Source organism: Hyperolius riggenbachi, chromosome 1 (genome assembly GCF_040937935.1).
Source record: "Hyperolius riggenbachi isolate aHypRig1 chromosome 1, aHypRig1.pri, whole genome shotgun sequence".
Classification (NCBI taxonomy): Eukaryota; Metazoa; Chordata; class Amphibia; order Anura; family Hyperoliidae; genus Hyperolius; species Hyperolius riggenbachi.
In genome coordinates, this window is record NC_090646.1 from 133,162,821 (window position 1) to 133,295,895 (window position 133,075).

Here is a 133,075-nt window from a genome sequence, read left to right on the forward strand (position 1 = left end):
GCCATAGTGCACTGTAGCTGAAGTGTGAATGAGGAGGCCTTGTGGTGTGCGCCGGGTGGAGGGCCCACAATTGTCCAGTAATGATTGGATATACCGATTGAAACACATAGGCGTTATGCTGGGTGATCAATACGGTATTATACCATGATGGGGACAGTGGGAAATAAGTAGCGCACACATGCTTCAGTTTTGGTTTTAGAATTTTAAGATGTGGTGTGAACCAGGTTCTGTATAATGTTTTTCATGCTGTATATTAAAGTTTTTGAAGCACAAGAAGTCACTCTGGGTTAAAGTTTTGTGTAAAAATAAAGTAAAATTTCTGTATACATTTTTGTCCAAATTTATTCTGCTACATGTCTTTGTTAAAAAAAAAAAAAAACATTCAGTGTATATTTATTAGTTTGGGTAAAAGTTATAGCGTTTACAAACTATGGTGCAAAAAGTGAATTTTCCCATTTTGAAGCATCTCCGACTTTTCTGAGCACCTGTCATGTTTCATGAGGTGCTAAAATTCCAGGATAGTATAAATACCCCCCAAATGACCCCATTTTGGAAATAAGACATCCCAAAGTATTCACTGAGAGGCATGGTGAGTTCATAGAAGATTTTATTTTTTGTCACAAGTTAGCGGAAAATGACACTTTGAGACACACACAAAAAAAAGTTTCCATTTCTGCTAACTTGTAACAAAAAAAAATTAAATCTGCCACGGACTCACCATGCCCCTCTCTGAATACCTTGAAGTGTCTACTTTCCAAAATGGGGTCATTTGGGGTGTGTGTTTACTGTCCTGGCATTTTGGGGGGTGCTAAATTGTAAGCACCCCTGTAAAGCCTAAAGGTGCTCATTGGACTTTGGGCCCCTTAGCGCAGTTAAGCTGCAAAAAAGTGCCACACATGTGGTATTGCTGTACTCAGGAGAAGTAGTATAATGTGTTTTGGGGTGTATTTTTACACATACCCATGCTGGGTGGGAGAAATATCTCTGTAAATGACAATGTTTTGATTTTTTTTACACACAATTGTTCATTTACAGAGAGATTTCTCCCACCCAGCATGGGTATGTGTAAAATGCACCCCAAAACACATTACACTACTTCTCCTGAGTACGGCGATACCACATGTGTGGCACTTTTTTGCACCCTAACTGCGCTAAGGGGCCCAAAGTCCAATGAGTACCTTTAGGATTTTACAGGTCGTTTTGAGACTTTTGGTTTCAAGACTATGCCTCACGGTTTAGGGCCCCTAAAATGCCAAGGCAGTTTAGGAACCCCACAAGTGACCCCATTTTAGAAAGACAACACCACAAGGTATTCTGTTAGGAGTATGGTGAGTTCATAGAAGTTTTTTTTTGTCACAAGTTAGTGGAAATTGACACTTTGTGAAAAAAAAACAATAAAAATCAATTTCCGCTATTTTGTGACAAAGAATAAAATCTTCTATGAACTCACCATACCCCTAACGGAATACCTTGGAGTGTCTTCTTTCTAAAATGGGGTCACTTGTTCCTATACTGCCCTGGCATTTTAGGGGCCCTAAACCATGAGGAGTAGTCTTGAAACCAAGCGCAGTTAGGGTGCAAAAAAGTGCCACACATGTGGTATTGCCGTACTCAGGAGAAGTAGTATAATGTGTTTTGTGGTGTATTTTTACATATACCCATGCTGGGTGGGAGAAATATCTCTGTAAATGACATTTTTTTGATTTTTTTTACACACAATTGTCTATTTACAGAGATATTTCTCCCACCCAGCATGGGTATGTGTAAAAATACTACTTCTCCTGAGTATGGCAATACCACATGTGTGGCACTTTTTTGCACCCTAACAGCGCTAAGGGGCCCAACATCCTATGAGTACCTTTAGGATTTCACAGGTCATTTTGAGGCATTCGGTTTCTAGACTACTCCTCACGGTTTAGGGCCCCTAAAATGCCAGGGCAGTATAGGAACCCCACAAGTGATTCCATTTTAGAAAGAAGACACCCCAAGGTATTCCGTTAGTAGTATGGTGAGTTCATAGAAGATTTTAATTTTCGTCACAAGTTAGCGGAAATTGATTTTTTTCTTCACAAAGTGTCATTTTCCACTAACTTGTGACAAAAAAATAAAAATGTCTATGAACTCACCATACTACTAACAGAATACCTTGGGGTGTCTTCTTTCTAAAATGGGGTCACTTGTGGGGTTCCTACACTGCCCTGGCACTTTAGGGGCCCTAAACCGTGAGGAGTAGTCTGGAAAGCAAATGCCTCAAAATGACCTGTGAATAGGACGTTGGGCCCCTTAGCGCACCTAGATTGCAAAAAAGTGTCACACATGTGGTATTGCCGTACTCAGGAGAAATAGTATAATGTGTTTTGGGGTGTATTTTTACACATACCTATGCTGGGTGGGAGAAATATCTCTGTAAATGGACAATTGTGTGTAAAAAATCAAAACATTGTCATTTACAGAGATATTTTTCCCACCCAGCATGGGTATGTGTAAAAATACAACCCAAAACACATTATACTACTTCTCCTGAGTACAGCGATACCACATGTGTGACACTTTTTTGCAGCCTAAGTGTGCTAAGGTGCCCAACGTCCTATTCACGGGTCATTTTGAGGCATTTGGTTTCACCCCAAGGTATTCCGTTGGTGAGTTCATAGAAGATTTTATTTTTTGTCACAAGTTAGTTGAAAATGACACTTTGTGAAAAAAAACTATAAAAATCAATTTCCGCTAACTTTTGACAAAAAATAAAATCTTCTATGAACTCGTCATACACCTAACGGAATACCTTGAGATGTCTTTTTTTCTAAAATGGGGTCACTTGTGGGGTTCCTATACTGCCCTGGCATTTTAGGGGCCCAAAACCGTGAGGAGTAGCCTGGAAACTAAATGCCTCAAAATGACTGTTCAGGGGTATAAGCATCTGCAAATTTTGATGACATGTGGTCTACGAGGGGGCGAATTTTGTGGAACTGGTCATAAGCAGGGTGGCCTCTTAGATGACATGTTGTATTGGGCCTGATCTGATGGATAGGAGTGCTAGGGGGGTGACAGGAGGTGATTTATGGGTGTCTCAGGGGGTGATTAGAGGGGAGAATAGATGCAATCAATGCACTGAGGAGGTGATCGGTAGGGGGTCTGAGGGGGATCTGAGGGTTTGGCTGAGTGATCAGGAGCCCACATGGGGCAAATTAGGGCCTGATCTGATGGGTAGGTGTGCTAGGGGGTGACAGGTGGTGACAGGGGGTGATTGATGGGTAATTAGTGGGTGTTTAGAGGAGAGAACAGATGTAAACAATGCACTTGGGAGGTGATCTGACGGCGGGTCTGCGGGCGATCTGATGGTGTGGGTGGGTGATCAGATTGCCCGCAAGGGACAGGTTAGGGGCTGATTGATGGGTGGCAGTGACAGGGGATGATTGATGGGTGATTGACAGGTGATTGACAGGTGATCAGTGGGTTATTATAGGGGGGATAGATGCATACAGTACACGGGGGGGGGGGGGGTCTGGGGAGAATCTGAGGGGTGTGGGGGGGGGGGGGGTGATCAGGAGCCCCCAGAGGGCAGTTTAGGGCATAAAAAAATAGCGTTGACAGATAGTGACAGGGAGTGATTGATGGGTGATTAGCGGGGTGTTTGGGTGCAAACAGTGGTCTGGGGGGTGGGCAGGGGTGGGTCTGATGGGTGCTGTGGGTGATCAGGGGGCAGAGGGGGGGGGCAGATCAGTGTGTTTGGGTGCAGACTAGGGTGGCTGCAGCCTGCCCTGGTGGTCCCTCGGACACTGGGACCACCAGGGCAGGAGGCAGCTTGTATAATACGCTTTGTATACATTACAACGCGTATTATACGCTTTGCATGCGGCGATCGTGGGGTTAACAACCCACCGGCGCTTCCGAACGGCCGGCGGGTTGTCGTCACGGGTGGGCGGAGCCAGTTGCCGGGGGAAGCGCGCGTCACCAGTGACGCGATCACTCCCCGCACATGCCGAAAGGACGCAATGCCGATGAGCGTATTGCGGTCCTTTCGGCATCCACTTTGCCGCCGCCCATTGGCTGTGGGCGATCGGCAAGTGGTTAAACTAACTTTTCAGCATTTTACAATTGAAAAAGTATCCAGAAATTAGTGGAAAAGTACTATCAAACTTATTCTAAGTATTTTCTTGCTTGCTGGTGGCTCAGACGGCATTTTATGACAAGTTGTGAAAATATCACCTAGGTCCTAGGAGAAAACTCAGGAGAAAAAGTGAATTGCATTTGGGCCACTGTCATTAAAGGAGTCATCAGGCAATCTATAGTAAAATGAGTGGTACTTACCGGGGGCTTCCTCCAGCTCCAAGCTCCCAGGATGTCCCTCGCCGCAGCTCTCCCCGCAGCCGTTCGCCGCAGGTCCATCCCGGTCCCCGGCGATGACGTCAGAGCGACCTCCAGGTCGCTCTATACTGCGCCTGCATGAGCAGCGCTGTCAATCACCGGCACGTGGGCTGGAGCAGACTGGCAGGCGCAGTAGTTCTGCACTTGCGCAGTCCGCACCGGCCCATGTGCCGGTGATTGACAGCGCCGCTCACGCAGGCAGGGCCGCCATCAGAAATTTTGGGGCCCCTTACACATCATCAGGCCAGGGCCGCCCATCCCTGGGCCCACCCACTGGTTGCTGTGCCCGCCCACTAGCCACCCCATCCCCGTGTCAGTGTGCAAAGTGCGCTGCAGCGAAAAATGTGCTCTAACACTGAAGAAAGCAGCATGCAAAGCGTGATGCGGCAAAAAAGTGGGTGTGACCTTGGCATGTTGTGGGTGGAGCCAAATACTAGTAAAATACAGGTAGTCCCCGGGAGCCTGTAGCTCTAAGGGGCCCAACATCCTATGAGTACCTTTAGGATTTCACAGGTCATTTTGAGGCATTCGGTTTCTAGACTACTCCTCACGGTTTAGGGCCCCTAAAATGCCAGGGCAGTATAGGAACCCCACAAGTGATTCCATTTTAGAAAGAAGACACCCCAAGGTATTCCGTTAGTAGTATGGTGAGTTCATAGAAGATTTAAATTTTCGTCACAAGTTAGCGGAAATTGATTTTTTTCTTCACAAAGTGTCATTTTCCACTAACTTGTGACAAAAAAATAAAAATGTCTATGAACTCACCATACTACTAACAGAATACCTTGGGGTGTCTTCTTTCTAAAATGGGGTCACTTGTGGGGTTCCTACACTGCCCTGGCACTTTAGGGGCCCTAAACCGTGAGGAGTAGTCTGGAAAGCAAATGCCTCAAAATGACCTGTGAATAGGACGTTGGGCCCCTTAGCGCACCTAGATTGCAAAAAAGTGTCACACATGTGGTATTGCCGTACTCAGGAGAAATAGTATAATGTGTTTTGGGGTGTATTTTTACACATACCTATGCTGGGTGGGAGAAATATCTCTGTAAATGGACAATTGTGTGTAAAAAATCAAAACATTGTCATTTACAGAGATATTTTTCCCACCCAGCATGGGTATGTGTAAAAATACAACCCAAAACACATTATACTACTTCTCCTGAGTATAGCGATACCACATGTGTGACACTTTTTTGCAGCCTAAGTGTGCTAAGGTGCCCAACGTCCTATTCACGGGTCATTTTGAGGCATTTGGTTTCACCCCAAGGTATTCCGTTAGGTGTATGGTGAGTTCATAGAAGATTTTATTTTTTGTCACAAGTTAGTTGAAAATGACACTTTGTGAAAAAAAACTATAAAAATCAATTTCCGCTAACTTTTGTCAAAAAATAAAATCTTCTATGAACTCGTCATACACCTAACGGAATACCTTGAGATGTCTTTTTTTCTAAAATGGGGTCACTTGTGGGGTTCCTATACTGCCCTGGCATTTTAGGGGCCCAAAACCGTGAGGAGTAGCCTGGAAACTGAATGCCTCAAAATGACTGTTCAGGGGTATAAGCATCTGCAAATTTTGATGACATGTGGTCTACGAGGGGGCGAATTTTGTGGAACTGGTCATAAGCAGGGTGGCCTCTTAGATGACATGTTGTATTGGGCCTGATCTGATGGATAGGAGTGCTAGGGGGGTGACAGGAGGTGATTTATGGGTGTCTCAGGGGGTGATTAGAGGGGAGAACAGATGCAATCAATGCACTGAGGAGGTGATCGGTAGGGGGTCTGAGGGGGATCTGAGGGTTTGGCTGAGTGATCAGGAGCCCACATGGGGCAAATTAGGGCCTGATCTGATGGGTAGGTGTGCTAGGGGGTGACAGGTGGTGACAGGGGGTGATTGATGGGTAATTAGTGGGTGTTTAGAGGAGAGAACAGATGTAAACAATGCACTTGGGAGGTGATCTGACGGCGGGTCTGCGGGCGATCTGATGGTGTGGGTGGGTGATCAGATTGCCCGCAAGGGACAGGTTAGGGGCTGATTGATGGGTGGCAGTGACAGGGGATGATTGATGGGTGATTGACAGGTGATTGACAGGTGATCAGTGGGTTATTATAGGGGGGATAGATGCATACAGTACACGGGGGGGGGGGGGTCTGGGGAGAATCTGAGGGGTGTGGGGGGGGGGGGTGATCAGGAGCCCCCAGAGGGCAGTTTAGGGCATAAAAAAAATAGCGTTGACAGATAGTGACAGGGAGTGATTGATGGGTGATTAGCGGGGTGTTTGGGTGCAAACAGTGGTCTGGGGGGTGGGCAGGGGTGGGTCTGATGGGTGCTGTGGGTGATCAGGGGGCAGAGGGGGGGGCAGATCAGTGTGTTTGGGTGCAGACTAGGGTGGCTGCAGCCTGCCCTGGTGGTCCCTCGGACACTGGGACCACCAGGGCAGGAGGCAGCTTGTATAATACGCTTTGTATACATTACAACGCGTATTATACGCTTTGCATGCGGCGATCGTGGGGTTAACAACCCACCGGCGCTTCCGAACGGCCGGCGGGTTGTCGTCACGGGTGGGCGGAGCCAGTTGCCGGGGGAAGCGCGCGTCACCAGTGACGCGATCACTCCCCGCACATGCCGAAAGGACGCAATGCCGATGAGCGTATTGCGGTCCTTTCGGCATCCACTTTGCCGCCGCCCATTGGCTGTGGGCGATCGGCAAGTGGTTAAACTAACTTTTCAGCATTTTACAATTGAAAAAGTATCCAGAAATTAGTGGAAAAGTACTATCAAACTTATTCTAAGTATTTTCTTGCTTGCTGGTGGCTCAGACGGCATTTTATGACAAGTTGTGAAAATATCACCTAGGTCCTAGGAGAAAACTCAGGAGAAAAAGTGAATTGCATTTGGGCCACTGTCATTAAAGGAGTCATCAGGCAATCTATAGTAAAATGAGTGGTACTTACCGGGGGCTTCCTCCAGCTCCAAGCTCCCAGGATGTCCCTCGCCGCAGCTCTCCCCGCAGCCCAGGGCCGGCCCGCTCATGAGGCGGGGTGAAACTTTTGCCTCAGGCGGCAAATTTCCAGGGGCGGCACCCACCCGTCCGTGGGTGCGGGTAGCCGGCCCGCCGAGCTGGAGGGGTAGCTGGCAGGACGGGGGTATTGGGCCAGCGGCGGGGAGGGGGGTCGGACCCCCCCCTCCCTCGCCTGGGTCCCCGTCCTCCGCTCCCTTCCAGCCTAAATAGACGCAGCCGAAGTGTAAGAGGCACGGGCGGGGAGGACACTCACCTCCTCCTCGCTCCAGCGTGCGCTCCACTGACATCACTTCCTGCAGGACGCTGCAGGAAGTGACGTCAGTGGAGCGCACGCTAGGAAGAGGTGAGTGTCCTCCCCGCCCGTGCCTCTTACACTTCGGCTGCGTCTATTTAGGCTGGAAGGGAGCGGAGGACGGGGACCCAGGCGAGGGAGGGGGGGGTCCGACCCCCCTCCCCGCCGCTGGCCCAATACCCCCGTCCTGCCAGCTACCCCTCCAGTTCGGCGGCCCCCCAGAGCGCCCCCCCCCCCCTCTCGGGGGGGGGGGGGGGAGGGGCGGCGGTGGCAATTTTTTTAAAATTTGCCTCAGGCGGCAAAAAGTCCAGGGCCGGCCCTGCCGCAGCCGTTCGCCGCAGGTCCATCCCGGTCGCCGGCGATGACATCAGAGCGACCTCCAGGTCGCTCTATACTGCGCCTGCATGAGCAGCGCTGTCAATCACCGGCACGTGGGCTGGAGCAGACTGGCAGGCGCAGTAGTTCTGCACTTGCGCAGTCCGCACCGGCCCATGTGCCGGTGATTGACAGCGCCGCTCACGCAGGCAGGGCCGCCATCAGAAATTTTGGGGCCCCTTACACATCATCAGGCCAGGGCCGCCCATCCCTGGGCCCACCCACTGGTTGCTGTGCCCGCCCACTAGCCACCACCATCCCCGTGTCAGTGTGCAAAGTGCGCTGCAGCGAAAAATGTGCTCTAACACTGAAGAAAGCAGCATGCAAAGCGTGATGCGGCAAAAAAGTGGGTGTGACCTTGGCATGTTGTGGGTGGAGCCAAATACTAGTAAAATACAGGTAGTCCCCGGGAGCCTGTAGCCAGATATAGGTGGTGCCCCAGTATAGACAGTCCGCTGTAGCGGGCTCACTTATCTGCTCTCCACGTTCAAGCACTGATGTCACTCTTCCTTCAGTGCTGGAACGCGGTGTGCTGGTTAGTGAGCCTCAGGCCCGCAGCCAGCACCTGCGGCCCTTCCAGCACTTTGGAGGGGCCCAGGGCCCCCAAAAGCCCTGGGCCCCTCACTGCAGTGTCAGTTGTCCCCCCCTGATGGCTGCCCTGCACGCAGGCGTACTACAGAGCGACCTGGAGGTCGCTCTGACGTCATCGCCGGGGACTGGGTCGGAGCTGCGGCGAATGGCTGCGGGCAGAGCTGCGGCGAGGGACATCCTGGGAGCTTCGAGCTGGAGGAAGCCCCCGGTAAGTACCACTCATTTTACTATACTTTCCCTGATGACTCCTTTAAGTTACATTAGTTATGTTAATTAAAATAGATAGGTAATATTAGTTATGTTAATTAAAATAGATAGGTAAAATAATCTCTTACCCACCCTGTTTTAAAAGAACAGACAAATGTTTGTGATTTCATGGAAACAGCCATTTTTTGGGTTGAAAGGAGGTGACAGGGAGCATGAGACATAGTTCCAACTGTCCTGTGTGCTGATCACCCGTCCCAGCTGTGCGCGCCAGACTTCAAATCTCAAATTCAAAATTTTAAAAAACAAATTTGTGCCAAAACAGCAGAAGGAGAACAACAACATCAGAAATCCCATCATGCTTTGCACAGCATCAGGGGAAAAATGCCCAGGCAGATTTCTTTGATGGAGCTGAGCTTAGCTTCTGTGCAGTTAAAATGAGGCTTGGGTAAGAAAAACTAAGTTCTGATGCTTTGAAACTGTTAAAGAAACACCAAGCCTTTTCAGTGCTGCTGAGTAGATTTTTAGTCTGGAGGTCCACATTAACCACTTTAGCCTTTTGGACGTTTCTATTACGTCCAAAAGGCTGCTGCTGCGGTGCTGCTTGCTCCCGTGCTGCCGCCCATTAGCCCGGAGATCAATGAATGGGAACATAGTTCCTATTCTTTAATCTAAGTCCCCGGTAGGAAAAGCGATGGCTTCTTTGAGAAGCCCCAATCTTTCTAAAGAAAAAAAAAAGTTTCCTGTCCTTCTTATACTTCCTGGAAGCTAGAGCTCTCACTTCCTGAACTAAAAAAAAAAAAATGTCTGTGACCATCTTGTGGCCAAATAGTAAACTACATCTACATACATTTTTTTTATTAAAGAAACAAACATTATTACATTTAAAATTAACTGTTTACCTCCCACTAGAGATGGCCCGAACCGTTTGCGGGTGAATCTCTATGGGCACTGTACTACTTCCGGGTCGCTATGACCCGGAGTAGTACGCCTGCGCTGGCCCGGCGGTGTGCGTCTTTGATCGCGTCTGTTGCTGGGCACTCTCTGCGCATGAGCGTGACGTCACGTCACGCACATGCGCAGAAAGTGCCCGGCAACAGGAGCGGGATCTAGGACGCACACCGCCAGGCAAGCGCAGTCGTACTACTCCGGGTCATAGCAACCCGGAAGTAGTACAGGGTGAGATGCTCGCCGCCGAACGGTTCGGGAACCGTTCGCTGACATCTCTACCTTCCACACCAAAAATTACCAAAATAAATGTTTTTATGAAAAAAAAATTACAATTAACCCCCCCCCCCCCCCCATAAATAGTTACCTAAGGGTCTGAACTTTTTAATATGCATGTGAAGAGGGTATATAACTAATATTTTTTAAATTATAAGCTTGTAAATACTAGTGATGGATGCAAAACTGAAAAAATGCACCTTTATTTCCAAATAAAATATTGTCACCATACATTGTGATAGGAACATCATTTAAATGGTGTAATGACCAGGACAAATGTGCAAATAAAATACATAGGTTTTAATTATGGTAGCATGTATTATTTTAGGCTTCTTGCACACCAAGACGTTGTGTTAGGTGGCACGTTACGGTCGCATAACGTGCACCTAACACAACGTATGGTGCTGCAAAAGCCGACGGTAGAGTGAGCCGCGTTAGGCTGCTCGATGCCCATAATATCTCCCAGAGTGGCGCTGATTGGCCAGCGGGACCACGTGATGCGGAGCGAGACACTCCGCATCACGTGGTCCCGCCGGCCAATCAGCGCCCGCCAGTGCAGTGAATATTAAGTAGCCATGTGCGCGGCTACTGTAGCTGGCTCTCCCCGCCTCCTCCGCCCCCCACTGCGCATGTGCAAACAGTCTAACGCGGCTATAGCCGCTCCAACGCCGTAGCATGCTGCACTTTGCACAGAACGTGCAGCGTTACATGTAACGCAACGTGGGCTGTGTGAACAGCCCACTTGTGTTACATTGCTGTGCGTTGGGGGAGCGTTACAGGCGCACTAACGTGCGCCTGTAACGTCTTGGTGTGCAAGCAGCCTTAAAGCGGAATATAACCCTGCATTTCAACTTTGCTCTAAAACATTATTTACAGCATATTATATGCAACCAGCATTTTTTTTTACTAGACCAGCATTGGAAGGGTTACACACAGAGCTTTAAAGTTCCGTGGATAGAAATGCCGATGCATACGAAGTTTAGATAGATATATTTAAGTAAACACAATGTAACAAATGTGGAATGTGACACACACTCTCTGACTGTGCAGGAGCTGGAGGACAGCCAGAGAGTGTGTAACATTCACCACTTGTTACATTGTGTTTACTTAAATGTATCTATCTAAACTTCGGATGCGTCTGCATTTCTATCCATGAACTTTAAAGCTCTGTGTGTAACCCTTCCAATGCTGGTCTAGTGAAAAAAAATGCTGGTTGCATATAATATGCTGTAAATAATGTTCTAGAGCAAAGTTGAAATGCAGGGTTATATTCCGCTTTAAGGCTATAATGGCCGAAACCTGAGAAATAATGATTTTTTCCATTCTCTCTTAATATTCCCGTTTATAATGCATTTAGAAAAAAAAAATTCTTAGCAAAATGTAACCCCCAAAGAAAGCCTAATTGGTGGCGGAAAAAACAAGATATTGTGATAAGTAGTGATAAAGTTATTGGCGAATGAATGTGAGGTGAAAATTGCTCGGATGCATAAGGTTAAAAACGACTGAAAGCTGAAGTGGTTAAAAGAATAAAGGAAGTGGTTAAAAAATAAACCCATGACGTGATTTTCCTGCCGATTTTTCCGCCGACCAGCGATACTCTCAGCAACAAGCGATTATTTCTGCAATCTTGCAATGTGGGTACAGGCTCACAATCACTTTAACATCATTTAGCGTTGCGCAGCGATAACAACCGTCACAGCAGATTGGATCTTTAAGAACCCCAATGACTCTGTGTAAAGTACCGCGATCACTTGACTTTCCTTTCACACTCGTCATGTAACGTTGCGCGTTATGGTTTTATGTACGTCGCACATCGAAACATAAAATTCAGCCATATTTTGTGGTTTGGTCCAGGCAGAGAACTTGTAACTCTGTACCGAATCATGGAAGCCAGACTTTCCTTGTGTATTTACCATATGTACAGTATGACATGTCATGAGGACATGGAAAAGGACATTTTTTTTAATTCAAGAAAAACCAATATTTTTTTTCTCTAAAAGTAAAGGGTCATTTTTTTAAACTATGCAAAAAATGTTTGCCTTTGAAAAAAAAAACATTCTAAATAATTATTCAAGCTGGTTTTAGTATTGGAAGATAAACAACAAAATTCCAAGGTACTTTATGAGTATGCTAGTACAGTACATCCTGCAGGATAAGGCTGTGTTTGTGCATTTCAGCAGCAGAATCTAGGACACTGAAATAACCAGCATCTTGTTTTATACACATTTGCTCGGAAATTTGTTGGCAAACAGTCTAATGACCGAGACAGATATGTTTTCTTTTGTGCATGTTTTACTTGGCTTACAACAAATATATTTGGAGAATGTTCTTCTCTCCTTATGCTGTACATGAAACTGTTATAACTCAGTACCTAAGGAATCGGAACAGATTCATGTCATATATGACCCTACAGGAATCATTTAAAAATATATAAAACTCTCCGCTGTGCCTTGGTACGGGAAGAAGCACAGCAACACTTGAACATTGCAAAACACCCTTAACCACTTCACAACTGAGGGGTTTTACCCCTTCAGCATCCGAGCAATTTTCTCCTTTCAGCGCTCCTTCCATTCATTCGCCTATAACTTTATCATTACTTATCGCAATGAAATGAACTATATCTTGTTTTTTTCACCACCAATTAGGCTTTCTTTAGGTGGGACATTATGCCAAGAATTATTTTATTCTAAATGTGTTTTAATGGGAAAATAGGAAAACATTTGGAAGAAAAAACATTATTTTTCAGGTTTCCGCCATTATAGTTTTTAAATAATGCATGCTACTATAATTAAAATCCATGTAACTTATATGCCCATTTGTCCCAGTTATTACACCGTTTAAATTATGTCCCTATCACAATGTTTGGCGCCAATATTTTATTTGCAAATAAAGGTGCATTTGTTTCAGTTTTGCATCTATCCCTAATTACAAGCCCATAATTTATAAAGTAACAGTGTTATACCCTCTTGATATAAATATTTAAAGATTTCAATCCCTAAGGACATGTATAAATACATCAGAGGGCAATATAATACCTTGGCGGATGAGCTTTTTGTCCCTAGGCCTTCTCAAAGGACTAGAGGACATGATCTGCGCATGGAGGAAAAATGTTTTAGCCATTTATTTAGGAAAGGGTTCTTTACAGTAAGAGTGATTAAGATGTGGAATGCATTGCCACAGGAAGTCGTTATGGCAAACTCTATACCTGCATTTAAAGGGGGCTTAGATGCTTTCCTTGCGTTGAAAGACATCCATGGCTACAATTACTAGGTAATGCCTAATGATGTTGATCCAGGGATTTTATCTGATTGCCATCTGGAGTCGGGAAGGAATTTTTCCCTTTAGGGGCTAATTGGACCATGCCTTGTAAGGGTTTTTTCGCCTTCCTCTGGATCAACAGGGATATGTGAGGGAGCAGGCTGGTGTTGTACTTGTTCTCTGGTTGAACTCGATGGACGTATGTCTTTTTTCAACCAAAATAACTATGTAACTATGTAAGGTAACTATTAAAGTTTTTTTTATTGTAATTTTTTTAAATTTATTTTAATATTTCAAAAAAAAAATATTGGTAACAATTGGGGAGTGTGGGAGTTAATTAGTTAAAATTAATAGTAAAAATAATTTATTTGTATGTAAAAAAAATGTTTGGGTGTAGTATTACTTTTTGGCCACAAGATAGTCACATTTTTTTTTTAGGCGTCCTGCAAGCGTCGGAAGGACGCTTGCAGGAAGGGAGGCTGGGAAACTGAGTTTTTTCACAATGATCGCGCTACTTCTCGTAGAAGCATGCCGATCATTGCGGGGGCAGAGATCAACGAACGGGAATGGATTTTCCCGTTCATTGATCTCCGGGTGAGCGGGCAGCGGCGTGCACGATCGCGGGGGTGCGAGCGGGAGCGCGGACAGCGGCGGCAGCGGCGGGGGGTGCGTATATCTATGCTCCGGGCGGGAAAGTAAAGTCCAAAGGAGCGTAGATATACTGTACCCTGGCGGAGAAGTGGTTAATGGTGTCATATTTCTTTAGACTGCTGAACTACTTGTTGCCTGACTCCCTGCTATTTCACTATCTCTCTCCAGTCTAAATTAGAGGATAAGAAAACATTTGAAATGCAGAACTCTTCAGAGTTAGGGCTAGGCATCATGGAACAGCCATACTATCCCAAGGAAAAAAATATAAAAGTAGATAAATACTTTTCTACTTACAGTACAATAACATATGTATTGTACCGTTCACGTTTTAATTTCAGTTAATTTTATATAGAAATTAAGAAAAAACTATTCCAGGCATTTTCCATCTTTACTGCCTCTGACTGAAGCAATCTTGATGTCATTTCCTCCCTTATTCTTGTTTTCTCCTGCCTGAAATGGTGTATTCATTGCCAGCCCTCCTCCCCTCTGAAACTGCACTGTCATATATAGCTTGCTGTAAACACATGCGAACGTGGCATAGATTGTATCCCTGCAGCCTCTGCAGAGGGGTGAGGTGTATTTCCCTTCTCAGGCTTGTGTCACACTGAACTTCCCTCAGCCAATCAGTGAGGATCTGGAATGTGGGAGGGGAGATAACTAGCTTCCCTCTCCCTGGCAATGTACTAGAATAGAGCCTGGCTGACTGAGATAAGATTAATTACAGCAGAAAAAGTTATGATTATATTGAAATGCTTGCAATGCAGGGTCAGGATGTAGACTACATAATAAACACAGATCACTTGGTAAATGGAATTTAATTTGATGACATGACAATCCCGCTTTACCTGTGTCCATATGTTTATCGAGTAAGACTTTGGCCTGAGTCATAAATTCTTCCTACCCTTCTTCTGTCATTAAAGTCACACTTTAGCCTAAAAAAAAATGAGTTTTACTCACCTGGGGCTTCCCTCAGCCCCCTGCAGCTGATCGGTGCCCATGTAGAGTCGCTCCGATCCTCCTGTCCCACCATCAGCCGCCGACAGGCTTAAGGTTCACTAAACTGTTCTCACTGGTCAACAATCCCTTGGCCAATGGCCTCTAATCATATCACTAGTATGAAATGGCAAGAAATAGTGACAGTGACAGCAGCTTAGTGAAAGGGATGGGCACAATTTATGACTCCTTACAACAGTTGGGCCCAGGTCACTGCAAGGAAGGAGGTTAGAACTGGGCAGTGAGTGCATAGCCAAGGCCCGAAATAAAAATGTGTCACATAGCCAAAGTCTGGCACAGGCCCTAAGTACCAGTATGGAATTCAGATATACACAGCAGCAGACTCTGCCAGTGCTGCTTATCAGTATGAGGAACAATAACAATAGGTATAGGCTTTCCAGTGGAGTAGCTAAGAAGCTGTGGGCCCGATTGCAAGTTTTTGATTGTGGCCCCCCAAGCACTCTATACATAACAATTGATACATACATAGTATGTATTATGTAGTTACATACATAGTTATTTGGGTTGAAAAAAGATATCCATCGAGTTCAACCAGAGAACAAAGTACAACACCAGCCTGCTCCCTCACATATCCCTGTTGATCCAGAGGAAGGTGAAAAACCCTTACAAGGCATAGTCCAATTAGCCCCAAAAGGGAAACAGTTCCTTCCCGACTCCAGATGGCAATCAGATAAAATCCCTTGATCATCATCATTGTGCATTACCTAGTAATTGTAGCCATGGATGTGTTTCAACACAAGGAAAGCATCTAAGCCCCCTTTAAATGCAGGTATAGAATTTGCCACAACTACTTCCTGTGGCAATGCATTCCACATCTTAATCACTCTTACTGTAAAGAACCCTTTCCTAAATAAATGGCTAAAACGTTTTTCCTCCATGCGCAGATCATGTCCTCTAGTCCTTTCAGAAGGCCTAGGGACAAAAAGCTCATCCACCAAGCTTTTATATTGCCCTCTGATGTATTTATACATGTTAATTAGATCCCCTTTAAGGCATCTTTTCTCTAGACTAAATAAACCCAGTTTATCTAACCTTTCTTGGTAAGCGAGACCTTCCATCCCACGTATCAATTTTGTTGCTCGTCTCTGCACCTGCTCTAAAACTGCAATATCTTTCCTGTAATGAGGTGCCCAGAAATGAATTTCATATTACAGATGTGGCCTTTCTATAGAGTTAAACGGGGTCAATATTATGCTAGCATCTCGAGTTTTCATTTCTCTTTTAATGCATCCCAAAATGTCGTTAGCTTTAGCTGCAGCGGCTTGGCATTGAGTACGATTATTTAACTTCTTGTCGATGAGTACTCCTAAGTCCTACCCCAAGTTTGATGTCCCCAACTGTATCCCATTTATTTTGTATGGTGCTAGACCTTTGGTATGACCAAAATGCATGACTTTACATTTTTTCAGCATTGAATTTTATCTGCCATTTATGTGTCCATATAGCCATCCTATCTAGATCCTGTTGCAATAAAAATTTTGCATGCATGCATGTTGGATTATTATGGCTCTGTACAAATTAACACGATGACACATCATTGCATTCCAGCGCTTCTGGAGGTGTGTTTAGCTTCTAAGGGCAACAATGGTTAATTTGCATATATTCAGCAGTGATGCACTGGGAGACATCTCAAGCTCACTCGAACCTGAATTAACGCAAATTCTTTCTGTATTAAGAAAGCAAACTATTGTTTTCCTTTGCATTCATATAAATGTACATTTTTCCCAGAGTAAAATGCTCCCTGAATTACTTGTTTCCTATGTGGCTTTCTCTTAGGATTTGGACTAGTCCATCGCTTCATGGGGGTTCTCAGTTATTTCTTTATTTACAAAAGCACTTACTGAACTGCAGTTACTCAGTCCAACTGCTAGAATGGTGTGCAAACAAGTAGGGAAACCCACCATCATATTTGTATTCATCCTTTCCAGGCAGTGCTTTCGTAAAGAATACCGTAAATGTAGAATCTCCCATGATGAGATAAACAAGTTTAAAATCTGCCAGACCTGTCAGCTTTTTTTCTACTGTACCTATTGTGAATGACAATAACATAGGAAAAAAGTAATTTATAGTGCATTTTATAAATGTACATTTTATATCTATGTATTTAAACATGTTGTACAATTTTTCATGATAGTGGTCCTTTAACCACTTCACCACTGAGGGGTTTTACCCCCTGACCACCAGAGCAATTTTCACCTTTCAGCGCTCCTTCCATTCATTCGTCTATAACTTTATTATTACTTATCGCAATGAAATGAACTATATCTTGTTTTTTTCGCCACCAATTAGGCTTTCTTTAGGTGGGACATTATGCCAAGAATTATTTTTTTCTAAATGTGTTTTAATGGGAAAATAGGAAAAATGTGGGGAAAAAAAAATTATTTTTCAGTTTTCGGCCATTATAGTTTTTAAATAATGCATGCTACTGTAATTAAAACCCATGAAATTTATGTGCCCTTTTGTCCCGGTTATAAAACCGTTTAAATTATGTCCCTATCACAATGTTTGGCGCCAATATTTCATTTGGAAATAAAGGTGCATTTTTTTCAGTTTTGCGTCCATCCCTAATTACAAGCCCATAGTTTATAAAGTAACAGTGTTTATACCCTCTTGACTTAAATATTTAAAAAGTTCAGTCCCTAAGGTAACTAATTATGTATTTTTTTTAATTGTAAATTTTTGATTTTTTTTTTAATTACAAAAAAAAAAAAAAATGGGGAGTGTGGGAGGTAATGAGTTAATTTTGTGTGTAAAAGTCATTTATTTGTATGTGAAAAATGTGTAGGGTGTAGTTTACTATTTGGCCACAAGATGGCCACAGTAACTTTTTGCTTTATTGCGACCTCCAAGCCTCCTTCCGGAAGCTTGGAGGAAGAATAAGGAGGCTGGACACGTGAGTTTCTTCTCACAATGATCGCGCTGCCCATAGGAGAGCAGCGGGTCATTGTGGGGCTTAGATCAACGAACGGGAATGGATTTTCCCGTTCATTGATCTCCGGGCGAGCGGGCGGCGGCGGTTTTGCTAGCGGCGGGCGGCGTGTTTACGAGCGGGAGCGCGGACAGCGTCGGGAACGCGGAAAGTACGTGTTTCTCCGTCCCTGGTTTTTAAAGGATGGAAAAAGGGGCGGAGAAATACGTACGCGCGGGGGTAAAGTGGTTAATGTGCCACATGGATTATTTTTGTGCCCCTTTGTCAACGACACCCACGGGCAAACGACTTGATTCAGAAAAAAATAGCACCTGATATCTATAGGTAGTATAGCTCCAAAAGCATCTGTAATTCTTGGACCAGTTTTAATTATGCCATTCTAAAAATGTACCTGATATTGATAATTGGGAACGGGAAAAAAGGGCGCAGGCAGCCAGCTAATGGACAAAAAGGGCGCCGCCATTCACTCCCATAATAAATAACGTTTAATGGGCGCCGAGCAGGAAAAAAGGGCGCCGGAGATAAATAACATTTTACAAACGGCGCCCGGAGCTTTTTAACGTTTTATAACTGTGCTTGTGATGATTTATGTTTAGTAAATGCACCCGTGACAAATAACGTTTATAAAAATACTAAACATAATTATCCTATTTAAAGAGACTCCGTAACAAAAATTGCATCCTGTTTTTTATCATCCTACAAGTTCCAAAATCTATTCTAATGTGTTCTGGCTTACTGCAGCACTTTGTACTATCACAGTCTCTGTAATATATCAACTTATCTCTCTCTTGTCAGACTTGTCAGGCCTGTGTCTGGAAGGCTGCCAAGTTCTTCAGTGTTGTGGTTCTGCTATGAACTCCCCCTTCCAGGCCCCTCTATGCACACTGCCTGTGTGTTATTTAGATTCGAGCAGCTTCTCTCTTCTCTGTTATCTTTTACAAGCTGGATAAATCGTCCTCTGAGCTGGCTGGGCTTTCACACAGTGAGGAATTACAGACAAGGGCAAAGCTGTTTGCAGGAAGAAAAGAGCAGCCTGAAACTTCAGTGCATGAGAGCAGAAGGGGGAAAGAAACACACAAATGATCTCTTGAGATTCAAAAGGAAGGCTGTATACAGCCTGCTTGTGTATGGATGTATTTTCTATGTGTGGACATACTGTACATCAACCTACTTCCTGTTTTGGTGGACATTTTGTTTGTTTATAAACAAACTTTTTAAAACTGTTTTTAACCACTTTTAATGCGGCGGGGAGCGGCGAAATTGTGACAGAGGGTAATAGGAGATGTCCCCTAACGCACTGGTATGTTTACTTTTGTGTGATTTTAACAATACAGATTCTCTTTATCTAAAACATCGTAAAATTTTATCCCTTACTGTTTGTAAAACATTATTATTCACAAAATAAAGCGATCAGTACGGAACGTAAATTGCAATATATTTTTTACAGTCACCATTTGTAAAACATTATTATCCACATAATAAAGCGAACACTAAGGGGGGAGGGGTTAGGCACCACCAGGGGGTTCTTAGGTTTAGGCACCACCAGGGGGGTCTTAGGTTTAGGCACCACCAGGGGGGTCTTAGGTTTAGGCACCACCAGGGGGCGTCTTAGGTTTAGGCACCTCCAGGGGGGTCTTAGGTTTAGGCACCTCCAGGGGGGGTCTTAGGTTTAGGCACCGCAAGGGGGGTCTTAGGTTTAGGCACCTCCAGGGGGGTCTTAGGTTTAGGCACCCTCAGGGGGGTCTTGGGTTTAGGCACCACCAGGGGGGGGGGTCTTAGGTTTAGGCACCACCAGGGGGGTCTTAGGTTTAGGCACCTCCAGGGGGGTCTTAGGTTTAGGCACCACCAGGGGGGTCTAGGGGTTAGGGATAGGTACAGGGAGGGTTCTGTGTGAGAGTAGGGTTAGGTATAGTTTTAGTAAAATTTTAGTCATACTTACTAATGTTTTAGAACACTTATTACGAACGTAGTTATATTTATATCATCGTTATAAACAATATTTACACATTTTATTATAAGAAGAAACAATAAATGAAGGTTATTCACAATAATGTACAATTATAACGATTAAACATATATTATCGTTTTTTTAACAAACATAATTAGAAGTTTCACTTTTTAAACAGGGAAGATTAACGTTTTCACATTTGCCGATTTCATACACATTATTTAATGATTTATAGATTTGTAAAACATTATTTGTAAACGAAATACAAAACAATGTTACCGTTTACACCCTGCGCCCTTTTTTCCCGACGCCCTTTTTGTATGTACGCGGCCCTTGCTGTGTTCCCCACTCAATATCAGATCGCATCTCAACAGATCTGATCTAATTATTATTATTATTAATTTATATAGCAGCAACATATTCTGTGGCTCGGTACAAATAAAGAAACAAACATGGGGTACATAACAAAGACAAATTGAATACACCCATATACAAAATATATAATTAGTGACAAAATACAGAATTGATACAAAATACAGAATATCCCTTACCGTGTGACAACTGCTAGCTTTGTAATACAAGCTATACAACCTCATGGATAAAAGTTTCAAATACAAAGCGCTCTACAGTCCACAAACCATCACTGAGTATAGTTCTGTATATCCACAATTGATACTCCGACTGTCTTCTAAGATCCCGTGCAGCATATGCATCGGATGGTCTGATGGGTTGCATATGAGCGTTTGAGCTGTCTGTAACAGGTCAGTAGGGATGCTCACTGAATTCCGCAGAATTCAAATTTCCAAATGTTGTATTGGTAGATGCAGAAGAAAAGAAAATTGATGTGCTGCGTGTGGTTGGAATCAATTTCGCTCACTTTTGGGGGGGAGTGCATCTTTTGGAGTGAAAAATACGGTTTATACTGTAGTTCTGACATCTTGCATGGCACTTTAAAAAGTATATAGTCTTGCCACTAACTGTGCATCAGAGGGGCTCACTCTAAAGCTGAATACTCACCTGACGACCAGGAAGATGGATCCCAGCCCCTTGACAACCAGCGCTTCTCAATCCATCCTCCCACCGGCGGGTACACGCGATATCACTAGACGGCACACCACGGGCTAGAACAAGAAGTCAAGCCATCGATCGCGGTACTGTGCGCAGAGTTGCTTGGGATCTTAAAGATCCGATCCACCGTGACAGTCATTAGAGCCACGCATCGCCAAACGTCTTTCACATAATCACACACCTGTTCCCATGTCGGGAGATTGAGGGAACAATCGCTCGTCGCTCATAAAATTGCCTGGTCGTCAAAAAAATTGTTGGACAAAATCAAGTAGTGGGTACGGGCCTTAAAGTGTACCAGATACTTACCCGGAGCCTCCTCCAGCCCCATAAGCACGTGTGAGTCCCTCGCCATCCTCCCGCAGTCTGCCATTCAGCCGCAATCAGCCCCGGTAACAGGCTCAGCCGCGTCAGTCGTGGCCTTCTGCGCATGCACGGGAGTAAGAAAAGAGCCTTACATTTATTACAGCTCTGGTTTACTTTAATCTGTATCATAGTCATATTTCCGTCAAAGGCCAATTTTGGCAGAAGTCAATAAACTGTGATGATCCGCTCAGCTGGCTGCACAGGCAGACAGCTGTTTGTCCATTCCTCTAGTCTGTGGGCTGCAGGTCTCTGGAACAGAGACCTGTCTTTTCATTGCAAGTTTCTGTTCTGTTCTCTTGCTGGGGAATTTGCATACATTCGTTATGCAAATCCTCTACCTGCCTTCTTTGATGACTGGCACTATAAGAGCTTTATGTTTCCCAGAAGGCTTTGCTGGTCATTTCCCTTCCATGCTCAGTTCCTGATGGACACTGCTGGAGTGTCAGCCATTGCTATCTAGTATAGTTAATTCCTGGGGGTTGCTTTTGGCTCCCCTTCTAGCCCAGTCAGGTTGTATTATCTGTATTGCCTGTTCTGTCTTGTCTTGCCTGTTTGCCATTGTCCTGTCCCTATGGTGGTTGACAGGAAATGGTTCTGATCTATGTTCTTGGAGTATAGCTGGTGCAGCGGTTGCTACCAGCTATCTCTTCTGTTCTGTTTCCTGGGATCGCGCTAGCTACTTTGTGCTAGCGCTGGGGATCCTTCTGTTCTGTTTCCTGGGATCGCGCTAGCTACTTTGTGCGAGCGCTGGGGATCCTTCTGTTCTGTCTTGTCGGTCGCGATTGCGCTGTCACCAACGGCGGTTGATAGCGAATCGTTCTGTCTTGCTGAGATCGCACTAGCCGCTAGCGTTAGCGGCTGTGGATCTTTCTGATCTATGTTCCTGCTTGGATCACACTTGCTCTGGCGGAAGAGCGGTGGATCCTTCCTGCCTAGTTCTTGTTTTTCGTGTGTCTGTCTTGTCCGCTGCGCTTGCTACAGGCTCGGTGAGGTAACCGTTAAGCAAGCGCTCGCGTCCCCTGTTTCATGTTTGTCTGTTTATGGTTAGTTAGGCGTGCTTGTCTCTATTGTGCTTATCACGTGGAGATCGCGCATAACCGCTTGCACTGTTGCGAATGAGTGCGGTGTTCGCGGTTAGCTAGCGGTTGTTGTTTTCCGTATCTCCTTATTGTATTTGCTGTGCCTTTGCTACCCTTGTATTCTATTCTGTTCTGCCTTGTGTCACGTCTCGCGATCGCACCTCTCGCGATCGCGTTCCTATTTCGTATCTGCTGTTGTGTGTGCGCGGTCGCGGAGTGGCGACTGGATTGGCGCACACACATACAACCTATCCCTTTTGCTCAATCTCATTCACTATCGCCTCTCTTGCGATTGCATTCTGCGCTTCGTACAATTCCTGTCTGGCACTTGTGGAGGTACAGAGGATTGGTTCCTCTGCACTCCCCAGCGCCATCTGCCGACAGGAATTTCCCTCTACAGGTGCGTAGCACCTTTTGCTGGGTTCCTGCAAATTATACGCTTGTGGAGGATCTCCGCCGTGTCAGCGCACGCGTTGTGCGCTGATCACGGGGAAAGTTCCACAATCATGACAGAATGACCAGCCTAACCCAAAACCCCAGTGTAGACGGAATTTCCGATTTGTACGATTTTGTCGAATATGGCTCTTGTACCTTTAAGAGATTTAAAAAACTTGAACCTGAATCAGCAGACGAATTTTTGTCTGAGTGTACGAAACTGTTAGCGAACCCTGAATTCCAATGCACCCCAGTGTCTACCTGGGCCCCCCAAATGGTCTACATTCTGTTGGGGGGCGAAATGTCAATGTGGGGTTATGATGTGTTAGATCATACCACCCTGAGTCAAAGACCCCTGGAATTCTTGGCCTTTTTAATTCACAATTGGCTGAGATTACCTCAATTACCATACCCCCTTAATGAGTTGTTGTCAGCAGCTCAATCAGCTGTTCCATCTACTCTTTCATCCATAAAGCAGCCATCCAAAGCCTCTAAGTCTAAACGTAAAAGATCTAGGAAGGCTTCCCAGCGGAAAGATCCGTTGCCCATGGCAAGCACAGATAGAGAGGTTATTTCTGTCAAGTCTAAAATGGGCAAAACCATGCATGATGATAATGATGTTTATAATGCATCTGCTGATCAGTTTCCAGGTTTTTTGCCCCAATCCAAAGCTTATGTGGATCCTGCTATAGGTAGGATCGCACACTATATTAAAGCAGTCAAAAAATCTGTACTCGTTCCTGATCCCCACCCATATGGAGATTATTTAGATACTGGGTTGTTCGAACCGCCATTTGCCTCATGGGAAATCGGGGCCTTGGTGGAGGAATTTGATTTGGATTGGAAAGCCTTTTGCGATTTTTACATCGCAAAAAGCGCGGATGTCCTGAACGATTGTCTTGACTCCGTGTGCCTTTTGATTGATTCTGATGAATGTGACAAGTGTGTTGTGGATCTGGTGATGTATGTGTGGCAGATCATTTTGGATGAATTACACACACACCAATTAATTGATCCCAATAAAGAGGTAAAAGATTCCCGTTCTGTTCCTGCTCCAGTTCCATCTGTAGACTGTGCGCACTATGATTGTTCATCCTTTGTTAAGTGTGCATGGGAGCCCCCGTTTGAGAAATGGGAGATCGAGCTCCTGGTCTATGAATTGGAATGTGATTGGAGATCGTTTTGCAATCAATACCGTTCTAAAAACGAAGCAGTTTTGTATGCGTGCATTGAGTCTGCGTGCACTTTAATCAAGACTGGTGAATGTATCTCTGACTTTGTGACTCCGCTGTTTGACGTGTGGAGAATGATTTTGGATGAACTACATGCGCTTCAATCTGCTAAAAACACATTGTCAGCGGACGATTGTTCCAATCCTCTGGATTTAAAGAAAGTGAGTTGTGAATGCATTCCCTTTCCCAAAGCAACTGAGTGTTTGAAGTCTGAGTGCAAGTCGTTCAGAGCAGTTGCTTGTGTGGAAGTTGAACCAGTGCGGTCTGATGTCGCCACCGCACGTATGGCTGCAAAAGGTCTGTGTGGTCCTGTGTCTAAGGAAGACAGATTTTTTCCCTCAGGATCTCTAAGATCGTCCGTTTGTGAGCCTGCCATGGGGAAAATTCCTAAGTTATGCAACTTTAAGAAAATTATTGATGTGTCTAATAAAGTTTCTCCTGTTGTTGTCGCCACTTCTTTTGCAAATGAATCTATGTCTTATTCTGTTCGCACCTGTGCAGGCCTGTTGCCTGATGACAGTTGCTCCAGTGTTTCTGTCCTAGATGCCTTGCAGTCTGCTCCGCAGATCGCGGAGGTTTGCGATATGGAAGCGTCAGTTTCGCAACCTAAAGCGATCGTGGATCCGCAAATTTTGCGTTCTGACTCCTCGGATTCGACCTTGTTAGCCGAATCTAAGAGTGAGACAGCGCTTCGGTTTTGCGAATCTGATGCTGAAGCTTCTTTGCCTTGTCCAGAGAAGCTTTCTCTGAACCTGCCCTGTACCATGAATGAAGGCATGATGTCCACTTGCATTGACATTTGCGAGTCTGATTCTGAAGAAAGTATTGACTCTCCACCCAGTACTCTGGATGAGTCAATATTGCCTTGTACAATATCTCCTGCCCTGCCCCTAGAGGCTCGTCTAGGTATTGCTGCTATTTTTACCTGTCTTTCTGCAGTTTTGGAGTTGCAAGCTAGTTTGATTACTACGCAGAGTTCTGGGTGCAGCGAGATTAAAGTTAGGGAGTCAGTGTGTGGTCCAGTGAATATTCCTGTACGTTCCACTCATGATGATGAAATTCAGTCTCAGTTTATGGTGGAACCTTCCCTGGGACATCTGCCCTGTTCTCAAAGTAAAGTTCCAGTTTTGCCCTGTAACATGGATAGTACAGAATCCTTCTTAGACAACTTGAAAAATGATGTTCCTGAGGTCTTGTTTGATGATCTGAAGGTCTCCGAGTTCCTCCCAAAGGGTGCAGAACTTGAAGGAGATGTCTCCTGCCCCCCAGGTCCTTCTGAGGTGTTGCCCACTTCAGTAGGCATTGCTGCCTTGCTGACTACTTTTGCAGCTCTTGTGGAGCTTCATTCATGTGTAGTCAATGATGATATTACAGTTACAGAAAATTCTGAATTTGAGTCTTCTTTTGAAAGACCAGTACCTGTGACCTTTACTCGTGATGATTTTCTGCCCGGTACTGGTTTTGGTCTTGTCGTGTCGGACTCTGAGGTTGGCAGTTCCCCGACATGTCCTGAGGTTTCTCCTGTACTAGTGTACCCCGATGTGCTCTGTGACCCAGAAAGCCCAAGTGTGCCTCGGTTACCAGCGTACTCAGATGCTTCCTCAGTGGAGACATGTTCTGATATAGCCTGCCTGCTTGCATGCCCAGAAGTGGTCCCTGAAAGTCCTGATCTTGATGGGTGTCCTGCTAATTTTGAGTCTGGAATGATCATAGGTTCCATAGGGGTTCTTGGTGTTTCTCCATGTGAGCCTGGTGAGCGTTCTGGCTTCTTGGGATCTCTGCGGAGCTTCAAGGCGTTCTGGGAGATTCCGGGAAAGGTTTTGCTTGGTGCCCTGAATACGATCAGCAATGGCTTTGGTGTTGTAAGGGACACTTCGAACAGGTATTGCGGCAGGTTTGGTATTCTTGGACGCTCCTTGGAAGGTGGTGGGTATTGTCTGGAGGGTGTCGATGGCTTCTTCTCTGGTGTCCACAGTCATGATGGGTGTTACGCTGAGACTTGTAGTGCTGATGGGCATGTTTCGGTGGCTTCTGCTTCCGATGAGGTCGGTTTCGGATGGACTGACTCTGGAATTGGGCCTTGTCGGGCTGTCCTGACCTTCATGAGTCTTCAGTTGTCTGGAATCCATCCCTAGAAGGGGGGGTACTGTGATGATCCGCTCAGCTGGCTGCACAGGCAGACAGCTGTTTGTCCATTCCTCTAGTCTGTGGGCTGCAGGTCTCTGGAACAGAGACCTGTCTTTTCATTGCAAGTTTCTGTTCTGTTCTCTTGCTGGGGAATTTGCATACATTCGTTATGCAAATCCTCTACCTGCCTTCTTTGATGACTGGCACTATAAGAGCTTTATGTTTCCCAGAAGGCTTTGCTGGTCATTTCCCTTCCTTGCTCAGTTCCTGATGGACACTGCTGGAGTGTCAGCCATTGCTATCTAGTATAGTTAATTCCTGGGGGTTGCTTTTGGCTCCCCTTCTAGCCCAGTGAGGTTGTATTATCTGTATTGCCTGTTCTGTCTTGTCTTGCCTGTTTGCCATTGTCCTGTCCCTATGGTGGTTGACAGGAAATGGTTCTGATCTATGTTCTTGGAGTATAGCTGGTGCAGCGGTTGCTACCAGCTATCTCTTCTGTTCTGTTTCCTGGGATCTCGCTAGCTACTTTGTGCTAGCGCTGGGGATCCTTCTGTTCTGTTTCCTGGGATCGCGCTAGCTACTTTGTGCGAGCGCTGGGGATCCTTCTGTTCTGTCTTGTCGGTCGCAATTGCGCTGTCACCAACGGCGGTTGATAGCGAATCGTTCTGTCTTGCTGAGATCGCACTAGCCGCTAGCGTTAGCGGCTGTGGATCTTTCTGATCTATGTTCCTGCTTGGATCACACTTGCTCTGGCGGAAGAGCGGTGGATCCTTCCTGCCTAGTTCTTGTTTTTCGTGTGTCTGTCTTGTCCGCTGCGCTTGCTACAGGCTCGGTGAGGTAACCGTTAAGCAAGTGCTCGCGTCCCCTGTTTCATGTTTGTCTGTTTATGGTTAGTTAGGCGTGCTTGTCTCTATTGTGCTTATCACGTGGAGATCGCGCATAACCGCTTGCACTGTTGCGAATGAGTGCGGTGTTCGCGGTTAGCTAGCGGTTGTTGTTTTCCGTATCTCCTTATTGTATTTGCTGTGCCTTTGCTACCCTTGTATTCTATTCTGTTCTGCCTTGTGTCACGTCTCGCGATCGCACCTCTCGCGATCGCGTTCCTATTTCGTATCTGCTGTTGTGTGTGCGCGGTCGCGGAGTGGCGACTGGATTGGCGCACACACATACAACCTATCCCTTTTGCTCAATCTCATTCACTATCGCCTCTCTTGCGATTGCATTCTGCGCTTCGTACAATTCCTGTCTGGCACTTGTGGAGGTACAGAGGATTGGTTCCTCTGCACTCCCCAGCGCCATCTGCCGACAGGAATTTCCCTCTACAGGTGCGTAGCACCTTTTGCTGGGTTCCTGCAAATTATACGCTTGTGGAGGATCTCCGCCGTGTCAGCGCACGCGTTGTGCGCTGATCACGGGGAAAGTTCCACAATCGTGACATAAACGTTTTTTGTTTTGTTTTTGGGGTGTTGGAGGAAAAGGGGGAGGAAATGTAAACTCCATACAAGTTATTCTCTGGCCCAGATTCAAACTCAGGACAAAGCAAGAGTGCACTCCACTACGAAACCATCATGCCCTACATAACATTTGTTGATTCCAACAGAAGCCGGGAGAAGATTACGACTAGGGAAAGTATGTGACAATCAACAAAAACAAACTGATATTGCACTCTATAGGTACACAATACATAAATTGTGGCATAGACTAGGGTATAATGATAGGTAGCTGTATGCAGGGTGAATGTTCACAACAGCCCTTTCACTAGCAAATAAATCAAGTCAAAATTTAGTTTTACTGACCTAACATCTCTGTATCGACTAAGGTCAAAGAGCATGCTGGGAGTAGCTGGGAAGATATGTCAGCAGCCTGCGTTTCAGTGTTTAATCCATCACTGACTATTAAATGACTATGCCTATTGCATGACATTAAACATATAGGCTTCTCTATCAGTCATTTATTTTTTTCTACCTAGGACTTATGTTTGTCACAGTGCAGTAGAATGAAACCATTCATAGAGCTCTCCTGCTGATGGGGGCTGGGAGATTACACTCAGTAGGAAACTTATCACTGCAAATGGCCAGAGGCACATGTGTTACAAAATGAAGAGTCAATCCATGAACCTCAGGGCACATATGGTGAACATATTCACTGGGCTACAAGTCAGATGTGCAGATAAGCACAGCACTGGATAGCTCTTCTAAATGGGAAGCTTTGTTGGGACATTTCAACAAGAGGAGACCACACAATTCACAGGTCCTGGTTAACAATACTGCTTCTATCAACACCATTGTCGGCAAATTATATCTTTAATAGAACCATTCCACCCATTCTAGGAGTACCTTCCATCACTGGTCAGTGGCAGGCAATCAGCACATCTTGTTTCTTCAGCTGTGTTTGTGCTGCAGTTCTCTTCTGTGCTCACTGATGCCCTGCAGAAGGGAAAGACCTGCACTGTTGGACAAGCCACCTAGTTCTAGTCCAGGTCAACCCACAAATGTGGTCATGGATCACATCATAGCAGAGCCACTCACCCTTATAGGAGCTGAAACAGGCAAGTTGCTTTTGTTAACCAAGGAGGGCATTACTGTGATATGTTAGCTTAAATATCATTCATGGTCAGTGGCTGACAATATAAGCAGCCTATTCACCAGTAATGATCACTGAAGGACCTGAAGAACATGTGGACCTTATGCAACCTTGGTGTCAATGCGCATAACTCCACAGTACAGTTCTAGTGGAGGCCTAGGACAATCTGGTGCAAGAAGGGAGGGGGAAACAAAGCCAACCACAGGACCCTTATGGGGATGTAGGCCAATCATGGGCTTAGCTTCACCTGACAAATATAGTGTGCAAAGGTTTGTTGCCCAAATAGTGTACAGCAGCTTTTTAGTGTCCTCTGCTTCCTAGTCCTCCACCACTCACACACAGTGTGCCCCAGTTGTCCAGTGTCCACATACTGTCCCAACTTTTTATTGGCCTCCCAAAGTGGTACCTAGGTTTCCTCCATCTCCTATACTGTTTTGCGGCTTTCAAGTTCCCCTCATAGGGCTTGATTCACAAAGCGGTGCTAACCTACTTAGCATGTCTAAAGTCTTTAGGCGCGCTAACCAGGGTGCTAAGTAGGTTAGCACCGGTTTTCTCAATTGAGAAATCTGGTGCTAACCTACTTAGCACCCTCGTTAGCACGTCTAAAGACTTTAGACGTGCTAAGTAGGTTAGCACCGCTTTGTGAATCAAGCCCATAGTGTGGTCTAACGTTAATATAATAACCACATTTGTTGCAGACCTCCCTGTGGCATTACTTACCTTTGGGGGGCTGCTCCCTAGCTCTCTACCTGTATATGCCTCTCTGTTTTCTCCATGGAGGCTCACAGCTGCAGCAGTTTTAAGCCCCCGCTGCAGTGTTGCTTGTCTTTGATGTGTCCTTTGACGTGAATACGGGGCAAGAGATGTACACACATTGAAGGACTACATCTCCCGGCATGCATTGCGGTGACCGGGGATGCAAAATCCCGCCACAGATCTCCCTGGCCAGGGAGCAGCCCCCCACCTGAAAGTAAGTAATGCCTGCCCCCCCCTCCCTCCCCCCCACCCCCCCCCCCCCCCCCACACACACACACACACGCAAATACACACACAGCACACTCTGTTTACCAACCACCCTGGGGGAAGGGGAGGGTCATTTTATATATTTAGTGCAAAAGGTGCTTGGTATGGTTTAAAGGGAAGGAAATGCCCTAGACGATAAATGCCTCTCTGCCCCCAACTCTGTTCTCACCTGCACCAGGGTTTTTGTATAGCTTAAAAAAATTGCACATCTGTTCTTTCCTGAATCATTGAATCATGCTGTTCAACTACTGTATAGTGTTTTTTTTTTTTAAATTCACTTTTATTATTTTCAGAAAGAACATAGAGTCACATACACGATTCAATACAGCAATTATGGCAATCAGAGCGGTACATAGTTACCAAATAGAAAATACCATGCTAAATCAAAAAGGACAGTTGTAAATACTGTATACTGTATACTACTGTCAACTAGACTCTATTTATAAAGCAACATTAATAGCCACGAATAAGATAAAATTAAATAAGGCATGCATTTTAATTGCATTTCTCTCCATGTATTCTAGGAAACCTATTCATAAAATTATGTGGGAAATCAGTTTATTTTACACTGTTCATCATCCTCTTTTTTCAGCAGCTTTATAAAACAGAGAACAGAATTCATCATTGATGAACTAGGCTGGAAAAGTAGAGACAAACTGTCAACAACCTAAAGTAAAGCAAAGAAGCTGAGGTTAAATGAAGATGAAAGCAAGCGATTAGCAGAATTCCCAATTGGCCAAAAAGTGGAGAATAATGCCAGAAATGGTGAACAAGCATATAAGAGAGTCTCCCCCACTGCCAAAGTGGTAAAAAAGTTTGATGCTTTTTTGGTGAAAACTGGTCTGCTCACTTTTCCATTAATGTGGAGATACTCTCAAAACTGTTCAACAAACAATGACAAAAATCTCCAGTTTCAAGTACTGTAAAATTTATAGACTCCTTATACATTTATCATGGCAGAACCATGGAAGATGAAATCAATAGTATCACTTCTGGGCTACTGGGTTGGCCACTTAAAACTAATAAATGGTATCATCCTGATTTAAAACTTCTTGCTATCTAAAAAACATGACAGTAATCTTTGTGTAGTGGTTACATATATTATTAAAAGATCAGCTTTGCCAAGTTAATTATTGGCTAAATAGAACCTATAAAATGATTTGTTTACATCTCCATGGAAAAAAAGAGGATTGCTGGTGTTTATAATTTTATCCATTACCTAATCCCGTAATTAAACGGCTGGCATCTTATAATGCTGCCAGCTGAATTCTTATCCGGATTGTTTCCTGTTTTTAATCAAAATAGCTTTGTTGTGCTTACAGTTCTCTTCTAACCACCTTTTAATACAAGAAAAGTTCCACCAAAAATGAAACCTCTGTCATTCTGTGCAGCAGCCAGCAGGTACAAGCAGAATGGCTGAGTACTCAGTACTCTGCAGACCAGGTTTTATAATCCATGATAGATCTTTTTTTCATTCTTGTGAGGATTTTAGAAATTAATTTAGAAGTTTTGTTTAAAGTAGAGCTGTCTTGAGATAAAATATCTGCCTGTTATCCCTATCATTGATTGTGGTTCGAGAGAGGTACTATTACAGTGTGTACATGCGCCTCTAACTGTCGTCCGTACCGATTGTTACTTATATGTAACAAATGTTATATAGACACACCAATTGGCTGTACCAGAGGGGGGAAGGATGATGACACAGCTCACGATGGAGTGGCTTCCGGTGGGTGCGGTCAGGAGGGGAACAATGGTTGTCTTTGTCTCATGCTGGATTTTTGATTGACATAAGCAGGCAGCTGTGCACACACTACATTCTCAGCTGAGACTGCTTCAAATGACAGCCTCAGCCAACTTCCCTCTAGAATATGTAAGAGGCTTTAAAGCGAATATCCAGCTTGTAATACACCTCATTTTACCCTATATACGTCCCTATACACCAATGCAGCTTGTTGCGGTGGTGCCCTTCTGGAAGCAACTGAAATGCCTGGGAGAGTAAGCAGGGGAGCGGTGGTGTTGCGGGTGTCCAGCAGTGGTGTGGCAGTGTTCAAAAGTGGTGTGGCGGTATTGGGGTGCACAGAGGAGGCACTGTGAGTGACAGTGTTAGCTGGTTTTGAGGAGATATGATCACTCTGCAAGCAAGAATTTAGAAGAAAGAAAACAGAAAAGCAGAAGGCTTGAACAAAGAAAAAGTTTAATGAACATAGAAGTATACAGAAGAACATTTCGGAAGAAAAAATAAGTATATAGATTTATATTCTAACAAATCCAAACAGATGGTCAATTGTTTCTGTAGAAAAACATGGACACAATATTCCATACAATTTAAATAATGTAGTAGCAGATACTTATTAAGGTTGTGCCAATGGCAATGAAGACTTATTGTAGCAAGGCCCCAATCTTACAGCAAGTGTAGCTATTTTCATTAACAGTAGAAATTTCTAAACCTTTTGTCAAGTCCTACCAACAGCATGTGCTGTGTGAGAGTAGTGTTTCCTAAACTTGTTCTCAAGTTCCACCAACAATATAAGTTTTGTTTGTATCCACAAAGATAATTAATTCACTAGTTACCACACCTTTGTATATGTGAAGTTACCTGCAAAACAAACACTGTTGGAGTGACTTGAGGATAAGTTGGTTTACAGTAAGGACCAATGATAACAGAGAAATGCTGATGAGGCTGTGCATATACTGTAGTGTATTTACACGTGTGTGCAGCAATCTCATTCACTCGATTTGCATCTGCGCAAAAAGGGCGTCAAGGAAAAAAGTGTGCCTGGTGAAGCCAAAAGGGTTTTTTTTTTCCAGCAATGACAGCTAAACATAACCCTATTCTCACAATGAGCTCCCCCTCAATGGATGCCTAACCTTAATCACCAATTTCTCAGTGGAAGATTTATTTTATTTTCTTCAGTTAATATGGAGTTTCATTTACTTCTATACTACTACAACCCTCCCACATTTATGGTTAACTTTAACCATTCCCCACCCCAATGGATAACCTTAGCCAACCCCCTCCCTCGCCCCTTCCACTAATCTGCTGCAAGAAGAGAAACTTGAAATAAAAAAACTGCTAATTTCCTGGCACTGCGGGTGTCCAAATTTCCCGTTAATTATGATATTTGAATGGGCACCTATGGTGGTGCCAGAACTTCCACTGATAGTGGGCGCCCGAGTTTCTGTGGCCCCTCTTTCTACATTTATAGACAGGTACTCTTTGCAAAGCTGCTGGAAGTTGTAGATTTATTCCTGCTACAAATATTATACACATGGAATTTAGCTGTTCCTGACAGGGGCTTAGCAATAGCCATAGCAGCTGCTATGGGGCTCTGGAGCATAAGGGACCCAGGAGGTATTTCAAGTATTCACCATTCATTTTCTTGTGTTTCTCCACCCTCTGACTTTGCCTTGCTGCCCGTGGACTATGCAGTGTAGCTTGCATGAGAATGTAAATTGCCCAAATAACCAGTGGCGTAGCTTAGAAGCTGTGGGCCCCAGTGCAAGTTGTGCATTAGGGCCCCCTTAGCATGCTATACATAACAATTAATACAGCACACCCAAACCAATCAAGGACAACTACAGTGTCAGATGTGCAAGAAGGGGATGGGAAGCAGTGTATTAATGATTACTACTATTCAAAGCATCTAAAGAAGTGATTTATTACAAGCACAGGACCAATAAGAGCAAAAACTGTGATTGAGAGTGGTCCCCATGGGGCTCCTCTAGCCCAAGGGCCCCAATGCAGTTGCTACCTCTGCACCCCCTACTGTTACGCCACTGCAAATAACTCATATCCATAGGGTAGGGTAGGGACATGTGGCATTGCTTAACCACTTCCCCTCTGCCGGGATCAAGGCCGGATTTCGACCAAGGCCTCCTAGGCCATGGCCTAGGGCACCACAGGAGCAGGGGCACCAAAGCAGCAGGCTAAACTAGTGCAGCATTTGCAAGCCTGCAAATGCTGCAATGTAGGTAGATCAGGCGAGTGCAGCAGCCACCTTGCTGTGCAGCAGCCACCTTGCTCTCTGTGCACGTTTGCATTGTGGCTGGCTGCTATGGACTTGGTCAGCATTGGAGATGGAAAGGAAGAGTAGGCTTCTGCACTGGAGACAAGCAGAGAAATGAGTGACACTGATGGCTGCTGCAATGTTAAGGTGAGCTGGCTACCCATACTTAAAAGGGAGGTGGGTAAAGGAGGGGATTAAGGGAGTCATCTGGCTACCTATACTGGAGGGAAAGGGGGAGGAGTCATCTGGCTACCTATACTAGAGGTAAGGGGGAGAAGACATCTGGCTACCTATACTGGAGGGAAAGGGGGGAGGAGTCATATGGCTACCTATACTGGGGGGGGGGGGGCATCAGGCTACCTATACTAGAGGGAAGGGGGAGTGTTTTTATCTCTCTACCTATACTGAAGGGGGGTGGCTGTTGACAGTGGCCTAGGGCGGTAAAGAGTACAAATCCGGCCCTGGCCGGGATGAGTAACTACGCCCCTGCAAAATGCCACAACTCTGTGCAGGGGCGTAGGTACTACGCCGCTCATTACCGCCGAACATTAGCCGCTAGATCAATGAATGGGAAAACAAATCCCATTCATTGATCTAAGTCCCCCTGTGAATGGCCGCAGCCGTCTATTCAGACGGCTCTGCCATTCATAAATCCCGTCCATATAGTGCTTCCGTTTCCATACTAATAGTACGGTAAGATGAAGTCACCACTGAGGACATCTTGTGGCCAAATTGTAATATTACATCCCCCTTTTTAAATTAACCCCTGATCTCCCACACTCCCCTAAAGTTACCATTTTATTTTATTTTATTTTTTTAATTAAAAAAAATTACAAATAAAAAAAATACATAAATAGTTACCTTAGGGACTGAAATTTTTTAAAATGTATAAAAAAAACTGTATACTACAATTACTTTATAAATTATGGGCTTGTAATTAGGGATAGACGCAAAACTGAAAAAATGCACCTTTATTTCCAAATAAAATATTGCTGCCATACATTGTACTAGGGAAAAATTGTAAACATTGCAATAACTGATACAAATGGGCAAATAAAATGTGTGGGTTTTAATTACGTAGCATGTTTTATTTTTAAACTATAATGGCCGAAAACTGAGAAATAATGATTTTTTTCTTATTATTCCCATTAAAACTAAGTTAGAATAAAATAATTCTTAGCAAACAGTACCCCCAAAGAAAGCCTAATCAGTGGCGAAAAAAACAAGATATAGATTGTTTCGTTGTGATAAGTAGTAATAAAGTTATAGGTGAATGAATGGAAGGAGCGCTGACGGGTGAAAATTGCTCAGTTTTTTTAAGGGGAAAAACCCTTCGAGGTGAAGTGATTAAGAGTGCCTACATATGAGGGCCCCATGAAAGTTTTTCTATGGGGCCCCATGATCTCTAGCTATGCCACTGGTTCCTGACTTTATAAAAACATACTGGCTGTAGAATCTAGGCATGTGCTTTAAGTGCCACGTACTGATAATGCAGCACATTGCTCCCTTTGCTTGTGCTTGGGAGATGGCCCTATGCAGTCCATTTTTAAACTATTAAAAAATTGTGTACTGTCCTTTTAAATTAAAAAATGGCACGTTCCCACTAATGACCCTGTGGGTTTGCATGCTTATGACACCAAATGGCTTTAAACGGCTCTTTTGGAGGGAGTGAAATCCTCTGAGTAAAAGATGGTGATGCGAAGTGTTCAGTCTTCTTCTCTGCGCATCTGTGCAAAAAGTCTAAAACTGGAAGTTCCAGCTTTTAATTCCTATTTGGGTCTTTATTATTATTAATGAAGGTCATGTCTAAGATGTCATGCGGGGACCCAAGACACTCATGTTATCAGGGGCGTAACTAGAGATCATTGGGTCCACCCTGCGGGACTTTGGATGCCCCCCCCCCCCCCCCCCTCGCTTTCTGCACAGGTAAACCAAGAACCAATGTCATTCAGTTGGCTAGTGCACACTTGAATGTGTTTTCACAATTCAGATAAAAGCAGATAGCAGTCAAGCACTGCACACATTTTCTCTATCAATTACATTAGCTTCTGTGATAAAACGTGCATGTTTTCACACATACAGACACACATGGTGTGCAGAAAGCGCATACAGAAAACCGACAGACGAGTGTGCTCTGAGCTTCAGCTTATTGCACTCACTCTGTCCACCTCTGATGGAGCAGAACTGGCTCTGCAGACTTCTCCAGCATCACTACAGTACATTGTAATTGGGGAAGGGGGTGAAGAGGCTGGGGGCTCTGTACACAAGACCCTGCTGCACACTGAATAGGGACGGTCTTCAAATCTTTGTCTGATTCCTTATCGGGGGCTGAGCAGATGCAGTCTTTAGAACAATTGTGCAGAGAGCAGAAAGTTTTTTTGCCCTTATTTGTCTGTCTCTCAGGACAGAGAAAAGAAACTTCTCCTTTCATGGAGACCCCTGTGGGTTTTGGGCCCCCCTTGCAGCTGCATACCTTACAGGGTCTATTGTTACGTCCCTGCATGTCATCTAGAGCCGGATCATCCACAAGACAATCCTAGGCAGTTGCCTAGGGCCTGCAGAGAGTCTAGGGGCCTGGTAGATGCAAGCCCCCACAAAATCGTACTACAAATCTTACTACAAAAGCCAGATGATCATCAGCGGTGGGCAAAATCTGCTATCTTGCCTAGGGCCCCATTTTATCTTCTTCCTTTTCTGATTTCATCCCTGCAGTTCATGAACTTCCAACATCTATTATTCTGTTGTCACTTGATTCACCCCCAGCCTCCTGCTGTAGTTATAACACAATCATTTTTTTTGAACATGTTCTCTTTTTATGAACTACAGTAGTGGGATGCTATGGCACATGCAACATAAAACAGAGAGATTTTCACTGAAGTCCCTGAAAAATAGACCGAAAGTGAAATTTTAAACAGTAAGAAGTTTGTTTCTGCCCAAAATCTAAAATTTAAAGACAGATATATCAAACCACCAAATACAATTGTTTCCATTAACTAAACACTGCCCCTAGTGGTCGTCTGCCGTACTACAGAACCATAGTTCACATTTAGGATTGACATGGAAAGTCTGTTTCTCATCAGCAAATAATTATAAAAATATGTGCTACCCCCAGGGCAAAGCCTCTGCTGGCCTCCGTATATGCCACTTGTTGACACATTCAAAATGGGAGTATAAATAAATGGTGTATTTATTTTGGGGGATGTTGTTTGAAAAATACACACCACTGGATGAGAGCAAATCGCAGTAGAGATTAAACGCATCTAAGGTTTCATCTTTCACAAGCGTTTCTGTGGCAACCCACATCTGGCCATACTAAACATTATATGTAATGTGCATTCTGTCACCCTGGACCTTCTTTGCCTTGTACAAACAAACAAAGCATTTCTATCACACTCCTACCCCTTGCCACCATCCTCTGAATTGTTTGCTCAAATATATGGGGTCACACTCCACTTGCAAAACTCTATGTGCAGCACATGGACCTGACATGTGACTCTACAGGTAAAGCATACATCTTCATGTAATCTGTAAGATACTACCAAACAGAAAAACACAGGGGTGCATCTTTTATTTCCTAGTAAACACTTACTAGGATACCGGGGAAATGTTACAGCAACCAGATAATTGCTAACAGGAGGGGTTGCTTGCATGGATGCCTGCAGAGAAGAGATTGCTAGACCTTTAAGCCCCATCTACACGGTACGATTCTTTGTACGATTCAATTACGATTCTATTTACGATCCGATTAAATCCGACATGTCCGATCATGATTCGATTCGATTTAATTCGATTTGCCATTGTTTTGCAAAGGCAAATCGAATTGAATCGAATCGAATCATGATCGGACATGTTGGATTTAATCGGATCGTAAATAGAATCGTAATTGAATCGTACAAAGAATCGTACCGTGTAGATGGGGCTTTAGGCCTGGGCAGATCAGAGCGCTTGCCTTTCAGCAGCGTTTTGGTATCACCAGCGATTCCAATAGTGCTAGGTTATTGAAAGTTAATGAAGGTGATCCCACAGTAGCGATTTCCCAAAATGGCAATCATGGTGCCTGCAGCACTTTTGGAGTATTTGCGTTTCAATACAAAGTATTTTATTCAATTGCTGTATGAAGCAAAATTGCAGCACTTTTACTACCCAAAACCACTTGCTGTGCTTGCAGCAAAAAAGGGCGCCTGGTAATTTGGGTACCCAGAACAGCCGATAGTAGAGTGACTGGAAATTTACAGATTTTCTACTGTTACAGTGGCAAAAACGATTGTTGGATATCAGATATAAATATCGATATTTTACTACAGCTAAACATAACCCTATTATCACACTGAACTCTCCCACTACCGATGCCAAACCTTAGCCAACCCCCTCCACAAGGCTCCCCCCATGGCTAATCTTAACAGTCCTCCCCTTCCCTTGCTAACCTTAACCTTCTGCTACCAATACACAAAAAAAGAAATGCAAAAAATTTAAAATTTCGGCAACCGCCAGGGGCACTCAATGAAATATCGGTAATGAGGGGAAATTTGGGTGCCCGTGGCGCTCGATAAAAAAGCCGGCACCCAAACTTCCACCGCTAGCAGGCACCCACATTTATTGCTTCCATTCTGTACCCATAAAGCCTTGTGCTAATGGAAATTGCAATTGCTAGCAGTAAATAAAAAAATGCTTCAAAATCACCAAAAATTGCTCCATAAAACAATTCACAAATCACTACATAAGCACTTAAAGGGAACCTAAACTGAGAGGGATATGGATGTTTCCTTTTAAACAATACCAGTTGCCTGGCAGTCCTGCTGATCTCTTTGGCTGCAGTAGTGGCTGAATCACAGACCTGAAACAGGCATGCAGCTAATCCAGTCTGACTTCAGTCAGAGTACCTGATCTGCATGCTTGTTCAGGGGCTGTGGCTAAAAGTATTAGAGACACGGGATCAGCAGGAGAGTCAGGCAACTGGGATTATTTTAAAAGGAAAAATCCATATCCTTCTCAGTTTAGGTTCCCTTTAAAGAGAAACCGTAATAAAGAATTGATCTTCATCCCAATCAGTAGCTGATACCCCCTTTCCCATGAGAAATCTTTTCCTTTTCACAAACAGATCATCAGGGGGCTCTGTATGGCTGATATTGTGGTGAAACCCCTCCCACAAATGATGTCAGGCCCATGGTCGTGACATCACACTGTGGGAACCTTGTTGCATTGTGGGAAATAACAGCTGTTTACAGCTGTTTTCAACTGCCAAAAAACAAGCAGCATCTCCTTTCACTGACATCACATGCCAGCAGTAAAAATGTCACCATGTGATAAATGTAAGAATGTAAATCGGGGAGAGGAAAGATTTTACAATGGGCAAACATTGACTAAATCATTTATACATAATTATTGTAAAAATGAAATACTTTTTTTTATTACATTGTTTTCACTGGAGTTGCTCTTTAAGTGCTATCAACTGCGATTCATGATTTTTACTGGGCCCCAATCCATAGTAGTGATTTGGTAGAGGAAAACATTGGTGATGTTTGGTTCAGTCACCCAGTCATGTGGCAGTGAAGGCCCTGCTTTTATATTTACGTAATACAGCCTATATTCACCTTAAAGGGTCACTCCACACCAAATCCATGACAATGTGCATGCAACACATCGCAACAGATTTCAAAATCAGCACCTTTTGGTAACGCTCGCATCACAAAGCACCGTACCTTGTTGCCATTAATGTGTAACATGAGTGCAACATACACGTTGTCTGATAATGCACCCCACACACCGTATAAGCAATGCTCCCATGTGAATAGGCTCATTGTGGAAGAATTGCAGTGCATTGCTATGCAATCATAACTTCAGAACTGCAATACACATAGGATGAACACACCCAAAAGCAGTGGCATAGAAATAGGAGGTGCCAAGGTAACGACTACCCCAGGGCTCTTGGGCCAGAAGGGGCCCCCCTCAATAGCATTATTAGTTCTTTATTGGTCCTGTACTGGTAATAATCACATCTATGGAAGCTTCAAATAGTAGTAATCATTAACAAACTGTTTCCCATCCCCTTCTTGCACCTGTCCTTGGCAGGTTTTGTGGCATATCAATTGTTATGTATAGAGTGCTTGGGGGGCCCAATGTAAAACTTGCGCCGGGGCCCATAGCTCCATAGCTCCACTGCCCAAAAGCATATATGTGTGTTAAACAATAGGCATTATAAGTTGTTCTCCAAAAATATTCAGTTTTCACAATGCGGCAGGTCAAGTGTGCAGTAACCCCCCCCCCCCCATTATTGTTCTACATGTATTCCTTCCCTCCTCCTCCTTCCGAGGAGTCAGGACAAGATGCCCTGTGGGTACCATGGAAACTGCACTGACCCAGTCCACATCACATGCAGTGGGTCTGATGGTGACCACCGCCTCAACCACACCTTCCTCGTGACTGACAGCCTATGGATAGGCTAAGGACCTTTTATACACTACAGAAAGTAAATACATAGCTTATATTGCAAAACTGCACCATTTTTGCAGAAAAAAATGTTTAACTGTGTTTTTAATGAATGTTCTACTACAAAGCTACAATGTATGCCCTGGCCCTGAGTTTGAAGAAAACACAGCTTCACTGTACAGTATTTGGACATCTCTTTACATCTTCTTTAGTAATATCCCCTGTGGTGTAAAATCTTTTAACCTAAAGCCTCCTCCCTCCTGGTGGGAGATATAAACAGGGGTGCTAATATCACATTAAGGCCTGATTTCAGAGTCAGATATGCTCATTTCATCTGGCCAAGGTATTAATCCTTTTAGGCTACATCTATTATGGACAATTAGCCAGCAGTGACAGGACATTCCAATGATTAGGCCACTCAGTCATTTCCTGCCAGGAGTGGCTTGGAGACCTTTTGGTGGGGTTCCTGGAACAATCATGTCTCACACATGGCCAGTGTGTATGTCACAGATCATCTATCTGCTATATTAGTTCTTTAACAATCATGGTTGCTCTTAATTTCCCATTTCACTATATTTTATCTAACCAGAAATAAATGCGATAAAGTCATCTTTAGTGCGCTGCTCATTTTGTTATTAGTGCGTAATTCTTATGGATCATTAGCTATTTTGTATTTCACTGCTTCAGCTGCAGGTACCTGGAGTATGGCATTGACAGACATGTCAACCTACAGACATGAGATAATAGTTGCCCATATGTAATATTTTATATGATATGACAAATTTCTCCTTCTCATCAGCAAATCATCAGCAGCAGCACCTACAGGCATCAGATCCTCTCCTAATCGCATGTCTGCAGATATCCAACTGATCCAACAAATGTTAACTCCTCATTCCAGTCATTATAGCATACAGAGTGGGGATACAGTGTGTCTGGTCTAATAGTCGTTTTGCAGGCTCCCCCACTTCATCGGAGACACACTGATTATGTGTTTTACCACAAAATGTGTCAGAATGGCTATTTAAACAAAGTTTCTGTCATGGTTAATGCTTTATTTGTAACTATTTATTGTGATATCCATATTATTAGCTATATTATAGCCAACGCACAGATAACCACTTAAAGGATACCACAACTGAAATGTGACATAATGAGATAGACATGTGTATGTACAGTGCCTAGCACACAGATAACTATGCTGTGTTCCTTTTTTTCTTTCTCTGCCTGAAAGAGTTAAATATCAGGTATGTAAGTGGCTGACTCAGTCCTGACTCAGACAGGAAGTGACTACAGTGTGACCCTCACTGATAAGAAATCCCCCTTTTTTACCTCTTTCTTGCTCTCAGAAGCCATTTTCTGCTAGGAAAGTGTTTTATAGTTGGAATTTCTTATCAGTGAGGGTCACACTGTAGTCACTTACTGTCTGAGTCAGGACTGAGTCAGCCACTTACATACCTGATATTTAACTCTTTCAGGCAGAGAAAGAAAAAAAGGAACACAGCCTAGTTATCTGTGTGCTAGGCGCTGTACATACACATGTCTATCTCATTATGTCACATTTCAGTTGTGGTATCCTTTAAAGAGGAACTTTAACCAAGGATTGAAGTTTATTCCAATCAGTAGAAAAAAATCTGAAATATTGCATGAATGGATCGTGCACGGAATATAGTTTGGCACATACAGTTGCTCAGAGTAGGGATAGGAAGTATAGATAACAGAATAAGCATAAGCAGGGGTGCAAAATAATAATTATAAACAGGAGTGCAGTTTAAAAATAAAGTAAACGGTACAGTTCACACAGTGTTTCTGTAGGTCATAAGATAAGACATGAGTGCAAATTAATAATTATTATCATGGGTGCAAGCTAAAATTGGGTAAAGTGGTACAGTTCCCAACACTGTGTCACACTACTAGATAGATCAATTGATCCGACGGCTGCAGCTTTAGGAGGGAGTAAAGTGAAGTGGGTGGGCGCTGGAGGTGGAGTGGCCTGAAGGGAATTCAGGAGGTTCACAGAAGAGGGGAAAAAGGTGTTCCTAAGCCTCATAGTTTTGGTGGAGCCCGAAACTTGTGGCCTAAATGGAGCGGTTACCAGGGTTTGAGGGGTCGCCGGCAATACTCAGTGCTCTGGAGCGTAGTCTGGACTTGTAGAGGAGGTCGAGTGAGGCGAGAAGTCTTCCAATCAGTGGCGGCGCCACACTGGGGCTTACCCAGGCTTCAGCCCCAGCTGGCGACTCATTAGCCCCCCTTAAAGCCCCCCCGCCGCGGCCGAGAGAACTTCCGACCCGACCTACACAAAAGGAGCTGAGCCTGGGTGAGAGGAGGGCTTGGGCTAGTGCTGACCGGACAGTCACCACTCACCAGGGTACTACGTTGTGTGCTGGCGGAGGCGACGCGTGTAAGTGTCAACACTTGACAACGTCTGGCCTCACGTCTCCTCGCCCGCTCGCGCAGCAGCTAGTTGCCGCCGCCAGGAATGACCCGGACAGTGCACACCGCACAGGACTGAAGGCTGTAGCCGAGTCAGCCAGCCAGCCAGCCCCCAGAGCTCAGCAGCGCACAACAGCCGGACTCGGAACTCCGACGGCACGGCAGCTCAAGGTGGGTGGTCGTGGGTGTCCTGTCCCGGCTGTCCGTCCTCCTGTCCACTTCAGCTAGCCCAAATTTTTTTTTTTGCAGCTGAGCCATGCACCAGGTCAGCACAGCACCACTACCAACTAGGCCTGACTGTGAGAGGGAAGGGGGGGTGCAGCCTTCCCACCCACCACCAGCCCTGATGCCTCCCCACCACCGGGCAGGCCTGAGCTGTGCTGCGGCCCCCAGCCCACCACCACCAGCCAGGCCTTAGCTGCCCTGGGGGGCCCGTAGCCTACCACCACCAGCCAAGCCTGAGCCCTTCCACCCAGCCCACCACCACCAGCCAGGCCTGAGCTGCCCTGGGGCCCCCAGCCCACCGCCACCAGCCAGGCCTGAGCTGCCCTGGGGCCCCCAGCCCACCACCACTAGCCAGGCCTGAGCTGCCCTGGGGCCCCCAGCCCGCCACCACCAGCCAGGCCTGAGCTGCCCTGGGGCCCCCAGCCCACCACCACCAGCCAGGCCTGAGCTGCCCTGGGGCCCCCAGCCCACCACCACCAGCCAGGCCTGAGCTGCCCTGGGCCCCCAGCCCACCACCACCAGCCAGGCCTGAGCTGCCCTGGGGACCCCAGCCCACCAGCCACGCAGGCATGAGGCCTCCAGCCCACCACCAATCAGGCTTAAGGTGCCCTGGGGCCCCCAGCCCACCACCACCATCCTGACTACATATACTGGGGACAGCTATACGCCTGGCTACATATACTGGGGACATCTATACACCTGGCTACCTATGCTGGGGACACTGGCTGTCTGTCATTATGTGCATTTACTGGTGAAAAGTTGTCTCTTATGTGCATTTACTGGGGAAATGCTGTCTGTCATTATGTGCATGAACTGGTGAAAAGTTGTCCCTTATGTGCATTTACTGCGGAAACGCAGTCTGTCATTATGTGCATTAACTGGTGAAAAGCTGTCCCTTATGTGCATTTACTGCGGAAACGCAGTATGTCATTATGTGAATTAACTGGTGAAAAGCTGTCTCTTATGTGCATTTAATGGGGAAACTGTCTTGTCATTACATGCATTAACTGGTGAAAAGCAGGCTCTTATGTGCATTTACTGCGGAAGCGCAGTCTGTCATTACGTGCATTAACTGGTGAAAAGCTGTCCCTTTATGTGCATTTACTGCAGAAACGCAGTCTGTCATTATGTGCATTAACTGGTGAAAAGCTGTCTCTTATGTGCATTTACTGGTGAAAGGCTACCTGTCATTATGTGCCTAATGTACCCAGCTTGATTATGCAATCTTACTCACAACCACCCTTCTTGTAGACTCGAACAGTCTCTATCTTGACCTTTGACACTATTGTTATCAAATCATTTGCATGATCTTGTCTTGTTGTGAGTTTCCGTATGTTCTACCTGTATGTTAACCCATTTATCTATTGTGCAGCGCTGCGTAATATGTTGGCGCTTTATAAATACAATAAATAATAATAATAATAATGTGCATTTACTTCATTTTGTTTTTCATGTAACTACGTTAGCTGGTACAACTACATTACAGTTAGCCCCGCCCACATGACATCATGACCACGCCCAATCCCGCGCCGCAAATTCCCCCCCCCCCCCCCCCAAGCCCGGCCTGCCAGCCCTCATGCCCCCTTTGAGCCCCCCCAAAAATCTGAAGCTGGAGCCGCCACTGCTTCCAATGATCCTCTCTGCCGACCTAATAACTCTCTGAAGTTTGTATCTGTCTCTGAGGGAAGAGCCGGCGAAACCAACTAGGATGGATGAGCAGAGGATGGACTCAATGGTGGCGGTGTAGAAGCTCGTCAGTCGTCAGCAGCTACTGGGCCATGCCAAACTGCTTCAGTTGGCAGAGGAAGAATAGCTTCTGTTTAACTTGCCTTTGGGTTTAGACAGTGTTTGCCTTCCTGCTCAGGTCCTTGGAAATGGTAGTGCCCAGAAGGCGGACGCTGGCCACCCTTTTGACCTCGGGCTGTCAATGTAGATTGGTGGAGGGGGCATGCTTCCTAGAGTCTACTATCAACTCTACGGTTTTGGCTGTATTGAGGACCAGCCTAATCTCCCTACACCACTAACATATTATATTGACCTCCTGACGGTAGATCTGCTCGTCATTGTTTGTTACCAGGCCAGCGATGGTGGTGTCGTCAGCAAATTTGGTGACTTTGACAGCCAATACCTCCTTTCCCATGAGAAATCTATACCTTTTCTTGTATCAGTGGGGTCTGTATGGCTGATATATAAACAATTGTATTCATTATGTTATTTTCACTACAGTTACTCTTTAATGCATGGTAATTGTCCAGTTTTTCAATTACTGGCAGCGCATAGAGTGATTACAAGCATATGGATATACATGAAAGCAACTTAGTAGGAAAAATAGTTATCTGAAAAAAAATTCATTGGAAACTCTTAGTTTGCATCAGAAATAAACTATTGCTAAAAGTATGTGCTTAGTAAAAAAGCCTCTATGATGGACAATCACAGCATATATGTGATGTCCCTTATACATTCCTAGTTGTTCTGGGTCCTCATAAGCTCTCTGGGTATTCTGTAGCACTAATACAAGCCCAATCCCATAGAGTCGTATCAATCCCTGCCATGCACTGATGAGGACTAGTGTTGGGCGAACATCTAGATGTTCGGGTTCGGGCCGAACAGGCCGAACATGGCCGCGGTGTTCGGGTGTTCGACCCGAACTCCGAACATAATGGAAGTCAATGGGGACCCGAACTTTTGTGCTTTGTAAAGCCTCCTTACATGCTACATACCCCAAATTTACAGGGTATGTGCACCTTGGGAGTGGGTACAAGAGGAAATTTTTTTTTAGCAAAAAGAGCTTATAGTTTTTGAGAAAATCGATTTTAAAGTTTCAAAGGGAAAACTGTCTTTTAAATGCGGGAAATGTCTGTTTTCTTTGCACAGGTAACATGCTTTTTGTCGGCATGCAGTCATAAATGTAATACATATAAGAGGTTCCAGGAAAAGGGACCGGTAACGCTAACCCAGCAGCAGCACACGTGATGGAACAGGAGGAGGGTGGCGCAGGAGGAGAAGGCCACGCTTTGAGACACAACAACCCAGGCCTTGCATGAGGACAAGAAGCGTGCGGATAGCAATTTGCATTTTGTCGCCATGCAGTCATAAATGTAATACAGATGAGAGGTTCAATAAACAGGGACCGGAAACGCTAACCCATCACAGATGTTCATTGTTCATGTTACTTGGTTGGGGTCCGGGAGTGTTGCGTAGTCGTTTCCAATCCAGGATTGATTCATTTTAATTTGAGTCAGACGGTCTGCATTTTCTGTGGAGAGGCGGATACGCCGCCGATCTGTGACGATGCCTCCGGCAGCACTGAAACAGCGTTCCGACATAACGCTGGCTGCCGGGCAAGCCAGCACCTCTATTGCGTACATTGCCAGTTTGTGCCAGGTGTCTAGCTTCGATACCCAATAGTTGAAGGGTGCAGATGGATTGTTCAACACAGCTACGCCATCTGACATGTAGTCCTTGACCATCTTCTCCAGGCGATCGGTGTTGGAGGTGGATCTGCACGCTTGCTGTTCTGTGTGCTGCTGCATGGGTGTCAGAAAATTTTCCCACTCCAAGGACACTGCCAATACCATTCCCTTTTGGGCACTAGCTGCGGCTTGTGTTGTTTGCTGCCCTCCTGGTCGTCCTTGGTTTGCGGAAGTCAGTCTGTCGGCGTACAACTGGCTAGAGGAGGGGGAGGATGTCAATCTCCTCTCTAAAGTCTCGCCAAGGGCCTGCTGGTATTCTTCCATTTTGACCTGTCTGGCTCTTTCTTCAAGCAGTTTTGGAACATTGTGTTTGTACCGTGGATCCAGAAGGGTATAAACCCAGTAATTGGTGTTGTCCAGAATGCGTACAATGCGTGGGTCGCGTTCAATGCAGTCCTAGGCCGAAGAGGTCATAGCCTAGGGTCACAAAACCTGTTTATTTGGGCAATTTCAATAGTGGCGAGTCTGACGTACATAAATCGCAGCAATGGCCGTTAGCAACGTCTGAATCTCACGAAATGTCTCATGCAGGTAGAAGACATATTGTTAGACTTGGGCTCCAAAGATGGGTTCCCTACATCTCTGCAAACCAGAGTTACAGGGCTCCAAATTTGGTAAAATCACCCATAGGCTTTCATTGGGCGTCCTATTTACAGTTCCAAAATCTCACATCTTTTCAAAGGGCAATTACTCAGCAGTGGCAAATTTTCTAGCATTGTAGGGACCCTTAGGGGGAACATGACTGGTGAGTTTCGGGCCCCTAGGCCAAAGAGGTCATAGCCTAGGGTCACAAAAACCTGTTTATTTGGGCTATTTCAATGGTAGTGATGGTGACGTACATAAATCGCAGCAATGGCCGTTAGCAAAGTCTGAATCTCACGAAATGTCTCATGCAGGTAGAAGAAATATTGTTAGACTTGGATTCCAAAGATGGGGTCCCTACATCTCTGCAAACCAGAGTTACAGGGGTCCAAAATTGGTAAAATCCCCCATAGGATTTCATTGCCTCCCTATTTCACTTTCCAAAATCTCACATCTTTTCAAAGGGCAACGGCTCAGCAGTACCAAATTTTCTAGCATTGTAGGGACCCTTAGGGGGAACATGACTGGTGAGTTTCGGGCCCCTAGGCCGAAGAGGTCATAGCCTAGGGTCACAAAAACCTGTTTATTTGGGCTATTTCAATGGTAGTGATGGTGGCGTACATAAATCTGAGCCATGGCCGTTAGCAACGTCTGAATCTCACGAAATGTCTCATGCAGGTAGAAGACATATTGTTAGACTTGGATTCCAAAGATGGGGTCCCTACATCTCTGCAAACCAGAGTTACAGGGGTCCAAAATTGGTAAAATCCCCCATAGGCTTTCATTGGGCCTCCTATTTACCGTTCCAAAATCTCACACCATTTCAAAGGGCAATGGCTCAGCAGTGGCAAAACTCACCAGTCATGATCCCCCTAAGGGTCCCTACAATGCTAGAAAATTTGGTACTGCTGAGCCATTGCCCTTTGAAAAGATGTGAGATTTTGGAAAGTGAAATAGGGAGGCAATGAAATCCTATGGGGGATTTTACCAATTTTGGACCCCTGTAACTCTGGTTTGCAGAGATGTAGGGACCCCATCTTTGGAATCCAAGTCTAACAATATGTCTTCTACCTGCATGAGACATTTCGTGAGATTCAGACGTTGCTAACGGCCATTGCTGCGATTTATGTACGTCACCATCACTACCATTGAAATAGCCCAAATAAACAGTTTTTTGTGACCCTAGGCTATGACCTCTTCGGCCTAGGGGCCCGAAACTCACCAGTCATGTTCCCCCTAAGGGTCCCTACAATGCTAGAAAATTTGGTACTGCTGAGCCATTGCCCTTTGAAAAGATGTGAGATTTTGGAAAGTGAAATAGGGAGGCAATGAAATCCTATGGGGGATTTTACCAATTTTGGACCCCTGTAACTCTGGTTTGCAGAGATGTAGGGACCCCATCTTTGGAATCCAAGTCTAACAATATGTCTTCTACCTGCATGAGACATTTCGTGAGATTCAGACATTGCTAACGACCATTGCTGCGATTTATGTACGCCACCATCACTACCATTGAAATAGCCCAAATAAACAGGTTTTTGTGACCCTAGGCTATGACCTCTTCGGCCTAGGGGCCCGAAACTCACCAGTCATGTTCCCCCTAAGGGTCCCTACAATGCTAGAAAATTTGGTACTGCTGAGCCATTGCCCTTTGAAAAGATGTGAGATTTTGGAAAGTGAAATAGGGAGGCAATGAAATCCTATGGGGGATTTTACCAATTTTGGAACCCTGTAACTCTGGTTTGCAGAGATGTAGGGACCCCATCTTTGGAATCCAAGTCTAACAATATGTCTTCTACCTGCATGAGACATTGCGTGAGATTGAGACTTTGCTAACGGCCATTGCTGCGATTTATGTACGTCACCATCACTACCATTGAAATAGCCCAAATAAACAGGTTTTTGTGACCCTAGGCTATGACCTCTTTGGCCTAGGGGCCCGAAACTCACCAGTCATGTTCCCCCTAAGGGTCCCTACAATGCTAGAAAATTTGCCACTGCTGAGTAATTGCCCTTTGAAAAGATGTGAGATTTTGGAACTGTAAATAGGAGGCCCAATGAAAGCCTATGGGTGATTTTACCAAATTTGGAGCCCTGTAACTCTGGTTTGCAGAGATGTAGGGAACCCATCTTTGGAGCCCAAGTCTAACAATATGTCTTCTACCTGCATGAGACATTTCGTGAGATTCAGACGTTGCTAACGGCCATTGCTGCGATTTATGTACGTCAGACTCGCCACCATTGAAATTGCCCAAATAAACAGGTTTTGTGACCCTAGGCTACGACCTCTTCGGCCTAGGACTGCATTGAACGCGACCCACGCATTGTGCACATTCTGGACAACACCAATTACTGGGTTTATACCCTTCTGGATCCACGGTACAAACACAATGTTCCAAAACTGCTTGAAGAAAGAGCCAGACAGGTCAAAATGGAAGAATACCAGCAGGCCCTTGTGGAGACTTTAGAGAGGAGATTGACATCCTCCCCCTCCTCTAGCCAGTTGTACGCCGACAGACTGACTTCTGCAAACCCAGGACGACCAGGAGGGCAGCAAACAACACAAGCCGCAGCTAGTGCCCAAAAGGGAATGGTATCGGCAGTGTCCTTGGAGTGGGAAAATTTTCTGACACCCATGCAGCAGCACACAGAACAGCAAGCGTGCAGATCCACCTCCAACACCGATCGCCTGGAGAAGATGGTCAAGGACTACATGTCAGATGGCGTAGCTGTGTTGAACAATCCATCTGCACCCTTCAACTATTGGGTATCGAAGCTAGACACCTGGCACAAACTGGCAATGTACGCAATAGAGGTGCTGGCTTGCCCGGCAGCCAGCGTTATGTCGGAACGCTGTTTCAGTGCTGCCGGAGGCATCGTCACAGATCGGCGGCGTATCCGCCTCTCCACAGAAAATGCAGACCGTCTGACTCAAATTAAAATGAATCAATCCTGGATTGGAAACGACTACGCAACACTCCCGGACCCCAACCAAGTAACATGAACAATGAACATCTGTGATGGGTTAGCGTTTCCGGTCCCTGTTTATTGAACCTCTCATCTGTATTACATTTATGACTGCATGGCGACAAAATGCAAATTGCTATCCGCACGCTTCTTGTCCTCATGCAAGGCCTGGGTTGTTGTGTCTCAAAGCGTGGCCTTCTCCTCCTGCGCCACCCTCCTCCTGTTCCATCACGTGTGCTGCTGCTGGGTTAGCGTTACCGGTCCCTTTTCCTGGAACCTCTTATATGTATTACATTTATGACTGCATGCCGACAAAAAGCATGTTACCTGTGCAAAGAAAACAGACATTTCCCGCATTTAAAAGACAGTTTTCCCTTTGAAACTTTAAAATCGATTTTCTCAAAAACTATAAGCTCTTTTTGCTAAATTTTTTTTTCCTCTTGTACCCACTCCCAAGGTGCACATACCCTGTAAATTTGGGGTATGTAGCATATAAGGAGGCTTTACAAAGCATGAAAGTTCGGGTCCCCATTGACTTCCATTATGTTCGGAGTTCGGCCATGTTCGGCCCGAACCCGAACATCTAGATGTTCGCCCAACACTACACGTGACCCGTTCGGCCAATCACAGCGCTAGCCGAACGTTCGGGTAACGTTCGGCCATGCGCTCTTAGTTCGGCCATATGGCCGAACAGTTTGGCCGAACACCATCAGGTGTTCGGCCGAACCCGAACATCACCCGAACAGGGTGATGTTCTGCAGAACCCGAACAGTGGCGAACACTGTTCGCCCAACACTAATGAGGACCAGAAAGTCCAAAACAGGCTATAAGCATGTTGGATTGATGTGGCTCTGTAAACTTTATAAACAATTGACACACTATACACCAGTGGTTTGGGATGTGTGTCTGGCTTTCTGTGGTCTAAAAAGATGATTTGAATATTTGGGAGGGATGCATCATGGGAACCCACAGTTGCTCATTTAAAACTGAATGATTGCAAATACCTTCTGTTTTAAGAAGGCAGCATTTTATTCAGTGTTTCTTTTTAGTAAGAGGGTTTTTCGGACTCTTTTAGCCCCTTATACTTTCCCAGTGGTTCTGGCCTGGGTCACCATGAGCTATCTGGGTATTCTGTATTTAATGTGATGTTTACTCTGCACACCAGTCATGTGGTGGTTGTACTGCCCAACTCCTGTCACATGACTCTGATCAGACTGAAGTTGGAGATGAATGTGAGAAGACTGTTGTACCGCATTACTGGTCCATCCTGTAATAGTAAACCCAGCATAAGTGCGGCCATTTTGGTTACTTATCTGCAGTGTACAAACAAATAGCAATGTTGAAAGCTCCAGAGTGTATACAGCTGTTTGCAATGTAAATCTGTATAGGAAGTACTTAAATTGCTGTTTTTCACTTGAGGATTACTTGGCAAGTATAGTGAGACTGGAAAATATGAGCAATTTCTGTGTAGATTCAAAATGTTCTACAGGGCTGTTGACTTCAAACCAACTTATTCTCTGTAACAGGTTTATTGATGGACCTAATAATGGCTAGACATTAAACTGCAAACAAACTGCAGATATGTCGCGGATGATTTACTAAAAGAGTCATCTTGTTGTGGCTGAAAAATGTACATTGCTGCAAATGATCTGGTTAGGGAATGTTACTTTTGGTTATAGACCAAGAGACAAAAAGGAAAGCCCATATCGGCGCAACACTCCCCAAAGAGGAACCGAGATGCCATATTGTAGAATGCAATAAACTATTCTTGATACTTATCTTTCCCTTAATTCTCCTGATTTCAGCATTAGAGATGCTTACTATATTTATATATTGCTGTATATTGGTATGTAACTCTGCCCTTTCAGTGATGTTACGCCTAGGCTATGATGTCACGCAGTCTTCTGCCTCAGAGTACTCTGGGAGACTAAGTAATGTGGCAGAGTTTTTATGTTCTCACCGTGTTCGTGTGGATTTCCACTGGGCACTCCAGTTACCTCCCACATCCCAAAAACATAAAGATAAGTTAATTGGCTTCCCGTAATTGGCCCTCTGAAGGACAGTTAGGCTCTGTTCCCACTAGAGAGGAAAACAGGCAGCACAGTGGCGTAGTGCTTAGTGCTCTTGCCTTGCAACGCTGGGTCCCTGGTTTGAATCCCAGCCAGGTCAACATCTGCTTTCCCCTAAATTGGCCCTAGACTATGATATAGACATATGACTATGGTAGGGATTAGATTGTGAGCCCCTCTGAGGGACAGTTAAGTGACAAGACAATATATACTCTGTACAGCGCTGCGGAAGATGTCGGTACTAAATCATAATTGACATTTTTTGTCCGTTCTCCGCTCATTGCAAAATGGACAGTGATGGGCTCCAATTTTATAAATAGAAGACGTTCACACTTGTCTCTCTGCAATGGATCCGCATTGCAGTAATCGGACCACACCTCTGTGCAGTCTGAGATAATCCCAGGCAGGCGGGTGCATCTGCATCTGTCCCAGGTTACGCCAATCACTGGCGCTCGCTCCCTGTAAACAGGGGAGTAGCAGTGGGATCTCTGTTGGGCTGCAAAAGACCAATGAGTATCCTCAGCAACAGGGATAGCTCTCATTGGTTCATGGTGGACCAATAAAAATTCTCCCTGTTGCTATGGAAAATTGGCCTAAGGAGAGCAGTCTATGGAGAGCCCCATGCTCCTGCCTATATAAATAGTAAGTACGGTAATAATTTAAGGATAATAAAAATGTAAGTCTGGGTGAAGAAAAAAAAGATTTTATCTTTTACTATTAGCTACTATAAGTAGCTAACCCCCCCCCCCCCCCCCCCTCCTGTATAAATACACCCCAGTATAGGTCAGAGGTGGCAGAGGTAGTTTCCTTAATCTAGTTGGCCAGAGTGCTCCCAGGATAGGTGGCCAGAAGGACCTCCCCCCCAGTATAGGTTGCCAGAAGTAGCACCCTCAGTTTAGGTAGTCAGGTAGTTAGGTAGTCAGAGGCCCCCCAGTTCATGTAGAGGGCCCCCTGCAGTATAGGGCGCTCCCTCGGTATAGGTAGGGTCTCCACAAGATCCTCAGCGGACCCCAATATTGCTGCCAAACCGAACACTGCCCCCTCTCTATTCCCTGTAGCTACAGGCCCCATGGCAGCCGCTGTGGTAACTATGGTGACCCCTACGCCACTGGTTATGTCGCCAAGAAAATAAACCAGGGAACTCTGAATTTAGATAAAGTTCAATGTGTATGAAGTGCAAAAGAATGCATTATTATAGTGATGGGACTGCATCTAAGTAGTTATTATTATTATTATGTTATACAGTTTTACTTTTGACACTTGCCTCTTTTTAATTTCTCACTTATTCTTATTATACTGAATCCTGATAGTAATCCCTGAATTAAATAGTACAGAACTATATGCTCTTTTCTAAAGATAAATGCTTCACAGGGCATAATAGAATCCTTAGGCGGTGACAAAATGCCTGGGGGAAAGGTGCAATTATGCAGTTAAATAGGTGACAGACTTGCTAAATATTAAAGCCATGCTTCTTTTTGTACATAAAATGCGGGTTTTTCAAAATGCCCTTTTTATTCGGAGACAGTTTTCTCTTTAAATGTATTTACCTATTGAAAAAGGAAGGATGTGTGAGAAGAAGCCAGTGTCACAGATAAGGGAATACACATTGGCCATGTAGCCAGCACTCTCACCTCGCCATGCTAGGGTCACTCACAATTCATAATCTTAACATTTAATCTTGGCTGGGAGTTTGTATGTATTCCCAAACTGTTTGTGGGTTTTCTATGGCCACTCTTGTTTCCTTCTAAAACATCATGATAACTAAAGTTATTTACTGAACTTAAAAAAAATAAAAAAAAGTTGGCCTTAATGCACACCTGAAGTGAGAGTAATATGGAGGCTGCCATATTTATTTCCTTTTAAATAATGTAAATTGCCTAATCCTCTACTTTAGAGGCTGGGTTTTTGGTGCGTTTTGCGCTTGCGTTTTATTTTATGCAAATGCGTTTTGCGTGTGTTTTAATGCGTTTGTGGTTTGCTAATGTAAAACGTATATGCGTTTTGTATGCGTTTTTTTTTTACATTTATGCAAATCACTAGGAAGACAGCAGGAAGCGGAAACACATCAGAGATCTTTACTTTTTCATTAAAAGCGCATTAAAAAAACGCATGAAAAACGCAATGCATATGCATTACCATAGACTTCCATTATGTGCGTTTTGGCAGCCAGCCTGCATATCATGCAACACTACCAGCGTTTGCGAAACGCATACTGTACAAACGTAGTGAAACGCAGCTTCTTCTGCGTCCTATAACATTGCTGCATAAAACGCAGCGTTTTCCGCTGCGCTCGCGTTTCTGCTATGTGAGCACCCAGCCTAATACTTTCAGCCATAGACCCAGAACAAGCATACAAATCAGATGTTTCTGGATCGGCTGCATACTTGTTTCATGTGCATGCTTCAGACACTACTGATGTTAGAAAGATCAGCAGTACTGCCGGGCAACTGGTATTCTTTACCCTTCTGGGCAGTATGGAGGAGCCTGATTTGTCCATAAAAAACATGCTGCTATCGATATGGATGAGTCAGGCTCTCCCAGCAATTCCCTATATTTGCCTGCAGCGTCGCAGGTGTGCACGATCGCACTCATGGACCTCCCGGCTTCATCTACATCGCTTCGCTTGCATCTTTTATTACTATTATTATTATTATTATTATTATTATTTAGTATTTATATAGTGCTGACATCTTCCGCAGTGCTGTACAGAGTGTATTGTCTTGTCACTTAACCGTTCCTCTGAAGGGCTCACAATCGAATCCCTTCTATAGTCCTATGTCTATGTATGTATTGTGTAGTGTATATATCGTAGTCTAGGGCCAATTTAGGTGGAAGCCAATTAACTTATCTGTACGTTTTTGGGATGTGGGAGGAAACCGGAGTACCCAGAGGAAACCCACGCAGACACAGAGAGAACATACAAACTCCTTGCAGATGTTGACCTGTCTGACGTGACTTCCTGTATAAACAGGAAGTCGTTTCAAAGGCTAGAGAGAGGAACATCCACGCTGGAGCGCACGGAAGGTATGTATCTGCCGCTGCCTGCCGCCTGCATACACAAACTATTAAATGCTGGAGGAGAGTGCAGAGGGGAGAGCCCGAGGTGAGGGAGGGCGGGACGGTCCCCCTCCCCGCCGAAGTGCAGCGTGGCTTTCCCCTCATGCTGCGACCCCTCCAGCCCCCCAAAACAGCCCCAAGCGGGCTTAGTATTTCTGCAGGGGGGCCCGGTGGGACCTTGTTACTCCCCTGTCTGTGTCCCCTCCCACACCACTCTCTGCCCCCCCCCCCACCGCCGTGCTATAACTAGAGTTGGGCCGAACGGTTCGCCTGCGAACGGTTCCATGCGAACTTCAGTGGTTCGCGTTCGCGTCCCGCAGGCGAACCTTTGCGGAAGTTCGGTTCGCCCCATAATGCACATGGAGGGTCAACTTTGACCCTCTACATCACAGTCAGCAGGCCCAGTGTAGCCAATTAGGCTACACTAGCCCCTGGAGCCCCACCCCCCCTTATATAAGGCAGGCAGCGGCGGCCATTACGGTCACTCGTGTGCTGCCTGCGTTAGTGAGAGTAGGGCGAGCTGCTGCAGACTGTCTCTCAGGGAAAGATTAGTTAGGCTTAACTTGTTCCTGTCTGGCTGCATACCTGTTCTGTGAACCCACCACTGCATACCTGTGCTGTGAACCCACCACTGCATACCTGTGCTGTGAACCCACCACTGCATACCTGTGCTGTGAACCCACCACTGCATACCTGTTCAGTGAACCCACCACTGCATACCTGTGCTGTGAACCTACCACTGCATACCTGTTCAGTGAACCTGCCACTGCATACCTGTTCTGTTCAGTGGACCCGCCACTGTATACCTGTTCATTGAACCCACCACTGCATACCTGTGCTGTGAACCCACCACTGCATACCTGTTCTGTGAACCCACCACTGCATACCTGTGCTGTGAACCTGCCACTGCATACCTGTTCAGTGAACCTGCCACTGCATACCTGTTCTGTTCAGTGGACCCGCCACTGTATACCTGTTCATTGAACCCACCACTGCATACCTGTGCTGTGAACCCACCACTGCATACCTGTTCTGTGAACCCACCACTGCATACCTGTGCTGTGAACCCACCACTGCATACCTGTTCAGTGAACCTGCCACTGCATACCTGTTCTGTTCAGTGGACCCGCCACTGTATACCTGTTCATTGAACCCACCACTGCATACCTGTGCTGTGAACCCACCACTGCATACCTGTTCTGTGAACCCACCACTGCATACCTGTTCAGTGAACCCGCCACTGCATACCTGTTCTGTTCAGTGGACCCGCCACTGTATACCTGTTCAGTGAACCCGCCACTGCATACCTGTTCTGTTCAGTGGACCCGCCACTGTATACCTGTTCAGTGAACCCGCCACTGCATACCTGTTGTGTTCAGTGAACCTGCCACTGCATACCTGTTCTGTGAACCCGCCACTGTATACCTGTTCTGTTTAGTGAACCCGCCACTGTATACCTGTTCTGTTTAGTGAACCCGCCACTGCATACCTGTTCTGTTCAGTGGACCCGCCACTGTATACCTGTTCAGTGAACCCGCCACTGCATACCTGTTCTGTTCAGTGGACCCGCCACTGTATACCTGTTCTGTTTAGTGAACCCGCCACTGCATACCTGTTCTGTTCAGTGGACCCGCCACTGTATACCTGTTCTGTTTAGTGAACCCGCCACTGCATACCTGTTCTGTTCAGTGGACCCGCCACTGTATACCTGTTCAGTGAACCCGCCACTGCATACCTGTTCTGTTCAGTGGACCCGCCACTGTATACCTGTTCAGTGAACCCGCCACTGCATACCTGTTGTGTTCAGTGAACCTGCCACTGCATACCTGTTCTGTGAGGCACTTTAGGCCTGTCATTTAGCATTCAATGTGATTTCTGCCCTTAAAACGCTGCTTTGCGTCAAATCCAGATTTTTCCCCGGGACTTTTGGCATGTATCCCACTCCGCCATGCCCCCCTCCAGGTGTTAGACCCCTTGAAACATCTTTTCCATCACTTTTGTGGCCAGCATAATTATTTTTTTTTTCAAAGTTCGCATCCCCATTGAAGTCTATTGCGGTTCGCGAACTTTAACGCGAACCGAACCTTCCGCGGAAGTTCGCGAACCAGGTTCGCGAACCTAAAATCGGAGGTTCGGCCCAACTCTAGCTATAACACCCCAAAATTGGCGACAATAATTGTTGATGATCTCGCGGAGAAAGGAGGAGAGTGATACTCTGCTCAAAGCGCCCACTGGGGGCATTCTTGCAGGCTTTCCACAGCTGCCATTGGGCAGCTGTCTCTCCCTGGCCGCTACTCTGCTCTGAGGTACTCACCTCTCAGCTCCACAGATGATCTATCTTCTCCATGCATCCATGTCTCCATGACTGCAACACCCTCTAGAAAGCGCTCTAATCCTGAAGACGGAGATGCCTGGAGAAGACATATCTTTGGTGGAACCAAGTGAGGAGTAACTTGTTTATGCTCCAAGTCCCACTGCTGATGGTGGGAGAGAGTGGGGTACATCTGGCTACCTATACGGGGTCCTATTGTCAACCTACACAGGGGGCCCTTGGCTACCTAAACTGAAAAGGCTACTTACATGTGAGGGTTACCTCACCCTACTCTGGAGTAAACATACATATATCCAGGCACTACTCTGGAGGCCTTCTGGCTATATATAATGTTGGGGTCCCCCTGCCTACCTATACTAGGGGCTCTCTAGCTAGCTATATTGAGGGGGCTACCTATACTGAAATAAACCACACAACTAAAAGAATCATGTGGCAAATCTAGTCAGACTTCAGTGAGAGCACCTGATCTGCATGCTTGCTTGTTCATGGTCTATGGCTAAAGGTATTAGGCTATGTTTACAGTGGGCATTGAATTCCCTGTAAAAGCAAAAATGCAACGGAATGTGAAAGTCACATTGTACCTTATCTGCACTTTGCGTCATATACAGTGAAGCATACAATTAATTAAAAGTATCCTTCGCTGTCACTGTTATCGCTTGAGTTTTGCGGTAACTCACTTAAAGGGACCCTGAGCAGTAACCTAAATTCAAAAATTTCACTTGCCTGGGGCTTCCTCAAGCCCATCGTTCCCCAGCGTTCTCCTGGCTCCTCTCGTGTCCCGCCAGCGGCTCCTATTACCGGCGACACCCGTGCCAGGGCGACTCTTCCTGGATCCTGACGCTCGTCGTCATCATGCCAGCCACTACGCGTCATCACGGCGGTCTGCGTGACAGGCCTGCGCATATGCGGTTTAGAGTTAGAAAACCGCGCATGCGCAGGCCTGTCATGCTGGCCGCCGTGATGACGCATAGCTGCCGGCGTGATGACAACGAGCATCAGGATCCAGGAAGAGTTGGCCCGACATCCGGGACACGGAGAGGAGCCAGGGGGATTCCGGGGAACATCACAGCCTGCGGTGGGCTGGAGGAAGCCCCAGGTAAGTGGACATTTTTGAATGTAAGTTACTGCTCAGGGTCTCTTTCATGCAGTACATGGGCCCCCAGGCTGTGAGTGTCACCAGAGGTAGGCAAGGAAAAGGGTGTGTACATTGGGGGCCCTAGCACGATTTTGCTGGGGGGGGGGGCTGGGGCTGATTTATAGTTACGCCCCTGGTTGCATCACATCATTGTGAACATAACCTTAGATGCAGAGGATCAGGACAGCCAGGTAAGTTGCATTGTTTAAAAGGAAATAAATATGGCAGCCTCCATATCCCTCTCATCCTAAAAGGAATGATTTATAGCTCTACGTAGCACACGCATGTATATTTTAATGGTCACGTTAGCAGCAATAAAAGTGGCAGATCGCCATGGGTCCTGCTCATTGCTTAGCAGTAGTACGGTATCCTGTTAGCATTCCTGACTAAAAATCTGCTCATACGTTAGCCTCCAATGGTTTCCTGAAAGCACATATGGAAGCAATAGTGTGGCTCTGCAGTCACCCATGCTGAGATATATTAGCAGAGAGGGTAACAGTCAGCAACGTGCTGCTGCAATGTCCTGACCAGTAAGCAGCAACACTATGCACACATCTAGGACACACTCCATCCCCAACATCCTCAAACCAAAGCAAATCCAAAATACTACAGCCCTGCCCAATTCAAATGTATCCAAGCAAGGGTTTATATTTAGTATGTGCAAAACGTTTTATTCTGCATTATTTTATTTCACGGATAGCAAGAAAATATATTAAAAAGACCGTTGTCCAAGTTGAAGTGTACTCATTTCAACACATGGTTATGATTACTGCAAAATCTCCTGGGCTTATTTTTTTTCCTAATTTTTGGTGCAAGAGCGCCCCCTGCCAACGAAAACAAGGAAATAACTAAGTTTAAAAAGTTTGCAGAGCTAACGGTGAGTTTTAAATTTCTATCGAGCTGCGTTATTAGCCGTTTTTTACTAATTGTCCTGTTTCTAAAATGTTACATTAACATGTATTTAAAAAAAAATCTCAATGCCCGGAGATAGGACTTTCCACCTTGTCTGGCGACATAATACCACTTTGCATTGCATTGGGGAGTAAATGGCCACGTAGAACAAAAGGCAGCAGGAGCCAGTTAGTGTGATGCTTTGTGTGTGTATAGTGTGTATAGTTGTCCAGCCATTAGTGTTTATGGTAAAGCTGTCCAATCCACATAAGAGCAGTGAAAGGCTTGTTGATAGCAAGGCTGTATAGTTGGACGTGTTTGTGTATGAAAGTCAGTCTGAGAGGGGAGGGAGGGCTTTCTCCCAAATCCAGTCTCCTATTGTGTGGGGAGGAGAGGAGGTCCTGCTTTTCTGACATCTCTGACGATGATTACTTTTTGGAAGGATGGGCTATTGCACTAAATCAATTACAAGTCTTGGAGCTAGGCTCTATTACAGTTGGATCAAGAAGACTGGTGACCATCAAGCACTTCTCTAATAATTTTTTTTAACTTTTTTTTTCTTTAGAAATAGGCTACATTTTAATATTCACAGTATTTTGCACAGGTAAGAGAGAGGTTTTTCTGCTTTTATATACTACCAATAGAATGTTGCCTCAAAAAATGGCATTACGTTTGGTTAGTTTAACTTAAATTAGGATGCAGACAACCTTTGGAGCTGGCATCTTCTAGATTAGCAATCCAATGGGAGATGCACATCTGGGTTGTATTAGGCAGTCAAGTTTATAGTGCCTTCAGGTAGGGCAGTGTATAAAATACACATTGTAATTATTGTGATGTGACTAGCATAGGGCTCAGTAGGCTTCTAGCAGTGGTGTGGGATAGGTTTGGGCGCTCCAGAAGGTCCCGGATGGATGTGCGTTAAAGTTGGAGAAGATGCCTCCAAGTCTACTCTGCAAAGTTCTTAGGATGTTGCGCAAAACCGATCTCCAGGCATCAGCCAGTCATCATCACCCTCTGGTCTTTTGCGTTCTGGATTTACAAAAAGGAATTGGCTTTCTGTAGCTAAGGAGGTGATTTCATGCTGGTCAAGGTCTCAGGAAGGACTGTGTCTGCCTGGGGCTCCTCTGGATGATTCTTCTTCGCAAGCACTTTCTCCTTTGGGGCACAAGCGATTTGCGGCTAATGACAACCACATTGAGAAGGGGGAAGGCTCCCACCGCATTTTTGGAACGTGGATTTCTGGAATTCAGACTTGGATTTGGGGTCTCTCTCAGGATTTGAGGATGGTTTTTCAACTGCATTGATTGACCAGAATGTATGATCTCATGTGAATCATACTGGGTGAAAAAAAACCCACAGATAACAAGGGATAAACCAAATAGCCATCAGATTTGGGGTTCTTGGTTTTACACTGAAAAAAATACATCAGGAGGAAGGTAAGTGGAGATAGTTATTAAACTACAGCGTGGATTGGTATTGTATGAGGTTTATTGCTTGAGTTACTTATCCTCGGGAAGACTCAACTTAAAAAAAAAGGTAAATCCGATTGTTAAAATGTGTTGCATCTTTTGTTTGGTGCTACTGGCTTTCCATCCCCTGGCCCTGCTGCTATACTCAGTGTAGGGCTATGACTTTACCTACTCAGCTTCGCGACTTTCCACATTGGGCTACTGTAACCCAACTGTGGCTTTCTCTGCAGAGCTCCCCTATTTTGCAACTTTCCAATCTAAACTGATGGAGCTTGCTTGACTGCCCAAGGCTACTATAATCCAACAGTAGTGTGGTTTTTTTCTCATTGGCTACTATAGCCCGACTGCAGCGCTTTCCTTTATGGTTCTTGTAACTTTACTAATGGCTGTCTGAGCTTCAATAATTGCATTGCTTGAGTGTGACTTTTCCTCCTGAAGAACTAGGATTTCACTTGGGACTTTACCTCCTGGGCTATTGTAACTTCATGCTTCTCCTCTTATGCAGCTATAACCTGACTTTATGCTCCCCTCCAGGAATACCCTAACTGAAGGATGTTCTGAAGGTTTGTGTGTGTGTGAGTGCTTTATGTGCAGAGCTGCAATACAACATCAGTGGCTGCCACTTGTTGGCATGCTATTGCCATGTCAATTGTTTTGTAGCAATTAGGGGAAGTCAAAGGAGTGAAAAGGACTTCACATGTCACTTCCAGATCCCCGCTGAGCCCCAGAGCTGTTAAATCTCTATAGGTTTCTGCAATTCCTCCTCTCCCCCCAGCTGCCCCCTCTTTCCTGATAGGGAGACCCTGGCTGGCATTCTCGGTGGCTCTGGAGACCATCACTGGTCGGAAATGATAAGATTGGCTAATGACAACTATGCAGATATTAGGGGACGCTTTTCTGGGGAAGCTCTTGCAATAAATGGAGCTTTCAAAATGGATTGTGTTGTTCAGCTTGGCAGCGTCCCGGCAGAAATGGGACAAGAGAATTGGCTTTGGAGTTCTGGGTTGTACATTTTTGGACAGCCTGTCCATAGGTTTTGCATCCAAGTTACATTGCTAAACAATATATTGCTATATCCCGCTGATTTTTTTTCTTTATGTGTTGCCTTAACGAAGTGATTTCCCTCTTGGTACGTCTGGTGGAAACTTTTTGGGGGAATTCAGTTTTGGAGGCCAGACTAGGTACCGTTCACTTTTTCTCCCAAATCTTCCCCTAGGAGATAATTTTACATACTCTGTTTAAAATAACCTCTCAACGCTGTTCAGCTGAAAAAGTACCAAAAAGTAGGTGAAAAAATACTGTCGAAATTAATCTGAGCATTTTCTTGCTTGCTGATGGTTTACGAGGCATTTTTTGGATAAGGTGTGTAAATATCATATAGGAGAAAACCTAAGAGATAAAGTGAATTGAATAAGGGCTCTATGATTGCGAAAATAGGCGATAGTTAGATGTTAGTTGGGTATGGTTTGTGGGAGCTTGGAGGTCAGATTTGTCCCAAAACGTCTCCTGGGATGAACGTCCTATTGTTGCCACAACTTAGGTGACTGCATTGATGTGAGCCATTCCCAGGATGAACTGGTGCTACCCTGACTGCAATGACTGAATCCGGAGCTGCGGAGAGATAAGATAAGCCTCACTGAAGTCTATTTAAAGGTTGCAGCAAGACACATAACATCTGTTTGTGGCATTAGTCTTCCTAGCAGAGGCTTGTAATGTGTTGTAATGTGTGTGTATGGCAGGCTGCTGGACTATGTATCCATTCACACCTCTCACTCCTGCCCGTTTTCCCTGCCCTTCCCCACTTTCCATTGCTCTCCTAGTCCAAGGAGGACCACAACAGGCTTTTATCATGGTCCATTGTGCTGATAACAACAGGCAAAGGTTTGAGGAACAGAGGATAACGTGAAATTTAGTTTACATCTTATTAGCAGAGATAGGATTAGCACTCTCATTACGGGAGGGAGATACCTAAGCAAGTGATATTGAGGGAGATGGGATTTACACATTTTATTAGGGGAGATAGAGGAGCATGGAAGTGATATTGAGTGGGGCAGGGATTTATCATTTTTATTTGCAGAGATAGGAGAATAGAAGAGATAATGAAGGAGATGGGTCAGTCAGCAGATGGGATAACTTAAATGTATTAAAATGAAGTGGGATGACCTAAGCTCAAGTCTTTGAAGATAGCTTGGCAACCAGACATTATAGAGGTAGAGAGATAACAGCCAGACACTGAAATGCCTGGGGGGAGGGGGGGAGTGCATTAAGATGCCTACTAATGATACAATCTTCATTGAACAATCTTCTATGTAATATGAGGGTCTACTTAAAGTTTTAGAACCCAAACCTATTCAAAGTGCACTTAAGGGGCCCATATACTGAGCCAATTAGCTGCCGATCAATTGATCAAAATCGATCGCAATTCGATTGACCAATCGATCGATTTGCGGCCGATTTTGATCGATTTCGATTGATTTCAATCAATCTGACATATTGGAAAATCTAGGTTGATCTGTTAAGATTTCTTATCATTTTGCATTGGACCTAATGGAAATCTGATGGCAAAAAAATGCCATCAGATCGATTTTCAATAGATTTCATACTGAAATCTATTGGAATCTATTCCTAGTAAAAAATGTTCCTAAACACATCAGATAGATCAGAAATCTATCTGATGATCTATCTGCTGCTAATCTAACGAGTGTATGGCATCCTTTACTCAGTTTAGTCTCCTACTACATAGATTTGGTGAGATTGTACATAAAATATGATAAGTGGACACCATTAGGGTTTATACATAACCTACTATAACATTATTAAGGTTCTGGTAGGACGTCAAGTTTGATGGGAATGGGATAAACACCATATACGGAGAGTGTTTAGAATTTCAAAAAGTTGGGGTAGTTGTAGTAGTATTAAGTATATAGTGGCTGGTCCAATATACAAGTAATTCTGCTAATCATTTCATGAAGAGTGCACTGGCCATAGGTCATTTTTTGCCATATTTGAAATGGAATCTCACTAGCCCTATTTCAGCACACACCTAGGTTTGTCTTGGGACCTCTTGGCACCCCCATGGGGACAGTTATGTGTTGGGGACCTCAGTTTCTGGAGGCTGCTCAGCAGTATGAATTTTGCACAATTAGTACACAAGTTTACAATTAGCACACCAGAAGGCACTTTCAGTTCGGGTAGCTGCAGTTGGAAGTTCTGTGTAAACAGATTGATGGTATCTACATTGGCCGAGGTCTGATGGAGAAGGAGACGCCAGATGACTGGTATGGAAAACATTATAGGCAGGGTACAATTACTCCCGCCTTCCCTCAGCCTTCCAGATGTGCCCGGAGAGGCGGGGTGGGGGGTGCACTAGGCTGAGGAAGGGGGCTGTGGACTGACCCTCCATGAACTGCATGTTTTCCTGCATGGGGCCAATATTTATATGTTTATCTGCTACAAAAGCCTGAGCCAATGCTCCATCCACAGCCTCCCTGTGAAAAACTAGCACACATTTTCCAGGTTGCATCTTTTTATGCTGTAGAGCTGTGTTTCTCAACATGTTATTGGTATGTGCCCCTTTTAAAACCATGTACTCACCAAGTACCCCCTAGCATAGTAAACATTATCACAGGCACCCCTTGACAAATATATATTTAATCGTAGTACATGATCATTTCCAAGCATTTACTATTGCTTTTAATTAGTTAAAATACTAATTTGGTGTTGTTTAAATACGATTTATCATTTTCTAAAACTTTAAGTTTGTTATTCTTGGTTAAGCATATCAAGCCCGAGTACCCCCTGGAACCATCAGAAGTACCCCCTGGGGTACACGTACCACACATTGAAAGCCTATGCTATAGCTGGTGTTTTAGTTGTTTAGCACCTTTTCGAGATTTGAGCTGTATGCTATGACTTATAGTTGTGGTGCAGCCACTGCTTTTCTCTAATTGAACGTCAGCTGAATGAAGATAGACATTTTGGCACCAGTAAAGATACACAGTAGGGCTTGGTAGACAAAAAAAGAAGAAAAACAAATGACCCAACATCATGATGTGGGCAGCCTGACATAATGATAAAGAGAGGCAGAGTTGGTTTGGGTGGTGCCTGTCGGATGTACAGGATAACGCTGGAGCCACAGTCCAAGTTCCCTAGAGATTTTCTCTACACACCAGAAAACCCAGTGGGCTGTTTTCCCGGTGTTTGGTGCCCTCTAGTGGCGTGAAGCTGTAGCATCGTCTTATAGTATGTGGTCCAGTACAGTAACAAATAAATACAAATGTTCACACATCCTAATCTCTTGCTGTTTTGGGGGATACCAATAAATGTTCTATTGAGAGTGATTACTCTCATTGATTGATGCATTTCAAAGGAAGTGGGACTTCATTGAACAGCATCACGTTTCAATTTTTTTGTGCACACTCAGAAAATCATATAAAAGTTTGTGCATGAAAGAAATAGCTTTATATGGTTCTGATCCAGTTCTGTAGCATGCTTGAAGAAGGAACTTTATGTTTTAAAAACTTGAACAGTCATTAAAGGTATTAACTACATAATTGTTTTAAGTCTTAATAGATGTCAAAAGTAAATGACATCATAAAAAATAATGGAACAAAGTTTTAGTCTTTTGCAAATATTAAAAAAGCAGTTCTGTTCCACTTAACGAATGCACCTTTCCTGAAAGGTACCTAAAAGTGTGACAGCAATTCATCAAGACAGGTATAAAGAAAATTAGGGTAATAAAATTGAGCCATTGCTCATAGCAGCCAATCAGTTTAGGATTCTTATTAGTGGTCTATTTTAGCTCCAGTTTGCTTTACACCTGTCTCTAGCACAATGTATGTTCAGTATTGGTTCCAAAGTTTAATAATTTAATAAATGACATCAATATACACTTCAATTTATTGGTGTTCTGAGTAATAATATATTATTTATGCTCTTATAATATAATTCATGCATTTTGATAAAAAATCACTAAAATTATGTTTTCACAAAAACAGCACAGTTTAATTTATAAAATATAATTTCTAATAATCCTTTTTAGTTTTAGACAGAAGTATTTTTTCTTTGGAGAGAGCCATTTGTTTTCAAATCTTAGAACAAATGGAAAATAACGAGTATAGTATAATTTTTTATTTAATTTAAACATATAAAGAAACACAAGGAAGCTGGTTTTAAAACTGGAAACTTAAGTGAAAGTTATCTGTAGTTGCAATAAATATTATAAGCATACATCAGTGTTGCACAGGGTTTTTTGTTTGGTTTTGTGTTTTATTTGGACGTATGTCTCTTTTCAACCCAAATAACTATATAACAAATGTCCTTCTTATTGAATTCACAGCCAGGCTAGAAATTCCCAAACTGAGGATGCTCAAATTACACTTCTTTAGTTCTTCTTTGCAAACAAGGACTCTATACTCTCTTTGAAGTACAGTCTCACCAGAACTTCCTATTTCCCTGTGTGGATAATTAGCTTTAATAATTAGCTGATATTAAAGGGGCACTATGGCGAAAAATTGTAAAATTTAAAATATGTGCAAACATATACAAATAAGAAGTGCATTTTTTCCAGAGTAAAATGAGCCATAAATTACTTTTCTCCTATGTTGCTGTCACTTACAGTAGGTAGTAGAAATCTGACAGAAGTGACAGGATTTGGACTAATTCATCTCTTGATGGGGGGATTCTAAGGCATTTATTTATTTTCAAAAGCACTTAGTGAATGGCAGTTGCTCTGTCCAACTGCCAAAAAACTGTGTAGCGAGCAGGGAAGCTGGTCAGCATCATTGTTTAAATACTTTTTAGGGAATATCCTTATAAAGAATAAAAGCCTTGCTGAGAATCCCCTATGAAGAGATGGACTAGTCCAAAGCCTGTTGCTTCTGTCAGATTTCTACTACCTACTGTAAGTGACAGCAACATAGGGGAAAAGTAATTTATGGCTTATTTTACTTCTTTTTTGTCTATGTTTGCACATACTTTAAATTTTACAATTTTTCGCCATAGTGCCCCTTAAGTTTCAGTACCTTCATTAATCCAGTGGTTGACAGAACATATTAAATAGTGTTTAGCATTCATCTTTTCAATCTAAAGAGCTGTAGAAAACAAAATAAGAGAGCTGTTCTCAAAAAAATAAATAAATACCCTATTATGTATGTTAAATGTGACATATATTATCCTTTTTTGTATAGGCTGGTTCCTGAAGTCCATATTGCTTTGTAGAGATGGCCAATAAATGTTTAAGTTGATGTGAATTTTATGCAAAGATACGTGATTTGCAATGAGACCATTCAATATCCATGAAGGACCACACACTATAATGTCCAGAAAGTGGACTTCATTGGATGGAATCTTCTTGGTCCTGCACCTACCATTTTAGAGGTGTGCGATCCTAGGGTGGAGTTTTGAAAATCAAGATCATAATTTTTGGACCAATTTAATGCAGTAGCTGATGATTTTGATTGGTCCAAGCCTAAGCTGCAAACATTTGCATAAAATAAACATAAAAAATCTGCAGAAACGTAAATTGACTATTATCTCACTGATAAATTTGATGTATCAGCCCGGTGCAAACATTTCCTATTGGCATGAATCAGGTACATGCTTGGAATTGGCCAAATCCAGATCTGCATGAACTGTGTTTGATTGGCCAGGTTCGAAGTAGCATGAAATTTAAAGAGAGTCTGAAGCGAGAATAAATCTCGCTTCAGACCTCATAGTTAGCAGGGGCATGTGTGCCCCTGCTAAAACGCTGCTATCCAGCGGCTTAACGGGGGTCCCTTCACCCCCAAATCCCCTCCGTACATCGCGGAATCTCTTCCGCATTGGGGCAGGGCTAACCGCCGTAGCCCTGCCTCCCGCGCGTCTATCAGACGCGTACCTCCGCCTCTCCCCCGCCCCTCTCAGTCTTCCTTCACTGAGAGGGGTGGGGGAGAGGCTCCGATGCGCGTCTGATAGATGCGCTGAGAGGCAGGGCTGCAGCCGTTAGCCCGGCCTCCAGGAAGAGCAAAGTTTGGTCGTCGATTTTGCAGGGGGGTTTGGGGGTGAAGGGACCCCCGTTTAGCCGCGGGATAGCGGCGTTTTAGCAGGGGCTAACTATGAGCTCTGAAGTGAGAATTATTCTCGCTTCAGTGTCTCTTTAAACTTACATCTTATTGGTCATCTCCTTTGAAGCTGTCCGCCATGACACCACTGTGGGTAAACATTAGATAACCTGATATTTGGCTAGTGATTTAATCTTCTTAACAATATTTGTCAGAATATAACAGCAGTTTTGCTCTGTAGATTGCTTTATTTCTTGCTTTTGTTTTGGTGGTTATATTCTGATCTTTTTAACTAGTGCATAACGCCCTGTATGCTTTTCTTGGTTATGACATTAGGCTCTTTCCTTCCCTTATTAAGGGGTACTCCTCTTTTATTAAAAAAAATAAATAGACATTATTAACATTGAAAATTAACATAGGTTGGTGCAGCATTCGTTTTTTCAATGTCATGTTATTGAATATATTTCTTTGCAGTCTACACTCAGTATAGAAACCTCAAAAGAGACTGACAGATCAAATAGCTCCTCTTTGCAACAATAACCACTGGCCATCAGATCAAAAGGATCCAATAACTTGACCACCCACAGAGTTCATCTAAAAACCTTTGGAGCCAGAGTTTTCTGTCATGCTGCCCCTACCATGTTGAATGCCTTGCCACACTTAATCAATACAGCTCCAATGCTTGACACCTTTAAATCAAAACTGAAAAGCCACCTGTTTAGTCTGGCATTTATAATCACATAACTTTTTCCCCTGTACACAGCACTATGTACTGATCTAAGACAAGCTTACGTGCTTTGGGTCCTATGGGAGAAAAGCGTTTTACAAATGTTTCGTTGTTGTTGTTAGGGATACAGTTGTTGTCATTAACTTGGTCAAAAAGTCTCACCTTTCTGCAGGAGTAGTCAGTTGTTTCAGAAAAAAATGGCTTCCCTGCTCCTTTTCAACACTTGGCCTAACCTTCTGAATGACGGAAAACTTTGCCACTCCTTTGGTATGTTTTTTTTTTTTTTAATGAGCCTTAAAACAAAGTAATGAAGTTGCAGAAAAATGTTTGTCATTATTCATTGGAATATATAGAGCCAAACTAAAAACACTGTGTTTTTCTCAACAAAAGTGAAATTCCCCTTTAAATGCACAGTAGGGCTTTCCACCTTCATTGAACTATATGAGGAGCTGTAATGATCCCTGGCACTGTGTGACTAATGTGTGTCAAGGTGTCTGGTTTATCACTCAGATACATGTGCTGCTGATGGCTAACCTCAGGCCTACTGCATGCCTGGCTGCTGCTGAGCACCTGGAAAGTCAATCGAACTATTTTGCCAGCTGGGAGACACTTTAAGAGGAGCTGCCCTTCTCTTCCCAGTCTCTGCTCAATCCATTGACTTCCCTGTGTCTTCAAACAAGGCAGGTCTCCGCTGACTGCTTAGCATTCTAGTGTGGGGGTCAAACAGGATTTCTATGGTATCCATAAATTAAACAGGCTACGGTCATTACATCTTGTAACTGCAGCTTCATGATGTTTCCATGTTCATCATTTGATAGATGGTTTGCTGCTGTATGTTTCTGTTTTTCTGATTGGAAGCGTTAGAGAAAAGCCAGATCTATAGGCATCCTCATAGCATCAATAATGTAACTCAGACACCTGAATACTCTTCTTTGTCTTTGAATCCAGTGTCAGTTACGTGTGTACTGCCTCGCGTCCAGGACAGAAGTGACACAATTTCCCCAGCAAGGCTGATGGCAGCATTACAGAAGTTTTTAGGAGACTGGGAATGGGGAAGGGTTCAAACTTCTGTGAGGTATTTATTGCCTTTGTCTCAGTGCCTAGGCATTGCTGACATAACTGGTGCTGGAATTACACGTTCCAAGACGTCAAGGAGAAAGAGGAATAATGAATGTGTCTGTTACTTTATTACTGTCTGCTACAATGGGACTGATATAAGGCAAACCTGACAGCTGACTTATTTGATGAGGAAAACTTGCTGACTGCCGTGGCCCTGAGGTGAATCATATGATCAGCTGAGTAGTCACTGATAGGAAGGGCAGGACTTAAAAGTTAAAGGGCTACTATGGTGAAAAAAGCAAGCAGTTAAAATCTGACAGATATGACAGGTTTTGGACTAATCCATCGCCTTATGGGGGTTCTCAGTATTTCTTTTATTCTTTTCAAAAGCATTCCCTGCACGGTAGTTGCTAAGTGTAACTGCCAAAATAGTGTGCAAGCGAGTAGGCAGACTGGATGGTATCTTACTGTTTTGGCAGTTAGATTTGGCAGCTGCCATTTGGGAAATGCTTTTGAAAACAAAGGAACCCCTAAGAATCCCCCGCGAGGCGATGGAGTAGTACAAAACCTGTCAAATCTTTCAGATTCTAACTGCTTATTTTTTCCCTCTATAATGGTCCTTAAAAAGCTAAAATTGTTTGGTTAGTCATCTTCTTAAATGGCATAACAGATTTCTCATCTACATAGAGTATCATGGCAATCGCTACTGATAGGAAAATTGACCTAACCTTGTTTACAAAAATGCAAAGTAACAGCCTAGTAGCCTTACACACCAATCTCTGGAATCTTTGTTCAAAAATGGCCCCTCATGAATCCCCAGGATACAGCACACACGTGTTCAAGCATAGGAAGCGCAAACAGGCCACACCTTCCCCCACATCATCCTCTGACCTCTGCACTCAAACAACACCTACCAGGTTCCAGTCATGTGTGTCATACAGACAAGTTGCTCAGCATAAGCACGGTGGGAGGTCAGTGTGCATATAATAGGAGTGGCTTATGGGGGGGTAAGGAGGAGAATCATGCGCTCATTTGTCGCTGTCCATCTGGTGATTGAACCAAGCACCATTTTTAACACCCGGGGCATCTAGATAGCACATTGAAAGTGCTTATTAACAATGTGGCTCATTACTAAAAAATAATTCTACCTCTTCTTTTTACATTTAATCCCTCTTCTTCTACAGCCTGCCTTCCGCTGGATTGCTGTAATTAGCAGTAGTAATGAGCAAACAAAAGCTTTCACCCACAGGGGGTGGGGAGATAGGACACTGGCCTTTAAACAGTAAAATAAATAGTCACACTTGATTACAATCATACAGTCCACTCGAAAAATAAGGTCAGAGGGAATGGGAGGAGGGAAAATGGCAGCCCCTACAGCTATTCGAAACCGAGATAACCTGCAGAAAAATAAAGCTGCTTGGTTCTCTTTAAAGATCTGACCTTGGGGACACCTGTACTACTGCTAAATTTTTAGCTGAGGTGGCCCTGAAAGGGCATCTTGGCTGAGTTCTGTCGGCTAGAAAGGAAACCTTAGAACTATGTTACACAAGATTACACAAGATACTTTGCAGCTATGATAAGTCTTGGCAGCAAGTTGCTTAGTAGCTGCTGTTAAAGCGTGACTGTCGGGCCTAAAATCAAAAATCAATTCTTTATTTTTATCTAAAAAACAAGTAATAAGGATGCTAACCAGGCAATCTAAAAGTTAAAAATCACTCTTACTTTTCTTATCAATAACACATCATTCCCCAGTTTACCTGGTTCTTGTTTGATACATCTGCCACACAAAGGAAGTTGCAGGGCATGCTGGGTTATTTTATTTTTTTCCTTGTTTTCCTCCCCTTTTCCCTTCAGACATAACTAATGCAGCCTGATTGTCTGATTTATGCACTGGTGCCAGGCTTTGGCAATGCAGAATGTTTTCGTTTACTGTCTTGGCTTTGTGACACTATTACTGTGAGTGGTTTTGGTATTTATCTCAAACCATTCACCTACTTTACCCTAATCACTTTCTGGTGCTTAATTCTAACTTCCCCACGTATACTGTATGGACATGGCATTTAAGCAGACCTCAACTAAAAAAATAAACATATGAGATAATTAATTGTATGTGTAGTACTAATGATAAACAGAACATTAGTGACATAGAACAGAGTCTCATCTCTCATATTTGTATTTTCAGTTTAAGATCTGAATTCTAAACAGCAGTTATGACAGTCTAATGTGAAATCTGCTTCAGTATGCTGCAAAACAAACAGAAGTAATGACCCTTTGGACTTTTCAGCTTTATGCTAGGTATATACAATGAGATTTTCTATCAGATTTACTGTCAGATCGATTATTTTCGATGGGTCTGATCTGATTTCTGAACGATTTTCTGTTCTTTTCTATGGAAAATCGATTGGAAATCAGATTGGACCTACTGGAAATAATCGATCTGACAGTTAATCTGACAGAAAATCTCATTGTATGTACCAAGCATTAAAATCTTACCAGCAGTCTTTTCTCAGCAAAGTAAAAGTCTTTTACTTTCTGTTTTCTCTTCAGGGCATCAGCTAAATTCCATTTCTTGTTTGACTGCCTAATCTGCATAGATAAAACAACACTTGCTCTGCAGGATAACAGAGGGGGACTGCAGACAATATGGGCCTGTTTTTCAATCAGGTCGTGTTTCCATTGCACGCGGTGCGATGCGGCTACATAGACGCAGAGCGGCTGTACTGTAACCAATGCACGGCAATGGAACAGTTTCCATTGTGTGCTGGTTATGCGGAGCCGCATACGCCTGCCTTCTCCTCCTATACACTTCTGCATCTCCTGATGCGGAAGTGACGCGAATGGGAGCGGAAGTAATGCGTAGCCGCATTGCATCCCTTTGGCTCCCATTCGCTAATGGAAATGGGCCCTACGTACAAATTTGCAATGTGATTTTTCAAGTTGAAAATTAAACCAATACATGTCATTGGAGCAATTTCCTTTGCATGTGAATTTTCACGTGCGGTTTGATACAGAAAAGATATACTGTATATATTTGATAGTGTATAATAGGACTGGAAACGCTTCAGTGTATATACCACTGTGCATGTCTTAATCAGAAAGAATTCTCTTGCTTCATATTGTGACAGCAGAATCCAGCATGTGCACGATGAGTGCGTTTAAAGAGTAACTGTCGGGCATAAAATCAAAAATCAATTCTTTATTTTTATCTGGCAAACAAGTAATAAGGATGCTAACTAGCCAATTCAAATGTTAAAATCACTATTACTTTTCTTGTTGATAAATTATCATTCCCCAGTTTATAAGACTCTTATTTGATACACAGAAAATTTGGTACACAAAAAAGAAGTTGCAGGGTATGCTGGGTTGTCTTTTTTTGCTTCTCTACTTCCCCTCAGACTTAACTAATGCAGCCTGATTGGCTGAAGCCTCTTTCCCTCCTGTTTTCCCCTCCCACACCTCTGTTCCTCTCTGATTGGCCAAAATTCCTCAGGCTGAAACAATGCACTTTCTATAGTGATGGGCGGGCAAATCAGGCAGAGGAAACTAAGGGCGGATATTACATCAGGACTGGCTTCAAAATAGCCACAGTAAATATGGAAACTGTCTAGAATAGGATTCTCTACTTTTCCTTTATACAATTCACAGGAATCATAATGTGGACAGTGCAATACATATGTTATGTAAGAAGAGCAAGTATTTATCTACTTATATTTTTTTTCCCTGAGATAGTATGGCTGACAGCTCCTCTTTAAAGACCCAGCAGCAGATAGCTTTGTACTGCCACGTGCAAATCTGTTGAAAATTGACAAGTGTATGGGCACCTTTAGGGAATGGTCAGATTTTTGAAGTTCATGGGTAGTAGGAAAACCCATTAGAACTGCCAGTCCACGTAAAGCAAGTGGCTTGCTTCCATCTAATGCAATTTAACGTTTGTGAGAAGAAAATAAAACTTGCAGCTTTTTTCCTTCTTTTGTTCCTCAGATAGGTCTGCATTTTTATATTAAAAGTATTGTTTAGCATCCATGTGTGCAAAAATGTGAACAAAAACACAGTCTATGCGTTGAAATCGCGACTATGAACATGAGGTTCATATTTGTTGTCTCAGCCTCCTTGTCCTGTTCCCATATAACACCAGAGATGGGGGAACAAGTTCTATTTGACTAACCTGGGGCTTCTTCCAGCCCATGCGATGGGGGGGGGGGGGGGGGGGTGTCATGCTGGGTGAAGCCTCAGGTATAAACTAGAGCTTTACATCTGTCTAGGATTACTTTAAGATATAGTCTAGATTGTGTGATAGTGTTCAATTGTATTAAATGTATGTAGAATAAAGGTAACAGACTCAATATACTTGGACAAGATTGGGCAGACAAGGTTGTATGGTGTCCATGCATGATGACAAACTATATTTTTTATTTGATTTAATTGGTTTATTAAATTGAATGACAAAATTCTTAAGGTTACTATCAACAATCAGTTGATTGTAATATCTTACCAAATCTGTGTAGTAGATGGGCAAACTGAATTAATACAGGCAGTCCCCGATTTACGAACGCCCGGCTTATGAACGACCCGCCGATACGAACGGCATGGATTCTGTGTTTCCGTAGCAACAAGTCAAAACAATATTTTTTTCAAATTGGACTTTTAGCTTTTGAGAAAATCGATTTTAAAAAATTCAAACAAAAAATGGCTTTTAAACGTGTATAAGCAGGTACAGAGAGCAGAGGTGACACAGAGGGGGACACTGGAGGCACAGGGGGGCCAGCGCCGGATTTAGGCCATGGCTTAGGGCACCACAGGAGCAAGGGCACCAAAGCAGCAGGCTAATCTGGTGAAGCATTTGCAAGCTTGCAAATGCTGCATTGCAGGGAGATCAGGCTAGCGCCTGAACGCAGTACTCTGCTGGGAGCTGCCTGTGCAGCAGCCACCTTGCTCTCTGTGCACATTTGCATTGTGGCCGGCGGCTATGGACTTGGGCAGCATTGGAGACGGAAAGAAAGAGGAAGCTTCTGCACTGCAAATGAGTGAAGAAATGAGTGACACTGATTGCTGCTGTGGTGTGAAGGCGAGCTGGCTACCTACTATACTGAGGGGGGGGGGGGGGGGGGTGAGGGATTAAGGGAGTCATCTGGCTATCTTTACTGGAGAGAAAAGGGGAGGGGTCACCTGGCTATCAATACTGGGGGGGGGAGGGTCATCAGGCTACCTATACTAGAGGAAAGGGGGGAGGGGTCATCTGACTACCTATACAGGAGGGAAGGGCCATCTCGCTACCTATACTGAAAGGGGGCGGTTGGTGACAGTGGCCTTGGGCGGTAAAGAGTACAATGTTCCGACTTAAGTACTGATTCAGGTTAAGAACAAACCTACAGTCCCTATCTCGTTTGTTAACCGGGGACTACCTGTATATACTAAATGCTGATATTATATTATATATAATAATATTGCATAGAGGTGGTAAGATTGTACAATCAACATTGTTTGAGTGGGCACTTAAAATTATGCTTATTTTTATTCCATACAATGAACATTTCAAGCTTTTCTCCAGATTGAAATGTATTGATTGTTTCGATTGACTTGTCATAATTGTGTGTGGTTTTGCCCAATATATTTTCAAAATATGTAGAAACTGGGCAGCCCAATGTTAATATATAAATGCATCTAAAATAGAGGCATGCAGGGGTGTAACTAGAGGGGAGGGGGGCCCAGAGCTGTAAGGGGGCCACAACTACTAACCTTCCCTTCCTCGGATACAGGGGACTATACTTCACATCAGGTGTCTTTGTGGCTTCGTTTTTATGGGTGTGAAGATCCTGATGGTCGCACTTCTTTTATAATATGTACCCTAAGGCCGTGAAGGGCAACAAAGGGGGGCAAGAGAAGGGGTGGGAACATTTGGGGGGCACCATAAAAATGTAGCTGGGGGGGCATGAACTGTAGTTCACCACTGGAGGCATGTTGCAATTTATTAACTAATTTGCAGGGGTGGAGGCAAAAATGTGCAGCATTCTCAACAATTTACCAAGCAAAGATGAATAATCTATGATAAGGACACTAACACCACACAGTGGGCCTTGAAGATGCTCCATGGGTTTTTGAATCCGTCCCTCTCCTTAATGGTGGTGATTTCCTACAGTGGCTTTTTACATTGGCCTTTTTTATCCAATACTATATAAACAGAAAAACTCAAAAGTTTTTTCTTTTGTTTTTTTAAAAGGAACTATCTCATGGGCTCTATTAGGTTTTTGAAACCGTGGAATAGGTTTCAAAAAGTATGTTTTTAGGACCATTGTAGTCTCTTACACACTCCAATGAGTTCTGGGTCACCATGAGCTTGCTGGTTAGTCTGTATCTTTCAGCTAATGAAAGGCACCTCGTGCATGTGTAGTGTGCCAGTGACCTCTAGTGGTACATGTGGTTACTTCACATGAGCAGTTGCAGGAAATGTGAGTTGTTTCAGCTAAAAGATGGTTCATGTCAGGGTGTTTTTGTGCAGATCCTGTGACATTTTTTTCCAGTTACAACATCTTTTCAAGATTTTAAAAGCTTTTCTGCAGAGTGATCTCATCATTTGAGTTTGCATGCCATTTAACCACTCCAAAATTGTGTAGAAATGGATCTGAATGCAACTGTAAGCTTACAGCGGTTATATAAATTCTGAACTGAAATTGCTGAGCTGTCCATTCCCAAGTTCATCATGTACTCACAGTGGATGTTTCTGGAGATCTCAGTCAGTTTCAGCTGCTAAGCTGTTTATTGTACTTTTGTTGTATATGTGCAAACATGTAAACCATATTTCCATATATCTGCTTGGTGTGATCTGGTAACAATTGTGTAGCTCTCAACTGCCCCTCTTTTGGAGGGACAGTCCCTTTTTGGGAGCTCTGTCCCTCTGTCCCTCTTTCCTCCTCATTTGTCCCTCTTTCAGGACTTTGTCCCTCTTTCTATGTAAATATATATATTTACTGTATCTACTAAAAAATGTGTTTGATTGACTCTAAACTTTATTGCCAACCTTTAAATTGATATACTGTATTACTAATTTTAAAAAAGTTAATACTGTGTGGATGTCCTTGGCGGGTTTACTGGCGCTATATGAATTGGTTGGGGGGCCCAATGTAAAACTTGCACTGCGCCCAAAGATCCTTAGCTATGCCACTGGGTGGTAGTTTTGCCCCCCCTCCCCCCCCCTTACTTTATGGTCATCTGGTAATAATATTTATGTTCATTTTGGTAATTTGAGATGGGAAAGGGATCAGAGAAAGTGGCAGCTGGCCCCTGACAGCCACTAGGCCCCAGGCACCTGCTTAGGTTGCCCTGTGGATGATCCTGCTCAGGATCAGATAGTTCCATTTGATAAATGCAATGTAAAACTAGAACCTTTCTTGATCAATTCTGACCAAGTTAATGGACTGCACTATGGAAGGGTAAGGAGTTGTTTTAATATTTTGAGCACAGGCAGGAGATGGGGGAGCAGTGTATGATTAACTGCTGCATGGCTTTGTACTGTACTGAGTGGTGACAGGGAGCAGTGTTGGCATTCAGATTTCGACATCCAGCATATATTGAATATATGCCAAGCTTCAGAAAAACATTTTGGATGCAGTGCAAGTGTGGTACAGTGAGGTGCTGTAAAGATCAATGAAGAGGGGAATAGTACAGTAGCTTAGAGAAAGGTGTTATTATTTGGTGTGCAGAGTATAAAAGGATTACGTGATGCAGAAAAGCGGGATCAGAGACCATCCTCTGTGGAGAGATTCCATAGTGTTCAGCCCAAACATTCCTGGGATAACATGAATACCTGTGCATTGGACACTAGCTGCATGGAGTTTGTGTGTACTCCCTGTGCTTGTGTGGGTTCCTTCGGGGACTCTGGTTTCCTCCCACATCCCCAAAACAGCAATAATATAATTGGCTTCGACCAAAATTGTCCTTAGACATGTACATACACACAATTACTGTTGCCCATAAGGATCGATACTTGATCCCTTCGGTGAAAGTTTGGGGTTGAGTGCTGTAGAGACGCATTGCTAATATACTAGTTAGCAAGGTGTACTGTATTGTTGTGTAGGGGGACAGAGGAATTTAGCACAGCAGACAATGGAGTGGCTTCTAGTAAGATGGGTAAAGACCATGATGAACATATCATTGTGGTAGAGATTAGATTGTGAGCTCCTCTGAGGGACAAGGCTGTATAATCTGTAAAGTGCTACAGAAAATGTCATTATTGTATAAGTACAAAATTAAAGCACCAATACAAAAAGCTATTTTAACTGACCTTCACATTTTTTATTTATTTAGGTATTATTTCTAATTGTAATTTAAAATGTGAAGGCAAGTGAAAACGTTTAGGTAAAATATGTCTTAAAAAGTTGAACATCTGTGCTCCATGTTTTATGTACATCATTGGCTGTGGTAGTACTGTATAATAAATTACCACACAGCTGACTGACTTTGTAGTCAGGTCTGCAGCATAACATACAGTGACAGACTAGAGAGATAGCAATCACAAAGAGCGTAGTGGAGGTTTAGTTGTGGGTGCTTTGAAGTTTTCTTTGCTTACAGTATCCTTATCTTGCTTACCAGGTACACTTGATATTTGTGATGTCATCACTTGTGTACAGTTCATATTTTTGACATAGTATTTTTTGTACAGTTGATTCATGTGATAAAGTTCATTGTATACAGTTGATATTTGTCATGTGGTTGTTTGTATACAGCTGATATTTATGATATTTGTGTTTGTGTACAGTTGATATTTGTGAAATAGTTGTTTGTATATAGTTGATATTAGTGACATAGTTGTTTGTGTACAGCTGATATTTGTGATATAGTCCTTTGTGTATTGTTGATATTAGTGACATAGTTGCTTGTGTACACAGAATCACTCTGCACATTTGGAATTAAGGATGTACAGATTCTGTGTGGTCTTCATGATATAATCAACATAGCTGTATGCCAATTCATTTTAGGAGTCTGTTTATGTGCATAACATTGCTAGGCTGTAATTTGCAAACTAACAGGGTTTCAAGACATAGTTTACCAAATCCTGGATTAAACAGCACTTTCTCTACAGAACATGTGTATGTCCAGAAAAAGGAAATAATTATTTAATGTATAGTTTTGGGCATGTATTGGTTTATATAATGACTTGGAAGGGAAGCTTTTATTTGTATTTTAGTGCTATTTAAAAAATAGAATTGACACTGAAACTTTAAGTTAACTTGAAGTAAGGAAACGAGATAAACAGAGGAACACCAAGAGCCCCAATAGTGTAGTATGTATTGACAAAGGGGATAATGACAAAGAGTAATAGTTGTTATACTCACAAGCATGGGTCACCAATAGGCAACCACTGTAAAGGCAGGTGGGGAGATTATCCCGACCCCACTCAGGAATAAGAAGTCGCTCTCTGTAGATAGTAGAAAAGGGTCGCAACCCTCCACCCAGGGTGGATACAATATTATATAGGAGAGAACAAAGGCGCCAAAAGGATAAAAGGGGTTTCAAAGGAGCTTAAAAGCCAAAAATTTGGTAATTAGAGGAGGCAGTGGTGGACTTACCTCCTCCAAGCAGACACAACACGACTGTACATTTAGTCTATTTATTAATGAACTCCAGATAAAACAAAGCAACGCGTTTCACGGGTCAGCACCCGCTTCCTCAGGCAATAGATAAAGGAGTTACAGCATCTAGCAAAACAAACAACACTCGGCACCTCTGTGAAGTAAGGAAACTAATTTAAAGGACAACTGAAGCAAGAGGGATATGGAGGCCGCCATATTTGTTTGCTTTTAAGCAATACCAGTTGCCTGCTTATCCTACTGGTGCTTTGCCACTAATATGTTTAGCCATAGCCCCTGAACAAGCATGCTGCAGATCAGATGTTTCTGTCATTATTGTCAGATCTGACAAGATTAGCTGCATGCTTGTTTCTGGTGTTATTCAGATACTACTGCAGCCAAATAGACCAGTAGGGCTGCCAGGAAATTGGTATTGTTTAAAAGGAAATAAATATGGCAGCTTGCATATTCTTCTCACTTCAGGTGTCCGTTACCTAAGTACATGGGATGCAAACGGATTGGTAGCTGCTGGCCATAATATTCTTGGTTTGTTTCCCATCTGAGGTTAATGGGGATTTTTATGTTACGGTAAGTTTTGCTTATCACCTTATCACCATTTATCACATTCTGAGACGTGGCTTCCATGATGATGGAGAATTGCTTACTGCAGCAATAAAAGCTTACACATTTCTTCATACAACTAGATAGGCCAATAATAACTTTGACTTGCATGACATGTTCATGCACATTTTAAGCAGCATGGAATTGGGCCAATCAAATGCACATACTGGTGATCTTGGTCAAGTTCAAAACTGCACAAATTTAGCATTATATTTTTCAGTCGTCATATTTTGAGTTCATATGTAAATGGAAAAAAATAAAACAATTATTTACATTACATTGGTACTAAACAAATACATTAAATGCACTATATGCCCTTTAAAGTCTTCATCTATGGCTCACTCTATAATGCAATTTATATGAGTCAGAGGAAGGGAGCCACTGTCCATTTTTCTCAGTTGTGGAGATTTCCCCATACCTCCTCTTCTGGGGTACAGGAAAGGGAATTTTGCATATGAGGACAAAGACAGCAATACAAACTTTAACTTCATTTTCATTTTCTTTCATTTAACAAATACGTTATTTTTATTTCTTTTTGTATCTGCATAAATGGTATTTTCTCACTCTCAGTTCTTAGTGGCATTATAGGTCCTATGCCCCACTTTTCCTAAAGCTAATTTTGCATAGATGGTAGCTTCACTTCCTATATACAGTATATAGTATAAATGAGGGCATCCAAGGGAATGTACCGTATACAAATCTTGATAAGTGGACTAAGGCCTTGTTCACATTATAAATTGCCAGCTGTATCGCAAGCGCTGAGCGATTTTTCCCTGCGTTCTGCGCTTAGAAAAGTGCTTTTGTACGCGCTTTTTCTGAGTGATTCGTTTTCTTTCACCCAGAAGTGAATAAATACAATGTATTTATACATAAAAGTGCTCGGGAAATCGTTATACAAAGCGCTTTTCCAAGTGCTTTGCGATTTCCCTATACCTTCCAATGAGCCAAAGTGCTCAGAAAATGGTACATGTAGCTCGTTTGGGATTTCAAAGAAATCGAAACGCTTACATTTTAGAACAATCTCTAAAATCGCCAGCGCTTAAAAAAACGGAAACGCTCATAGTGTGAACGAGCCCTTAAAGAGACCCAGAGACGAGATGATACTAAATTTATACATACATGAGGCTTCCTCCAGCCCCATAAGCCTGGATCAGTCCCACGCGACCCAAGTGACCCAGAGACGAGATGATACTACATTTATACATACCTGAGGCTTCCTCCAGCCCCATAAGCCTGGATCGCTCCCACGCCGCCGTCCTCCGCTGCCTCTGTCCGCCGGTACCGGGTCCCGTCATTTCGGCCAGTCGATGCAAGCACAGTGCGCTCCCTCCGTACTGCGCAGGCACATGCGTACAACGCTGGAGGGAGCCCCGATGCATGCGTACAACTGGTCGCGTCCGGCGGAGTGACGGGACCCGGTACCGGCGATAGAGGCAGCGGAGGATGGCGGCCTGGGAGCGATCCAGGCTTATCGGGCTGGAGGAAGCCCCAGGTATCTATAACATCTTTTTTTATTTTTCAACTAGCCTACGTCTCTTGTTCCCTTCTGTGCTTGGTGAAAGGAAAGCCTCGCACACGTTACACAGAACGGCTAAGGCAGCTGTTTGGGGGTTGTCTTGGGTAATAATCTAGCGTGTGTACAGGAGTATGAGATCCTTATGATACCGCATGGCCGATCTTTCAGCAATAGCCCATGCCAAGCACATTGCTTAGCTGCCTACCCTGCTGACTGGAAGGCACATCATGCTCCATCATCCCATTTCTACCCAGAGTAACATGTCTGTACAGCGCTCACTTCCCCACAGTGTAAGTCATAGGATCAAGATTGATCCCATTAGATGACACTAATTGTCCAGTGTACTCTGTTAACTGCTGTGTAATCTGTTAGTGCCATGTAAATATAAGAAATAACTAAATGACAGTATGCCTCTTATAACATATTATCTTTATTTTATTTAATTATTTTTACCGTGCTTTAATTTCCTGCTACATAACTGTGTAGTACAATAAAGCAGCGATTAGGGCCTCAGCGTGATGGTGCACAATGCAATATGGCCTTGTTCTCTGCAAGTTGATGGGGGCTGCGGCTGCCTATCTACCACATCAAAATTTAGACCTCTTTTCCATGAGCACCTGAAGGTGGTGAATGCACCGCCTGTCAGCTGCTCCCGTCCTATCATCCACACTCTTGCTAGCGCTTGGCACAGGTGGAGGGCTGCTTCCCATATAGCTGCATCAGCAGTTGCTCAAATAGACAAGAGACCGTTTTTTATGGCCAAGTAATGCCACCATGTGCCAAGCGTGACATGTACAATTGCAGACAATTGGTGCTTGTGGCTGGCAGCCAGACTGCTGAACGGCTCGACAAACGAAGAGGTCTGAATGTGGCCAGCTATTTTTTATTTTTTGCGCACTGCTCTCAGTGGGAATCAGAGATGGATCGGGAGAGTCAGTGCAGGCAGCAGCTGTAAGAAGACTTACAGAGTGGTGCATCCTTCTGCACTGCATTATGGATGAATAGGTCACTAATTACCTTGTGTACATAATATGCCCTTGTTTCATGAATTCTGCTTCTCTGCTCCGCTTTCCCCATAAATATATGAAATCAACCAACACTCTAGTACCAGAATCTAATCTACTGTTACTTCTGAGTGTGTCTCTCCATTGGCCTAACCCACAACATTTCTGTGTGCGCTTTCTGCTGCTCTCTGCTGACCAGGGCCAGCTTTTCCATAAGGCATTATAGGCAAGTGCCTACAGTCGCCTTATGTGGGGGAGGCAGCCCCTCCTCTTTAGATCACTGACCTCAAGAGCTTACAGTCTAATCCCTGCATCATATCACTGACCTCAGGCACTTACACAATAATCCTTGTTCATTTCACTTTGGATGATATGAGACAGTGATTAGATTCTAAGGACAGTTAGTTAAATAAAGAAATGATTCGAATATACTTATATTTTTAGGGTGCCAGAATGCCTGTGCCTACAGGCCTCTGAGTTGTAAATCCGACCCTGCTGCTGACTTTTATAGGAATAGTAGAATATAAGCTCCTTTGTGGTGAACGGTTATTTGAATTTCCCTCCATATCTTGTAGCTATAAGCTGGGAAACATATACGTTTGCGATTATTAAAAAAAAATTACTACATTAATTAACTAAAAAAGATACAACTGACTTATCTTCATTGTAGAATTCATACTGACCCATATTTCCTTTTATTGCAGCTTCCAGGAATAATGGTACTCCCTGCAAGGGCATTCCACACCTGGGGATGCTTCCTAGTTCTTGGTAAGTGTGCGTCATAGTAATGGTATAAATCCTGTATACAACTGAATGGGGGGATATCTGCATTGCTATAGTAGGTCCAGACTTTCCTAAAGGTAGATGCGTGCTTTGCATTGGTTTGGTGAAACTTTCTTCTTTAAATGTGCGTTTACACTGAGGCTACTTCCACACATACAGCGTTGCATCGCGCTATACGTCGCAGTGGCCATTAGTCTCTAAGAAACTGGCCACACTACCTGCAGTGCAATGTGGTGGATGTGGTTACAATGATGCAATTGCCTCTGCGGTGGATTGGTTTCTGTTGGAATAACACAAGCCAATAAGTGTGCTACTGGACAACGCACACGTTTATGTTACAAATGAATGGTGATGAAGTGCTGTTTTGCAATGGTGCATCACAGCAAACTCAGCGACACTTACATCAAGCTGCATATACATCAACCTCATCTGTGTCAGTTTGTTTTGTGTATATTGGTAAGTGTCTCTAACCTTCACTAGGAAAACGATACCTGTAACCTGGTGGTTATAAGGAACAAGGAAACACTTTGGCTTTGTTCACATCTAAAATCAAAATCGCTGATGTCAGTGATTTTCAATATTTTTTTGTGTGCATTTTTTTTTCCCTCCTGGCACTTACCTGCACGTTTCATTTTTGTGTAAAGCGCTTTTGCAGAGCGATTTGTTTTTTCACTTCCTGACGCAAGTCAGGAAGTGAACTCTTTGACCCGGAAATGAATAAATACAATGTATTTATTCATCAAAGCGTGAACGCAATCGCCACACAAAACGATTTTGTCAGTGTTTTACGCTTTTCCTATATCTTCCATTGTAGCAAAATCACCCTAAAAATGGTACAGCCACCACTTTGCTGAGCGGATCGGAAACAAACTGCTGAGATGTGAACTGTCTCATAGGGAATCATTGCACAAGCACTTTCAGGGCGATTTTACAAATCGCCGGCACTTAAAAAATAGTGAAAACGCCCTTAGGGCCCGTTCTCACGGCAAACCGCTAGCGGTTTAACAAAAAACGCTACACAATGTAGCGGGTGGCAGTGTTCTCACTGCCGCGGTTGCATGCAGCGGTTTGCCGGCGACGAGCGTTCCGCGATTAGTGATCGTGATTAGCTAATTGCGATCGCTCCAAAACCGCCGCAGTGACCAGTGATTTTTCCACGCTAATCGCGGGAAAATCACTCCCTGCAGTTCTAAGTGTGAACGGGCCCTTTGTGTGAAGAAGCCCTTTCTGCCTAGATTTTTTTTTTTTGCAAGACCCTTTAATTGTGTTTCTTAGAGTGAAGATCAAATATATGTCTTTGTAGCCTTATTGCATCAATACTTACCCCACACTTTAATCACCTCCCTACCTCCCTTCACAGGTGTGTGTAAGAATTACGTGGAGAATGTTATGCTTTATATGGTACCTCCTTATTTTAAGTAGCTGCCTAGTTTCCCTATGCCAAAAACCAGCCCTGCATTTCATGTACCGTATATACTCGCATACAAGCCGAATTTTTGACCCCCAAAAAGGGGGTCAAAAGTTGGGGGGTCGGCTTGTATGCGAGTCTGGTGCTGGTGATGGTGGTCCGAGCCCCCCGCACTAACCCCCCCCCCCGCCCCCCCCCGCGGCCGCCGCTACTGCTGCAATTACCTGCCCGGCGCCGCTTCTTCTATTCCCCTCCTGTCCGGCTCCGTAAATCACTGCAGCGCTCTTCACGGCGGCTGCAGTAGAGAGAGAGAGCGGTTCCCATAGCAACCGCCGCTACAGGAAGCCGCGCTCTTCGCTGCTTCCTGTCTGATCACAGCAGCCACCGTGAAGAGTGCTGCTGTCCTACGGAGCCAGAGAGGAGGGGAATAGAAGAAGCGGCGCCTGCTAAGGTAAAAGCAGCGGCGGCCGCAGGGGAGAGGGGAGGCGGGGGGGGGGGGGCACTGGGGCACTACCTAGCGATACTGGGGCACTATACTAGCGATACTGGGGCACTACCTAGCGATACTGGGGCACTATACTAGCTATACTGGGGCACTATACTAGCTATAATGGGCACTATACTAGCTACACTGGGCACTATACTAGCTATAATGGGCACTATACTAGCTATACTGGGGCACTATACTAGCTGCACTGGGCACTATACTAGCTGCACTGGGCACTATACTAGCTATAATGGGCACTATACTAGCTATAATGGGCACTATACTAGCTATAATGGGCACTATACTAGCTATAATGGGCACTATACTAGCTATAATGGGCACTATACTAGCTATACTGGGGCACTATACTAGCTATACTGGGGCACTATACTAGCTATACTGAGCACTATACTAGCTATACTGGGGCACTATACTAGCTATAATGGGCACTATACTAGCTATAATGGGCACTATACTAGCTATAATGGGCACTATACTAGCTATAATGGGCACTATACTAGCTATACTGGGGCACTATACTAGCTATAATGGACACTATACTAGCTATACTGGGGCACTATACTAGCTATACTGGGCACTATACTAGCTATACTGGGGCACAATACTAGCTATAATGGGCACTATACTAGCTATACTGGGGCACTATACTAGCTACACTGGGCACTATACTAGCTATAATGGACACTATACTAGCTATACTGGGGCACTATACTAGCTATACTGGGGCACTATACTAGCTTTACTGGGGCACTATACTAGCTGTACTGGGGCACTATACTAGCTGTACTGGGCACTATACTAGCTATACTGGGCACTATACTAGCTATACTGGGCACTATACTAGCGATACTGGGACACACTAGGGGAATAAGGCGGCCAGCATTTCCTACCCCCGGCTTATATGGGGGTCAATCATTTTTTACTGGTTTGTTAAGTAAAAGTGGGGGGGTCGGCTTATATGCGGGTCGGCTTATATGCGAGTATATACGGTAATACTATTTGCAGATGATAAAGTACCTTCAGTAATCACATGTTTTGTGTTTGCTTTACAGCTCCATTGTTTATCTATGCAGAACACCCATTGCCAGTCATATCTCCCGATAAAGAAGAAATGGTGATCAGGATAAATGACTCCTTTTCCATAACGTGCACAGGCGAGTATGAGCTGAGCTGGCACTATCCCACCAAAGACAGCATGGATGACAGTGAAGACGGCACTGAGATCCGCAGTGAGGAAAACAACAGTGGACTTTTTGTGTCAGTGCTGGAAGTTAAGAACGCTTCTTTTTATCACACGGGCACCTACACTTGCTATTACAATCACACCCAGGCTGAGGAATCTGAGGTTGACGGCACGGACATCTACATTTATGTTCCAGGTTCGGACACTTTACTAAGTAGTACCTTAAAGTGAACCCGAGGTGAAAGTAAACTGATGAGATGAACAATTGTATTTATCCACCTACTCCTAAAAATGACTTTTTTGTAGATATCCCATCGTTTTATTTTACATTTAAACATTTATAAAGTTGAGTAAGGCCCTATTTACACTTAATTTTATTTATTTATTTATTGTATTTATAAAGCGCCAACATATTACGCAGCGCTGCATTGCGTTCAGGTGCATTTTGTTGCTTCCCATTTTGGCAAATGAGATGTAACGCAATGCGACGCAACTCGATGGAACGCATCAAGTTTAAATAGGGCCTGAATGTTTTATTGGCTCTGATCAATGGCAGTCTATTAAGTGACCCAGAGTTAAAATACATGAATTATTTACCTTTTTCTACCTCTCCCCTGACCATCAGAAGTTGTATTCTGCCAGGAAAACTTTTATGGCTGTAATCTGCTTATCAGTGAGGTTGAATATGTTCCCGACAAGACAGAAGCTGTCACTTGCATGCCTGAAAAATAACTCTTTCAGGCAGCAAAATAAAACAAGTAAAACAGCCTGGTTATTAATTGGTTTTATACTATGCATACGCATGTTCATCTCATCATGTGACATGTTGCCCCGGGCACATTCAATCCCTTTCTGAACAGATTGCAATCAGAGAGGGATCTACCTTTTTTCACATCTGGCAGATATCTATCAGTGTGTGACTACCTTAACATCAATTCGGATTGTTTTTTAACATAGTTGGACTGTATTTACTAATTGCCTGCACCATATCAGAACATAGTGGATGCTGAAAAGTTACCAGTTACCATCTAAAGTAAGAACTCATTTTAAATAAATACAAATGCTTTTTTTTTTATTTTTTTTATTTATTTTTTTATTAATAATGACTTCTTGCTATGGATATGTGCAGATGACTCCAATAGCACAAGCTCTAGTTTACTAACTTTTCAATAATCTTCACTATATTCTGATATGAGGTAAGGGTTTACAAACCTTTGCCATCTTGTACACTGCTGGACCCCCCTGGTGGTATCTGACGCATTGCTCCCGTGTCCCCAGGGGCCCCTCCCTGCACGATGTGTGGCTGCATTGTAATAAATCACCTGTCCCGGTGTGCTGCTCTGTCTTCAGCCCCAATGCCTGCCTCTTCTCCATGACCCGGTGCTGGTTATTTACACATTACATGCACCGTATGGAGAAAAGACAGGCAGTGGGTCTGAAGATGGAGCATGGATGGAGCAGCACGCGGGTTCAGGTGACTTATTACAATACGTGCAGGGGCCCTGGGGAGCAGTCAGGGAGTGGGGGTGGCAGCTGACTCAGGGACCCTGATGACTGACTTTGCTGGGGGAGGGGCCCTTCAGGTCACCTTTGCCCCAGACCCCCATGCCATGTAAACCGGTCTTGATGGTAGCAAACACCTTTCAATAAATCCAGCCCATATATTTTCTTCAATGTTTTTGTAACTAAGCCACGTTGTGTTGTACTTCGGTACATTTTTCACAGGTAAATAACAATTATGGAAAGGCTTTGTACACCTACATCTTGGCAAGATTAGGCAAACAAATTAGTTTTCCATCACATGTATCTCAGATGGAAACAGTCCAGATATTGTAAAAAAAAAATTCTACAGATATAAATGCAAATATTTCACAGGCACTGTTACTCATGCTTAGTATGTGTGCACAGATCCTATGATGCCCTTTGTCCCATCTTCAATGCTGGAGCACTTTATTGTGGTTGAAGAAGATGACTATGCCACCGTGCCATGCCGGACAACTAATCCCAACACGCAAGTAACACTGAGGAACAGCGAGCAAAACAAGACAGTCCATGTTTTATATGACAGCAAGTCAGGCTTCACTGGCAAGCTCCAGTCTGGGTCCTACATCTGTGAGACCACTGTGAATGGTGTGCACTTCAAAACTGATGATTATGTCCTACAGACATGGAAAGGTACTTAGAAAGTCAACAAACTGAATCTGCAACTGCAACTGTTGAACTGTGGTTTGAACTCTTATATGTTAACCTACTTATGAACAATGTTTATAGTCATATTTCTTTGTCTGACACCAGAAAAATGGAACATAAACTGTCTAAATTATGTTTATAAGAATGTACTGTGTTAGCATTAGCTGAAAAAAGCCCAAAAACTTTTAACATATGATGCCATTTATTGGCCAACACGGCAAACTGAAAAAGCAAAGTTTTGAAACTCGTAAGGGTACTTTAACACTGACACGTTGCATTGCAGTGGACTCCACATAATGCATTGTAACGTGGTACGATTCAACGTCTATGTACAGTTCACAGCTTATCTGTTGCAATGCAACTGATTACATTGTTGCAATGCAATACATGCAGTGCGATCTACAATTGCACACCTTGACATGCACAGTGTTTGTCAATCAAAATGCTCATTGATCAGTTGCTTTGTCTGCGTTACATCGCATGGCAAATATCGGAGGGCAATTATTGATTGTTCCCATTAACGTAATGCTTTAAAGAGACACTGAAGCGAAAAAACAATATGATATAATGAATTGGTTGTGTACTATGAATAATTTCTAGAAGATTAGCAGCAAAGAAAATATTCTCATACTTTTATTTTCAGGTATATAGTGTTTTTTCTAACATTGCATTATTCTATAATATGTGCAGATTACACAACACTCAGCATTCAAAATGATTCTTTCAGAGCAGTCTGTGAAGTAATGACCTCTCCTCTGGCAGAGAAAAAGTAAACAGTTCACTTACAGTTGAGATAATAAAAGTCAGATAACAGCCCTCTCCACGACTAACTTAGTCGGAGAGCTTAATGGCTTATTTGCATAGAGAAAACAACTGGAGTTTCTCAACTCTTCCTGTACTGGAAACAATTAGACTGATGTATCTGATCTTAATGTTTTATTTCTTAGCTGTACTACACATACAAATCATAATATCATAATTTTTTTTTCGCTTCAGTGTCTCTTTAAGAACGTTTTACAACCCAATGCGATCCTAAAATCCAACTTTCAGATTGATCATTCCTTCTCTAATCAACGAAAGAAACGTATCACATTGATTTGCGCTACAAATGGACCAGTTTTCTATAAAATGTTATCATAAAAGTGTGTTGAAAGATCGAATCTGAGGGAAAATGGTACTGTTAATGGGCAGACGTAGACAGCAGTGGTAGTGGTAGTGGTGCTGATGGAGAGGGAGGGGCTAGAACCTCTGTCAGGTTTTATTTTTCCCCTCCTTTTTTGGTGACACCCGACACCCACATAACAGCAGCATTAGAACCCTTGGTGTCATCAAAACATGTAGTGAGGAGAAACCTCCCTAACGTAGACAAAGAAAGCAGTAACAATCTAGCAGAGATACAATCCCTTCCAAACCACATGAAAAACAGTTGGCTGGACTTGGGCTTTAACCTTAGAGGGTTAATAAGGCATTGTTTCAATTCCCCTTCCTGCAATTATCCTACAGGAAGTTTACATTTGTTTTTTCTTAAATATTTCATTTGTTTAAAAATGCATTCACTAATTCATGGCCTTAATAATGGGAGGTGAAGAGAAAATAAATAGAAGAAGGAATCAGCATATATACATATAGCTACTAAGTACATTGTGTGCCCCTTTCTCATGACAAGGGATTAGAGATCAGCTAAACAGCTTCACTAATAGTGACCATGCCTGGGCCCTAGATGACACATCGATGTCAAGACTGAATTAACAAACCACAAACTAGGGTCTTCCACTTATATGTTGATCTTGCCTTCTACAATCAGTTTAGAATGGAAACAAACTTGGCTGGGAAGTTATGTGGTGGACGTGTGTTACACCACAACCTTTGGCCACCAGCATTGGCATCCTTCATAGCACCAGCTCCATTCATCAATGCACTGACGCAACCCCGATGAAGGAGTTAACCACATGAGCGTTTATCAATGAGTGAGAATAAAGCCCGCCCTCCATGGTGCCTAACCTTAATCCCTAAGGACCCCTCCACACTCCTAGCTTTAATGATACCCGCCTCCTAACCGTAACCCCTAATATTTTTTTAGCACTGTGGGCGTCAATGTTAAAAGCCGTGATTAGTGGCTATAAACGCGACATAGAGGCTATAAATGGTAAATAGCAGTTAGAAGTGACTACAGTATAAACAGTAAATAGCAGATATAAGCAGCTAACACCTGCTGTTTTATTGGGTACCTCCGGGCCCAAAAACTACCAAAATAATGAGCAAACGAGTAGGGAAACTGACTGACGTATTTGTATAGATCCTTTCCAAGGAGTGATTTTATATAGATTAAAAGTCATATTGAAAATCTCCCATAACAAAATGGACTAGTCCAAAATCTGTCAGATCTGTCGGCTTTTTACTAACTACTGTGAGTGACAGCAACATAGGAAAAAAGTAATTTATAGTGCATTTTACTCTGCGAGAAATGTAAATTTTATATGTATGTGTTTTACATTTTACAAATTTTCACCATAGTGGTTCTTTAATCAAGTTTTCTTTAATTTAACAACAGTTCAACTTCTGTACTACTAGGTTGAACTTTAAGTAATATCTGTCTGAATGCATGGCGTGCCTGTATACAGCAGCCACTATAAAGGGGATCAAAAGACAATATAACTGAGGCGTCAACAGCTACAAAATATATGTGTAAGGCTTGGTGGTGTATTCTCCACAGTCAGCATGCAACGCATGAGCTGGCGTGGAGAAGGTACACACACTAGCACCAGGAAACAGGCTATCCCTAGTATAGTGGAGGGGAGGACTGACTCCAATAGGAGATTGTGGCCCACAGAGCCGGTGCAGATCTGACAGCCACAAACAATGCTTTCGTAATAACGTCTCAGCGCAAAGTAGCGCTGAGCACACAAACCAGAACTGAGGAGATCAGGACAGGTAGACAGAATGAACGCTTGCTAGCTAGCGGCTACTTAGCGACAGCAAGCGTCCAAAACCAGACAGACTGGAATGAGGCAGCCAATGCGATGCGGCGATGGCGTGCCTCACAAAGACAGGACAGGATAGTCAGAAAATAGCAGGATTAAGATAGATGAACGTAACACAGATAAATATACAATAAGTATGTTTTCCTAGCGTATTACAATTACAGCTATCAATGAAACTATTTGTAACGTCTGACTAACATATGTATATATCGGCAATGAACCGATATATGACATAAGCAGGAACGCTGACTAGGAATGGAGTAACACAGGGAACAGGACTCAGAAGGATTCGCTATCTCTTCGCAGAGATGAACGCAATCCACAAACGGTGACAGAACAGGATTCAGAAGGATTCGTTATCTCTTCGCAGAGATGAACGCAATCCACAAACAGTAACAGAACAGGATTCAGAAGGATTCGTTATCTCTTCGCAGAGATGAACGCAATCCACTACAGAACCAGGAGCAGGGTAACTACCTCAGCACGGGTGGTCACGGTACGCGCAACCTACCAAAACGTGCTGGAAAGCTGACTAACTGCACACAGGATATAAACAGTTCGTGTACGTATACATCAGCGACACTGATGTATTAACGTAACACAAATACAAGGAAAATAATAAACGTGCTGGTATGCATATATATTGGCAATGAACCAATATATGATGCAAAGACCAGCAAAGTATCTTTAACAAGAAACACGATCGGGGGCTAAAGCGACAGCAAGGCAGGCTTAAGCTGAAGCTATGAAAACCCAAGGAAACCCTGCAGGAAGCAGATCTTTATACTGAGGTCATCCAATGGGAGCAGACATGCAGATTCCCACACAGGTGAATGATAATCAGTCACAAGCTGACAGCAGGGAAAGACAGACAAACCTATGCAGCTTGCATGGAAAGACATCAGAACTGCCTGAGCTGCAGCACTACTTCCAGCAATAGCTGCTGCAGCAGCGATCATTACAATATGAAAACTGGTTAAAAGAGGAAGTAGTGGTGGACCTACCTCTCTGATGATGAATCAAACAGTCAATACTAGTAAAAATTTAAATTCTCACATTAAAAAACTCCAAAATGCCATACGTTTTGTAGGAGACAGCCCTATCAGAGGCGCCCTGCGCACTTAGATCCTGCTACAGATACTGCCTTTTTGCCAGAGGAAGCAGGCTGTGCCCTGCGAAACGTGTTGCATTTTGGAGTTTTTTAAAGTGACAATTAAAAATCTTTACCTGAACTGACTGGGTCATTATTCGAGAAGTAAGTCCACCACTACCTCCTTTTTTAACCAATTTTGATATATTTTATTCTTGTTGGAGCCTCTAGTGTTTGTACAGGATAAGGGAACATTTGTACGTAGAGATGGGCTTTCATTTATAATATCTGTTACAATCTGCTTCTTTTTTTCTTCTGAATTTATTCTAGCTAATGACATTGAGGTGGAAATGCAAGCACCAAAAACAGTTTTCAGATCGGGTGAAACCATCACTATTACCTGTGTTGTCTTAGAGAATGAGATGGTGAATCAGGAATGGCATTATCCTGGAGAGCAGGTGAGACATCACATAAAAAGCGAAGTACACTTTGACCAGCCAATCAGAGATCACCGTCTTAGTTCATTTAATATTCTTTCATACTCATTTTTTGTAGGTCAATAGTTTTTATTAATTACATTAAGACAAGTCATTATTTATTTCTCGTTATTGCTTATATTAAGTTAGGCTATCATTTTTGTTGTTGCAGAGAAAGGCTGGTTTTTCAAAACTGTTTGAAACCAAAAAGCCTGTCAAACTGGAATATATACTGACCGTCCCAAATGCTACAGAGAAGGATTCTGGGGAATATGAATGTGTAGTCATCAATCTTACAGAGAACAGCATAGAGGCAAAAAAAGTCAATGTGACAGTTCATGGTAAGTACATAGGAATGACATGCAGTGTAGAGTTGTAGTTGTAGTATGTTTTGCAAGGAAGAATGCTAAGATCCCTGGTGAACATAATACATTTTACAAACTTGGCCTATATTTATTAAAAACCTCTGTTAGGTGGCAAACATTTTAGGCTCCTACCTGGGTCTACTACATATAGTCTATGGACACTGAAACAAAGTCAGAGGGTGGAGGAACGCGTACGTACAAAAAGGGCGCCCGGACAAAAAGGGCGCGGGGTGTAAACGCTAATTAATAATTTATCATTAATAGCGTTTATAAAAATAGTGTGCTATATTTCGATTACAAATAATGTTTTACAAAATTATAAATCATTAAATAATGTTTATGAAATCGGCAATTGTGAAAACGTTAATCTTCCCTGTTTCAAAAGTGAAACTTATAATTACGTTTATTAAAAAAACGATAATATATGTTTAATTGTTATAATTATATATTATTGTGAATAACCTTCATTTATGGTTTGTTCTTATAATAAAATCTGAAAATATTCTTTATAACGATGATATAAATATAACTACGTTCGTAATAAGTGTTGTAAAAGATTAGTAAGTATTACTAAAATTTTACTAAAACTATACCTAAGCCTACTCTCACACAGAACCCTCCCTGTACCTATCCCTAACCCCTAGACCCCCCTGGTGGTGCCTAAATCTAAGACCCCCCTGGTGTTGCCTAACCCTAAGACCCCCCTGGTGGTGCCTAAACCTAAGACCCCCTGGTGGTGCCTAACCCTAAGACCCCCCTGGTGGTGCCTAACCCTAAGACCCCCCTGGTGGTGCCTAAACCTAAGACCCCCCTGGTGGTGCCTAAACCTAAGACCCCCCTTACTGATCGCTTTATTATGTGGATAATAATGTTTTACTAATTGTGGCTGCAAAAAATATATTGCAATTTACGTTATGTACTGATCGCTTTATTTTGTGAATAATAATGTTTTACAAACAGTAAGGGCTCGTTTCCACTAGTGCGGTGCGGAATCGCTGCATAGCACCGCTGACGAAATCGCATGCGGATGCGATTCCGCATGCGTTTTTTGCCGCGATTTCGCATGCGATTTTGCATAGGCAGGGTATATGCGATTTTAACCATGTCACTGCCTGTGTCAATTAACATTACTTCCAATGCGAAATCGCACGCGAAATCGCGGGAAAAAACGCATGCAAAAACGCATGCGATTTCCCTATTAAATACATTGCCTGCGATTCGCCTGCATTCCACACGCAGGCGAATTCTGCAGGCCCTACCGTGCAGAAAAATCCTGCACAGAAAAACGCAGAAGAAAACTGACAAGTGGAAACAGGGCCATCCACTTGTATTGGTTATGCGAATCCGCATGCGGACAACGCATGCGGATTCGCTCTAGTGGAAACGGGCCCTTAGGGATAAAACTTTAAATAATATTTTAATTAGTTAAATAAGATAAATATGTTTAGTATTTTTATAAACGTTATTCGGCACGGGTGCATTTTATAAACGTAAATCACCACAAGCACAGTTATAAATCATTAAAAATCTCCGGGCGCCGTTTGTAAACGTTATTTATCTCCGGCGCCCTTATTTCCTGCTCGCGCCCATCAAACGTTATTTATTATGAGAGTGAATGGCGGCGCCCTTTTTGTCCACTAGCTGCCTGCACCCTTTTTCCCGCTTCCGGAGGAACACAGGACAGTTAATAGTAAATACATCAAAGTACCACCTGTGCCCCCGACTGCTCCAGGACCCCCTGCTATGGCTGCTATGGCTACTATGGCTATTGTCCTTGCTCCCTCCCTTGCTTTATTCTAGGCTGGGCCTCTACTATCCCTCCTCCTGCCCTCCTATAGGTTATGCCTCCTCTATCTCCCCTCCTGCTCTGCTTTTTTCGCATCTACTCAGGAGCCATCCTACACATTTAGAGGCAATGAGCCACATGCAAGTCACTTTTTCACCTAAGTTTTCTCCTAGATGATATTTTCACAACTTGTAAATAAAATGCCTTTTACAATAGCAGCAAGTGGTCCATAAGGCCCATATGCAATTCACTTTTTCTCCTGAGTTTTCTCCTAGGAGATAATTTTTCATCTTCTATTTAAAGTAACTTTTCAGCACCTTGCAACTAAAAAAGTACCAAAAAGTCAATAAAAAAGTACTGTCAAATTTATTTTGAGCATTTTATTGCTTGCAGGTGGTTTAATAAGGCATTTTATTGACAATTTTGAAAACATCACCCAGGAGAAAACTAAGGAGAAAAGGTTAATTGCATTTGGGCCAATGGGCCAGATCCAGTTCACTTTATCTGCTACATTTTCTTCATCTTCTATTTAAAATAACTTAAAGGGACTCCGAACATTATTACACAGGACGACACTTTCCCCACTTTAGGAAAAAGTCGCCCTGTGTAATACAAGTAACTATGGAAAGATGGATATCATTTTAAAGCTCTCTTTCTCCTCTTTCTGGCGACACCTAAATCGTCGCCCTACGCCTTTTAGTTTTCTCTATTTTCGATTGAAATCGGTTTATATATCATTGGAAAGAGGAGAAAGAGAGCTTTAAAATGATATGCATCTTCCCATAGTTTCTGCACTGCTCGGAGTCCCTTTAACAGCACTCTGCATTCTGAAAAAAAGTACCAAAAAACGTAGGATACAGAGTACTGTCAAAATTATTCTAAGTATTTTCTTGCTTGCTGGTGGCTTCAAAGGCATTTTATTCATATGATGAGAGATATCACCCAGGAGAAAACTTAGGAGAAAATGTTAATTGGATTGGGCCCAAGATGTACAAAACAGTATTGTTTTAGAAGGTAGGCCCTGAAACATTGTTAGTGAGTTGACTTTCGTCAATATGCTGCTGCTTCCTTTATTTGACTGCTATTCATGTGAATTTTATTTTGAGAAACTGACTGGTCTTGAATATGTCAACATTTTTGTTCCAGATAAAGGATTTGTAGACTTGAAGCCTAACTTTGGTCTGCTGGAATTTGCAAATCTTCATGAAGTGAAAGGTTTTTCCGTGGAAGTTCATGCCTATCCTGCACCAAAGATGTTCTGGCTGAAAGACAACTTAACATTGAATAATAGCCTTACAGAGATTACTCCTATCATCACTGTAGTGAAGGAGGCAAGGTAAGAGCAATAGTGTCTAGCATCCTTGGCTTACATGCTCAATTGTGGATTGTTTAGAAAACTATGCTGTGGTATCTGTTTATCGCAGTGTGTAGTGTTGTCAGGGCTGCCTTTAGGGCATCACAGAGGGGACTGCTGTATGGGGCCCGAGCGAACAGTGCCACACATGGGTTGCCCATTAATGTGAGAGAGGTGCTGGGAGGCTCATCCAGGAGTTATCTTAGTCAGTTATTTATTCAAGTAAACCTGAGATGAATGGGAGAAAATAATTTTTAATTACTTGGGACTCTTTCCAGCCCCCTGTAGTCCATAAGCTCCCTCCATACCCTTCCAGTCCAATCTGTTGTGCTCCTGTAAAGTGCACACAATCCAGCTGGGTTGTGGGGCACAGCACATGTGCTGTTCCAGGCTGGATATCTCCTCCATCGTGCTCCCTTAGCTGGGAGCGTTCTGTGCAAGCACAGTTACTGTCTTAATGAACAGAGTATATGCAGAACGCTCCCAGCCAAGTGAGCACGTGAAAAGCGGACACACGGGCGTTAGTGTGTTCGGGCCTTCAAAGATTGTGATTTGCAATGTGGAGGATGAGGGGATTGAGGGGGGGCTCAGTAGGTTTGACCAGTATGGTCACACTGCTTATTATGCCTTTCTATGTGGACCAGCAGATTGAACATGGTAATCAGTATACCTTAAAGAGAACCCGAGGTGGGAATTTATTATGCTAATGGGGCACAGAGGCTGGTTCTGCATACTAACACCAGCCTCTGTTGCCCCATGCTGTGCCTCAAAGACCCCCCTGCGCTCAGCTAAACCCCCCGCAGTGCTGGCGACATGCAGTGTCGCCAGCACAATGTTTATCTAAGCGCTGTCTGTCAGCGCCGCTCCCCCGCCTCCTCCGCATCGGCGCTACCCGCCCGCGTCACTTCCCTCCTATCAGCGGGAGGGAAGGGACACAGGCGGGTACCGCCGATAAGGAGGAGGCGGGGGAGTGGCGCTGACAGACAGCGCTTAGGTAAACATTGTCATCAGAACTGCGGGGGGTTTAGCAGAGCGCAGGGGGGTCTTTGAGGCACAGCATGGGGCAACAGAGGCTGGTGTTAGTGTGCAGAACCAGCCTCTGTGCCCCATTAGCATAATAAATTCCCACCTCGGGTTCTCTTTAAGCAATTAGAGGCGGTGGACACGCCCAGATGGACTCCACCCTTCCTCATCCCTCCAGTATTTAAATCAATGCCTGACATGGCAATTTAGCTCTGACTTGGGCTATCTATATGGGGGGCATGCTGTGACTTGGTGGGGGGTGCACGTTTTGATATGACTACTGTATATATGTATAGCACTCTTTGAAAAAGCCGTGAGGTGAAACATGTTAGGGAACCATTATACAGCACCTTGTATATTGCACCTGCACTACGTTATTGCGTGTCGTCCATTTCAGCAGGCACATTTGAGAGGACCTGATTATAGGTGTTTGAGGGGTGAATTGTATACCCATCCCCCCTCAACACTATTCCTCCACATGTGCCTTATTTAGGTATTGTCCTTTTTCTTTTTTCTTTGATGGTGGAATAGCTACACCAGTCCTCCTTATACATATACAGGAAGCACTGGGGGATAAGCAAAGACCTCCACTATTCTCAGAGACCTATGAATAGATAATTTTTAGGACTTTACCAGGGGACACAGAGTCTGGTGATCCCCCCTTGTTTTATTTTAAACTGATCTAACTATTTGCAAGGGATCCATGCTTGCATAATTTATACCTATAGGGCTTGTCCTTGGTGACTCAGTGTATATATTCATTTCCCTGGTATATCACTCGGATAGTGTTTGACCAGTATGGGGCCCAGATATTTCTGATGGGAGCCGGAGTATTGTGTTCATTATACTGCATAAGTTAATGCAATACTGTTTACCTCAAATTGTGTTTTAAACAGGTACTTAAGTACTCTGAAACTCATTCGTGTTAAAGAGGAGGACAATGGTGTTTACACGCTGGTAGTTGAGAACGATGCTGAAACTAAAATGTACTCTTTTCAGCTGCAAATTAAAGGTAATTATAGCCTTTTTTACATTTTAACTAAGTAATTCAAGTAAACTCTATCCTTGTTCTTATTCACACTTTATGGAAGTTTAAGCTATATTAGTCGTCTTGATGAATTTCTATAAAGTGGACTTGAATATGCGATAAACAAATGTATCTACAAACCTAGTTTGGTTTTAAAGAATCTAGGTTTGACGATGTAAGTGCTCTCTGCCATCTGCTGATCCTAAAAGAGGAACAAAACTAAAATACCTTTGGGGTCTACATGAAAAGGGCGCCGGTAAAAAAGGGCGCCTGGTGGAGCCCATATATATACCAACTTCGGCTACAAAAAAGGCGCCTGGTGTAGCCCATATAAACTTCGGCTACAAAAAAGACACTTGGTGTAGCCCATATAAAAACTTGGGCTACAAAAAAACCAAGGAGCCTGGTGTAGCCCATATAAAAACTTCGGCTACAAAAAACTCCGGGATGTGTTAATTACTATTCCCCCTCCAGGCCGCCATGGATAGTGGGGGAATGAAATAATTCGGCTTCCAGCGCTTGTAGCCCATATACAAACTTCGGCTAGAAAGAAACTCCGGGATGTGTTAATTACTATTCCCCCTCCAGGCCGCCATGGATAGTGGGGGAATGAAATAATTCGGCTTCCAGCGCTTGTAGCCCATATACAAACTTCGGCTAGAAAGAAACTCAGTGATGTGTTAATTACTATTCCCCCTCCAGGCCGCCATGGATAGTGGGGGAATGAAATAATTCGGCTTACAGTGCTTGTAGCCCATATAAAAACTTCGGCTACAAAAAAAAAAAGTCAATAATATGGGCTACAGAGGGGCACCTTACTGTAGCCGAAAAAAATATGGGCTACAAAGGGGAGCCCGCTTGTAGCCGAAAACCTTGTAGCCAAAAAAATATGGGCTACAAAGGGGAGCTCACTTGTAGCCTATATCAAAACTCGGGCGCCCTTTTCTACACCTTGTAGCCCATATTTCCAGAAATAACATTGATGTCTATGGCGGCGCCCTTTTCATACAGGCAGCTCGGGCGCCCTTTTCAACCGATCCCTACCTTTGACCATATTGCACCCACGGCATTATAAATAGAAAATACAGCAGTACTGCTAAGCTCCTCCTACACTATTGTTTAAAATATTTGATAATAATAATATTAATAAGTGAGTTTCTGCATCAAATTCAAGCTACCGCCATGTTTAATAATGCAAATGCATGAAAAACACAAACATATGAAAATTGCAAACGCATGCGATTTCAAAAGTGTATGTGGAATAAAAACACATGCGATTTTCCTGCAATTTTGTTTGCATTTGTGATTCTGAAAGCCTATGTAGTAGCTGCCCAGCTTGCAACACAATCCGCCTCGCTAGGATCTCTGGGTGAGGGGAGAGTCTTCAGTATACAATTAGTTAACTAGTGTTTGTACTCCAAAAAAATAAGGATTTCATCTTCAAATTTATTGTTAGTCATTTTGCAAGGCATGATCAGTTTTTTAGTTCTGCTTTAAGTTCATTCAGTCATGTGGAATAATGATGAGCTTGCCTATTTATCATCAGGATAGTTTGCTACCATCCGGAATGTTTGTCACAGCCACACATAAGGTTTATGACCCCCGGTTACGTATCAGGGATAATTCTCTGCAGTTCAGGGCTAAATCTCTGTTTGAGACTGTGACTTAAAGAGGAACTCCAGTGAAAATAATGTAATATAAAAAGTGCTTCATTTTTACAATAATTATGTATAAATGATTTAGTCAGTGTTTGCCCATTGTAAAATATTTTAAATCCCTGATTTATATTCTGACATTTATCACATGGTGACATTTTTACTGCTGGCAAGTGATGTAGCTGCTGCTTGCTGTTTTGGCAGTTGGAAACAGCTGTAAACAGCTATTTCCCACAATGCAACAAGGTTCACAGACAGGAAACTGCCAAGAGTACATCCTCAGAATTTCTTTGTGGGAGGGGTTTCACCACAATATCAGCTGCACAGCGCCCCCTGATGGTCTATTTGTGAAAAGGAATAGATTTCTCATGTAAAAAGGGGTATCAGCTACTGATTGGGATAAAGTTCAATTCTTGGTCGGAGTTTCTTCTCTTTAAAGGCCTGGTTTATTATCCCTTACAATGGGTGGGATAAATAGTAAAAGGAAACATGGGCAAGTTCTAAGTGGGATTGTACTGTGTGTATACTTGTGTACATTATCATGCTACATGTCATCTCTAGTATGCATTCATTTTTGTTCAGGAAATATATTTCTATGTGGTATTTTAATAATTGAGTATGTAAAATGATAGAATATTCAACAACGTTCCCATTACTCATGGATCACTTGTTTTTTCTCAAATTCTCCCAGTTCCTGCTTTGATAGTACAATTGGTAGATGATCACCAAGCCTCATCTGGCCAGCAGACTGTGGAGTGTCTGGCTAAGGGAATGCCTGTTCCTGATGTGGAATGGTTGGTTTGCAAGGATATAAAAAGGTAAACAGCACAGACAACATTTTATGAAACATGACTCTTGGTCCCATGTTATCATAGAGCTGGTTTTTGACAACATGTTACTTTTGCAGGTGTAACAATGATAGTTCCTGGTCTGTATTGGTGACCAATGGTACGGAAATCACTATGGAGACTCACCAAGACAGCAAAAACACAGTGGGGAGTCACGTGACCTTTAAAAAGGTTGAAGAGACTGTGGCCATCCGATGCTTAGCAAAAAATGATCTTGGCATTGTTACGAGGGAGTTAAAATTAGTTGCACCTAGTAAGTAATGCTTAAATCTTCATAGATATTTAAAATGTTGTTTAGAAGTATTTATTTACTGTATGCTGTTCCCTTTTATACATTACTCTGCTGAAAAGTTACTAAGCATACACATCCTACTTGGATACTTTCTGTTACTTGAATAGTGCAAGATTAAACTAGCCATTCAATGGCAAATTCACAGTCTTGTGCAAATTAGTAGCAGAGTCATAATTACTTCCGACAGCTAGAATTCAGTGTGCTTGACGAAGTGTAATCTTTAGAAGAGTTTTAATTTGCTAAGCCAGTGCAAAAAGCCATTGGGTGAAGAAAGATACAGCTGCTTCCATAGAGCAGTCAGAAGAATGAGAGATGAGTGGAGATTTGTGTAGGATATCTATATACAGTGCATTACATGACATCAAATAGTGGCTTCAAACTTGTCATATAAAGTTGCCCATACATCAGACGATGTATGGGCATGGGCAGATCAATCTAGAGAAAGATCTCTCATGATCAAATCTGATCAGAGAGAGACCTGTTGCCTGCCTATACACCACAGGCTGATTCCTGATCACTTTAATGCTGAAATCGATTCAGAATCGGCCTTGCGACGCCACATCCGCTGCCTCACCAGCCCGACGCCGTCCATCCCCCAATGGTCAATGTGCCTTCCCGAGGGGTGCCTATTGCACTATGCATTACCTGTCCATGTCCGCCAATTGTTCAACGCTGGCTCCGGGCTCCTCCATGCATACATGCCCCCACGTGTTTGCCTGAGTAACAGCCTTGTGACGCGACATCTGCCACCCTGCCAGCTCGATGCTGCCCCCCTAATGGTCAACGTGCCCCTTTAGATCCCAGCGCACTATGCATTACCTCTCCGCGTCCGTCAGCCCGAAAATGGTCAGCCCAAAATTGGACGCATTGTTGATGTACTTGGTGGCACTGATTTTCAGCTGATTTTATTAAAATAATCTAATCAGATGGTCGATCGGCTGCCAAGTTGCCTGATGTATGGCCAACCTTAACTGTATAAGCCAAACTATGCATTAAGAGTCAAATAAAGGGCAAATTGGTTCTTTATTTATCTGTTATCACAGCTTTTGGTGCAGTATATTTTTGTATGTTTTAATTTAGTCTTCTATTTGCTTTTCTCAGCTCTGCGATCTGAACTAACAGTGGCCGCCGCAGTGCTTGTTCTTCTCGTCATTGTCATTATATCACTGATAGTCCTTGTCATCATATGGAAGCAGGTAGGAAATAGCTTTCCCATACGGACATTGTCAATATCCAGTATTTTCAAGTATATTCTCCTAACACCTGGCCTTCTTTTTAGAAACCAAGATATGAAATTAGATGGCGTGTAATCGAGTCAATCAGCCCTGATGGACATGAGTATATTTATGTGGACCCGATGCAGCTACCTTACGACTCCCGATGGGAATTTCCAAGAGATGGACTTGTTCTTGGTAATATAAGCATGAAATGCAAACTTATGTCTTTTATGCATTGCCTGTCTAGAACTGATTTTTGGGATTTGTCGAAGGGAGTGACTCCCGAAAAGCTAGTCCTATAACAATGTTAGAGCAAATGAAGAGTGTATGCCCAAAACTTTACTTCCTTAATCTGCTATTGCCGTATGTAGAGATGACTATCCATCTGAATTTCCAGCTTTGCCTCTCTACTGTTCTCATCTCCATACTATTAAATACATTGATAAATAAAAGATCTAGGGGGCAAAGGTGATGGCACCTCTATAATAATTCTGCTATATGAAAATAGGTGAATGTTTTAATGCAAGCATGTGTTTCCAGAGAAAACTGAAATATGTTGAAATTTAATGTAGTCCTGCTATTCTGAGTTTTAAACAGCCTTGATTGACTTGATTTATGTGTTATTTGATACTGTTGAGTAGAGCCAACTATAGTATTGTATGTTATAATGTTCAGGTCGAATCCTTGGATCAGGTGCCTTTGGGAAGGTTGTTGAAGGAACTGCCTATGGACTTAGTCGCTCACAGCCTGTGACGAAAGTAGCCGTGAAAATGCTTAAACGTATGTAGACTATTGACCTGTCTCTCTACCTATTTCATTTTTTTTGTCTGTTTGCACAACAGTTTTAATGTTATTTATATTCTTCTCACTAGCCACTGCTAGATCAAGTGAGAAACAGGCTCTGATGTCGGAACTGAAGATCATGACCCATCTTGGACCTCATCTGAACATTGTCAACTTATTGGCCGCTTGCACCAAATCAGGCATGTTATAGTTTTGTCTTACCTCCTTTATCATCATTAAACTTTAGTGTTATCTTAACTTTGAAAATTAAATCCTCTGCCACTGTCTTGAAAGTGCCAAAGTATTGTCTTTTGCTAATGGAAAATACTTATTAAACCTTGATACTTGGATTTGTTTTAAGGCACGTACACACGTCATACTGTAGCAAACGGCAGGTCTGTCAGACCCTCCCACTGGGCGGACTTTCTGCCGACAGTAGCACGTGTGTACACACTGTCGGCAGACTGATAAGACTGCTTCTGAAAGAGCCGCTCAGCCTTATCAGTCTTCCGACAGTATGTGCACACGTGCTACTGACAGACCTGTTGTTCGCTAATGTATGGCGTGTCTATGCACCTTTACTGCTCCTAACACCAGAGAGTTGTAGGTGGTCATTTTATCTAAAATCCAAGAGCTTAATTGTTCCATTTCTCTCTTACAGGACCTATTTATATTATTACTGAATACTGCTTTTATGGGGACCTGGTGAATTATCTGCACAAGAACCGGGACACATTTCAGAGCCGACATTCGGAGAAGTTAAAGAAGGACCTTGATATCTTTGGTCTGAACACAGTTGATGAGAGCACCAGAAGGTATGAAAAGTATGGCACCTTTTTATCTTTCTACTTTTATGCTAAATATTTTATCACTTTAAATGTAAACAAATGTACTCTATAAACAGTTTATCAATGCGTTTAAAACTGTTACCTAAATGGTGTTAGCTTGAAAAAAGTCCCTGCTTTTATTGAATGAATATGAGATCACTGGTACATCTGAGCATGTTTTTGTAGTATACCCTCCTCTGCCTTCACAAAAGCTGACCAGATTATCTCCACTCCTATATTATAGTATTATAAAGGTACTGCTTCATACAGCACAGTGTTGACGAACACATTGTATCCAAGTGATCAGAAAAACAGGTGTTCTTTACATGGAGATCAAATGTACCTTAATGCAATCCTGAGAACAGATTGCTTAATGAATGGTTTGGGTTTAGTTTAATTGTTGTCTGCAATCCTCAAAACAAGAAGATATAAACAGTACTGCACGGCCACACATTGAGTCTGATGCATGAAAGGCTGATCATTTTGCCATGTGCAGGCAGCACACGGCAATCTTACCAGTCCTGGTACCAGGGAAGCACCGCCCGTTACTCTATTGGCACCAGGCATGTTATTGGGATAGCGCATGTTGCTATGGTAACAGGTGATGCATGTTACCATAGCGACATGCTTGTTACTGCAGTCATGCCCGTGGCACGAATAGAGTAGGGGGTGGTGCTCCCCTGGCGTTATTACCAGCAAAATGTATCATGCGTAACCTTCACATAGCAAAATGGCCAGCCTATTGTGCATTAGTCCTATTATTTCAAAACGGCATACTGAATAGAGCAGCATAACGCAGGATCCAGTCTTATACTAGCATTCCTGTTCAGTCAATATTATACTTATTCTATAAATATAGATAATAGCTCCCATCAATGAGATCTGATTAGCCAACACTTCTAACGTAGTGATCACATAGACAACAATAATCATATTGGAGTAAGGTTTGTGCAATTTCTGTATGTGAATCATCTAAACACACCCTACACTGGATTATTGGTTTTATGAAGTCTGTAGATGTTTGTATTTCTCACTATGACTAAACACATATCTGTGCTCACATTTCCACTTTGCTGTGTGTATTACAGCTATGTGATTTTATCCTTTGAAAACAATGGCGACTACATGGACATGAAGCAGGCTGATAATACCCAGTATGTGCCAATGCATGAGATGAATGAGGCCTCCAAATATTCTGACATTCAGAGATCCTGGTATGACCGCCCAGCCTCTTACAAGAAGAAGCCCATGTCAGGTAAATAGATTTCCAGCATAAATGAACTCTGAAGTATGCATTTCATTGATGTGGATGGATGCCATGTATCGCTAAAGAACAGTTCTTATAAAACGATCTAGGTCCAAAAACGCCCAGGTGTGACTCTTCTGATAGCATGAAGTATATCAAAAGTGAAAGAGAGCCTAAAATGCACATATCAGCAAGGCCGGATTTATACTTTTAGTGCCCCTAGGCCAACTTTCTTGTTGTTCCCCTTCCATGTGCAGCAGTGTCCCCTATTCCATGTGCAGCCCCCTCATCCATATAAAATGTCCATGAACAGGAGCCCCGTCTCCTTCATTGGGCAGCAGCAACCCTCTTCCATGTGTTGTACCCCATTTGCAGCTTTCTCCTCCACATGCAGCAACCCCTATTCCAAGTGCAGCGGCCTCCTTGGGCTGCAGCCACCCAAGGACTGGGCCTTTGTGGCCTTTTCAAAAATCTGGCCCTGCATATCAGATTAAATCGTTTTGTCGTCTAAAGAACACCAGAAGCTATAGTTGTTGGCTCTTGTTGACTACACTACACTTCAGTTTCCTTGTACTGTAGAGAGAGACCATAGTCATGTCACTAACTGTCCCTTAGAGGAGATCACAATCTAATCCCTACAATAGTTACATATATATATAGTTTAAAGACATTAGGGGTGTCCGATGACAGACTTCAAAATCTACTTGTAGGCACTCATGTCCTGAAACTTGCCATTGTCTTTGAGAAATAACACTGTTGCTTGTAACAGTAAGTCTCCAATGAAGTCTATTGATAGCAGCTAAACACAGCATCTCGAGCATTTCTGAGACTAAATTGTCCATGTGATACATTCCTTAGGCATGTCCAGGTGCAGATTCACATTAGACATATGCAAGAGGTTAGCAGACAAAATTCTTCTGCCATTCCAAATCAGCTCTGCACAACACTTGTACCCAAAGCCATACGACATAAGCCACCATGCCTGAAACAGTGGGTTGAACTGTGAATGTTTTGAATTGCTTTATTTATGTAGTTTAGCACTTCTTTGTTTTGTGGCATTCCAACATAAAATGTCTATTTTTTCTTAACACAGAAGTGAAAAACCTATTCTCAGATGATGGCTTTGATGGTCTAACTATGTTGGACTTACTAAGCTTCACCTACCAAGTGGCCAGAGGCATGGAGTTCTTAGCTTCAAAGAACGTAAGCATGGTTGATATACCGCTTGAAAAGTTGTGTTGCACCCGAAGTGCCCTGCAGGCTGTAACGTCTCTCTCTTGTTTATGCCCTTGCAGTGTGTACACCGCGACTTGGCAGCTCGCAATGTTCTACTGGCACATGGAAAAATAATCAAGATCTGTGACTTCGGTCTGGCTAGAGACATCATGCACGACTCTAATTATGTTTCAAAGGGCAGCGTACGTATCCATTCCACCCCTGGTTTACAATTTAACATAGATGGAAGATTGTAATTTTCATGGCCATGTTTGATTTTAGAGCAGCGATGCCTGGTGAATGTGTAGTCTAAAGTAAATTACATGTCATTTTTCTAATGTCTGTAAACCCTAAATCACTAGCTCCTTTTACCCAGCCACACCCAACCTCCATCAGGCTCAATGCTTTACTCACAAACAAGGGTAGCAGAGCTAGTCCGGTAAATATTTTCTGGGATTATAGATTGTGTTATTTTTTTAAGGCCTATACCAACCTGACCACACTTTAGGGCTTGTTTGAAAGTAAAGCAGTGTAGTTTTTATCTTCAGCCACGAGCTGAAACAGCTCTCCTAATTGTGCCTTATAGATATAACTTGTTGTCACATCTGTAATTTGTATGGAGCCACACCCAAATCTTCTTTGCTGGACTTTGCTTCCATATTTCTTTACAGTACTGCTACAGCTCTTGTGTCTTGCTTTACAGACTTTCCTCCCAGTGAAATGGATGGCACCAGAAAGCATCTTTGATAACCTCTACACGACTCTTAGTGACGTGTGGTCATTCGGCATCCTTCTTTGGGAAATATTCTCTCTTGGTATGTGTTCTTTACTTTATTCTTACGAAAATTGCAAAATGAATAGAATGCTTAGACAAGCCAATCAGCATGACCCCCTTCCATAGAGCCAGCTGCTAAATTCTTCAGTTGACTGTTAAAATTGGGATTATACTCCCCAAACTAAAATTTCAGTAACTACTCTTAGTTGCATAAAAGAAAATTTGAAAGCATTCACAGTTTTCCAGTGTGTAAAATTGTTTATTTTCAATGCAGAGAGCAGTAGAAGTTTCCTTTTCGCAGGTCATTGGCAAAGGCAAGAATGTCACTGTGCTTGTGTCTTCACTCTGCCTCCCTCACTCTGTTGAACAGACACATCGTCCAGGCTGGCAGCAGGAAAGTCACTTTAGCAGAAAAGGAGAGGGGGCAGGATGAAGAGTGAAGACACAGGCACAGGGAGATTCTTGCCTTTGCTGATGACAAGAGATAAGCAAGCTTCTACTGCTCTCTGATTGGGATGTGCCAGCTTCTCCTCAGACTTGCCACATTGACCGCAGTATGTATCTCCTGGCAGTGTTGCACACATGCCTGCGAGTGCGTGTCCACAGCAATGCATTCCAGGAGATGTGCAGCAGGCACTATTTTTTCCTACATGCAAATCATAAGTAACCTATTGATGAATTTTTTCTGCTTCCGAATATGTGTGTAGGAAAATGCAGCGAGTCAGCCCAAGAAGAAACTGTGCCTTAGGTGAACTGAGTTATTATACTTTAAATGGATACTTATAGTAGTCCCTCTTATAACATAGATGTGGTAAGATTCTACTAATGGCCAATTTAAAGTGAACCTGAGGTGAGAGGGATGTGCAGGCTGCCATATTTACTTCCTTTTAAACAATGCCAGATGCCTGGCAGACCTGCTGATCTATTTGGCTGCAGTAGTGGGCGAATTAGATCAGAAACAAGCATGCAGCTAATCTTGTCAGATCTGACAATAATGTCAGAAACATCTGCTGCATGCTTGTTCAGGGTCTATGGCTGAAAATGTTAGAGGCAGAGGATCAGCAGGACTGCCAGGCAACTGGTATTGCTTAAAAGTAAATAAATATGACAGCCTCCATATCAGTCGCACCTTGGTTCATTTTAACACCAATCAGGCAACAGACAGCACTAACTAGAAGCAATGCTGGGTTTATGTTTTTATCATTACAGGGTCTCTTTAAATCAGACAGGTTTAAGTAGATGTGTTAGTTGTATTTTAATGAATATGCTGCTTATTGAGCTACACTTGGCGTTTTGCCAAAAATTAAGCATAACTATAATTGGTGTATTTGTATTTTAAGGTGGAACCCCATATCCGGGAATGGTAGTAGACTCTTCATTCTATAATAAGATAAAAAGTGGCTACAGGATGGCGAAACCGGAGAATGCTACCCACGAAGTGTAAGTATACTTACCCCATACAAGTATTATTAGGGTAGTTAGCATGGACCGATACTGCTGCATTCATGCAACCAATCGATGGTGCCTTACAGGTGTATCAATGCGAAAATAGCAACCGATGCTCCACACAACACCTTCTAATTTTTGAACCATCGCTTTGCACACACTTGACCTGCTTGATACAGTATAATTCTACTGTATATAACCAACCTAGGTTGGTTATATACAGTAGAATTATACTGTATCAAGCAGTTGTTGCTGATAGGAGCTGATAGGAGATGTTAGAAGACTTATTTTATTGCTGTTTTTGGTCTTCAGGTATGACATCATGGTGAAGTGCTGGAACAGTGAGCCAGAGAAGAGACCTTCCTTCTACCATCTCAGTGAAATAGTGGAAAGCCTTCTGCCTGCAGAATATAAAACGGTACTCCAACTTTCTTTGTATGCTATTTGTATCTGGCTAGTTAACGATAACATGGACTAGAGCAGTAACAGAATTACCATGAAAAAAAAAATACCATATTTATATTGTTCACACCATAAGACAGACACACCTGACCATGAGCCACATCTACAGGATGAAAACCAAAATATTTTAAACCTGGGGCGTCCATGGGGTAGAGGTGTCTCCTGGAGTGAAAGTAGCTGCCAGGTCTCCAGGTCTGCCTCCCCAAGCTGCCTCTCCAGCACCACAGTGCAGTCCCCGACCCCTGAACAGTATAACGGTAGTGCAGTACACTCACCTCTCCGGCCAGTGTGCTCCTTCCTCTCCGTATCTTTCTGTATGCACATGCTGCTGAAGTCACAGAGGAGGCACCATCAATGATGGCAGGCTAGTTTTATAGCAGGCATTGCACAGAAATGGGATTTGGTGCCAAAAGTGTTCACACCTATTGTATATCACTATTATAATATATACAGTTAAATCCTTCCTGAAAGGTTGACTGCATACCAGGGGCACATACAGCCAGCCAATAAGCAGAGTAGCGCAGGGAGTGGATGTAATATTTACCTGTTCCAGCTGCACACAATCTGCTGCCAATCGCCGACTCCCGATCACGACCGATGTGAGTCAGGGAGGCAGTGAATGGCAGCAGGGAGTGTGTGGCTGTGAAGCATGGAGGAGACCCATGGAGCAGGTAAATATTACACAAACTCTCTGCACTACTCTGTTTGAGGAGAAGTGGCCCCCCGAAGCCTCTGGACCCTACCACGATCCCAGGGGTCATGGGGCTATTTTTACGCCCCTTCTGAATATTGTATCCTATAGAGCAATGCTGATCCCTGCTAGCAGGCTTACTTAGATGTATAGATAGAGGCACTCATATACCCTTCAGATTGATCATTGCAGAGGAACCCCGGCAGGCAGGGTATCGGAGGGAAAGACTGGAATGCATGTTAGAAGCAGATCAACTAAAAGTAGATATTTATTGCTCATTAACCTCAGTACAGTTTTATGGCTGAAATGCACTAGAGTGATTTTCGGAGCATTTAGAGAACGATTCAAACCGCTCGCAATGTCCCTAAACGCCCAGCTAATGTTATTGGATGGGCCAAATTCCACTGGAGCAATTGCAATTACCAAATCGCAAAATGCAGGACATGCAGCATGGCCTAATCCAGGCATGGGCAAACTTGGCCCTCCAGCTGTTAAGGAACTACAAGTCCCACAATGCATTGCAGGAGTCTGACAGCCGCAGTCATGACTCATAAAGGCAAATGTATTGTGGGATTTGTAGTTCCTTAACAGCTGGAGGGCCAAGTTTGCCCATGCCTGGCCTAATCGCTCATCAAAACCTACACAGAGCAATTTTGCTAGCATTTTAAATTTACTGCACACTGTGACAAAATTAAAATTCATTGAAAGGACCAATCAGAATTAAAAACGCTAATCGCTACACAATGGCTGGCAAAAACCTTACACTTTTTAACCACTTGCCGACCGCCTACTTCATATTGGCGGCGGCAAAGTGGCAGCCCCAGGACCACGTAACGCAGATTGGCGTCAGGTCCTGGGGCACTCTCTGGCCGGGGATCGCGCGCTGGGATGCGCGCGCATCCACCGGCAATAGGCTTCGCCCACCCGCGACGTCAACCCGCCGGCCAATCGGAAGCGCCGGCGGGTTGTTAACCCCGCGATCGCCGCTACAAAGTGTATAATACACTTTGTAATGTATACAAAGTGTATTATACAGGCTGCCTCCTGCCCTGGTGGTCCCAGTGTCCGAGGGACCACCAGGGCAGGCTGCAGCCACCCTAGTCTGCACCCAAACACACTGATCTGCCCCCCCCTGCCCCCTGATCGCCCACAGTACCCCTCAGACCCCCCCCTGCCCACCCCCCAGACCACCATTTGCACACAATCACCCCCCTAATCACCCATCAATCACTCCCTGTCACTATCTGTCAACGCTATTTTTTTTTTTAGTCCCTAAACTGCCCCCTGCTCCCTCCTGATCACCCCCCCACCCCTCAGATTCTCCCCAGACCCCCCCAGACCCTCCCCCCCCTGCGTACTGTATGCATCTATCCCCCCTGATCAACTGTCAATCACCTGTCAATCACCTGTCAATCACCTGTCAATCACCCGTCAATCACCCCCTGTCACTGCCACCCATCAATCAGCCCCTAACCTGCCCCTTGCGGGCAATCTGATCACCCACCCACACCAATAGATCGCCCGCAGATCCGACATCAGATCACCTCCCAAATCCATCGTTTACATCTATTCTCTCCTCTAAACACCCACTAATTACCCATCAATCACCCATCAATCACCCCCTATCACCACCTGTCACTGTTACCCATCAGATTAGACCCTTGCGGGCACCCAATCGCCCGCCCACACACTCAGATTGCCCTCAACCCCCCCCCCCTTATCGATTCGCCAGTGCATTATTTACATCCGTTCTTCCCTGTAATAACCCACTGATCACCTGTCAATCACCCCCTGTCACTGCCACCCATCAATCACCCCCTGTCACTGCCACCCATCAATCAGCCCCTAACCTGCCCCTTGCGGGCAATCTGATCACCCACCCACACCAATAGATCGCCCGCAGATCCGACATCAGATCACCTCCCAAATCCATCGTTTACATCTATTCTCTCCTCTAAACACCCACTAATTACCCATCAATCACCCCCTATCACCACCTGTCACTGTTACCCATCAGATTAGACCCTTGCGGGCACCCAATCGCCCGCCCACACACTCAGATTGCCCTCAACCCCCCCCCTTATCGATTCGCCAGTGCATTATTTACATCCGTTCTTCCCTGTAATAACCCACTGATCACCTGTCAATCACCCCCTGTCACTGCCACCCATCAATCACCCCTTGTCACTGCCACCCATCAATCAGCCCCTAACCTGCCCCTTGCGGGCAATCTGATCACCCACCCACACCAATAGATCGCCCGCAGATCCGACATCAGATCACCTCCCAAATCCATCGTTTACATCTATTCTCTCCTCTAAACACCCACTAATTACCCATCAATCACCCCCTATCACCACCTGTCACTGTTACCCATCAGATTAGACCCTTGCGGGCACCCAATCGCCCGCCCACACACTCAGATTGCCCTCAACCCCCCCCCCCCTTATCGATTCGCCAGTGCATTATTTACATCCGTTCTTCCCTGTAATAACCCACTGATCACCTGTCAATCACCCCCTGTCACTGCCACCCATCAATCACCCCCTGTCACTGCCACCCATCAATCAGCCCCTAACCTGCCCCTTGCGGGCAATCTGATCACCCACCCACACCAATAGATCGCCCGCAGATCCGACATCAGATCACCTCCCAAATCCATCGTTTACATCATTTCTCTCCTCTAAACACCCACTAATTACCCATCAATCACCCCCTATCACCACCTGTCACTGTTACCCATCAGATTAGACCCTAATCTGCCCCTTGCGGGCACCCAATCACCCGCCCACACCTCAGAACGCCCTCAGACCCCAGCCCTGATCACCTCGCTAGTGCATTGCTTGCATCTATTTCCCCCCTCTAATCACACCTTGAGACACCCATAAATCACCTCCTGTCACCCCCTAGCACACCTACCCATCAGATCAGGCCCTAATTTGCCCCGTGTGGGCTCCTGATCACTCGGCCAAACCCTCAGATCCCCCTCAGACCCCCTTCCGATCACCTCCCCAGTGCATTGATTGCATCTATTTTCCCCTCTAACCGCCCCCTGAGACACCCATCAATCACCTCCTGTCACCCCCCTAGCACTCCTATCCATCAGATCAGGCCCAATACATCCTGTCATCTAAGAGGCCACCCTGCTTATGACCGTTTCCACAAAATTTGCCCTCTCATAGACCACCTGTCATCAAAATTTGCAGATGCTTATACCCCTGAACAGTCATTTTGAGAAATTTGGTTTCCAGACTACTCACAGTTTTGGGCCCGTAAAATGCCAGGGCAGTATAGGAACCCCACAAGTGACCCCATTTTAGAAAGAAGACACCCCAAGGTATTCTGTTAGGTGTATGATGAGTTCATAGAAGATTTTATTTTTTGTCACAAGTTAGCGGAAATTGGATTTTTATTGTTTTTTTTCACAAAGTGTCATTTTTCACTAACTTGTGACAAAAAATAAAATCTTCTATGAACTCACCATACCCCTAACGGAATACCTTGGGGTGTCGTCTTTCTAAAATGGGGTCACTTGTGGGGTTCCTATACTGCCCTGGCATTTTAGGGGCCCTAAACCGTGGGGAGTAGTCTAGAAAACAAATGCCTCAAAATGACCTGTGAATAGGACGTTGGGCCCCTTAGCGCACCTAGGCTGCAAAAAAGTGTCACACATGTAGTATCGCCATACTCAGGAGAAGTAGTATAATGTGTTTTGTGGTGTATTTTTACACATACCCATGCTGGGTGGGAGAAATCTCTCTGTAAATGGACAATTGTGTGTTAAAAAAATCAAAAATGTGTCATTTACAGAGATATTTCTCCCACCCAGCATGGTTATATGTAAAAATACACCACAAAACACATTATACTACTTCTTCTGAGTACGGCGATACCACATGTGTGACACTTTTTTGCAGCCTAACTGTGCTAAGGGGCCCAAAGTCCAATGAGTACCTTTAGGATTTCACAGGTCATTTTGAGACATTTGGGTTCAAGACGACTACTCACGGTTTAGGGCCCCTAAAATGCCAGGGCAGTATTGGAACCCCACAAATGACCCCATTCTAGAAAGAAGACACCCCAAGGTATTCCGTTAGGAGTATGGTGAGTTCATAGAAGATTTTATTTTTTGTCACAAGTTAGCGGAAATTGATATGTATTGTTTTTTTTTTCACAAAGTGTCATTTTCCGCTAACTTGTGACAAAAAAAAAATCTTCTATGAACTCACCATACCCCTAACGGAATACCTTGGGGTGTCTTCATTCTAAAATGGGGTCACTTGTGGGGTTCCTATACTGCCCTGGCATTTTAAGGGGCCCTAAACCGTGAGGAGTAGTCTAGAATCCAAATGCCTCAAAATGACCTGTGAATAGGACGTTAGGCCCCTTAGCGCACCTAGGTTGCAAAAAAGTGTCACACATGTGGTATCGCCGTACTCAGAAGAAGTAGTATAATGTGTTTTGAGGTGTATTTTTATACATACCCATGCTGGGCGGGAGAAATCTCTCTGTAAATGGACAATTGTGTGTAAAAAAAATCAAATAATTGTCATTTACAGAGATATTTCTCCCACCTAGCATCTGTATGTGTAAAAATACACCCCAAAACACATTATACTACTTCTCCTGAGTACGGCGGTACCACATGTGTGGCACTTTCTTGCACCCTAAGTGCGCTAAGGGGCCCAAAGTCCAATGAGTACCTTTAGGATTTCACAGGTCATTTTGCGACATTTGGTTTCAAGACTACTCCTCACGGTTTAGGGCCCCTAAAATGCCAGGGCAGTATAGGAACCCCACAAATGACCCCATTTTAGAAAGAAGACACCCCAAGGTATTCCGTTAGGAGTATGGTGAGTTCATAGAAGATTTTATTTTTGTCACAAGTTAGCAGAAAATGACACTTTGTGAAAATAAACAATTAAAATCAATTTCCGCTAACTTGTGACAAAAAAAAAAAATCTTCTATGAACTCACCATCCTCCTAATGGAATACCTTGGGGTGTCTTCCTTCTAAAATGGGGTAATTTGTGGGATTCCTATACTGTCCTGGCATTTTAGGGGCCCTAAACCGTGAGGAGCAGTCTTGAAACGAAATTTCTCAAAATGACCTGTGAAATCCTAAAGGTACTCATTGGACTTTGGGCCCCTTAGCGCAGTTAGGGTGCAAAAAAGTGCCACACATGTGGTATCGCCGTACTCAGGAGAAGTAGTATAATGTGTTTTGGGGTGTATTTTTCCACATACCCATGCTGAGTGGGAGAAATATCTCTATAAATTGACAATTGTGTGTTAAAAAAAGAAAACAATTGTCATTTACGGAGATATTTCTCCCACCCAGCATGGGTATGTGTAAAAATACACCCCAAAACACATTATACTACTTCTCCTGAGTACGGCAATACCACATGTGTGGCACTTTTTTGCAGCCTAACTGCGCTAAGGGGCCCAAAGTCCAATGAGCATCTTTAGGCTTTACAGGGGTGCTTACAATTAGGCACCCCCCAAAATGCCAGGACAGTGAACACACCCCACAAATGACCCCATTTTGGAAAGTAGACACTTCAAGGTATTCAGAGAGGAGCATAGTGAGTCCGTGGCAGATTTCATTTTTTTTTGTCGCAAGTTAGAAGAAATGGAAACTTTTTTTTTTTTGTTTTTTTGTTACAAAGTGTCATTTTCCGCTAACTTGTGACAAAAAATAAAATCTTCTATGAACTCACCATGCCTCTCACTGAATACTTTGGGATGTCTTCTTTCCAAAATGGGGTCATTTGGGGGGTATTTGTACTATCCTGGAATTTTAGCCCCTCATGAAACCTGACAGGTGCGCAGAAAAGTCAGAGATGCTTGAAAATGGGAAAATTCACTTTTTGCACCATAGTTTGTAAACGCTATAACTTTTACCCAATCCAATAAATATACACTGAATGGGTTTTTTTTTATCAAAGACATGTAGCAGAATAACTTTCGCGCTCAAATGTATAGGAAATTTTACTTTATTTGAAAACTGTCAGCACAGAAAGTTAAAAAAGTCATTTTTTTGACAAAATTCATGTCTTTTTTGATGAATATAATAAAAACTAAAACTCGCAGCAGCAATCAAATAGCACCGAAAGAAAGCTGTATTAGTGACAAGAAAAGGAGGTAGAATTCATTTAGGTGGTAGGTTGTATGACTGAGCAATAAACCGTGAAAGCTGCAGTGGTCCGAATGGAAAAAAAGGCTCTGGTCCTTAAGGGGTTTTATGACTGCAGTCCTTAAGTGGTTAAAATCGCTACCAAAAACGCTCATGAAATCGCTTACAAAACGCTCATACAAAACGCTAGCAATTGTGATTAGCGATAGCATTTTGTAGTGGGTTCCAGGCCTTAATGGGTTTTCCAGTTTTTGAATAACATCATTTTTGTGGACTGAGGGAAGATAGTTGACAGCACTTAGATGTGCCATCCCACAAAGGGCAATGCCTTAAAACCTGATCACAACATTGGGGTAAAGCAGGGGTTATTTGCAAAGCTATGTAGACATTAGATTCTACGAGAGACATATCTTTGGAAATGTGTGTTTAACCTCCCTAGCTCGTCCAGAGACGCCGGAGGTCACCGCTCAGGCCCCGCTGGGCTGATTTGAATTTTTTTTTTTTTAAAAAAAACATGCAGGAAGCACTTTGCTTGCTGCGTGTTGTGTCCGATCGCCGCCGCAGATCCGCCGCGATGCAGGGCCCCCCCAGGCGAGACCCCGTGCGCTGCCTAGCCAATCAGTGCCAGGCAGCGCTGAGGGGTGGATTGGGTCTCCCTGTGACGTCACGACGTGCATCGTCATGGCGACGGGGGAAGCCCTCCTGGAAATCCCGTTCAGAACGGGATTTCCGGATGGGTGATTGCGCCGGCGGGGATCGGAGGGGTGGGAGGGACGCCGCAGGGAGGGGGGAATCATGTAGCTAGCCTAGCGCTGATATATTTTAAAAAAAAAATGCAAAAAATGTTCCCGCGGCCGCAGGGCCGCGGGAATCAGAACGCCAGGCAGGTTAAGCTCTAATCTAGGGGTATGATTAAAATAAGGCTACACATTATCTTAGTGTAGGGCCAGTTCTAGGAACAATGGTGCAAAATTAAAAGGGGGGCCCCCAACAGACTCTCCCAACCAAAGAGCAGGCCCTTTGTTGAAGCCAAATTTCCCATGTTGACCCTTGACCCAACTTCTGCCGCCCCAGATCACCCTCCACCTAAGCTGTGCTCCCCAGAGCTCCCTGCAGTGTCTTTGGCAGGTTGACGTCGCACCTGTCCCGTGCTGTCAGGTCATAAAGGAGAGGCGACCCTCCAAGGATGAAGTTGGGGAGTGCATGGAGCCACAGACTGACAGAGGAGCGCATCAAGCGGGACAGGTGAAACACTACTGTGCCAAAGACATTGCAGGGGCCGTGCAAGTTGGGTTGGGGGCACCTTGTGGGGCCCTCCAGGCTCTGGGGCCCTGGGGCAATTGTCCCCTTTGCCTCTACGGAATGCATCGCCCCAGTCTTAGTGCCACCTAAAGTCACAGCAATATACAAGATTCAGAGTTACCAAGGGTAGCTGCTAACTTCTGGATACCGTGAATAATATAAACCTATTTGTGGAAGCTCATCCATACATAAACTGCAAGGGAGGAGCAAGTGAGAGGGACAGCACACTACAAGTGCATAAAACAAATCCCCCAGGTTTACAATTTTAAGGAAGCTGTAAAGCTAGTGTCACACAACTTATGAACATTTCATTTCGTTTTTATGGCAGTGCTATGAGAAAATTCTTCATGACTTCCTGAAAAGCGACCATCCAGCTGTCACTCGTGTGAGCTGTGAAATCGACAATGCCTACATCGGAGTGACCTACAAGAACGAGAATAAAATGAAGGACAGAGACAATACATTTGATGAACAAAGACTCAGTGCTGATAGTGGCTACATCATCCCTCTCCCAGACATTGACCCTGTATCAGAGGATGAGTCGGGCAAGAGAAACAGACACAGGTACCTTCAAAAATGTCCTTGTCACCTGTCATGCCTGGAAAATCAAAGTAGCTGCAGATTGAAACATAAAGATTGTGTTTAATCAAATTAGAAATTAGCTTGCATAGCACTGATGTGTGCATATATGTTTTTTCATTAACTTATTTCAATGTACAATAAATAGTGATGACCTCAAATTTCATAAAGTAGTAATTTTGCAACAAAATTTGCAATCACGATACTAAATCGTGATGCAAAAAACTATTGAAAATTTTATTTCACACATAATAGTAATTAGAATGCGTAATTTTGCATCAACTCATCATTTCTCTAACTATTCATCTTTGTGAAAAAGCCCATTGACTTCAATGCATTTGGTGAAAATAAATTTTCACATGCATGCTCATAAAATGTTTGCACGTATACTTATTTATGCGACAATATGTTCAAATTACTTTAGTGAGTTCTGTGAATGCAATGTCAAATAATTTTCACAAATTAGGCAAAACCAAAATTATATGCCAAAAAATTTGGGAAAATTACACAAAGTTTAATAAAAGCAAAATCATCCATTAGTATCAACACTAACAATAAAACATACTTTCATTTCAGCTCTCAGACCTCCGAAGAAAGTGCAATTGAGACTGGATCTAGCAGCTCGACCATCGTCAAAAGAGAGGATGAGACCATTGAAGACATTGAAATGATGGACGACATTGGAATAGATTCTTCTGATCTGGTTGAGGACAGTTTTCTTTAGGTTAGATGTCTCTGATCCTTCCCTGCAATCATTCCGTGGAAAGAAACAAGAAAGAGCCTTTAAATCCAGGGATTTCTATTTTTGTACTTAAACCACTTTATTGTGATGGACAACGTGACGGAATTACTGGCGTTGCCAGCCACACGGTACTTTCTTGGAACTGCGTGTGCACCTCCCACACAAGTACCAACTGGAATAAATGGATGTTAATAAATGAATAAATGGATGTTACTAAGGCCGGCACTCTAAACTCTTCCAATTGCAATCTCTATCATGCGGTACATCGTAGCATCTCAACATATCCTTATATTTTTTTACGTTTATGGACATAGATCAAAACCGAAGCCGTGTGCTTCAAGGGCATTCCTGCCTATACGGGACGGACATCGACCAGCAGCTGCATTTCATCAATGTAATTATGTAAATAACGGAGAAATGAACTATGTGATTATGTGAACTAGTGAAAAGAGACCACTCAAGAGTTCTGTGTGCTAATCTTTATTCCATTGGCTGCTGATACGCAAATGTCAAACACCTTTGAAACCACTTTAAAGAACCATTGGATAATCGTATATTTCTTTAACAAACTTTAACATCCGGTAAAGAAATCGTTGGGGCTGGAGGCCCTGGATCACCATTGGCGCTCATGTATTTCTTTAAAAACTTTAACATATGGTGGAATTAAATAGTGGGGTATAGGTCCTAATAAGTGTTGGCGCTTTCATAACTTTTGTTTTTGTGCAAGTAACACAAATATTAGCATCAATACTAGATGTATTTTTGATAACCCATTGTAATTAATTGAAAATAATATTTTTTTAACAATGGACTTTAAAGATTTCATGAACTAATATGAAGTCAGTTGATATCGTTGTGGATTAATACGATGATGAAATAACTCGTAATGGAGGATTCTGCTAACATGCCGTAGAACTGACAATAGGTTTCGCGTAAAAACTGTTGACCACTACAGTTTGTATTAATGAGGCATATAGAATAGATTAGGTTTGGCTCCAGCACTGCATTTTGTACAACTTTACAAAGTAAATTCAACTAACAATCAGTATTTCTAACTGGATTAATTACAATACAATACAAGCATTAGTCAGATAATATACGTCAGTACGGGGGAAAGGGGGTCCCTAGAATGAGCAGCCTAGACAATGGTTGTGAAATAATAAGTGGCAGTGTTGTCACTGGAACCAGTCCTGAAGACTTGATGGGGCCTAATAATGTTCCTGATGAACTATACTGATGGGGGCTCCACTGAGAGAAGTCTCTGCTTGTCCTTGATGTGTGCCTCTTATCCGAGACAAGAAAATTTGTGAGAAATCTGGCGACACACAATGCATTGCAAGAGATCATCACATTAGCAGGCCCCAGGGCATTAATTGGGATTTGACCAAGACTAACAGCCGATGTCTGTGAATAATCTTGCTTCGTTAGGTTTTCGTGCTCCAAAAGTATTGGTAACATTATTTCTGTTACATGATTTAAAGAGGAACTTTAATCAAGGATTGAACTTCATTCTAATCAGTAGATGATACCCCCTTTCCCATGAGAAATATCTTCCATTTCTCAAATAGAGCATCAGGGATGTCTGTATAGCTGATATTGTGGTGAAAGCCCTACCACAGTGTGATGTCATGACCAAGGTCCTGACAGTTTTCTGTATGCTAACCTCGTTGCATTGTGGGAAATAATGGCTGTTTGCAACTGCCAAGCATACAGTATCTCCCTCTGTGCACAGAACTCTCAGAAACAATTTTTCAGCAGACATCACCTGCCAGTTCCAAAGATGTTGCCCCCTGTAATAAATTTCAGAATGTGAATCAGGGAGAGGAAAGATTTTACAATGGGCAAACACTAACTAAATCATTGATAAATGAATATTGTAAAAATATAAGCAATTTTATGAATTACGTTATTTTCTTTATAGTTCCTCTTTAAAGATTCGGTAAACCGAAAGGTGATATTTCTATTAAAGGGAACGTCTTACTTCCTGACTTCTTATATTTCTCAGAGAGTCTAGTAATGAGATTTACCTAGTCTAGTAATGAGACATTACTCCAGTACAACCTGAGAATTTTACTGTTTACACCGACTTTGCACCGTTTTCATTGGGCATCATCGATGAGACGCAAATCATTTCTCCCTGCATTCAAATTTCATGTAAATTATTTGCAGCTTGAAATGGATTGGACCAATCAGAATAACTTACTGTCAATTTTATTGGTCCAAGATCAGTTCATGTGAAAGGGATCACTTTATCTTTGGCTGTTGTTAACTCAGCTTTGTTAACTTACCATTGGTAACAATTACTCTTCAATTCATACTGACAACAATCCAAACTATAGCAATCTAAACTGGAAATCGGTTGAAAGAACTAACCAAGTGGACCAAATGTAACAGATTAATATATTTTACAGTGTTTGGGCTGATGTTATCATGATACATTCCTTTTTTTTACCATATGTGTAGCTTTTCTTTTAGGTCAGTGAAATCAAAGTTGAAATCATTCTCAGTCAACTTAAAATGCAATTTCTTAAGTTTCAGAACTCACTGCTATCAGGAATGAGGTTTGTTTTTAAAAGTCCTACTTTGCAATGAAGGACGTAAGCTAAGATGATGTTATACATCAATTTTGTATATTTTATTACTATATACTCCTTAAATACTGCCAAAACAAGTATGTTAAGCTGTATCACTGCCTTTGTTTATGTGTTTTGACTGTGATGTACTCCACAGATGCGTTAACTGTTGCACTTTTAAATGTTCAAAAATATATTTTAGAATAAAAAACCTATGTGTTTTTAAAACAGAATTAAAGACTGAAGACTTTCCATCGGGTTGTGGGTAAAGAGGAACACTTTGCATGTACAATATGTAGAACTGGCAGTGCTCTAAAAAAATTGTGTAAACCATTTTCTGGCCAACTACCCCAAGGTCCACACTGTGTTTGTTTGGTAATTAGAGGTTAGAGTCCCTTCCTTGAAGGATAATCTTATCACGGTGGAGGGGTCCAGTAGGGGAACAGTCTGCATGCAAACTGTTTTTGGAAGCTAACATCCTCCATTATGTTAATTTTGGTGCCTCTGTTTTGAATGCAAGTTGTGTATCTTGCCCATAATTAGGCTCTGCACATCTATGCTGCAGGTCATTCAGATACAGCCTGTCTTGGGAAGCACTGCCAGCTCCCCCTGCTGTATAATAGATGGAAAACATAGCTCTATATCAGTTAGTTAGCCCAAAGGCGTAACTACCAGGGGAGCAATCCCTGCATCTGCAGGGGGGGGGGGGGGGGGCAGTGCTGTGGAGTTCTTAACTACTCACCCTTTCTCCAATACAGACGATGACTTTCATTGCAGGTGTTGTTGTGGGTGGAGGAAGTCATGGAGGCTGCATTATTATTGGAGAAGATCATGATTGCCTCATTTGTTATATAATTCCCAGCAGATGGGTCCGTAAGCTGTGGAGGTTACCATGTAGAATGAGAAAGAGGGCCTGAACTTTGGGGGACTCCATCAACATTTTAACTGGATGGCCTCATGATTTGTAGTTATGCCTCCACCACCACCATCTCATTCACCATAAATGCTTTAAAAGGAACCTGAGGGGAAAGACATATGGAGGCTGCAGTATTTATTTATTTTTAAATAATACCAGTTGCCTGGCAGTCCTGCTGATCTTTCTGGCCAGTGAATCACACACATGCAGCTAATCTTGTACGATTTTTGTCTGATCTGCAGCATTGTTCACGTACTATGGCTGAAAATATTATGCTAGGTACACAACATGCAATTTTCTGGCAGATTACTGTCAGATCAATTATTTCCAACATGCCCGATCTGATTTATGAACAATATTTCAATTGATTTTCCATTCAATGCTATGGAAAATAGTTTAGAAAAATTGTTCGGAAATCAGATCGGACATGTTGTGAATAATCGATCTGACAGTAAATTGCATTGAGTGTACCTAACATTAGAGATAGAAGATCAGGAGAGCCAGGCAATGTGCATTGTTTAAAAGGAAATGTCAGCCTTCATATGTCTCTCACCTCGGGTTCCCTTTGACAGAAAACAATTGCTAGAATACATGTCCTTAGTGTCCTATATGCATCTAACATTTCAGGAAAAGTGCAGAATCAGAGTTCAGACAAAGTGGCCAATTAGCTAGCTGTCTGAATGTCACTTACCCCTCAGTAGATATTGCACTAAAATGTGCATTTATGGGAATTAATAATCCTGGTATTTAGTAATCTTTGTTTGAGCAACCACTCTCTTATACAGTACCTGATACGACTTGAACCATGTGGTATTGTCCACAGCTGATGGGGGCCAAAGTCCCACCTACATCTTGGACATCCACAAAGGGGCGGGTTTACAGAAAATAATCATGTGGTCACTGGTCAGGTAAACATCAATCAAGAAATGAGTAACTGGTGAAACAAAATGTAATTGTCACACTCCACCATGCAGCAAGGTGACCCCTCCATTACCAGAGCACCTGCAGCACGGTAATCCCTCTATTACCAGATTACCTGCAGCAAGGTAACCCCTCCATTGCCAGAGCATCTGCAGCAAGGTTACCCCTCTATTACCAGATTACCTGCAGCAAGGTAACCCCTCCATTACCAGATTACCTGCAGCAAGGTAACCCCTCCATTACCAGAGCACCTGCAGCAAGGTAACCCCTCCATTACCAGATCACCCACAGCAAGGTAACCCCTCCATTACCAGAGCACCTGCAGCAAGGTAACCCATCCATTACCAGATTACCTGCAGCAAGGTAACCCCTCCATTACCAGAGCACCTGCAGCAAGGTAACTCCTCCATTACCAGAGCATCTGCATCAAGGTAACCCCTCCATTACCAGATCACCTGCAGCAAAGTAACCCCTCCATTACCAGAACACCTGCAGAAAGGTAACCCCTCCATTACCAGATCACCCACAGCAACGTAACCCCTCCATTACCAGATTACCTGCAGCAAGGTTAACCCCTCCATTACCAGAGCACCAGCAGCAAGGTAACCCCTCCATTACCAGAGCACCTGCAGCAAGGTAACCCCTCCATTACCATATCACCCACAGAAACGTAACACCTCCATTACCAGAGCACCTGCAGCAAGGTAACCCCTCCATTACCAGAGCACCTGCAGCAAGGTAACCTCTCCATTACCAGAGCACCGCAGCAAGGTAACCTCTCCATTACCAGAGCACCGCAGCAAGGCAACCCCTCCATTACCAGAGCACCTGCAGCAAGGTAACCCCTCCATTACCAGAGCACCTGCAGCAAGGTAACCACTCCATTACCAGAGCACCTGCAGCAAGGTAACCCCTCCATTACCAGATTACCTGCAGCAAGGCAACCCCTCCATTACCAGAGCACCTGCAGCAAGGTAACCCCTCCATTACCAGAGGACCAGCAGAAAGGTAATCCATCCATTACCAGATCACCCACAGCAAGGTAACCCATCCATTACCAGAGCACCTGCAGCAAGGTAACCCCTCCATTACCAGAGGACAAGCAGCAAGGTAACCCCTCCATTACCAGAGCACCCGCAGCAAGGTAACCCCTCCATTACCAGAGCACCCGCAGCAAGGTAACCCCTCCATTACCAGAGCACCCGCAGCAAGGTAACCCCTCCATTACCAGAGCACCCGCAGCAAGGTAACCCCTCCATTACCAGAGCACCCGCAGCAAGGTAACCCCTCCATTACCAGAGCACCCGCAGCAAGGTAACCCCTCCATTTCCAGAACACCTGCAGTAAAGTAGCCCCTCCATTACCAGAGCACCTGAAGCAAGGTAATAACTCTATTACCAGATCACTTGCAGCAAGGTAACCCCTCCATTACCAGATCACCCGCAGCAAGGTAACCCCTCCATTTCCCGAACACCTGCAGTAAAGAATTCCTCCATTACCAGAGCACCTGAAGAAAGGTAACCCCTCCATTACCAGATCACTCGCAGCAAGGTAACCCCTCCGTTACCAGAGCACCCGCAGCAAGGTAACCCCTCCATTACCAGAACACCCGCAGCAAGGTAACCCCTCTATTACCAGATCACCCGCAGCAAGGTAACCCCTCCATTACCAGATCGCCTGCAGCAAGGTAACCCCTCCATTACCAGAGCACCTGCAGCAAGGTAACCCCTCCATTACCAGAGGACCAGCAGCAAGGTAACCCCTCCATTACCAGAGCACCTGCAGCAAGATAACCCTCCATTACCAGAGCACCTGCAGCAAGGTAACCCTTCCATTACCAGAGCACCTGCAGCAAGGTAACCCCTCCATTACCAGAGGACCAGCAGCAAGGTAACCCCTCCATTACCAGAACACCCGCAGCAAGGGAACCCCTCCATTGCCAGAGCACCTGCAGCAAGGTAACCCCTCAATTGCCAGAGCACCTGCAGCAAGGTAACCCCTCCATTACCAGATTACCTGCAGCAAGGTAACCCCTCCATTACCAGATTACCTGCAGCAAGGTAACCCCTCCATTGCTAGAGCACCTGCAGCAAGGTAACCAGAGGTGTAGGGTTTTCAGCGCCCCATTCATGCCTGTGGCAAAAATGCCCATGGCCATGCATCAGAATGTGGGCATGGTCATGGGTGGAGCCACATATACATGAACTTAGCTGTGGTTTAAGTGCCCCTGGGGGATACTTACTTCAGGAGGGGGAGCTCCTGGATCCTATCGAGGTTTCCCCCGTCCTCCTCCATCCCACGGGGGCAATGCTGTAGCCCCCGGAAACCACAGCCAGCAATAGCCCCCCAAAACCACAGCCGACAATTTGTCATGCTGTGGCGCAGGCGCAGTAGCGTCTGCAATATTTACTTTCCCTGGCTCCAGCGCAGGAGCAGTAACGGCTCCCCGATGGGCTAAGGTGGAAACTAACGAGCCTTATCGGATAGAGCGGACTCGATTGGGGTCAGCTATTTCCGCCTGAGCCGAGAGCCGCTACTGTGCCTGCGCTGGAGCCAGGAAGGTAAATATGTACATGCCCGCTGTTTGGGGACCTTTAGCGTTGTCACTGTGGGAAGGTGGAGGATGGGGGAAGCCTCTAAAGGTTCTAGAAGCTTTCCTCCCATGGGTACTTTTTGACGTTACAACTTCTCTTTAACTGGGTCTTCCAAGCAAAACCTTGGATGAAGCCCCATCTCCTACAAAAAATAATGCCCACACGACAAACTCACTGGGAGCATTCTCAAAGGTATTGTACTAGGCAGGCACAGAATGCTCCCAGCAGTGGCAGCATGACGAGGAGATGCGTGGATGCTGGGACCTAGCCTGTTTAGTAGCTGCGACTAGAGCTATAGTTACAGCTCTTTCACAGGGGGCAATGACACAAGCAAGGAGACCAGGCGACACTGACGGACCTGACAGGATATAGGGGGCTGAAAGATGCCGCAGGTAAGTAAACATTCACTTTTAGGGTGGGGCAATTCAGTCGTACTTTAATGCAGATTGTGTTTCTATACCAAGGCTGGGCAAACGTTAAGTGGCCTGGGCCCCCTTCCCCCTACCTCTCTGCAGAGTTGCGAGCAGGCAGCAAGGGATTTTAAACTCACCTTCATCACCAATTCCCGCGTCTTGTCTCCATGGCAACAGGGCGTCACATGATGGGACGTCTGGACGTGCCAGCGTTGGCAGGCTGGAGATCCAACAGGCTGTAGTTTTCCCAGCGCTGTTATATACACTGTCTGCATCACTGAATTAGCCCCTCCAAAAGGGAAAATGTATTACTTGGGAATTCCTCCTGCCCCCTGTAGTCCACAGGCTCCCTTGGTGTCCATCCAGTCCCATCTGTTCTCCCATAATCAACTCCAGTAAAGTCCCTCAGGGCTCGTTTACACTAGAGGCATTTTTGTCCTTTTTTCAAGTGCGGGCGATTTTGAAAATCGCCCTAAAAATGCTTGTGCAATGATTCCCTATGAGAGAGTTCACAGCGGAGCAGTTTGTTTACGATCCGCTCAACAAAGCGTACCATTGTTGAGGTGATTTTGCCTAAATGGAAGGTATAGAAAAAACGCAAAACTCTCACAAAATCGCTTTGTGCAGCGACTGCATGAGCGTTTTTAAGAATAAATACATTGTATTTATTCTATTCCGGTTAAAACAGTTCACTTCCTGACTTGTGTCAGGGAGTGAATTTCAAAACCGTTCTGGAAAAGTGCTTAGAAAACTGCTTTTACCAGAAACGCAGCGTGCAGTGGAACGCCAAAAACGCACAACACAAAACACTTGCATTTTCAATTTTAGATGTGAATAAGGCCTGACTGTGCGCAGCGTGGGCCCTGGCTGTGCAACTCAGCAGTTACAAGCTTTAATTAACTGCGTAGGAGCAAAATGCTCTCTGACAGTAGAGTGCGTTCAAGGTGTCGAGCGGCCAGGGTAACGCATGTGCGGTAGTGCCTGACTACCGGGGCTAATAGCAGTAAACTGGAGCGCCACATTAATATACATGGACATAAGCTCTGCACACACATGTGAAGTAAGAAAAAACAAAAATACATTATTCTCTAACGTGTAAAACACATCACAAAAACTGCAAGATGAATCAGTTCATAAACTACAAGCATATAGAAATCATTATATGTCATAGGAAGCACCTATAACCCACCACACACAACACAAGCAATGTAAGCATATTGCCCAGGAACAGGATGCAGTATGCCACATGCACATAATATGAGTTGTCCGACCCCTTGTATACTACACACACATGTACAGAAGTGTAGATCAGCCACATACAGTACATGATCAGTACATGTCTGACACGTCGGACACATAATATGAATAAAAATACACTTTAGGAATACACACACATAAGTGATATAAGTGATAATTGCACAGGAGCAGCACACAGGATTTGCACACATGAAAAAGTACCCATGTTATTAGTAGGATACAGGTGATATACCAGCAGCTCTGCCACTTATTGGGGGTGAAGGGTCTTTGTCTAGATAGCACAGAGACTCTGATCCCCTGACCCCTGGCATGAGCAGTATGTCCTCCAGGCCTCCACACGCCTCACTGACACCCCATACAGGCAACCCTCCTGGTGCCCAGGATCTTCTGATCCAATGACAATAAGCAGACTGACCCCCACAGGAGGTAGCCCACCTAGTGCCCACTATGAGTTTCAGCTGTGGACTACATGTACCAGCTTACCCAGCCCCTTACCTGTGGTGGACTACATGTACCAATTTGCCGAGCCTCACAGTTGTGGATTACATGTGCCAGCTTGTCCAGCCTCCGAGTTGTAACCGGCAGCAATGTAACCCCTCTATTGCCTGAACCCCTCCATTGCCTGAACACCTGCAGCAAGGTAACCCCTTATTACCAGAGAGCCTGCAGCAAGATAACTGCTCTATTGCCAGAGAGTCTACAGCAAGATAACTGCTCTATTGCCAGAGGGCCTACAGCAAGATGACTGCTCTATTGCCAGAGAGCCTACAGCAAGATGACTGCTCTATTGCCAGAGAGCGTACAGCAAGATAACTGCTCTATTGCCAGAGAGAGCGTACAGCAAGATAACTGCTCTATTGCCAGAGAGCCTACAGCAAGATAACTGCTCTATTGCCAGAGAGCCTACAGCAAGATAACTGCTATATTGCCAGAGAGCGTACAGCAAGATAACTGCTATATTGCCAGAGAGCGTACAGCAAGATGACTGCTCTATTGCCAGAGAGAGCGTACAGCAAGATGACTGCTCTATTGCCAGAGAGCCTACAGCAAGATAACTGCTCTATTGCCAGAGGGCCTACAGCAAGATAACTGCTCTATTGCCAGAGAGCCTACAGCAAGATAACTGCTCTATTGCCAGAGAGCGTACAGCAAGATGACTGCTCTATTGCCAGAGAGCCTACAGCAAGATAACTGCTCTATTGCCAGAGAGAGTACAGCAAGATAACTGCTTTATTGCCAGACAGCCTACAGCAAGATAACCCCTCCTTTGCCAGAGTAACTCAGGGTTGGATTTATACCATATTTTTCGGACTATAAGATGCTCCTAACCATTTGATGCTCCTAGGTTAAGGCGCCGTTCACATCTGAGCGGGAATCGCGCGATTCCTGCTCACGCAAACCGATAGTGGTTTTTAAAACCGCTTAGCACATGTGTATCCTATGGCAGTGTTCTCACTGCCAGGATCGAGGGCGTTTTGCAATCGCAAATGTGTTACCTGCAGCGTTTTGGCGGCAATTCTTGAGCGATCGTGATTAGCATGTATAGAACTGCTAATCGTGATCGCTCCCAAAACGCTACTGTGTCCAGTGATTTTTACACATCAATCACTCCCGCAAACCGCTAGCGGTAATCGATAGCGTTTTGTGATTTTAGTTGTGAGGACTAAAACCAGGGGGAAAAAATCTATACTAAACCTGGTGCATCCATGGTGAAGGGGCATCTTATGGATTATGCCCCCTTTGTATCTCAAGACCCCTTGTAACACCTGTGTCTCCTGGTGTCCTCCTCTATGCCTCTATGCCTCTTTTACAGTTTTACAGTTTTTTTGCGGTAGTGGTCCATTAAAGAAGGGCACCACATCCCTGAAAAATTGCATTATGAAGCTTATTTTTAGGTAGCCTAGCTAATAAAACCTTTTTTTTTTTTTTTTTTTTTTTTTTACAATATCTTATTTTCCCTACATACACAATGCTGGTGGCGCTAACAGTACAGAGACATTTTAATTTTGCTTCTAACAACATAAACAAGAAATAATTCCCATTATCATTATGCATCACTTAAAGACATGAGGCGCGAGTATGCTATTAATTCCTTTATGTCTCTGGAAAGCCAGACAAGCAACCAGAACTGCTTGTTTATAGGACACTTATAGTGTATTCATTTTACTGTGCTTCAGAAAACAGTTTCTCAATTTTTAAATACAGCAGAATAATCAGAGAGAGCTCACAATGGCCCAGAATTACTAGGAGACAGGAGAGTATAAGGGGCTAAAGAGAACAAAAAGCCCTTTTATTGAAAAGCTAAATATATTTCTACCTTATTAAAACAGAAGGGATTTGCAACAACTCAGCTTTAAATGAGGAAATATGGTTTCCCATGGTGCAACACTACTGAATATGCAAACCATCTCTTTATGCAGCTGCATTACATTTTGTATTTCCCAAAACTGTGCCTGTCCCCTCTGTGTCCACAAGGTGGTAGCAAAACATAGGAAAAGCTAATGGGAAAAAAAAGCAAAAGTTTGAATGGCTTTACTCAATTTACTGCCATATTCTGGTCTCATACAATACTGTAGTTACCGTAATTATGTCTGTTATTGCTATTTTTCTTCATCTTCGCTAGCCACATCATCTCAGTGACCTAGCGGCATGTTACATGCGCCGTGTCACTGAGAAGAGGCTTCGGTGGGGATGAAGACTGATGGAGGAGCATACTGGTCGGACAGGTAAGTCACTAAGCTGCCAAATTCTCTGCAGGAGCCCCAAGGACCACTATATGTCGGGGGTGGGGGTGGGGGGGGGGGTGTAGCGGGCTCTGGGGCCACGGCGGGGAGAAACAAAAGGGAGGGCCCCCCTGAGCCTAGAATTAGGCTTGCAGCCTCTCTGCATTAAGAGATCTTGAGTGGGACTATTTAATCCCAAAGAGGTATCTGGGTACTCTGCCATACACACTAGGGATGTACTCGTTGTGCACTAGGGCAGTGGGGCACCCAGTTTGAGAACCTCTGCTACTGTCTTTAAAACTGACTAAATGCTTGCCAAATGCTGTAGTAACCAGGGTCGGTTTTACCATAAGGCACTGTAGGCGCATGCCTACAGACACCTTATGATGGAAAGGCGGATCACTCCCCTCCCTGAGCACCTCCCTCTCTCCCTATGCAGAGTCATGACGAGATTGTAAATGAGTGGTTACTCACCCTGCGTCATTCCACTGACGAGATCTCCCTTCAGCCAGGGGCACCTCTAGTTACTTGATACTGAGGATCTTAAAGAGACACTGAAGCGGAAAAAAATATTTGATATAATGAATTGGTTGTGTACTATGAATAATTACTAGAAGATTAGCAGCAAAGAAAATATTCTCATATTTTTATTTTCAGGTATATAGTGTTTTTTCTAACATTGCATCATTGTATAATATGTGCACATTACACAACACTCAGCATTCAAAATTATTCTTTCAGAGCAGTCTGTGAACTAATGAACTCTCCTCTGGCAGAGGAAAAGTAAATACTTGAATAACACTTGAGATAATAAAAGTCAGATAACAGCCCTCTCCAAGACTTTGAAAGTCGCAGAGCTTAATTGCTTTTTTGCATAGAGATAACAACTGGAGTTTCTTAACTCTTCCTGTACTGGAAACAATTAGACTGATGTATCTGATCTTAATGTTTTATTTCTTAGCTGTACTACACATACAAATCATAATATCATCATTTTTTTATGCTTCAGTGTCTCTTTAAAGCTACCTAATACTTGGGATGAAAGCCATCTCAGGTACCATACTTACCTGGGGCTTGCTTAAGCCCCCTTGAGGCTGCTCAGTCACTTGTCGTCTCTCAAGGTGGTTCCTGTCCCCCGCAATATGGCCTGAAAGCCTGGCCGAGTTGCGGTTCCCCGTGCAGGCGTAGCCCGGCCATGCACGCTTCCCCTGTCCTGCTCCAGTCTTTGGGAGCGTTCTATGCCTGCACAGTAGTACAGTGTAAGCGCAGAACACTTCCACCCATGGGAACTCGACTTTGCCAGGCTTTACGGGGCCGTATTGCGGGAGAAACGAGCCACTCAGGTAGACGGCAAGGGACTGAGCGGGCTCAAGTGGGCTTAAAGGACCTCTGTCTCGAAAATCTTAAAATGTAAAATATATGTAAACATATACAGTACAATTAAGAAGTATGTTTCTTCCAGAGTAAAATGAGCCATAAATTACTTTTCTCCTATGTTGCTGTCACTAATTTTTTATTTAAGTATTTTTTTAAGTATTTATATACTTACAGTAGGTAGTAAAATTCTGACAGAACCGACAGGTTTTGGACTAGCCCATCACCTCCTGGGGGGTTCACAGGGATTTCTTTATTTTCAAAATACACTTGCTCTGTCCAACTGCCAAAAAAGTATACGGTGAGCAGGAAGGCTGGTCAACATCTTTGTATAAATCTTTTTTTTGAGAGTGTCTTTATAAAGAATAAAGGCCATGCTGAGAATCCCCTATGGAGAGATGGACTACCTCAAAATCTGTCGGTAATATCAGATTTCTACTACCTACTGTGACAGCAACATAGGAGAGAAGTCATGTATGGCTCATTTTACTCAGGAAAGAACGTACTTCTTATTTGTATGTGTTTTAAAGTGATTTTCGCTACAGTTCCTCTTTAAAACCATTGATCTATATCTTGTTTTTTCCGCCACCAATTAGGCTTTCTTTGGGTGGTACATTTTGCTAAGAATTTGTTTTTAAAATACATTTTAACATGAATATTAAGAAAATAATGGAAAAAATGCATTATTTCTCAGTTTTCAGCCATTATTGCTTTAAAATAATACATGCTACCATAATAAAAGCCTATGTAGTTTATTTGCCCATTTGTCCCGGTTATTACACCATTTAAATTATGTCCCTATCCCAATGTATGGCACCAATATTTTATTTGGAAATAAAGGTGCATTTTTTTCAGATTTGCATCCATCACTATTTACAAGCTTATAATTAAAAAAATGTTCATAATATACCCTCTTCACATGCATGTATAAAAAGTTCAGACCCTTAGGTAACTAACTATTTCTGTTTTTTTTTTTTTTTTCATTTGTAATTTTTTTGTTTTCAAAAAAAAATTATTTGGGTAATTTTTGGTGTGGGAGGTAAACAGTTATTTTTAAATGTAATAATATCGGTTTATTTCATTAAAAAGTGTATGCAGATGTAGTATTACTATTTGGCCACAAGATGGCCACGGTGAGCATTTTCTCTTTTTTAGTCCTGGAAGCGAGATCTCACATCCAGGATGTACTAGGAGGACGGGAAACTTTTTTTTTTCCCAGAAAGAAGGCGGTATCTGAAAAGAAGCAGTCGGTCTTTCTAGTGGAGACTTAGATTGATGAATGGGAATTATATTCCCATTCAATGATCTCTGGGCTAATGGGGGGCACCAGGTGCACGCACGATCACGCACGGGAGCGCGCACCCGCACCGCAGCAGCTGCCTGGATGTGAGCATCAAAGTTAAAGGACTTACGAGGCCAGACGGCCTAAAAATAGATCAGTACCTGTCAGCTTTTCTCGCCCTCCATTTCGTTCCGCCGCCATTATACTCCTTGTACTGGCTCCAGTTCGGGTCCTGACCGCACCGTATGGGTTGTC

The 133,075-nt window shown here is 43.7% G+C and overlaps 1 protein-coding gene across 4 annotated transcripts; it reads left to right on the top strand.

Annotated features, from left to right (window-relative positions):
• Positions 1 to 59,836: 59,836 nt before the first annotated feature.
• Positions 59,837 to 121,578, top strand: PDGFRA (platelet derived growth factor receptor alpha). Of its 4 annotated transcripts, none has more exons than XM_068278566.1 (23): positions 59,837 to 59,979; positions 83,079 to 83,142; positions 86,126 to 86,452; positions 88,165 to 88,431; positions 92,848 to 92,975; positions 93,166 to 93,334; positions 96,291 to 96,480; positions 98,418 to 98,533; positions 100,895 to 101,021; positions 101,111 to 101,304; positions 102,445 to 102,539; positions 102,623 to 102,755; positions 103,236 to 103,340; positions 103,433 to 103,543; positions 104,005 to 104,167; positions 105,259 to 105,425; positions 106,510 to 106,619; positions 106,712 to 106,834; positions 107,335 to 107,446; positions 108,747 to 108,846; positions 109,165 to 109,270; positions 117,775 to 118,010; positions 118,602 to 121,578. In XM_068278566.1, the coding sequence occupies exons 2-23, from the start codon at positions 83,091 to 83,093 to the stop codon at positions 118,747 to 118,749; spliced, it is 3,279 nt and encodes a 1,092-aa protein (XP_068134667.1). In that variant the 5' UTR covers positions 59,837 to 59,979; positions 83,079 to 83,090; the 3' UTR covers positions 118,750 to 121,578. The 4 variants fall into 4 exon arrangements, with proteins under 4 accessions (XP_068134667.1, XP_068134670.1, XP_068134668.1 ...); XM_068278569.1 differs by having other exon boundaries at positions 104,005 to 104,158; XM_068278567.1 differs by lacking the exon at positions 59,837 to 59,979 and adding an exon at positions 60,484 to 60,811.
• The last annotated feature ends 11,497 nt before the right edge of the window (positions 121,579 to 133,075 follow it).

Coding starts and splice junctions, on each gene's coding strand:
- PDGFRA (XM_068278566.1), top strand. CDS start 83,091: ATGGTACTCCCTGCAAGGGCATTCCACACCTGGGGATGCTTCCTAGTT. Junction 105,426..106,509: donor CAAGAAGAAGCCCATGTCAG/GTAAATAGATTT, acceptor TTCTTAACACAG/AAGTGAAAAACCTATTCTCA. Junction 106,620..106,711: donor AGTTCTTAGCTTCAAAGAAC/GTAAGCATGGTT, acceptor ATGCCCTTGCAG/TGTGTACACCGCGACTTGGC.